This window comes from Desmodus rotundus, chromosome 9, assembly GCF_022682495.2.
Source record: "Desmodus rotundus isolate HL8 chromosome 9, HLdesRot8A.1, whole genome shotgun sequence".
NCBI classification, from domain to species: Eukaryota; Metazoa; Chordata; class Mammalia; order Chiroptera; family Phyllostomidae; genus Desmodus; species Desmodus rotundus.
The window spans coordinates 5,791,524-5,935,702 of record NC_071395.1 but is presented as its reverse complement, the minus strand read 5'-3'; the positions used below and the strand labels follow the sequence as shown (position 1 = coordinate 5,935,702).

At 41.6% G+C, this 144,179-nt stretch overlaps 1 long non-coding RNA gene across 1 annotated transcript; it reads left to right on the top strand.

The window, feature by feature from the left end:
* Window positions 1-41,463: 41,463 nt before the first annotated feature.
* LOC123480623 (uncharacterized) lies at window positions 41,464-136,939 on the top strand. Its single transcript, XR_006656708.2, has 3 exons — window positions 41,464-41,656; window positions 101,331-101,398; window positions 136,640-136,939. It is a non-coding gene; the product is annotated as an uncharacterized lncRNA (long non-coding RNA).
* Window positions 136,940-144,179: the final 7,240 nt, after the last annotated feature.

Below are 144,179 nucleotides of genomic sequence, written 5' to 3'. Positions count from 1 at the left end.
TGCTTGGGACCCATCATCTCTTCCTTCTTTTGATTTCTCCCTTTTTGAATGAGCATATCTGCCCTTTGCCTGTCACACCACTATTTTGGAAGCACCCATCTTGTCTGGTTTCACAGGAATTTTACAGAGGAATTTTGACTTGGGATGAATTATACCTCCAGTCTCACCCATGTCTGATTTAAATGAGACCTTGGACTTTAGAGTTGATGCTGGAATGAGTTAAGCTTTTTGGGGCTGTCAGGGTCAAATTAATGTATTTTACATAGGACAAGGACATGAATTTTGGGGGGCTAGGTATGAAATACTATGGGTTGATTTGTGTCCCTCCCCCAGATTCATACGATGAATCCTGAACCTCCAAAGTGACTATATTTGCAGATAGGACCTGTGAGGAGGTAATACAGATTACATCAGGTTGCATGGGTGGGCCCCTAATCAATAGGACTGGTGCCTTTATCACAAAGTTCTCTGTGCTCTCTGAGGAGAAGCCGTGTGAGAAGGTGGCTATCTGCAAGGCAGGAGGAGAGCCCTCACCAGAAGTTGCATTGGCCTGACCATTGATTTTGGGCTTGCAGCCTCCAGAAATGTGAGAAAATACATTTCTGTTGTGTAAGCCACCCAGTGGGCGGTGTCTGTTATGGCAGCCCAAGCAGACTATTCAAATTCACTTCATATTTCTTGAGCATCTACCGTGTCCTAGGAACTGTCTAGCACAATGGTCAGCAAACTCACGCTCTTGGGCCAGAGTTGTGCCACTGCCCATTTCTGTAACTGAGTTTCACTGGGGTACAGCCCTGCCCATTACTTTAGATTCTCTCCGCAGCTGCTGTCATGCTGCAATGGTGCAGCTGGGTAGTCAGTTAAAACAGGGATGGCTTTTAAAGCTCCACCTATTAGCTATCTGACTCTTTGCAGGAAAAAAGTTGCCTAGCCCTGGTCCAGCATCTTGGAATATAGCAGTCATACTCTACAGTTATTTCAGATTCTACGAGATTTTATTTTTCTGTTGTTGCTTGGGAGAAATAATGTGACAGTGATTTTCTCTTTGAATTAAAAAGTCCGCTTGGTTGAACCACCAGTCGATCTCAGACAAATGTGTGCCTCATAGGGAAAGGTCAACTATCAGCTCATCAGGGTCAGGAAAGACTTCCATAACAAAGACTGAATGTTTTGTTTTCGAGTTTTAAAACTATAATCCCATATGGTTTATCAAGAGGGTGACATAGGAGGCTTGTGGGCTTCCCTTCCCCCACAGATGCAGAGCTACACACAAAGCAATTCCCTCTGGAAAAGATCCAGAAACCAGCTGAGCAACTCCTACACTCTAGACAAATGTGAAAATACCCACGTCAGGATGGGTAGGAAAGGCTGAAAAGTCCCACCACTGACGCAGCGGCATACGATCAAGAGGGAACCCACAATTCCTAGATTCTCCCTGAGGAGCAAAATGTTTGGACTTCACATTCAGTGCCCCCAGTTTTAATACTGTTTCTGGAGGCTGGGCCTCTGGGACACCTCCCTTGAGAACTAGGGGGGCCTGCGCCCGGGAGCCACACAAGACTCTAGAAAACAATTCTTAACTGGCATGTGAGCACTCACTGAGCCTATTCCCCCAGGGCTCGGCACCCCAGGAAAAAACCCCGCTTGATCATGGTGTATGATCCTTTTAATGTATTGTTGAATTCGGATTGCTAATATTTTGTTGAGGGTTTTTGCATCTATGTTCATTGGGGATATTGGCTTATAATTTTCTTGTATTGTTCTTGTCTTGGTCATGGTGCTTAATTCGTCTAATATACTCTTGTGGTTGTTTTGCTACCATCTTGCTGAGAAGTTTCGCATCTGTATTCATCAAGGCTTTAGCAAACACATTGATACTCTCTCAACTATCACCACTAGAAGTGATTTATATGTAAATATGTCATATCTTACAGAATATTCAAATATGCCAGTGTTTAATATATGTGAGCTAAAGGAAACAGAAAACATAACCAACATTAATTCTGAAAATCTAGGAGTTTATAATTTAAATTAATTTCTCTAGATTCCAGGTGTCAAAAAAAAACCCCGAAAAACAAAAAAACAAAACAAAAAAAACAAACCCAGTGCTTGTTCTGGTGCTACATTGAATCTGAAACAATCTTGCGCATGTAATGAGAATTTTGACCCACTCGTGTAAGAACTAGCCCCCCTTCAGAGGGTCAGTGAGACTCTCGAAAGCAGCCTAGTCCCCTGAAAGAGCACTGGACTAGTTCTGTCCCTGCTCCTTGCTCCCTTACGATGTGGCCTGAGGCCATTACCTCAGTTTCCTTATTAACCAAGGAGATGTGTGAATAAAATATTTCTGAGTCTGCATCCTCATCTCAGAAATTTGCTCCTAGTGGTTAACTGTAGTTAGGGTCCAGTCACTTTTGTCACTTTCGTGGTTACTACCTCGGATAGTGGTTCTCAGCCTTAGCTGCACTTTGAAATCATGTGGGGACATTCAAAATTGCCAACGCTCGGCCCTGCCCCCAAGTATTTTTATCGCTTGCTCTGGGTTTGGCCTGAGCATTGGTATTGTTTAGAAGCTCTGTACGTGGAGCCAAGGTTGAAAAGCACCGAGCCTGGATCAAGTCACCATCTCTCAAAACTGTGTCATTAGAGTTGTCCCTACTCTCATAGCTTCCCCCTCCCTAATGTGAGGTCCACTCTCACCGGGGCCAGAATCATACTCTTACATTCACATGGCAGTGCAACGGTTTCCTGTCACAAGGTAACGTGTAACTCCTGGCCGTGGCCTACAGGGTCCCCTGCCCTCAGGAACCGTTTGCCACTTTGTCCTCTCTCACCAGCGTCCTCCAGCACTGCCTCCTCCAGTTTCCCTGGGCACACCAGTCATGCTACAGCTCCAGGGTGGAGCGCTGGCGTGTTCCAGTGGCCACATAACTGTCTCCTCACGACTCTCAGGTCTCTATTTTAATGTCACCTTTCTTCAGAGAGGCCTTTTCTGCACATCCACTATAAATAGCTGGCTCTGATGGGAGACGGCAGGATAAAAATGTTATCTAAATGGACCTTTCAAATTAAGCTGGTTGCCTTTCTTTAATGTGAACCAGAGTCAACATGGAGGGTGATCTTCTGTAGGCCATTCAGTGTCTCTGGGTTTCAGTTTCTTCATCTGTAAAACAAAGGAGACTTAACTTGCTTTGTAAGTATTTGCATGCATTTTGCCTCCTCGTTTTCCAACCTCCTCTCTCAATGAAGTCTGTGAACCAGGACTGTGTTTTTGATGTGGTTTCTACAGTCACGTAGTCTGAGAATCCAGTTCTTGAGTTCAGTAAGAATTCCTGTGTGAGATGACTATTCCCCCTGAACAGTTTACTCTCCTTTTCTTCCTCATATGCTGGCCATATTGTTTTCAGGTGATATACCATTTAGATTACAATCAGGACGATTCAAAGGATGATGGATATTGAACAACTTGAGGATAGAATATAAATGTCTTTGTTATATGGTCAGTTTTGTGCTACTATAAGTAGGAATTTAATACTGCTATTTGGTACTGCCACAGTAGAAATTACTTGAAATTATATTTACTTCTTATTTGGATTCATGAAGATTTTTGTAACACATATTAATGTTTGTGGTTATCAGTGTTTTCTCAGTGTAATTTTAAATATAGCTAACCATAATCAAAGGGGTACTTTGTTCTTATTTTCATCTATTTATCTATTAATTCCATAAATGTTGACCAAACACCTACTATGTGGCCCTGCTAAATGCTGCAGATGCAAATATTGGAAAAGTGCCACAAAGAACTGCAAAGTAGAGGTGTAAGTGCCGAAGGACTGAGGCACTGAGGATGTTGTGATGACCTCATGGAGCGAGGCAGGTTTTGTCCGGAAAACTTCTGAGAGGCTGTGATATTTGACCTGAGTCTTGTACAAAGAACAGGGATTTGCTACATGGGGCGGGGGGAAGGGAAATGAGGAGAGCAGAGGATGAAAAGCTTGTGAAGAATTTGGGAGAAATGATTTTTTTTATCACAGACACGAAGGCCTTTTGAACCAATGTCTTTATCTGCATTTCCAATAGGAAGTTGCTAACCTTGGCCTTGCAATGAAACTCAGTGTGATGCTGATGAAATAACTGGGCCTTACTGAGCTTCATGGATAGTTTCCCATGGAAAATCCTCATAAAGTCTGTTGTTTCTCACAGATTCATGGGTCTGTGAAGCAAAAGGCCTGTAGAGAGAAACGCTTGTGCTCATGAATGTAAAACCTTGTACCCTCTGCTATGTTCCTCGCAGGTTGACTTGAATCTGAACTCAATAAGGGGTGTAAATGCCACCGATGTCGAGCTCTCCTTTTTAGTCAAGGAGTGTCACCTACTAGGTCCTTTTGTGTTTGCTTTAAGTGATGTTGAAGACACAGTCAATCACTTTGGGAGCATGTGCCACACAGATCCCGCAGTTTTGTGCTCAAGTCATGTCTAAAACTTTATGAACTGACTTATGCACTTTCCAAGTTGGATTTGTTACACATATCAGATTCTTGGTTTTTTAAAGAATTTTAAGGGGCTTAAAACAAGATATTCTTTTAGTAATTTTTTGACTTGTGCTGCCAAATTTTTCCAAAAAAAAAAATCAGTTCAATGCTTTGCAAGTGGAAGTGACACATGGCTTTGTTGGCTTTATTTAGTTATACAGAGAGAGAAGAGCTATTATACACTGGGCGTTATATTATAGTTGGAGTTTCTTCTGTCGTAGCAAAGTTGACTACTATTGAAAGAGAAAACACTATATATTACATCCAAATGATTCTTTTCCATACTGGTATAATTAAAGTCTTGGTAAGTCTCACAATGTTGTCTTTGTAATAAATGCAATTTTCCTGATGAAATTAAAATGGATTTCTTTTCAAGGTAAGGACAAACCAATTGAACCTACGAAGACATATTATGTTCTTATGAAGTGAGAAGTTAGCCAAATGCAAAGTTAGAGAATACAATCCACAAGAGTCCCTCACTTCTGACAATAGTTTCAAGTGTGGGGGTTCCTAAGAGCTCCTTCAGGTTCAATAATTTTCTAGGACTGACAGACCCCGCTGAAAGCTGTTATACTCAACAATTTTGGTTTATTACAGAGGAAGGGTATGAATTAAAATCAGCTGAGGGTAGAAGTGCAGGGGACAGAGTCTAGGAATGTTCTGAACATAGGGGTCCCGTTGCCCTCTCCCTGTGGAGTCCTGGGCAGCATTACTTTTCCAGCAATGATGTGTGATTGTACATGCAGAGTATCGCTGGTCAAGGCAGCTCATCTAGTGTCCAGAGTTTTATTGGGGCTCCATGGCTGACTGCCCACATGGCTGACCATCAGTCTCTGTTCCTCCTGGAGGTTGATGGTGTCTACACGGCCTGAAGCCCCCATTGTAATTCACATTGTTAGACTGTCAGGTAGCAAAGGCCCCAAGTAAACAAAGACATTTTTCCTAGAACTCACTTCCCAGTTGAAGAGGGCAAAGGCAGACTTCTCGTTGAGTAAGGTTAATCCTTTAATACACAGAAACCAGTATGAATGACTGTGAAAGGAGTGGAACATTTTGAAGGTAAAGTCTGTCTATTAAAATGTGAACTTTTTTTGCATTGCAAAAGCTGTATGAATAGTCAAAAGTGATCTGCTAAGAAGCAGAAGATCTCAGTCCACATATCCTGGTTTGTGTGCACTAGGCATATAATCCAAATAGCTGTTTTATTCTCCTGAGCTTCAGTTTCATGGATGATAAAACCAGAGTAATCAGTCCAGCCTACGTCACTGGCTTGTATTGAAACCTAAATAATAAGAGGTGTGTAAAAGAGCTCCACAAAATTATATACAAATGTAATTTATAATACTTAACATCTTTGAAAAAGAGCTGGCAGCTATAAATGATCAAACTATTTGAGGTTGTAATTTTTGACTTGAAATTATAAAGAATATTGTTAACAAGGTCCATGATTATTTTAAGTAGACTTTAGAGCTATGATGTAAAGAAAAAATGTTTAAATATTTTATTTAAGATACACAATTCCTAGTTATAGACGGCAGGGCATTTTTATAGACAGATCTGTTTTCGTGTACAGAAGTAAATGAGGGGTAGTTCAAGAAACAGGAGATCGGCGGAGGACAAATTCTGCATGTGGTGTGTCGGCCCACACACCTTCTGTGGCTCATGTTATCATTAAGAGTGAAGGATGTCACTATGGCAGGTGTGTGTTCTGCTGATACATTTCATAATTCAAGAAATAATGGCTAGTCAAATTAGAACTAGTGGGAAGCTGCCTTTGAACAAGGCCCTGAGCTCCTTATGCAAATAGTCATTCTTTTAATTTGTTTAGTAAAATGCAGCTGCCGACAAATACTACTTGTCCCTTCTTGAGACTGTCATCATTTGAGAAGTTGAATAACCATCAGTTACATTCCAGCTACATGCAGAACATTTCATTTAAAGAACACTTGTAGGAAGAAAATATATCCATGTACACCCCTTGACTTTTGTTAACTGTTACAAACTTGATATATTGTCCTTGTTTGTTCCCTTTTTTAGGGGGGGGAAGGAGGAATTATCCATCTGGCTTTTGTCCTGAAGCTGAGCCCGAGAGGGAGGTGATGTAGGGTGAAGTCTTAGTTAGAATCCCTGTACCAAATCCACGTCTCGCTGATGCCATGAAGCTGTGTGTGTGTAGGAAATGCCAAGGTTCTCTGCATGGTCTCTATCACCCACCTCTCACTCTTTCACACTCAAGGTCTTCCAGATGTTCCTAAGGAGAATGTGTCTCTTTATAATAAAAGTTATATTAGCCATCATTTCCCACATATTCCTATGGCACCCATTTACAAGAATTCGTAATGCATTTCCAAACATCTGCAGATAGTATCTACATAATTACTTTTGAAATTACCAGCCACCTGTCAGCACAGGGATTATTACTATGAAGAATGTCAAATGGGAATTAAGAGTTTTTCTTTTCTTATATTAGGTCACCAGCTTTCTACCATAGACATATTGTGGGCAGATAGGAGCATTTCAGCACACAGCTTTATTAGGTACAGTAACTTTGGAAGCTTTGTATTTTCCTGTTACTCATGTGCATATTTACTCTGTGTGCATGTATTCAGCAGTAACTGTGAAGTGCTTGGATGGTAATATGACCTTGGGGTTTGAGTTTCAGACAAAAAGGAGATATTTGGCCTCCTCATTTCTTGTACTAAAATATATTTCCTTAAAAAGCAATGGGAGCCACTTAGAAAACATTACATTGCTTTGCCTCATGGAAACACTGTGACTTTCATTTTGCAAATGAAGAACTGTATTGGAGAGAATCACTCTGAAGATTGAGGGAGGAGAAGAGGACCGAGGAGCTGGGTGTATGTGGGGAAACAGCTATGGAATATCTCATCGCGCCCATGTGAGAAATAATAGTAAGGGATAATGGTTTGCCTTTGGCCTCTGGTTACTCTCCCACAACTCACCGCCAGCAAAGATTTGCAAGTTTGTGATGAGCTTGTCTGGAGCATTTAACATATGGTATCTCATTGAATTTATATAACAACACTTTGAATTAGGAATTATCGTCATCATCATCTTCAGACCAAGGTTTGAGAGACCAAAAGTGAAAGACTGCCCACAGTCCTATAGCTCCTCGGTGGTGAAGCTGTGACTTCTACTGTACCGTCTGTATGGGGGTCCAAAGTCCTGGAGGGCCCCCACGTTCTAAACCGAATGGGCTTTCCTCATCCTCGTCTGATTGGACCCAATAATAGAATTTAAATAACGTATGTGCTCTTGAAGTATGTTATTCTTTTCCTTTTGACTTTAAGCATATCATGTACTTTCTATTTCTTCCTTTGACACTCCTCCAGGCCTAGGTGGTGCTTCCTGATCTCCCCAGGGCTCAGGCCTGCTCTTCTCTTTCCTCGATCTCTCATGAACTGGCTGATTTCATCCAGTTTCAAAGCTTACAGTACCATCTCTAGGCAAATGGCTTCCCACTGTGTCTCAGGTCTGGTTTTCGCCAAACTCAGGGTCTTTTCCAGATTTAGCTTATTTATTTATTTATTTATTTATTTGGTCTCTTCCTCTATTTGGCTTGCTAGAGGGAGAATGGACCTCAGGGAGAGTGGTCCAGTTTGGATTCAGAGCCCTCTTAGGTCTCTAGGGTGCTATACAGCAAATTCTACCTTACTAATACAGTCTTCACTTGACTTTAGGGCTCTATGGCCAGTTACTAATGAAGGTATTTTTTTCTCTTTTTCCTTTGCCAATATTTCCCATGATCTGTTTCCTTAGGAGCCTTATGGCGAGGGACAGCTGTGGTTTGGTATTCAGGTACTTCTGTATTCCCTGGCTGAAAACGTCTAATTAAATCTAAATCCTGTTTCAACTTTTAACTGTTTTACTTCCTCCTTAATCTACTTTTTAAGGGAAATTCTAGACGTATTGAATCTACAGGATACAAGTGCAAAGTGTTTTGAGGTGATGGTTTTTCAGTGGAATTAGAACCACTTCTGTAGGATTAGACATGCTAAGATATGATATGATATGATATGTACACTTTATAAGACTCTAGGCCTTCCTTTAGGGTTCACCTGGACCAACATTGGATTTGTTCCCTGGAAATATCAAGGATGGTTTTTTAAGAGGAATAACATCCAGACTGTCTTTAAACTTTTTAAATAAAGAGCTGGAGTTTGAGAGGGCTCCACAAACATGGGGAAATGGTAGGTTAGTAGTTCTTGTGGTGAAAACAAGAAGGCACATCTGGGGAGTTGCAGGTAGCATGGCACGTGAGCAGAATGCATGTAGGGAGTGGTGGGATGGTGCCAGCAGTGGGCACGATAGGAAATATGCAATGTCCTGGACTTTGCAGGGGCTGTAATTGGCATTCTTATTCTTTCAGTGTGAGTTATAAACAAGCGATAACCTATTGCATCATTGAGTGATACAATGGGGCCACCAGAAGTAAATATCAACTTAATTTTAAAACTCATCTGGGAGAAAGTGAGTTGGATGTGTGGCCTTAGTGATTGTCATGTGACTGAGGCTCAAAATTGGTAGACTTTCCAGTCATTGCACTGAATAGACAGGGGCCACCACACACGGAGCTGCTTTTGTGAAGCTTAAAGGAGGAGCGGAGAAAAACATCTGCTGAGTCAAATTGAGAAAGGAGAGAAAGGGATTGAGCTGTCTCAAAGTTTCCGATCATGAAAAGAATACTATTTCAGTGAGGAGGGCTAGGAGTGGGGTACAAGCCCTGAGTATTTAGAAGATGGGAGGAGTGACGAAGCAACAATACTCACACCCCCTGCCCCAGGATTGAATTCTTTAGGCAATGGGAAATGGTTGAAGGTCTTTAAGCATGAACTCGAGGCATATTTGCTTAGTGGTTGGATATGGGGCTTGGTAGGTAGATGTATGGTATGTGGGACCTTCAATGCTCAGCTATAGGGCTTTTGAAAGAATTCAGTGGGCAGCAGAGAGCCATCCCCACTACTGGGAGGGCCATTGCTAATCTGGCACTGATGGGTGGCACTGAAAGGATCTGAAATGAACTAGAAGAGGGGAGCCCGAATAGGAAGCAATAGCGTCGACTGAAGCTACAGAGGTGTTTCAGAGACAAAAAAGAAGGAACAGATACGAGTGACATTAGTGAGAATGGGTCAGGAGAACCTGATGAGTGGTTAGAGAGAGTGGGAGAAGTCAGACATCCACCTTGGGTTGGTCTGGAGCAAATGAACAGAGATGGAGAAGAAGAAGGAGCTGGTTGGAGGAGAAAATAGTGGATTCACATGGCAGTCGGATGTGAAGATCTGGAATTTGGGATAGGAATTAGAGAGTTTACTTAGTTTTGAAAGGTTTCTAATGAAAATGAAGGTTGAAGGTTGGACATTGCTGCAGGATAATGCATAAAGACTGAGCTCTGATATGTAATACTTAGGGAAAAGCCAAGTAGGGGTAGCAAAAGTCAGAGGTAGGAAGAAACCTGGGGAAATAAAGAAGTTCAGGCCAAATGCATACTAGAGATTCATTAGGTAACTGTCAGACATGGTGGTTGCTGAGTGGTGAAGACTACAGATTATGTGAACCCTTCCTCTGTGACAGTTGTATTGGACGTGGTGTTAAGATGAATGCTAAGTGAGATTTCTGGTGTGTGGTGTTGTAAAGCTAAGGAGAGAGACTGATAAAAGGATGCCAGTGAAAATGGAGAGTGTAGGTGATTTACTCACAATAGGACAGGGACACTCAAGGTCAGTGAAGGAGGAGAGAAGAGAGGGATGGAGGGGGAATCAGGAAAAGGAATGGAGCTTGAAAAAGATAGCCAATACAGGCTTGTGCCAAGGTTGCTTCGTGTTTATGACAGATACTTAGCATGTTAGAGGTTAAGGATTATGTTTTCTAAACTACTCTCAAGTAAAGTAATGAAGCGCTTGGTAATGATCTGGGTAATTCAAGAAAGGTGCATTTTGGGAGGCTACGTATGAGGAAGCCACCCTGCTTTACTCACACAGTGGACGTATCCCCTAGTCTAGGATAGACTGCATACCAGTGTGCAATGGCTCCTAACGTAGATAGGTTATACAAAAATTCCAAGTCACTAGTTCCTTTCTTATTCCCTTGCTTCACTTGCACTAATACATAAAGCCTACAGAACAAAACAATACAGGTGAAATTAATGATTAGACATCATAGTTCTTCCAAGTGACTATAATTGAACCCCAGGCTTGAAACCCTGAAGAAAAACTGATGAATGATATTTCTAACTCTTTCCAGTATCTAAGCATTTACTCTCCAGAAAATGAGTCATTCAAATTATTTCTCTTAGCAAGTTTTAATAGCAATCTTTAATCTGTAATGTGGTTAAACCTTGTGATTCTTCCCGCAGTGCTCTGAGTGAGGCTGCCAAGGGAGACCGACTTCTCCCACATGCATCAGAGCTTTGGTATATGTTAGTTGGCTTAGAGGGTATTACAGAAAACTCTCCACCTGTCATTTGGCCTGGAAGAATTTCTGGCAACGCCTTTTCTTCTGGCCTGCGAACTAGCAAAACAAACAAAAGAAAAACTTAATATCTTATTTGACACCCTTTTGTTCGTAAAATCCTTTCTTCCAATAACAATCATCTAAAAGGGATAAGATATTGTGTAGGTTGGAAGAGAAGCTCCCTCTTCTCTAGTTCAGAGCAGCCATCTTCGTCTTGAACTTACGCCGCCTGTAGGACCTGAGGTTGCTGTGTAGAACAGATGAGCCTTCTCCTCAATGCAGGGAGCCCTTCCATAGAGCCCATGGTAGCTGGTTATCCAACTTCTGCTGGAGTAATTCTTTTGGGAAACTCATTTCTTTGGATTGAATTGAAACTTACATTCCAATTTCATCAAATTTAATAGGTAATACGCATATCTACCTTTGGATACCTTGACCCAAGTTGTTTATAAAAAATATTTACCACTGAAATGAAACTGCTGTCTTGAAGTTCTTGATGCACCTTCTAAATATCAAACACGGTGGACCAATCTCAGCTCTCCTTTTCCTATACTATGGGGTATGGCCCCTGCTTCTTGATTTTTTTTTTCTTTGAGCACAGCCTGGCCTAATTTCCTCCCATTATTTTTACCAACTAAAAAGAAGCATTCGCTGTTCTGACCATTCCTCTTTGTTACATTCCTTGAGTATCTTGTCTGCTACTCATTTTCTAAACATCGCCCCTGTGAAGCTGACTCCCAGGTGTCTATTTGAGGTCTGTCCCTCTGGACTTTGTACCTGTACTTCTAAATGTTTCCTTGATATCTCTACCTGGCCATTCTCCTGGAACTTAAACTCAGCACCATCCCAACTCTCTTTCTTTCTTTCAATGACAGTACTGTTGTCAGCTAACTTTGAAGTCATATTTGACCTTTCTCTGCTTTCTGTTATCTTGGTTGGCATTAGGTGAATTTTATTTAAGCAGCATTCCTTGGTTTTTCCACACAGGTTGAGAGACTGTGCAGAACTGTGGAGGTGTGGCCTCTAGCTGCAGACTACGTGAGTTCAAGTTGGGGCTTTCCCACAAACGAGCTGTGTGACTCTAGACAATTTTCTTAAGCTCTCTGTGCCTCAGTTTCCTCATTTGTAAATTGGAGATGCTAATACAAAGGTGGGCAAAAGTAAGATTACAGTTGTGAGCACATGAAACAGAGTTTATTATTATATTATTATATATTAACTATTGTATTATTTATATTATAACTGTAAATCTATTTTGCCTACCCCTGTGTTTTTAGCACATTTCCTTTAGGATTATTTTGAAGATTAAAAGGTACTATATGCTGTGTCCTCAGCAGAGTGACTGGCCAAGTAGTGCTCAGTAAATCCTATCTATTATTATTATTTCCATTTCAAGTGCTGTGCCACCTCAGTTTAGGCTTTTCTATAAAAATTTTTTTTATTGTTGTTCAGTTACAGTTGTCCCCATTTTTCCCCCATTGCTCTCCACTGCCTCATCCAACCCCCTCTCCCACATTCAATCTTCCCCCACTCACTGCCCTTGTCCATGGGGCCTTTGTACGTGTCCCTTACTTGACCCTTCCCTTCTTTCCCGTTATCCCTCCCCACCCTCCCCTCTTGTCACTGTCAGTTTGTTCTTTATTTCCATGTCTCTGGTTCTATTTTGCTCCCTTGTTTTTTTGTTGATTAGGTTCCACTTATAGGTGAGATCATATGGTATTTTCCAGGTTTTTCTTATTTCTAAGGCCAACTGCTATTGTATTATGTCCCATGATGGATATTCTGGCTTCTGCACAATAGGTCTGCATTATTTTATTTGAGATATAGTTTTAAAGCTTACGTGGAATCCGCTGAATTCTGCTAAGATGTATGCCTCATGTGACTTCTGATTGAGTAAAGGGGAAAACTGCCCAGTGGAAACACTTTATTTCTGCCCTACACTGGGGCACTTGGTGCAAGGCCAGCAGGTTAGGAAGCCTCAAACCATCCAAAGACAGGTGCTCAGTTTGGAATGTAAAAATGAAACAAACCCAGAGTTCTCACTCAATATTGACTCGGCAAAATTAGCTGGGGAGAATTTATGGATCACAAAATCTGAGGTCAGGAGACCAGGAAGCTTTGGTGTTGACTGAGGTACTTAAGTAAGGGCTATCTGGTTAAGCAGCAACAGGTAATTCCTTTCTGCAGAGTCCCGGGCACTCTGGGAGCACTGGGCCACGGGAGGCCTGGTTCCCTCGTCTGGTTTCCTCTCATCTGCAGACAACCATCCACTTTTTACCTCCACTGAGCAGAGTGAAAGCCTCATTTATATCATCCATTTACCTGCAGCTTCTGCTACTTTGCAAGTTGTTTATTTCTCTGAAAGACATTCACATTTCTCCATTGTCACCATGTATTTAGGATACACATTTTAAGTGGTTCTACTTGAATGTCTAAGCAAGTGTGCAGTTTCAAGGGGCAATGAAAGTGCAGAGAGGGCCCCCACAGTTTCAGTCTCCGTGCGCTGCGGTTTCTTGTAAAACCGCACCTGGGAAATATTGACCGAGATTACTGTGTCTATTTCCTTTTCCCTGTGGCTTATTCCTGTCTATTTCTGTAAAGTTAGGAAATATTTATCCATATACCAAAGAACCATGAAGTGTTTTATAGACTCTTCAAAAAGAACGATGAAATAGTATATGAAGAACTTAACTTTGTACGTTTATAATAGGCCGCTGACAATAGAATTAAGTTTGCATTGTTCCTGGTTTTAAGTATTATGAAAGACAGCAGCCCTGACTTACTGACATGTTCATATTTCCTACATGCAGAACTGGTGGGTTGGCTTTTTTATTGTACTATCAATTGAGGTGAGCAACATTTGCCTGTACATTTCTCTAAGATCTAGAATTCAGAAGCCATTAAATTGTGATACTCTAATCTACTATCTATTTATCTATCTATCAATCATCCATCCATCCATCCATCCCTGCAGTTCTCTCTTGTTTCAGGCTGGTAATCAGTGGCTCATTCCTGCTCCATTCCCTCTGACTGACTTTATCCCCTTTCAACATGAGGCAATATAGAATAACGTGGAGTACGATTATGGAGTTAGACTTGAGTTTTAACTGGGGATTGCCTTTTAGTTGCTGTGCGATCATGGGCAAATCAGTTCATCTCTCAGTCTCCTCATCTGGCAAAAGGGGTGGTCGTTAAATGCTCCTGAAGGTTGCTATGGGGATTTGCTAGGGGGACATGTATAAAAACTTGCCCCTCTGTGATGGAAGGAATGACCCCATGAAGATCTCAAAGTGTTTGAGCCTGTCCTTTGACCGCACCTGCCAGATCTCCCTTTGAACCCGACCTGCTCCTCTGAGGTTTTATTTTTGACCTGGGAGTGTATCACTTCTTTCCACTTACTAAGATGTAGGCTTCCATCCTCAGTCTTTGGATTTCTCATGTTACCTGTCCTTTGTTCTTTGCTGGGGCCTTCAGGAAGCTGCACTTAACTGCCCCATCCTGTAAGGAATTTCTGGTTGGAGGGATGTGTCTGTGAGAACAGGAGGAGGAGGAAAGGGGGAAGTGGGGGGAGTTTGCTCCAGAGGAGGCTTGTCTGACAACTGTCTCATCCTTAAGACATAAACAGAGTCGAAACATTGTTCACAGATGACAACTCACTTCTGTCCTAGGGCAGCAGGCCATTAGACTTTACCAACTAGGGACAATCAGGGGCTGTGCATTCGGGCACCGTCTCATCATTGCCTCCCCACAAATCGCGTGTATTTCCTCGCCAGTAGTGATGTCAGCACCATCTCTTATCTTCTTGAACCTGACTGAGGAGTCCCCATCCGAGCTGGCAGCACGTGCACTGGTGTCTTTTCTGGTGGCTGGAGTTTAGACAGGCTGAGAGTCAGAGTGATTGGGGGCGTCTCGGGGGGCAAGCTGCATCCCAGAGGTAGCCTGTTGTCCAAATCAGGAAGGGGTGCTTTTTAAATTTGAATAAGAAGCCACGAATCAGCTGCTGTGAGAATTTGTATTATTTGCAACAGAATCTGCTTTTGATAATAAACATACTGAATATCAGAAATGAGTTTTACCTTTTACATAGTGGTATGCTAACCAGCGTGAGGAATTGTACATACTGGCTCTCCCTCTTACGAGCAGGTAAAATTAAGAGGAATGCATAGATGTGGATTGGCTAAAGATGTTTAAGAGACATTCTCCATACTTAATCTTGGTAGGATGGAATAGCCCAGTAAGACCTGAAGATTTTACAGTCAGGGAATGGCACCTCAGGCTCGATTTCAAATCAGTTACCTGTCCTGCCATTTGACGTGGGAAAACTGCTTGTTGCCTGACACTTGTTGTTGGACCTGTTTGTGTGAGGAGGGCGTGACGGGCTGCTGGTCTGGGAACTCACTGTGGCACAGGACCCCCTGCTTGTAAGGGACTCATGTTTGGTTTAATGCTTTACTGTCGCCATCTTGTAATTTTTAAAAAATTTGAATAAATTTTTATTTAGTATTGGACTGTACACATCACTGGGCCAGTCCTGGTTTGAACTAACCTTTCATGCAAGGGCACCTGAAAGGACAGAGCTGGGCAGAACACGTTGAAGGGACTGATGTGTCTGCTTATTTAATGGATGTCGATGTGGGCAGAATTGGGTTGGAAACTTGCGTCAGTTAAAACCCAGGAAGTTCTGACAATTAGCTAACTGTCTTCTCCTTTCCCTGTGATCTTCTACCAAAAAGGACCTCAAAGTATGCAAGACCAAATTGGCTTAGGGCCGTAACGATGCCTAGGTTTCAATAGCTTGTCGGAGTGCAAAAAAGTAACACCCCGATACAGAACTTTCTGTGGGTTGGGTACAAACTTGTGTCAGAGTGTTCTTATGCTATCAGAAAACTAAAGAAGATAGATGCTGAACATGAATTATTGTTTTACTTCTTTTGTAAAAGGCTATAATTTTTCATCTTATTCCTTGATTCCTTGATACAGAGCACAATAGCTCTGTATACAGTTCAACTGGAAACAGTAGTTACGATTGTTTTTAAATAGAGCACATAACTTTTTGAAGGGATTAGCTCACAGATTAGGCAGGACTCCTAAACCTCAGCCTTTAGAGCGAGATTTGATTTAAAACCTTGTGCACAGTGGCCGCTTATTGCCCAGGAACTTTGAGCGCCAGTCTGCGGGTCTGCCGGGGGTCCTGGGAGACGGGGCATGACTTTAAGTTCTGTCTAAGCCACAGTTTGTTCCTCTCTGCTGTGACTTCACTTTTCCTTTTGATTTGCAGTTAGAACATGGATGTATTTTCCAAAGGAATGAGAGCTCTGTTTGCAATGAAATGGCAAAGGCCCCTGTATGGAGAAGGGCAGCCTGGGGACCCACAGAGGCCTCTTTGAGGCTGGACTTGAAATGAAAAAGATAGTGCTTTCTGCCCTTGAAGGAACATTCTATGGACTCAAAAGCTTTTTATCTGCTGGTGCAAATGTATAATTTCTCTTTCTACAGAATCACTAGGGCTCGCTCTCCCTGTGGGCCGTCCATACTTTCTGAAGCACACGTTCCTTTGGTTGTTGCCTTTAAACTTTTTCTTCTTTTAAGATTATTATTTATTTTTAGACCGAGGAGAAGGGCAGGAGAAAGAGAGGGAGAGAAACATCAATGCGTGGTTGCTTCTCGTGCACCCCCTACTGGGGACCTGGCCTGCCGCCCAGGCATGTGCCCTGGTCCTTTGGCTCTCAGGCTGGTGCTCAATCCACTGAGCCACACCAGTCATGGCGCCTTTAAACATTTTTACCCAAGTGGAACAAATATCACAGTTCTGCTCTCCCACAGAGTTACTTAGGCAACTAAGACAAAAGTAGAGTATTTAAAAACAGTGGTCCCTCCCCTCCAAACTACCCCATGGTCTTTTTGTTTAACAGGCACATCAAATCCGTTGCAGTGGTGATGGTGTGGTGTGCGGTGGGAGGCCTGGGGCAGGTCTGACCTGCATTAGGAAACGCTTCGTGGGTCCCAAGACTCTCCCCGTATTGCTAAGACTCTGCCCAGCATTTGCCGGAGGGCCTGTGGCTGGGTTTGAAGGAGGCCGTCCAGCAGGAGCAATGTGTTTCCTTCCGGCCTTGTGAACACAGGAAGTGTTCGTTTTAGAGGTAGCTTTAGTCACTGCTTGTGGGGTGAGCTCTTTCACACTTGCATGAGTTAGGGAAACAACAGGAAAACAAAACAAAAGACTCAAGGTTCACAATTCAACGCTCTCAATTTCTTCTACTTTTGATTGGCAGTATTGTATTGGGAGTATTGTATTGGGTTATGGGTATTTCCCATTTTTTAGAATAAAACAACACTCTGGATTTTATAGCCAGAGCTGGTTTTTTTTCCTGTCTTTAATTAGCTTCTGTAGATTTTAAATAACAACATCTTAACCTCGTGTGCTTCCATGGATTTGGGAGATAATCGCTACTGGAGTTTTCTTTCTAACATGCTTCCACCACTGACACGTCTGCACAGTTTATTAGACCTCATCCACAAGGGGCCCGCAAAGGGAAAACTGAGTGCTTTGTTTTAGATAAGGGCCCCATATTATCATAAGAAGAGCATGGCACATGTTGTAGTCAGCAATTTTAATAGCAATAATAAATATGGCAGTAAGTCAATGTCAAACACATAATTTAATACTGGTAATTATAGAGCCACAAACCTCATACAAACTAGGCTTATACTTCCAGTTCCAACAAACACATATGTATCACTAAATGACTGTGGGTTTCCAAATGTTTCAGCAAAAAAGTATTTTCAAAAGACTTTCTTCAGGGGTGCATTTTTTTTTAATAAAGGAAATCTTACTAAACAGATTTTATGAGAAAGTCACAAAGCTGACGTATTTACAACTCTGAACTGTGACCGCGTTGAAGGAAAGAACCAGGAATGATCACATGAGTGAGAAACCGTGATTGTACAATATTCATGGTTTTCATAAATGTGTTTTTTCATGTAATATTGAAGTTTTTAGGCCTTTTAAAAATAAAAAAAACAATAGGAAAATGTAAGGAAACAATACTGTAATGAGTTTTCCTAACTGGTCATTTATATCTTTGTGGAATTCAAGTCACACACACAAATTGAGGAGTAGGGAGGTAAACACTGCTGTTATTTTCAACCTCTTATTTTAAAATGCTTTCAGACTCTCGGAAAAGTGGCAAGGATAGTACGAAGAAATCTTGTTCATACTTCATGCTAATTCCTCAGTTCACATTTTAACACATTTGCCTCTTGTATGTTTGCATATGTGTATATTTGTATCTATGCATCCCCCATCATCAGCAGTCTGTGTCATTTATCTTTTCTTTCTATTTGATAGTATGTTGTAGATGCAACGCTGTTATCCCTACATACCTGTGCCAGAGACTGTGTGTGTGTGTGTGTGTGTGCGCACATCAGAAAATTACCACTGATACAAGAATACTATATAACTCCCAAACCCCATTTAAATACCCACAATGTCATTTATAGCAATAGACAAAAAGAAGAAGTAGAGAAGGAGGAAGAGGAGGAGTAGCAGCAGCTGGGGAAGGGGAAGAAGAGGAGGAAAGTTACACTGGGAAAAACAAAACTTCTGTTGGAGAAACCCGTTCAAGGTCAAGAGTTTCATTTAATTACCATAACTTTTTATTTCCTTCAATTATAGCAATCCTTCAGCCTTTCTTTGTTTCTTGAACTAAATATTTTAGAGTTATACAAGCCAATTCTTTTGTAGAATATCTCTCAGTTTATCTAATGTTTCCTCATGATTAGATTCAGAATATACATTGATTTGGCAGGAATGTTACAAAAGGGATGCTGGTTTTTTCACTGTACTTTATATCAGGAAACATTATCAGTTTGTGCTCATACTAATAATATTAATTTAGAGTCTGCCTCGTTTCTCCACTTTACAGCTCATTTATCAGTATTTTTTCCTTATTAAAAACTAATTAGTAAGCATTTTATGGGAGATATTTCAAGTTCATGTAAGTATGCTATTCCTTATTAAAGTTTTACTCACTCGTTTTAGCATCTTTTGCTGATTTTTGTTTGAATCAGTTATTATAAGATGGTTGCCAAATAGTGATTTTCTAATTCTATTATCCCTTCTATAATTAATCAGCTGATTTGATGGAAAGTAAAACTTTCTCTCTCTCCCTCTCTTTCTCTTCCTCTCCCTCTCTCTTGTGCGTATGGACTCTGAATCCCTACTGTAATTAAGGGGCTATGGGTCTCACGATTTACTCTAATGTTGTGGTTATATGACCACCACCACGATCAAGACATAGAACATTCCTGTCACTTCTAAAAGTTGTCTCATGTTCATTTGTAGTTAGCCCCCCTCACCCTACCCCGCACCTTGGAAGCCCCCACGGACCTGTTTTCTATCACTGTGGTTTTGTCTCTTCCAGAACATCAGAAGTGGAATTGTACAGTCTGTCTTCCTTCGCTCCACATATTGCATTTGATGTCTATCCATGTTGTTACACGTATCAGTGGTTCATTCTTTTGATTGACTGGTGTATTATTTCACTATGGAAACATGCCACAGTTTGGTTAGCTGTTTACTAGTCGATGGTCGTTCGAGTTCTTTTCAGTTTGGGCAGTTCTGAACATGGGGCTACAAACACTTGCATGCAGGTTTTCCGACGGACACGTGTTTGTGCTGCTCTGAGCTAGACATCTAGCGGTGGGATTTCTGGTCATATGGTAAGTGCATGGTTAATTTTATAAGAAACTACAAACTATTTCAAAGTGGCTATGTCATTTTGCATTGATACCAGAAAAGTGTAAGTGTTCCAGTTTCTTTTCATCCTCGCCAGCTTCTGATATTGTTCTTTTGCATATTAGCCATTCTCACAGTTGTGTAGTGGTATCATATTGTGTTTTTTTTTTTCAATTCTCGAATGATTAATGATATGGAGCATCTTTTCTGGTGTTTATTTGCCACTTCTCTAGATTCTGTGGTAAAGGAACTGTTAAAATCTTTTGCCCATCTTTTTATTGAGTTGCATTTTTTTTTCTTATTATCAAGTTGTGAGAGGTTTTTGAGAACCTGGGTGCTAGTCCTTCTCAGATACATGAGATACCTTGGAGATATTGCGGGTTTGGTTCCAAACCACTGCAATAAAATAAATATCTCAACAAAGTGAGTCATATGCACTTTCTTGTGCATATAAAAGTTGTGTGTATACTATAATGCAGTGTATTAATTGCATAATACCATTATATCTTTAAAATGTACCTTAATTTAAAAATACTTTATCACTAGCAATGCTACCCACCATTTGAGCCTTCAGCTACAGCTGGAAAGTTCTGCAGGTGGAGGCCCCGCCTCGAGGCTGGCGCTGCTGGCTGAGTGGGGCGGTCTGTGCAGGCTGGGGTGGCGGCGGCCCTTTCTTACAATGAGACGACAGCGAAGTGAGCACGTTGATTGTCTCTTCCTTTCATGAACGATTTCTTTGCAGTATGTGATACGGTTTGACAGCATTTTCCTCACAGCACGACTTCTCTCAAAACTAGAGTCAGTCCTCTCAAACCCTTCTCAACCTTCTCAACTAAGTTCATGCCCTGTTCTCAGTCCTTTGTGGTCACTCACCGGTCTCACAGCATCTTCACCAGGAGTTGGGCCATCTCACAAGGATGCTCTCTCTGCTCGTCAATAAGACGCCCCCCTTGCCCATTTGACTCTGCCCTTGAGACTGCTGTGATGTGACCACGCCTTCGGGTTCCGCTTCTGATTCTCCGTCTCTCGCTGTTCCCTCCACATCTGCAGTTTCTTCCCCCACTGAAGTCATGACCCATCATGGTCATCCTTGAGGGCTGGAACCAACATTCTCCAAATTCCTGTTTATGTTCATATTTTGACCTCTTCCCATGAATCACAAATATTCCCTTTTATCTCACCTGGATGTATTTCTTGGGTGTGTGTATGTGTGTGTATAAATATATGTGTATATATACATATATTTATACACACACATACATATATATACGCACACAACAGTGGGCTTAAAATAGGAAATTATGTTGTGAACAGATGTGCCATCATCCAGGCTTTGTTGTTCCGTTATAGAGCTGCATTAGCCCCAGCGAGAGAGTCAGCCTGTCCTGTGAAGCTGGGAAGCCAGGGTCTGACTTCTCAGTAGCTATGAAGGTCCTAGCTGGTGTCTATTTTCAATAGAAAGCAGTCTCATCTATACTGATGATCTGTTGTTCAATGTAGTCACAGTCATTAATTATCTTAGTTAGATCTTCTGGATAACTTGCTATAGCTTCTAAAATATATCAGCATTTGCTGCTTTACTTTCCTTTTCTGTTATAGAGATGACTTCTTTTCATAAACCATATGAACCAACCTCTCGCAGCTTCAAGCTTTTCTTCAGCAGCTTCTGCACCAATCTCAGCCTTCATAAAACTGAAGAGTTAGAGCCTTGCTCTGCGTTAGGCTTTGGCTCAATGTTGTGGCTGGTTTGATCTTCTCTCCAGACCACTAAAACTTTCTCAATCTCAGCAATCAGGCTCTTTTGCTTCCTTATCATTTGTGTGTTCACTGAAGTAGCACTTTTAATTTCCTCTGCATGAGCAACTTGGCTAACTGGCGTGAAAGACCTAGCTTTCAGCCTGTATTGGCTATCGACATGTCTTTCTCACTAGGCTTAATCCTATCTAGCTTTCGATTTAATGTGAGAGATGTGCCACTCTTACACTTGAACACTTAGAGGCCAGTGGAGGGTGATTAATTGCCTGATTGAAATATTGGTGTGTCTCAAGGTGGCCTGAGGAGAGGGGGAGATAAGAAATGGCCGTTGGGGAAGCAGTCAGGACACTCACAATAGTTGCTGATTAAGTCCACCATGCTGTGTGGCTGTGGTTGGTGTCACCCTAAGATAATTATAATAGTAACATCAGAGAGTACTGATCACAGACCACCATCACAAATATAATAATATTGGGTTGGCCAAAAAGTTTGTTTCTTTTTTTCCATAAGATGGCTCTCATAGCTCTTAGTTGTCTTTAACTTTGTTTGAAAAAATTTTGTTAGATTTTATTGTGACAGCTGTCATATTAGTGTGCATTAAAAAAAACTTATAAAAATTGGTGCATTTTTGTGTAGCCATTTTAATATTGAAAATGGAAGGAAATATGCAACATTTTTGGCATATTAAGATTTGTTATTTCCATAAAGGTAAAAACAAAATTGAAATGCAAAAGATTATTTGTGCAGTCTATGGAGAAGGTGCTGTGACTGATTGAACATATCAAAAGTGGTTTGCAAAGTTTCGTGCTGGAGATTTATTGCTGGATGATGCTTCATGGTTGGGTAGAACAGTTGAAGTTGACGGCAATCAAATTGAGACATTAATTGAGAATAATCAACCTTATACCTTGTGGGAGATAGCTGATATACTCAAAATATCCAAGTCAATAAAGTTATTGGTGAAAATGAAAAACGTGTCTTTATTTTATGGAAAAAAAACCATATGGACTTTTTGGCCAACCCATTAATAAAAAACATTTGAAATATTGTGAGATTCATCAGCATGTGATCCAAAGACATGAAATGAGCAAATGCTAGTGGAGAAATGATGCTGACAGACTTGTCTGATGCAGGGTTGCCCGGACCTTTGTTTGTAAAAACCGGTAGTTACGAAACAATAAGGGAAAACCAATAAAATGAGAAATGCTTGTAGACATTTTGCAAATATTTTCTCATAACTGTGACTTCTCTTTTTATTTTGTTAGCAGTATTTTGAAGAATAGAAGCTTTTCATTTTGATGAAGTTGAATTTATTTAATTTTTTTTTTTGCGTGTATGTTTTAAGAAGTTTTTTCTTCATTTAAGGTGGCAGCAATTTTCTCCCTTGTTTTCTTCGACAGTTTATTTTTAGGTTTTGTACATGGTGCAAGTGATGGGTTGAGATTATTTCCTTTTTATCTTATTTTATATGGATTTTCAGTTGTTCCCGAATCATTTACTTTTAATCTTAAGGGGGAAGTATGATGTTAGCTCTAGGTTGTATAGGTGTTCTTTATCAAGTGGAGGATGCTTTCTTTATTTCTAGTTTTGATAGAGTTTTTATCGTGAATGGGTGATTTGTTTTGTACAAATGCTTGTGCTTCTGTTGAGATCGTAATTTGTTTCTGTTCAGTCTGTTTGTATGATGAGTGTCATTGTTTGATTTCCAATGTTGAGCCAACCTTGCATTACCAGTGTAAATGCCGCTGGTGATGATGTGATCATTTCATATGCTGCTGGATTTGACATGCTAGTATTTTGTTGTGTTTTTTGTATCCATGGTAATAATGGCTAATAGTAAGTAGTTTTATTGTAGTATCTTCGGTTTTGGTCAGAGTGATACCACCTTTTAAAATGAATTGGAAAGCCTTATCTTTTCTTTCTATTTCTGGAAGGATCTGTGCAGAATTGTTATTTCTTTCATTGGTTTCTTTGATAGAATTCCCTTGTGAAGCCATCTCATCCTGGAGCATATGAGGTCGGTTCGTTATGAACCACGTGACGAACAACAACCGCTCACCTTTTCCCACTTGTTACTTAGAGACATTTTGCTTGTTTATCCCTCTGTTTCCATCTCCTGGACTTGGAGACTCCATTTATGTTACTATTTCTCAAATTATCCTACAGATATTCTTATTAATTCTATCAGTTGGGGACAATCAGATTACTGACAATTACATATGTAGTACCAGTTAGTTTCAGAGTTCTCTACCATTTTGTGAGGTTGAATGAATTGCCCATAATGACAAAGTAATTGAAATGGAGGTAGTTTTTAAACATTGGACTTTGTTCGTCCCATTAGACTATGCCATCTTTCTGACCCAAGGGCTACTTACTCTGAGTTAAACATTTGCTTCTCTTTGCTTGTATTGGATGATGTCTAAGTTTTGAGGAGATTTGAGTATGTAATTGTTCAAAGCTGCATTTTCTGAATTAGATTTACACTTGCATTATGAAATCTACTTTTGTCAGTGTTACTTCATGAAACCAGTTTTCCAAAGAAATCAAACATGCAGAAGAGATAATTGGCTAACTGTGTTTTCTCACATGAAGTTGAGGTGTTTAATCTGTGAGTGATTTAAAAGACTCTTTAAAATGAACCCATGGCTTGCTCTGGAGACATGATTCAATGGCAAGAGTGGTAACCGTACAATGTAAAATGCAGCGCTTGGTGGCACTACATGGATAAACATATTTGCTTCCTTTCTCATACTGTTAGAATAAACTGAAAAGATTGCTTATTCAATCTCCATCCAAGGTTTGGCTTTGAACAAATCGCTCATTTAGTGCTGGAACGCATGGCCTTGCTCTTTCTCCCTCACCAGTGTTTTTCTTGCATGTGAGAGGGGCATGATCCAATCTGCATTTTATGGCTTGCTCTGAATATGTTATTATTATCAGTGTGTACTCTTGTAACTAAGAGTGAGGTAGGTGATGCTTGGCAGAATATAGAACAATGACTTAACTATAGCAGGTTGAAAAGACCATGAAGTGGTTCTTGATTAAGAAACTTGACCAAGTTCTTTGATTTGAAAACAGTGAACAAATCCCTTTCATCAGAAGCATTTTCACATAATCCTTGACAACATAGAAAGGTTGGCAATGAATAAGCTGGAGATAAACAGGTACATCAAAGTAGTTGTTTCTGAGGAAACGAGGCATCAGACTGTGAATTTGGCGTCTTTGTCCTTGTCTTATTCAGCTACTGACCGTCGAGGTCCACCACGAGCGTGCTGTGACCAGCTTCCTAACTACTTGTTACAGGAGAGGAACGAGTGTTACTCTCGTTTTAATGAATGTATTTAACAAATTGTTTTAACAAAAGTGAAGTATTCTTAAGACAACCTACTCTTATAAGTATATCTATGACCATGTGAATGAAGGAGGGAAGTAGGAATATGAGTAATTCTAAGTTGTTTTTATTGGAACTAATATGCTTTGTGTCAATTCATCGAGTGAGAAAATTAGAAGGGGTTGTGGATTTCAGTGCTACCCCTGAGCCACGGGGAGGGATGGGGAACCTCTTAGGTCTGTCTCCCATCAGCGTGGATCTCCAGGCTCCGTCCAATGGGAAGACAAGAAGAATGACTGGCTGCATTACTACCTTAGAATTCTAGCCAGATCGATGGGGCCAAGGGGAGGAAATATCTGTGTCTTCCCTCAGGGTTCCTTAGGGCTCCTCAGCCTTTGGTTTTGTAATGCTTTGTATTACATTAGGTATACCAGATTTGCCCTATAAATGTGCTCGATTTAACCATGTCCTGACTAAAAATGAAACAATAGTAAGAGGAATATATTCTAGGATGCAAAATTTAGGAAAAAATTAACTTGGCTGTGATAGCCACACATTTTTAGAGGGCAATGTGATGTTACTGCTGCATATCAAACAATAAAATATACAATCAAATGGAACTGGTGATGGTATTTCCGCCTGTATGACCTTGAGCAAGTTGCTCAAACTTCTGGCCTCAACGTCCTCACGTGCATTCCAAAGCCTTTGACCTCCTGATCCCTGGAGCCCTCTAATCCGAGCACGCGTGTTTCTGTGCTGGAAGAGCCCTGGGAACTTTAGGAGACTGTGGGGAGTTGAGGCGAGAGACATGGGGGCGTGACTTGGTACAAGGAATAAGACTAAACACCAAAAAGGAAATATATTTAGCATGAAAGACCTGGATTGTGGCTGTTTTTGCCGGTCAGTAAGGGAGGAAAGTTTTACAGGGTAGGAATTTTTCTTTATTCGAACCACAATATGGATGTCTCAAAAATGAAATCATCTTTGGAAGATTTATGTTCTGGTGAAGAGAGAAGATCAGATAAGTACATGTGTGTAACTCCAAGTGAAACGTGAAAGGGAAAAATTATTAAAGGTCAAGTCACCTTCCCTATATATAACAAGAAGGGCAGCCTTGGGCGGGGAATCCGACTGTGTTGTGGGAGAAGAAAATGATGAAGGCGCCTTCCTGGCCTCAGTGCATGTGAACACAGTGTGACAGGGCAGGTTTCTGGTGCACTTGACAGAGCCAGTGTCCAGGGGCCCAGCTGAAGTTCATTCTTGATCACAGCTCATTTAGACATGTCTGAGCCTCCCTGGGAACCAGTGGAACTTGCCTGCCAGGTGCTTCTTTGTAAGAAGAATTTAAGGTTCTTTTTGGAAAGAACCCATCCCAAGGGGAGAAGAAGTCAGCCTAATGAGCTGCCCCAGCCACAGCCCAGCCATCAAGAGAGGGGGCTCTCCCATGTTTGTTTTGGTGCCTCTTACAGAGATACATTTCTGGATGCAGAATAAAAATGAAAAGAGCTGTTTTCATTACAGTCTGTTCGTGATAAATATGTTCAACGTAGCACTGAGTGGGCTGCATCAGAGATGTTACACTAAAGAGAGGATACATTCTCCCTAAATTAGCTTTAATAGAGTAACTCCTGCCCATCTGTGGCTTCAGTGGGTGGGGTGGCAGGTGGTGAATATGCTGCAGCAGTGAGGAGGTGACGAGAGAGGCAAGGGTGTCTTGTGGGGGTGGGGAGCCCAGAAGAGGCACTCATGGGAGTGACCGAAAGCAAGACTGCAGTGCTCAGAGGCAGTCGACTGGCTTAAAGGCATTGGATGCAAAAGCACCTCAGTCTTGAGAATCAACAAGATGCCTAGCTGCAAAGAAGTAACAGGAAATATGAACAGAAATAACAAAGTTTTAAAAAGTATGGAGAATTTGTAGATGAATGATACAAACAATCATAATTAGAGCTAAGACTTTATTAGAGAAGAACAAGATTATAAACAATAATGAAAATATGATGTCTTGAGATTTTATTGTGTGTTGATAGAAAAGAAGGGAGGGGGATGGGAAGATTAACAATGAAGACAGAAAGTTAATCATAGCCTCCAAAGACGAAGATTATAGTCTCTGTAAAATATGTTTTAAGAAAGAGAATGGTACTGAAACGGAAGGTTGAAAAGGCAGCAGTTGACAAGAAACTCCTAAGCACCAGGTACTGTTTCAGAAGCTTAAAATATATTGTTACCTGTAGTTTTTCTCATCAAACAATTGGCTGGAAGCAGAGCTACTAAATGTCAAACCTGGATTTGAATCCAAGTTGTTCTGACTCGAAAGCCAATCTTTTTCTTCCCTTGTCTTGGAGAAAGAATGTGACTCATGCTAAAGTTTCAGTCAAAGGCTACAGATAAAAAGCAGGCATCTTAGTTCAAGAAATGAGCAGCACACTCGTGTTGTTGAAGAGGGGAAATGCTTCCGGGGCTAATGTTCTTATTTCCAAGTTCAAAAAGACTTTTGAGGTTTGTTGAAATAATTTTTTGGCTGCTGTTTTCCTGGGAGAAAGGTGAAATAACCAACAAAATGAAGCCAGGAGTTTTAACCAAGTATGTTTTTAAAAAGGAAGAAAGGAGTGGATTAGAAACCAGAGGACAATAGCATCATCAGCGCTGGTCCTGAATTCTCTAGGAACCTGGTTTAGAGACAAGCAGAGGGAGCAGAGCAGAGCACAGGGGCCCTCAGGGAAGGATGGGCCAGGAGGTGCTCTGTGTGCTAAGGAGGTGCACACAGGTGCTCGGAACTGCGTTCAACAGAAAGGGGCTGGAAGGGTGTTTGTCTGTATGTAAGAGAGAACTCTTATTGTGATGTGCCATGAAGAAATCATGTGCCCAATTACCTGCTGAAAAAAATAAAGATTGTACAAATCAATGTGATCAGTTTTATTACAGTTGGGTAAGCAATGGCAATTTGATTCCAAATTTCATGTGGGAGAGTTGAAGAATATCACAGAAAAAGAAGAAAGTGTTTCAGCTCAGTCTACAAAATAAATAATGAACGCACTGTGGAATCGGCGCTCGGATAGACCAATAAACTAATGGAATAGAACAGGGGGACTGGAAGTAGACCCCACTGGAGTCATGACAAAGCTGGCTCTGAAGAAAAGTGGGGGGGCAGTTTTCACTGAGTCATGTTGGGTCCATTGGATACCCATGTGGAAAACGAAAACAAAAACAAAAAAATGCCTCTTGAATCAAACTTGTAAACTGTCAATTCCAGGTTGATGGCTGGTCTAAAAGTGAAATGTAAAACAACAACGCTTCAAGATAAGACGTATTTTCATGACCTTAGATTAGGCAAAAAAAGAAAAAAAAGTCTAAAAACAGGACACAGAAGCACTAACTATAAAGATTAGCAAATTGAACTACAAGGCAAGTGCAGAGTAGGAAAAGATGTTTGTTACACATTTGACAAAGGGTTAGAAATTTGCTGTGCATATAACTGACAAAGAATATATACTTTCAGGAATCAATAAAGGAAATCAGACAATTGAGTAGATAAAATGGGCAGGACATTGAACAGGGACTTCACGAAGAAGATTTTCAATTGATCAAAGAACATATGAAGAGAAGTTCAACTCCTTTAGCAAACAGGGAAATGCAAATGAAAACCCTAGTGAGATATTGCTAACACCTTCCAGGATGGCAAACAGACACAAGACTGACAAAGCCCAGTGTTGGTGAGGACGTAGGGCAACTGGAACTTTCATTGCTGTTGGTGCAACTTTTTGGGAAACTCGAAGTATCTGTTAAACTCGAAGGCACACTCATATGACCTAGCAATTCCTCTGCTAGATATAGATCCAAAGGATATATTCATATATACACCAAAAGACGAGTTAAGACTTCCCATAGCAATATTAATTGTCATAGAAAAGGCTTGGGAACAACCCACTTGTCCAGAATGGATAAATTAATGGCAGTACTGCATATGCATGCAGGGGACTGGCATTCAGCCGTAAAAGTGAGTAACTGCTCCTACAGGTACCAACATAGATAAATCTCAACAACATAATGCAAATGAAAGAAGCCATTCTCATAAGAATGTATAGAAGAATCCACATAAAGTTCAAAAGCAGGCGCTGCTACTTCATGGTGTTACAAGCCAGGACAGACTTCCTTGTGAAGAAGTGCAGGGTGGTACTTGGAAAGAGGTGGGGCTTCCAGGATGCTGGGAAATGCGTTTTCGTGTCCTAGTGGGTAGAGACCTGGGAGAAACAACACTGTGGCAATTCACTGATGTCCATGCTCATGATTTTTACACACTTAGAGTGCTATCTTAGTTATATGGTAGTAGAAGGTTGATTTTGGAAAGGACCCTAACAAACCACTGTAACAGTAACCCTCTGCTTGTGGGGAGGGGAGAGGAACAGTTACAATGGCAGCAGAGCTGATAGGAACTTGTCATTCCGCAAGTGCCCCAGCAGAAAAAGTTTAAGTGAAGGTAAGCATAAACCAGAAAAGGCTGGTTATGGTGCAGGTTGCACGTAGCTGTTCAGATAGTCTCCTCTGATAACAATGGGAGGAAAGGGGTAAATGCTTAAAATTCATGAAGAAGGGCCAGATCAAACCATAGCAACCATCAGCAGAAATGTCAGAAAGGGAAGCATATATAATACTAGAAACACTAAGGAGAGGTTAGGGTAGTAAGAACAGGGAATGGAGGGTAATATTTGGTACATTCTTTGCGGGGAGGGGGAGGTTAAAAAGTTCAACCTCGTGTCCTTTAATCTTTTTTTAAAAAGGACGTTAATTACCTTTACTTTCATAAGTTTGCCTTAGCACTATGCTTTGTTCCTTTACTTTGGTTATGTCAAGCAGAGTAGGGGGTTCTGTGTTTGGGCATCTTCTTGGCTTCTGCTAACAGTGGTTATGATTCATGACTGTTGGCCCATTCTGCCCCTGAACATTCCCACGGCCCTGCGAAGGCTGACCTTTGTAAGCAGTGCGGCCTGTCCTCTCTGATATGTCTCTTCCCAGGAGCATGGCTGCTCCATTTGGGGGCCCGCTGGTCACTGCTGGCTAGTCTGCAACGTTAAAGACCATCACGTTGTAGATAAAACCCATTTCACTACGTCTAGTGCCTTTAGGGAATCTCTCTACAGTAGTAATTTTCAGTTCTACTGGTCTACTTTTAAAACCTGGTGGGGAGAGAATGATCCACTGAAGTGAAAAGAGTTTAAAACACAGGGAAAAGAGCAATCAGTGGAAAAAATGGAACAAGGAAAAGGAAGCCGTGAGGATGGCAGTCTGAAGACCTAATGCTGAAAAGCAAGAGCGTGCGGGCGGAGAAATGTCAAGGAGGCTGAGAACGATGATTAACAGAAGGTGTGAGACATCAAAGGGAAAGTTGAGGAGCCTGGAAAAGTGAAAGAATGGGAGAAAGCAGAGATGAGCCAGGAAGACTGTCCTCAGAGGAGAAGGCACAGGGGCTCAGACATGGTCTCGCTCTATTTCTAAATGTGCCAGAGCGAGTGATGTGGGAGGAAAAGAGGCCCATTTTAACTGCAAAGAATTTATTTCTTTAAAGGTAGAAAAATAAAAATAAAAATAAAGAACTATGATTTCTGGATACCAAAAAGAGGGGGGACAAAGTTAAAACTGATAAAGAGAACACAATAATAAAGAGAAATACTTTATATTTCTGCAACACAGAGAGTCCACATCACATTTTTGCTTTTACTGCTCTTTGGTGTTTTAGGCGCACAGTCCCTCCCCGCACGGAGGTCGGCTGTATAACTGTGTCTGTCTCCGAAGTTACGTGTTGGTGAAGTAATGGAGCATGTTGGTTAGCAGTCTGCACTGCCTGCGATTGAGTAATAATTCCAGTGATGTCCCAGCCCTGTTACTGTTGGAAACATAGCTAACCTCTCTGGGCCTCCGTCTCTTTAACTGTAAAATGTGGGTAATGTTATAACTACCTTCAGGGTTTCATGTGGATTAAGTGTGATTTATTTCGTTAGGAAGAGCTCAGTTGGTGTGAGCTGTTATTATCCAAAGTGACACTGCTCATTAAGGGCACCGCTTGGACTCAGGTCCAGTCTTTCTGCCTCCAAATCCAGTGCCCTTCCCTGGACACCTTTTACCTCTCCTCCCCGATGAGCTGGGATCTGGGCCTCTAGCCAAGCTGAGGTCTTAACAGTCAGGGCCAAACAGTGAGAGGGTAGTCTCGGAGGGACTGGTGAGAAGATGACGTGTCATCCAACTGCCAAGTCACTTGATACAGACTCGCAAGAAACAGACCCAAAACATAAGGCCCCAGGGGCCGACAGAGAGCGAGAACCCCCTCCAAATGTGCGCTCTATAATGGAGATGAGGTAGCATGGTGAGTATTTTGCCATGGGAGACTAGTAGAAATCTCTAAGGCAGTGGTGTAGATATTTTATTATTGTTACTTTTTGGCAGTGGAGATCCATTTGTAAATGTTTATAGAATAATGATCTACTTGGCTTCTACTTCTGGCAGCTGGGACTACTTAACACCTACCTGTAGGTCCAACTTTGTCTCCAAGTTCTGTGCCAATTTTGTCCCTTGCCAAGGAGATTCTTACGAGTCCACTAACTAGGCCTTCTTTCAGGTAGACAAAATCTGATGCTGGGCTTTGCCCTTCAATACATTCATTGCTCGAGGTTCCATCCATTTCCCCAAGAGTGGGCAGAATGGATGCTACACCTGAACTCTGATGCATGCCAGGCCCCACTGCCTGAAGCTGCCCCTCTTTGCGGGGACCTCTGCACCTTCTCGGGGCTGGAGCTCTGCCTATCACCTGCCGTCCAATCCGCTCTAGTGCCAGAACTGCCACCTGTTGCTGTTCATTTGAACCATAGGGTTACATCGGCCTATTCCTTTCAGTCTGTTTGATCTCTTGGGTCTGACTCTCTTGGTGAGACCTGTCCAACTGCTGATTAAACACGTCGTTAGTTATCACACATGATGTATTAAAAGTAGCACTTATCTAACGCTAAGCCTTGCTGTGTCTCAGTCCCTGTGCTACACACCCATTTTCCTGTTTGATCTCCTGATTAAATAAAACTTGGTCATTAGTGACTAAGTCGTGGTGTTCAAATAATGTCTTACGTGTCTCACGTGGCCTTCTTGGATTTATTAAGGGGGGAGATCCTTAAAACAGAAAAGCTAGAACAAACAATATGGTCTCTTTTCTTCAGGACGAAAAATAGTTGTCCTTACTCTTTGGTGTTTTTTTTTGTATTCATAAGGCCCTTTGCAGATTTAATAACATCTACATACTCTCTCCATAGGAAAATCCATAAAATCCATATTCTCATACAATTTATCATACAGTATTATACTCTGCCCCAAAGCCTATTCATGGTCCTTAGGCTAAGGATCTTTGAATTGGGAGAACTCTTTTTGACTTAGGGTTCATTTCAGTGTTAGCATTAAATCCTAGTGAATATCTCTTGCCAAATGTTCTCAAATAGCTGCGGTATTAGTACTTGATTATACACTCACTTGCAAATAGAACGGTGGCTGCTGTTTCAGAATCTGAGGTTTTTCATAACAAGAGGTAAGTATAAGTCTTGCACTCTTATTTATTCTGTTCTGGTTCCCACTCTTCCAGAGATAATTCTTTTCCCAAATTCTTCTGAGAGATCCTTAGGTGGGCAAGAGATCTTTCAAACTCTGTTGTGGTGGCTTTTAAAAAAAATTGGAATATATTGCTTCCTGAAGCCACAAAATTGCTGTAGGTTATGCCGAAGAGACATTTTCATAGTTCAGGCAGCCTTTGGACCCCGATTCTAGTGTAATTACCAAGCCCACTGACAGGATAGGCCGAGAAACATAATACAGACTTAGGTAATCGGCCAGTCACTTCTGTCATTTTTATTTTGAATTAATGTTGTGGGCGTCCCTTCAAAGTCCTTCTGTGGACTATTCCTTGATCATTTATTCTCATAAAATTCTTATGTAACTAAATTCTTTCTATTCATGTTTTTTTTCCATTTTACATAAGAAAATAAAGGCACAGACCTATGGTACCCAAGTATAGGTGGAGCTATTTTACGTCCTTTTTCAAGTGTGGATCCATGGATTGTTTACACTCGTCTTTGGTTTTATCCCTTGCAGCCACATAAGATTGGCAGATAAATAACATTTTATTCACAAAAAACCTGAAAGGGTGGCTTTGAAACATGTCTATATTTTTCTAGGTTAGAAAAAAAAATCCTGTTTTTCACTTTTCTTTTTCCAGAATGACACCAATACAGTATTACCTTCCATTTGTGGATTTATCTTGATACAGTGATAAAGCTGAGATTCACTTGTTAGGTGGGAGAAACATTTGGATCTCTAAAAGATAAACCAGACTTACTTTAAGTAGGTGCTTATGTCAACTGCTACGTGGGCAGGCAGGTAGTGGTGCTTCGCTCAGTACAGGCAAGAGCGGCTCTGAGCAGGTGGAGAGGCCCGGGATGGAGAATGAGTGCTACCAAGTGCAAAGGGATTTGTCTCTGTGTCTGAAAACACTGCTCCTACAAAATACAAAATAAGAAACAAACCCGGCCCAGTAAACTAAAAGTGGAAAATGGAATACATTCACTTTTTGGTAAACAAGAGAATAATAACTTCCAGAGCCACCATCTGGGTAGGTGCTGTGTCACCTTTCCATCCGTCCCTGCCAGTGATGTGGACTCGGACGTCAGTGCCCTGTTCCTCTGCTCCCAGACCTCTCCCGGGTGGATACTGGCAAAGAGCTGCGTCAGGTCACTGGAAAAGGGCAGGTGCATTTGTATACATTGTAGGTAACTTACTAATGACACATTGGGAAGAGAATGCAAAAAAATAATAATAATGCCATGAAGAGGAGGCTGTGTTGGCATTCTGACATTCTGAATCAGATAAACTAGCCCCTGGCTGGGGACATCAGGCATACTTTCCAGTGTGGCCCACCCCAGGATGGATTTCCAAATCTGCAGACATGCAAGGTCGCTGTGGTCACGCACTTGGGCAAACACGGGTCCTCGGCACATGCCGTTCTAATTAGATGGGGTTCAGGGCAGGGCACCAGCCATTTTTACTTAATGGTGATAGTTTTATTGGTTCCTTGACAAATCAGTGGCTCTGTGGAGGATGCTCTGGCTGCTAGATGGAGAAACACTGCACGGAATGAGGGGAAGAGGCCCAGCCTCCGAACAAGGGGTGCAGCCTGTTCTTCCAGCAATTCCTTACCAGTGGGGTTGGGACCGTTCAGAGTGTGTTGACTGTCTCTTCTGCAGCAATTACATGATCGCCACACTGAAGGGTGATTTACTACATGTGGTTCCCAAAGATGGCATGAACCCAGTCTGGTACCCTCTTTCCCCAGCTTAACCTCACCTTCGAGAAAGGACAGACCCTCCCACTGAGAAGCCTCTGCTCTGGTCAGTAGGTGTTTGCAGGGTGTGTCAGAACAGGCCACACTTGTTCACATCTATCACACACATTCTGAGTTAATTTATTGCCTTTCCAAACAATCTGAGCACTGCTGTAGCTGAGAGAACTGGGATTTGAAGCCAGTCCCGTCTGACTCTGACAGACAAAACAAACAAAATCTCCAAGTAAGGCGACTGGAGCGGGAGACCCTGTTCTGTCACCAGCTATTGGTATCAGTCTCGGTCAAGTTCTTTCATACTTTTGAAGCTGTGCTTTTTTTCTTCAGGTTTATTTGTGATCATAACTTGAAAGCTTGCAGCTGAAATAAAATGAGATCAGATACAAAAAACGCTTGATACAGTTCCTGGTATATAATAGGCTTTCAGGAATTAGTAGCTAATACTGCTTCTTACAGAGGATCATGTAAATATACTGAGTGATTCTGAAGGTCTTTATTTTTTGCTTCCCTGTTCTTACCATATAATGAAATATTTAAACTCAAAGACTAATGTTTTCTGTTATGCAAAACCTTAATAGTTTTTAGTGGTCCTGAATGGTAGTACATACACAGCAATGAAAAATAGGTATTATAAAGATAGGAAAAAAGTGGAGAAAGAACAAAGGATAAGGTGTTAAGAAAAGTGTGTCATCTTATTTCCATACTTTAGGTGGGATAAAACTTAAGACTTTGGAAAAAAAATAAATGATGAAAATAAAAGCTGAGAGACATCGAATGTCACACCCGTGGATAAAACTTTTAGGATCTGCTGTGTAGCACATTCCTTTGGAAGGCAAGGCTGTACTGCTGGCTTATATTGTTCACTCCAATTTGTTTTCCGTCTGAAACTTTGCAGGGGACATTGAACACCAGATCCTATGACAAAAACCCTGGTGTTGAGCAATCTGTCTGAACGGACGGGTCCTCGTGCAGTTGAATCAGCTGTACTGTTTTAGGGAGTGGACATTCTTAGATGACTTACAGGTTTTGTTTTGGAGACTTACTGGTCTGTGTTTAGTTACTAATTCTGTCACGTAACGGCAGTGAGACTTTCAATAGGTTACGTAACCTCCCCTAACCTGACTTGCTTCCCCAGCAGTTTGAGTTAACTCAAACTAACAATACTTATTTTGCCCTATTGCTGAGAAGATTAAATAAAATTAAAGTGGCTGTGAGGAGGAGAAAGTAGAGAAGTATCATGAAATATTAAGGAGATAAAGGTTAGTACTTACTCCTCTAGAATGTAATCGCACCGTAGAGTACCACGTTGGTCGCTAGTTAATATAAATGTGAATTCTTATTGATGTACAGAGTTTATGAGATATTGTAAGAAATAACTATTCACATGGAAGAGCTGAGTAAGGATATTAATTTATTGAAAATGGTTAGAGCGACTGTGTACAGGTAAAGGAGTTAGGGAGTCAGGAGCCTATTGCTGTCTTCTGCTTTTCTGAGCTATTTCATTTTTATGCTTAAGTTGGGTTTAACTCAAAAAAAAAACCCAAATCCATTCACCACAGATGACAGGCCGAGGCAAAACTGATGCATTTTTGCTCTCTAGTTGATGCATTATTTTAATTCCCAGTCTTTAATTCCTCTGGAATCCAAAAATGACAAATTGAGGATAAATATATTTTAAATGCTTAGAGGACAATTTTATGCATGTTTTTTTCTTTCGTACGTGCAGTTGGGACTTTACTGTCCTTATTTCCAGCACTTATTTTCAACATTTCTGTGGTTTTGTGCTGCACTCTAGCAGATCTGTGGACCAAGAAGAATTAGAAATAGTGACTATGGTAGAAGAGCCAAAAGGAGAACTTTCAACCTCGGGACTTGGTGAAACCCCCTTTATCTGAACATGTGCCTGGAGCTGGCATAGAACGGGCATTGCCAGCAGGTGGTGTCAATGCATGTATTTTTATCATGCTCCGTTAAGCAGGATGTTATAAAAGAAGTAAAACTAGAAGAAAATTTTCTATTTGTTAAGGGGTAGGGCAGAAGGACTGTGTGCATGCGTCCCAACGGCCTCAGGGCAGGCCGTTCATGCTGGTAGGCAGAGCCGGGTTTCGGGTTTGCCCGTGATGACCGGGCACCTCCTTAAACACTGAAGGGACGGCAGTCGCTCTCCATGAAGCAAATATTATCCTGAAGAAAGAATTACTTTCAAGTTTTAATATCCTTTTGGTCTCCAATATTTTTGTGCAATCTGATAAAAGTTTTGATAGGTTTGATTCAGCACATTATTCCAAGAATCCACATGGATTTTGCAGTGAGTTGAACTGAGGTGAAATCAAGATAAATTTATTGAAGGCTTCTCAGAGAGCTGGTAGTTTTCAAGATCAGGGAGAGAAATGGGAAAACAAACATCTGAAAAACTAAGAGAATTGCTCAAGAATACCAAGCTGGTTAATGACAAAAACGCATATTTTAATGAAGAGAAAATACACTCTGAATATAATTCAATACATTGAAATATTGTGGTGACGAATGAATATCTATACTTACCAGGTCTATGCTACCTTGAAAATCATGTAGGCTTTTTGTTGCTTTCCACCCCCTTTACCTCCTTTATTGCTTCTGTCGTTGCTGTTGAACCAAAAAGGAATGCTCTGGGTAAGGAACGGCCTCCCCTCGGTGATGGCGTGGCGTGTCCTGTCATGGAGGAAAGAGTGGATAAAGAACGACACATGTTCAATAGATTGTCATTGGTGGTTACTGCTGAATGACAGTCTGAGAATATTATCCCCTGCCTTCCTCCCAACTCCCAGACTCCTGCCCCAGGAAGTCAGAAGACCCCACACAGCACCACCGAACTGCTGCCTCCCTTCTCCTCCATTGGCTGACTTCTCATTCCAGAGCCTCCTACACACCTGGGCTAACAGACTTGTGACCCAGCAGGAAACTGTTCCTTTGTTCTATGGCCCAGGTGGCAAACACAAGGACCCTGGGCTGAATCCCGCCCTCCACCTTGTTTTATCTGGCCTGGCACCTTGTTTCCATCTGGTGGCAGTGCTGAGCTCTGGCGTAACTGTTAAGGAGTAATTACATTTTTACAGTCTTAAAATTATATTTGGCCCTTTGAAGGTGACTGCGAGGCCGATGTGGCTCTCGGGGAAAATGAGTTTGACACCCCTGCCTGTGGACCTATCAGGTGACTCCACCTTAGGAACTGTGGTGGCCGGAGAAAAATGATTCCTTTGTTTCCGTTGGCCCTGGTGAGAACTCAGGAGGGGACCTGAGGAATGAATGTGAGATGGCTGCAGCAAAGATGTACCTGGGGACACTCCTGCCCAGAAACTCCAGAAGGAATGCCTTTGAAGTGACCATCTACACATGCTGGACCTTGTATGGCCCAGGTCTCTACTCTATGGTGGCCAAACAACCTGCTCCTCTGTAGTTGTCACCAGACTGATCTTTGTGTTGGAAATGGGCTGACTCTGCGTAGGCAGAAGGGCGCCCAGAAAAACGGTTTTTGCCATTGAACGCTCAATTAGGTCTGGATGCAAGTCCTGCCCCGGCATTGAACAGACACATTCTGCAGCAATGACGTGCTAAAACCGAGGGCCTGGTCCCCATCTGGGAAGAGCTGGCAGGTCCCTGCACATAAAGGCTAGCACTGGCCCTGAAGGATAGGGCTCTTGGGGCCAAAAAGAACATAAACTTGAGCCAAAGCAAATACGTTGGAATTAAATAGTTTGATGTGAACATTTGACCGAACAAATGTATGTGTGTATGTATTCTGGGGTATTGGTAAATTAGGGAGAGGCAAAGCAACGAAGAGCGTAGGCTCTGGTGTCAGACTAGCTGGCTCTAAACCCCACGTCCACCATGTAGGGACTGAAGTGTCAAGGTGGCCTTGAGTCTGTGGGTTTGAATCCCAGCTCAGCAATGTACTAGATGTGTAACTAGGGTAAGTTACTGAGTTTCTCCGAACTTCCATTTTCTCATCGGTATGTGCAAAACACATTATGGAAAGCAGTTGTAATTGTGCCTGTACCTAGTAAGCACTCATAATTCACTTAATGTACTTATTTTGGTATACTATTGGGCCAGGTATTACTCTAAGCATGCTACATATATTATCAATAAGTGTAAACTGTTATTATTATCATCATTGGTATTTGGGGGGTACCCAATGATTATATTTTCAAACTATTTTATTACATTTAGTACTTCTTCCTACTTTTTTCTTTTTATTCCTAATTTATGTGCAGCCTATGGTTTCTGCTATGGATTATGTACAATGGTAAGAGTGGGGTAACGGGACTGCCCAGCTCTGCAGACCAGGGTTGGGGTTCAGTATTGCAGAGGTGGTGTAGTTCAGGTGATAAGAATAATAACAGCCGATAATAGCTGATTATCTCTATGCAGCAAGCACTGAGAGGGGTCTTTATCGTCCCATTTACCGAATGACGTAACTGAAGTCTTTGGAGGGTCGGTCTACAGGGTGTAGCCGGTGACATGGCTGTGACTGCTGATGGCACTAGCGTCTGTATCCCAGAAGACCAAGTCCAGGGAGAGTGTTTGTGTGTGGTCACTTGTGTGTGGTCACAGGACGTACGTAACTGAAAGAAAAAAAGAGCAAGTCACTGCTGATGAAAAGGTTAGTGATGGGTGGAGACAGGGTTGCTGAGTTGTTCACCTGGATGTCCACGGTCCCCCAGGCTGGTGGTGGATCTAGGGGAGAGAGAAAGACCATGATGAGGGCCAAAGCCCTTGATACCTGCGTGGATGGACTAAGAGGCTGGTGAGTGAGAGTAACAAGGAGAAGTGAAGGGAGATATACAACCATTATGAACGTAACAGCAAGCTGCTCTTTAAGGAATCCTTACCCCGTGCCTGGCTCTGTAGGGAACTTTTGAAAAGCATCATCTCAAATGTGCACAAAAATCCTTTCAGCAAGATACTATTATTATTTTCATTTTATGTATAAATTAACTGAATTTTAGAAAAGCTGAAGACATTGCCCAAGTCTATCGTTTCAAATAATGCAGAATGGCTCTGTGAAATGGTTTTTGAGGAAGTCACGCATCCACTCACCCACCCATCCATTTGTTTAACCAACTTGAATATCTGGTAAGCATTAAGTGCTAGGGATGGAAAAGTGCTTTATAGGCCCCAGCCTTTGCGTCTAGTGGGAAAGGAAGATATAAGAGGGTTGTGACTTAATTATTTGTAAAACAAGAGTGCTGTATTGCATAATTTTTAATATTTCTTCTAATTCCACCTCTGTCATTCTAGAAGCAGCAAGAAGTAATCAATAAAAACCCAAACTGTACACAGCCTGGTGGTATAAAACTTGAGCTGACTTAACTGTTGTTTGCATAAGACCATCCCTTTTCTCAACGCTCTGCAGACTAGCAAATTTGGCAGCCGAGGAACTCAGTGTGCAGCAGCTGGGCATGGTTTTGGGTGGGAGACTCAAATTCAATGTTGGTGAAGTGTTTACAGTTTGCATGTGCATTGCAGGTGTGTGACATCACTTCCTAAGACTGATGCAGATGCTGGGAGCAGTGGCAGGAGACTGATAGGCTGCCTCAAGCCCTTTCCAAACGAGCCATCTTGTGCGCAGATGTCGACCACACCTTCTTGCGCATCTCTCTAAATAGCCTGGAGATGAGCCAGTTCTTGCCGATCCAGCCTTGGCATTAGAATGCACAGCCACTGAACCTCTTCAGGAAGTGGGATAGGAAACCACGTGTGCTCCCTTTAATGCCTCAGGTGAAGGAAATGGTGGGAAAGTCAGCATTAATTGTCTTGTTTAGACTGCACTCACAACGCATTATTGAGCTTGTATGATTTTGGAGGGAGTGGGAGTGGATTCTATGTAGGAGGAAGCCCTATTAAAAAACAGTTCCCCAAACGACTAGTGTAAACAAAATTGCAGAGAGAAATATTAGAACTGCGTAAGGGAACAAATGTTTTCATGTTTTTCCTTGCAAAGAGTCCTCTAGTTTATCCAGTGCAGGCGTTCCATTGACAGAAAGGAAGCAAACAGAATAAAAAGCTATGATAATGTAACATCATCTCAATGCAATTATTAAAACAGATTATGCTTTCAGTGTGCGCATATTCTGCCGTGTTGAGTCAGGCGTTGGATATAATGTCTTAAGTGATTTAGAGTGACCCCAGAAAAGTTGCTAGGAATTGTGTATGACTGTTTCATATTGCCCGTATCATATACTTTCCTGTAACCACATGTGTTCATGTACATATAAATGTAAACTAAACATATACATGTTACATGAATAAAAGTAATAATACTGAATTTATTTTAAAGTAGCCTATATTTTAGACTCGCCAGGAATTTGTGTAACTTTCCCTGTAATTAGTTCACATTATAGCAGGTGTACTAGGCTGATACTTTGAAATGCTACACATTCCCAGCGTCTGAGGTGTACTGAGGCTTTTCCTCTTACACAGGACTTCAGGAAGGGTGGGTCGGAGGGTTGTTTCTTGTAGCCGACCACTGGAGAACGCAGAGCCTGGTTCTGGGGACTCAATGTATTATTAATCATTATTTCTGCAACACGATGGCTGCTGTGAGCAACTGGAAGGAAAGGATGTTTGAAAATAGACCCTGCTGAAGAAAACGAATAGCTGGACTCCCGCCTCCTGATTTCCTTCCCACATCAGAATGGGTGTGTAGGTGTCTGATTGGGTCCTATTATCTATGAATTGCCCTTGAAAAAGTCGCTCCCTCTCCTGCAGCTGCAAGGGCTGAGCCTTTTGCTTGAATGTGTAGCTCTGATGTTTTCTGGCATGCGTGAGTTTGGAAAACATTTAGACACAGCCTGCGATTGTTTTTCAAGTCCTAGACAATCCTGACTGAGCAGGTCTGATTAACATCAGTTCAGAAGCTTGAAGCCAGACTTTCACAACCCTGCTTGTGCAGGTGTCGAGATTTGTAGAATGGGTTATTACTTTTAAAGAAACTAAACTTCCTTATGTTTCCAGTTTGAAGATGAAGTGGGATTGTGTCTGTTAATTTGCAGGCTTTTGGAGGCTGTAGAGCCAGGGCAGCAGAAACTAGGACGTAAACTTTTTTAAAAGCAATGTTATTCACGGCATTAAACTGCAATCTGACTGCAATGCTAGCAAATTTAGGTGACAACTCCTTTTTTCCTACTCAACTCATCCATTTCTCCTATTCATAAGCTACAAGCTGTAAGAATTAGTTTTGGAAAAGACAAGAGAAACACTTAAAGGAAATCTGTCTTTCAATATCTTAGGAAGACACCCCCGCCCAGGGCGTTTTTCTGTGCTGGGCCGTGTTGGGACAGCAGAGTCTGGCGGGAACTTCTGTCGTGGCTGTGACCAGGGTGTCTGCATGCACAGCTGAGATCAGAAGGACTGATGAGTCTGCCTCGGAAAACTCAGAAGCCAACTGCTGATCCTGTTGCCGACAGACTCAGGCACATAATCAAAACCAGGTTACCTTTTTTTTTTTTAAATCAAAACATTAAAAATGACAGGTACGGACTCTGCTGAGGGGCCTGGGCCCTCTCTTACTGGTCGTGGCAATTCATGTCGCGCATCAGGGAGGAACAGAGCGAAGGTGACTGTGACTAGTTGTACTGCAGATATTCACTGTGTTTTAGATATGTTGGAAATAGCCTTTTTTAAGGGGATGAAATTAAAAATGCCTTGAATGTATGATTTGTTAATGATTTAAAAAACCTTTATTTTCAGATAATTTTGTATTCACATGTAATTGTAAGGAATAATACAGAGAGACCCATCTACCCCTTCAAGTAGCTTCCCCCAAGGGTAACATCTTGCAACACTCTGATACAATATCATAACCAGGAAATTGACGTGGATCCAATCCATCAGCCTTATTTCTATTCATTAGTTTCATGTGGACTCATTGTGTGTACGTATGTGTTTAGTTCTATTTGATTTTACTACATGAGCAGACTCATGTGATCAAAACACAGTCAGGATACAGACCAGTGCCATCACCAGAATCCCTTATGCTAGCTCTTTTTTTAAAAAAAAAAATTTTATTGTTATTCAGTTACAGTTGTGTGCCTTTTCTCCCCATGCTAGCTCTTAATTTTTAATGGGACGTGTACGCAAAAGATTTATTCACAAATTTGAATAGCTTCTCTGAGGCTAGGTTGGATCTTAAATAGTTTTGAAAGACACTAAATGACTAAGAAGACAGAAGAACTTAACCTTCAAACTAATTCCAGGGAATAGGCTGAAACCTGGGAGCTGGTCTCCCTGTGGAGTTCTCTGGGAACACAGACAGTGAGTTACCGCGCTGCTTAAGCACAGAGAGGTTGCCGAGCAGAGAGTGCAGAGAGACTTTCATGGTACCTGGAACATAAACAAGGCAAGGCTCTAAGGGCACAGGGCAGTAGGTCTTTAGCACATTTAACAAAGGAAGTTAGGAATTATAGCCTCAGATTCTTTTGTGTAAAAAGGAAAAAAGCAATATCAGCAAGAACCTCCCCCCCTACTCGCCCCCCCAAATGTTGTTACTGGTCTGCGCTCTGTTGAAAGGGTTTTCTCCCCCTGGGAAAACAATAAAAAATTATTTGCCCCCGTGTCAAGTTTAGGACCACTTCCCGAGATGGCTAGTTTGGCAGAGGCTGCTGCTTGGCCGAGAGCTTTGCTGTCCAAGCCACTTGTAGTTCAGCATGGCCTTTGCTCACAGACAATAGAGGTTTGTGTTCACACATTTGGAAAGTGAGCTTACACAAACAAGTGCTGTTTATACAGTTTCTGAAAACCATAAAGCATCGACACATTCAAACTAATGGGCTTTGGGCTACATGCAGAATAAATCTCTGTGTTCTTTGCTGTTCCCTTATTAACCAGGTAATGAAGACCATCTCTAAAGTGACTGGTTAATAGGAGAAAATTGTGAAAAGTCAATGATAAAAGCTGTGTACTGGATGTTTTTTCCTTCTTTTGTCCCTTTGGAATTACAGATATTCATTTTGTTCAGAAGAGAATGTTGGTTTAGTTGTAATTCAACTTCTAGTCTTTTCCACTAATAGGTAGAAAAGATGGCCGGACATACTACTAATTAAACACCTTTTAGACTTCCCTTCTCACCGGTCAGCTGCACTGAGGTCTGTCTTGGCAGACCTGGAATTTACTGCTAGATCTTCTAGATAGTAAAGGTCTAGGAAAATGGATGAGCTTGAAATACAAGGAGGATGTTATTTCCTTAGCAAATGCTAGGAAGATCAAAGCACAGGAACCCGAGACTCAAGTCGTGAAGGTTTTACTTGTGCTGTGTTAGCTCTGCCAGGTCTCCAAAGCTGGCTTCACCCCTCCGTCAGGGTGGGAAGTTCGTCCATGGGAATAGTCATTCCTAGCAATCTGGAGAGGATCAAATGCACACACCTTCACAGAGGTAGGATCTGCAGCAGCTCTGGGTGTTGAGCTTCCGAGAATCTCTTCAGGCCTGCAACTGGGTTCCCAGGGTTGACTCCTGGGGCTGAGCTCCTCCTTTGCTGTGATGTTGTCTCCCTTTCCCCCACTGGCCAAGGTGTGGGGACTGGCCTTCTTCCCTGGCCTCTGCTTCTGAGGACATAGTTCAGACCCCCCCATTCGGGAGTTTCAGGAGCCCCATCTCCTTAGTTTGCTCATTTGCTCCTCTCATCTGGAGTCGGGCCTTGCTAGGCGGCCCATCCAGGGACCAGCTTTCTTATTGGCACTTCCCCTTAGCCAAGTGTCTATGATGATGCCACTTTCTAGTTCTCTGTTCTTAAATATTTTGGTGTAAAGAAGGTTTTTTTGAGAAGTTAATGAAAACGCCAAGAAATATATATATATTTCAGGGCACAGGTTTTGAAATGCATGGGTCCATTTACGTGTGGATTTTCCCAATAAGTACCTGCACACAGGTACTTTCTCAGTCCATGGTTGGGGGCCTGTGGATGTAGAGGGCTGACTCCATGCATCGGTCTATGCCATTTTCCAGAGAGGACTTGAGCACCTTTGAATTTAGATTTCCTTGGGGGCTCGGGAACCAATTCCCCACAGATCCCAAGGGACAACTAAATTTTGGGGGGAGTCAAAAGTTGTATTCAAATTTTCAAGTGCATTGTGCAGGGGTAGGGTAGGGTCAGTGCCTGTAAACCCCTATTGTTCAAGGGTTAACTATATCTGTGTGTATACACACATTTACATATGTATGTGTACATATATACATATACATATGTGTGTATATGTATAATTTTTGTGCAATAGCAAAGTACATATATGCATCAATTTTATTAAAATTTCAAAAGCTACATAGTACTCTAAATTTCATATGTGGACCTCAGAGAAGTCTGAAGAACTGAATTCAATAATTCCTCAATTTATTATCTTAAATTCAGATGAAAAATTGGGGCCCTCCAGAGGTCAGGACTGGGTCTTTCTTGATGGGTTGCCTAGGTGCGAGATGCTGAGAGTGCTCCCTCTCCCAGAAGGCAGGATGATGAGTCACCTGTTCCAGGGAGCAAAAGTCTATATGCGTCTTTCTCAGCACCAAGGTATCAATCCTCACTTCACTTACTTGATCCCCCTTTCTCTCTGGTATCTGTGGTTTTAGGTTTTGACTTTTGCCCATACCTATTCTGTTTGCATTGCTGGACTGACGTAGGTGACCTCTTTGCTGTAGTCTCTCCTGTCACTCATCACCAAAATTTCTGCAGACTAAAAGTTGACCCCCCAAGATGGGGCAGTGGATTACCTGATGACAGAAAACCAGATCTGGTTGAAACATGAGCACTGGTGGATGAGATGCAGAGGGTAGTGTATTTCCTCGTGTGCATTGTGCATCAGCATTCGTCTGCTTGGCCGCCATCGCAAAATACCACTTACCAGGCAACTTAGACTACAGAAGGTTATTTTCTCCCAGTTCAAGATCTGGGTGCCAGCACGGTTGAGTTCTAGTGAGGGGTCTGTTCTTGGCTTACAGAAAGCCACCTTCTTGCTATGTCTTCGAGAGGAAGAAGAGGGTGAGAGGAAGAGAGAGGGAGAGAGAGACAGGGCGAGCAAGCTCTCTGGTGCCCCTTCTTATAAGGTGCTGACCCCATCCCACCATGGGGACCCCACCCTTGTGACCTCATCTACATTGAATTGTCTCCCAACAGTCTCATCTCTAAATAACATAGTTAGGGCTTTAACATAACAATTTTAGGAGGCACAATTCAGTCCATAATGACATTTCTGAAAGAGGAATATGGTGAAAGGCATATAGTGACCAACCCTTCAGGGAAGACCGATCCTCCAGCTGAAGCTTCTGTGTTAAAATGTTGGGGAAATGGGGGGCAGGACTTCTATGGGTAGAATTTTATTGGACATTCATGTCAGTTTCAAGAATAATCTATCAGAACCCAAAGTTGACAGGTGAGAGACCCTACCAGGGAAACACTGTTCCTCTAGACATGAAAAGTATATTTTATTTTAGTAAATTGCTCCATTTTAGATTTAGGATGAGACGTAGAAGAACAATTCTAAGCATTTGCCTTGATTACTATTGAACTAATAGAGGAGCAGAAGACAAGTGACAGCAGGAAAGATTTGTTTAATACTTTAAACCTAGATCAGCTGACCAAAATGCAATTTCCTTGTAATTTATCCTATCAGCACAAACTTAGTGCCTTGGAGTTACCTCCTGGGTAACCCTATTTAATGAGTTTACTAGCACTGCCATTGTGTGAGGCTTCGAAACCACTGGATAGCAGGGAGAGTTTGTCTGCTGAAAAGGAGAATTGAGATTGCGTTGGGATGCTATCATTGTGACCCACTTTTTTGATTATTACCTTGAAGGTATTGACAGTAAGTGATCTCAAGACAATGGTAGACCAGAAAGCATGTTGAACTCATCCAAAGTGAGATTGAGCCTCAGAAGAATGGTCTAAATTCTCATAGAATTCCAGTGTTATTCTTTCATGTGTGTGTGTGTGTGTGTGTATACATATATATATATATTCATATTTTAAGATTGTGGAGGCATTAGCCTACGAAGTTCAGTGCAGAGGTGCTGACCCTCTGACAAGCTCTCCCAGTCTCCACCACTGGGGTGGAAGTGGTTTAGGGCAGGACCTTAGTGTCAGACAGTTCAGGAATCAGTCTGGTTCTGCTATTTAGGAGCTATTAAGACCTTGGGCAAATTCTGTGCCCTTAACTAAGTAAGCTTCAGTGTCCTAACGTGGTACTTGTGAAGACTGGATTAAATAATGTAAAGAGAGCTGAGTGTAGGACTTGGCACAGTTTAAAGCTATACATATGAAAGCTGTTATCAGACTGATAATTCATCAATACAGTGACTGGTCCTCCATGCTTGGGAAGAGTTTAAAAATCACTATCAAGCTCAGTTTTGTTTCACAAAATGCATTGTTGTTTTGTGATAGCTAACTCTTCCTTTCCTCCTGCTATTGGTTATCTATTATTTTTTTAAGATTTTTATTTATTTTTAGAGGGGGGAAGGGAGGGAGAAAGAGAGAAAGAGAAATATCAGTGTGTGGTTGCCTTTTGCATGACCCCTACTGGGGACCTGGCCCACAACCCAGGCATATGCCCTGACTGGGAATCAAACCTGCAACCCTTTGGTTCGCAGTCCGGCACTCAATCCACTGAGCCAAACAAGCCAGGGCAAGGTTCTTGACTGTACTTTCTTAGAGCCCAGGGAACAAAAGTAGATGCAAGCAACCTGCCCCCTCTTTTCCTATAATAAAGACTCCTGTAAAGTTGAAAAAGCACTTAAAATGGAATTCAAATGAAAAGCAGGAGTTTATATTCCCCCTTTTGGAGAACAATTAATTGATTATGGTGAAGTATGGTTTAATTAGACCTGAACATACAGACCAGGGCTTCTTTTTGTATACAATCTAAACTGCTTCAAGATGGAGTTGATTCATTGGGCTTTTAAAATTCAGCCTATTTAATTCCAAAATTAAATACGAGTGTGTTATCTAAATAGGGTTGAATTATTTGAGTTATTTTTCAAGTCAGGGATTCCAGACACAAATTGAGAACTATTTCTATATATTGATATATAGAGGAGTTCATGTCTGACGGAATTCCTTAGGGACGGAATGAAAATCCAAGATCTTGAAGAAAACAGTCCCTACCTGGCTTCCTGCAAAAAGCCTGTGCTTCCAGCGAACATTTGAATAACAGTAGGAAAGGAGGATTTCACTGGGCGAGGACAAAGCGGCTAGGGCAGCCGCTTCCAATAGCGGGCTTTACGCCTGAATCTGGCACAGAAGCCAGACCACAAGAGTGGCAAAAGTGCTCCACGACGAAAAAGGAAGGGTAGTTCTGTTTTGCTCTATCCTTTTCCTATTACTTTCTCCCATCCAGATGTGCGGCCTCAGATCAAAATTCTACTTCTGTTAGACCGTGTATGAATCTAATGAGACTCAATAGCTCCATTATGCATTATTTTCTCAACATCTGTTAGCCACAGTTCTTGAACTTAGCGTTAAAGCTTTCTCCTTTGCTATTAAAGTCCTATCCATTTGCAATTTTTTTTCATAACCCAATAAAACAGCCCCTTTGCAGCCTAAGTTTAAGTGAGTTTTGCTTGCCTGAGGCTGACTCCGCAGACTGGCGGAGTGGTCAGCTCGAGTGCACACGGGCTGTTCTCCATTCTGCACCCACAGTAATCGTCTGGAAACACTAGATGGCGCAGGAGAGGCGCGGATGGACCAAGGCGAGCCCAGCCCGCACACTTCGTGGTTTTAAATAATTCTTAGGGTTACAGGGAGCAGCATTTCAGGATATTCTCATATGCTCTTTTCTATTAACTTTACTGTTGTTCTGAGGTTTATCTTTGGGATTGTTCAGAACTGAGTGATGTAAGGTGAAATTCCTTCCAGCTTGAAAGCAAATACAAAAAATCTTGGTTGGGTAGTACCTTTATTTTTTTTTCTTTATTTTAGCACAGAAATCACACGCATGCTTGCTCTATGTATAATGACACAGACATGCACTGTATGTGTTTATATGTATTGGTGCATGCATATGCGTGCTGTCTTTATGATGCAGTAAGCACATGCTGTACCAGGACACTTGGAGAGAACGCACACCGCGGTGTGTGCACACACATGCGATTCTGCTTATTGTTTTCATCGTGTGCCTATAAAGAGCTGGATTCTGAGAAATGCTTTTCTAAGAGAAAACATCTAAACATAGAAATCAGTGTTATGTAGTGTCTATTTTTTTCTCAGCTTGTAGTGATTCTCTGTGTATTCCCGGAAGTTTCATATATAGTATATTTGTTAAACACGAGGTGAAAGTATCATTTCATTTAATGGAAAAATGATAAAGTATGAACAGGAAAGCATATTAAGCAAATACTGACTATTGGGACTCAAAGTTAGTACTGATTACAGTAAGAGTGTCATTAGCTTTAATTATAAAAGTTCTACTCATTCAGAAGGAATTATAAATATAAAACCATGGGCTAATCAATGGTTTGCTATTCAGTAGTGTTTCTGATTCAGTGGAGGAAAACCAGAAAAAGGGACCTCACAGCTGGTCACACTAAAAACACTTGTATGGAGACAGCTGTCACAACTACCAGGAAGTGAATCGATTCTCATTTAAAAAATAGATCTGGAGTATATGAATGTGTTAGAAAGTTCTTTGGATAGTTGCTGATCGTTAAAGCACATAGAAGCTATTTAATTGTTTCCCAAGCTTTTCCATAGACTAATGGAGTTCGCTAAAGAAAATATTTTCTCATCTGTATATGGAAAAAATAACATCTACACTGAGGGATTGTTTTGAGAATTAGAGATAATGCATGTAAATGTATATAAATTTAAGTAACCTCAGGCTTCACAGATTAACAACTTTATTGCTGAATTAGGTAATTGAGAAAGAAATAAAACTCATCAGAGAACACTGAACCATAATATAAAAATAAAAAGGTTGTAGAGAGTCCACATATTTCTGATGGCCCTTGGTAACGAATGTATCTGTAATTACTTTAAACTTCCCTACATTTTAGTTTGGGAAACGTGATTTCACAGTGCATCATACAATCATGTGTAGCATCATTACCGCCATGTCTAAAAAGAATAGCTCTTAAGTATTTTGGGTGGAGGCATCCCACCACACTGGCGAGAGCATGAGTGTGGGGTCTCAGAGGGTGGGCTCAAATTCTGGCCCCACTACTTATCACCTATATAGTCTGGAAGACCCAGTTCTCAAGATCTTATTTTCTTATTCTTAGCATAGAATTAATACCATTTTATCACACAAGCCTGCTATGGTTAAACAGGATTTTTCAGCCTCAAGACTTTAGCACTTGACCTTTGGGACCAAATAATTCTTTGTCGTATTGGGGGGGAGGGGAGGCTGTCCTATGTAATCACTGTAGGATGTTCAGCAACATCCTGGCTTATATATCGTCTAGACACTAAGAGTATGTTGTAACAGCTAACAGTGCCTCCAGACACTGCCAAATGTCCCCTGGAGGGCAATATTGTCCCTGGTTGAGAAACTCTCATATGGAATAATTCACTTTGCATAAAACTGAGTAAACACTAAAAAAATAACTATTATTACTTTTTAATTGACCAATCACTGATAAGCTTTGACGTCAAAGACTTCATCTGAAACCCCAAGAGTTATCCAAGTCCTCTAATGTAGGGACCTTTATTTGAGATTAGAACCCAGTACGAATCTTTTCTTTAAAGTTACTGGTTTATACTTATGGATTAACTCAATAAGTCAATCCATTCAATCATACTTTAAATCCACCAATTACAAAATGTAGGTAGTATTAAATAATCACTAGGGGCAAAATTATAGTAAATGTCACTCTTACAGAGCCAACCCCCTGAAGGACGTGCATTAAATGTAGGAACTAATCAGACCTCGTTGTGGGCAACTTTACTGCGCTCTAATTTCAGTTCAGTCGTTAAGCCCCGTGGGGAACAGGACTTCTCCTTAAGGACGCTAATGGGGAGGATAGACAAATAAATCAACAGTTTAGTGATATCTGTAATACAGACTGCCTTCTTTGGAGGGTCTCTGAACTCACTGGGGAAGTAAGGGGAACCTTCCCAGAGAAGGTGAAACCTGAGCTAGATGGTGGAATTGGAACAGCAGTAAGTTGGGTGGGAGTCTGGAGGCATGGGTGTTCTGTATGTGTAGTAGCATGTGGGTAGGGTGTGGGGAATATGGCATATTTCACTTTCTTCAAGGAAATCAATGTATTTGGTGAGAATGCGGGGATAGCAGGGTCAGTGGTGAGTTCGTGAAATTCCTCATACTCATTCTAAGGAGTTTGGTGTTCATCAGGGAGGCTAAAGTATCTATTAAATCTTCATAAACGGAGGTATGCTTTCATTTAATCTTCATTTTAGATCATTCTGGCATTGTACGCAGGAAGGACTGGAGGGGGAAGGCAAGTGTGGAAACAGGGAAACTACTTAGAGAATAGTGTAGTCATCCAGATAAATGAGGAAAACTTAAAACTCAGGTAGTGATGATCAGAATTGGGGAACGCAGAACGGAAACACATTTAGCAGGCAAACCCGGGAGGAATTGTCAGTTGCACAGGGGGGATGAGGAAAATACATTGCATTAAAGATGACTGCTTGTGCTTCTGATTTGGGCTCTTAGAGAATGGGGATTTCCAGTGGGAAAGGGAAACACTGTGTTTCTAGTGGTGGAGGACTGTGGGGGAAGAGAGAGATCCTGGATGTAGTCTTGGCCATGAGAATGAGCTGCTAACAGGACATCTGCGTTTATCAATAGTTAGATGGCATAGGTTCAATCAGACCTAAGGGAGGAAGCTGGTCTGGAGATGGAGGTACCGTAGGGATTTTCAGGAGATAGATAGTAACGGGTGAGTTCATCAGCAGAGTGCTGATGATCGAGACTTGGACTGAGGACAGATGGGCAATATGAATACCTCGGGTCAGTAGACAAAGCAGAACCCCCTAAGTAGACTGGGAAGGGTGGGGGTAGAAGACAGCAGCCATCCACGAAAAAGCAGTCAGAGAATCCGAGCAGAGGAAGAAGTTGCAACAGAGTCTATGTAAGTGGAAGGGTGCCCACCAAACTGACATGCTGGCCTGGCCAGTTTGAATGAGAGATCATAATAGGGCTAGCAGTGTTGGGGAGTGTGGGGACAAAATATGGGCAGTGTTTTTCAACAATTTTTGAGTGCCTTTGATTGGGGTTATTCCTCTTCCAGCACCCACAGGCTCCATCAATTCCCACTGTCTTACAGAAGGTGGAAAATGGAGTCTAGAGGCTGTAGGTCTCAGTGAGATTAAGTAAGAAGTGTACAGGCATTGGGAGACAGATAAGGGAGAGCAGGCCATGCGTTTTGGTAACATCTAATGCTAATATCTACTACTAGTACTAATACTAATAGTATTATTAGTTTGAATGTTGACTGACACTAGTCTCAGGCATAGTGGTACCGCCTAAATAGAAGTCAGGAATGTGAAGATTGGCATATGGAGGCCACAGCACCTGTAACAGGCTGGAAAACTCTTAAGATGTCAGTTTAGAAGAACTTTCTAGGGAGTTAAAGAATGATACCTTTTATCGTCTGTAACGCAGTGAAACACTCCAGCAGTGTTGTGTGTGTGTGTGTGTGCTCAGTGTTTGTCTGAGAGTGAGGGTGGCGTGTGGGTAGTAAAGATGTAAAACAACCAGATATGGGATACACGTGCCGGGGGCAGGCTGGCTGGCCCTTGAAAGGCTCACATCGAATCCCCACACTTTGGAGGTGTCTAATTCAAGCTTCCAGCTCTCTTCAGCTCAGGTCAACACCAGATGGCATGGTAATTAGCTCATTGGACGTACAGATGTGTTTTCATTGATAAAATTAGTTATGTTCACGAAGGGTATGTGTGATTAGCTAGGTTCATTGGTCTGGGGCTCCTGCACGGACAGGGTTTCAGAAAGAGTGAACTTGATGGTCTGCATCCCTTGAGAATGGTCCCTTTGTTTAGGGTTTCAGACGGTGTGCTGTGCATACACCCATCTGAAGGGATATTTTGCCTGACTCCTACTGGGCTAATGGAATCTGGCGTATGTTTTTTTCTGCCTTGCGTTAACCTTTTATGCGTGATGCTGATGATACCTGAAATTATTGAGAGCTGGTACTTCACTGAACTTATGGAACTGATTGCATTAGATTTTGTGGCTTCCTACAGTTAAATGTGGGTGTGCCAGGACTTGCTCGGAACCATTCGTTTACGGCGTTATTATCCTCAACATCAAAGCAGCAGGTGAGGAGACCTGTTAAAGCCATCAACCCCAAACAATCCGCTAATTGTGAATTATCATTGAGAGCAATTTCCAACCATCCCGATACTCATTCCTCTGAATGGGACAATGTAAAATTGACTATTCCTTCATAGGTACCTGAGAAAATTTTGACAAGTCTGTGACTGAGCTTAGATTTCCTTCATGTAATAAGTCAAAATCATATTCACCCCATGAGTAATAATAGCCAATATTTTCTGAACACTGTTATGAGTATTTACACCCAAACATGTTCACTTAATCTTCATGGTACTTTATGAAATGCTTAGAGCTGTGACCCCCATTTCTTGGACGAGAGCACTGAGGCCCAGGGAGGTTAAGTAAGTAGCTCACATGTTCAAGGTAAGCAACAGGCCCAGGATCGCGTGCTCAGGCAGGCTAGTTCCAGAGACTGGGCTCATAAACACAACCCTCTTCTAACTCTCTAGATTAAATGAGATAATTTAGGGAGAAATATGTATTAAAGTATCTGTCACCACACAGACACACAAATATTGGTCAAAAATGAATTGGTCCCACAATGATCCAAACTTCATGTATATTATGTACTTGGTTGGTTAGAATGGACACTCATTCATGACTTTATTAAGCATTCATATACAATGTATACGTCTGATACTAGGAAATCACTCAGATAACCTCAAGGAGGAGAAGACATGTATGGAGTAATGAGTACTTCCTCATTAGGCTTTACTGTGCAACCTTATCATTCATGCGTTACGTCCACATTTTACTTTGGTTTTACTGTCTTTAATAGACCTATTAAAACTTTATTCTTGAACACACTATTCCACAGTTGAAAAATTCTTCAGGTATTTTAATAAAACTTCCTCACTCAACAATGATTTTTATTCCAAAATTTTTTCCAGATCTATTAAGAAAAAAAAAATCAATTTACCTTTTAGTTAGAAGTTTCTATAAAGCAATCCTGACTTTTCCACTAATTGTCGATCAGACCTTGAAAAGTGTAATTGGAAACAAGGTTATTTTTTTTCTGGGTACTACCTTCACATACTAATTTTTACTGACTGAAGTATTTTCTTGGCTAGGTTTCACTGGAACTAGGCAAGAGATTAAACAGCTTGCTTTTCTTTCCCCTTTTCTTTTATTTTTTTGCATAAAGAGAAAATGCACTTTTTTCCCCCAGTTACATATCAGCTTTAGATAAGCCTTCTGAGATCAAAAACTCTACAAAGGAAGTTAAAATATCACTTCTCCGTGTTGGAGCTCCTACCACGTGACCAATTCACCTAACGACATCTCAATAGAATGGTCAGGGGACCACGGAGGAGAAATGAGATTTTGTTCTGAGCTTTAGAGGCAGGAGGAGAGAATGTTTGTTCCATGTGTTCACTCTTTGGAAAGCAGAGGATGGTCTGTTTGTCATTAGTATTAACATGAATTAGTGTTGCTTACTTCCCATCAGAGCCTTCATGATATAAAGACAGGGTGGGCCAAACTTTGTCCCAAGAAGGATGGGGAAATCCTCCCAGGGAACTGCAGACCTAGCATCTGAGAAATGTAAACAGGGATGGAACAGCAAAGCCTGTGAGAACGAAGGAGAGTTTTTCACCTCTGCCCACGTGCGGTTCAGTTGTGGAACTTCCTATGCTGAGAAATGCAGGGTGGGAAAGCCTTCAATCAGCACCCTGGATGGGTTTTCTGCATACACTGAAGTGACTTGCTGTTTATTTCTTTTTCTTTTTGAATAAGGCACTAAATAAATGTATCGTGATTGTCCCAGTTTTATAAAGTAGGATTTTAAAAACAAGTTCTTACCGCTTATGCAGGAATTTGTTGTGTTAAATTTTATAAACTAACCAGGAGAACAGATCTTCAACAAAGCAGTCATTTAAAGACTCCAAATCTAGGGAGTTTAAAGCTGTGGAAATGGAAATAAGCACTCACTGTAACAGGATATACTTAGTGATAGCTAACATTTATGATTACAGTTTCTATAGATTAGCTATTGTTTGTAACTTTACAGGAGTTATTTTACTAAGGCTATTGAAACAACCTTATTAATGTCTTTGCTCTCCATTGGAGGAAACTGAATTTAGTAGTGGTTAATATTCCCAAGATCTCATGCCTCACTGGTGAAGTTGGGACTTAAACGCATAGCAGCACTTTCCCTTTGACAGGGTTCTTTTTGAACTAGACGTCGGTGACCTTTTTCTGTATCTTCCAGAGGACACAGAGCAGATGCCTTCGCTTCAGCGGTGTTAGTAGCTGTGGGAGCCGGAGTGCTCCGCACTTGTGTTAGAAGCTGGTCACTAACTTTCTGTGGGCTGTATAATGCATCAAGTAGAAACTTCACTTGCCAAATGTATTTAGTAAGGAAGTGCTGGGGAGGATTATTATAAATTCTTTAACCTAGTCATTATAGAATTGAGGCAGATTATATAACTCTGTCTATAGAGCAATAAAACTCTCAATAGGCTCTGCATGGGAAATCTGTGAGTAATGATTAGTGCTTTTGAAAAGTGTTTCCTCCAAAGGTCCAAGAGTTAAAGTGGACTGGTGGATGGAAAAAATGTGTTATGAGTGGCCATTTGATATGCTCTTGGGCTTTTGAACTGTTAAGAGGTAGAGCTCCCTCTGTTCTGAGCTCTTTATTTTGATTTCTTTAAACAGAGTGAAACCCTCTCTTCAGACTGACATCAAGCCCATTAATTTCTGTGCAAATACAAAAAGCAAAGATATCTGTGAGTAGAAGACAATGAGGAACATTGACAATGTTGAATGTTCACGAATTGTCAAAGTTACTATTTACCGAGTGCTTACTCTTTATCAGAAGCTAGTTAGACACTTTGTAGCTATTAACTTTTTAAAATCCTTATATCCACTAAGGATATAGGTACTATGTTTAATCCTTACTTTATAGAAGACAAAACCAAAGCACAGAAACTTCCCCCAGGTCATAAACTTATTCAGAAGGGAATCAGAGGTTCTCATGGTTAACGGCACATGGTTCTAATCTCTCCCCAGGGCCATGCTGACTCCCCTGCCCTTTGTCATAGTATAATCCCAAGAATCTGGACCATCTGCACATTCCACAGAACATCTTACTACGGCCTACCGGTCTGCTACACTGATGACATCATGGTGATTGAACCGAATGAGCAAGAAAAGACAAGTACATGGGAAGGGTTTGTGGGCAGAAGGAAGGAGATGAGCCCAATGAAGATGCAAGTACCCCACAACATCAGCATAGTTTTTCAGAATCAGACAGACTGGGGCATGCTGGGATATCGCCTCCAAAGTCAAGAACAGGCCATTTGCATCTTATCTGCCCCTCAGAAGGAAGCACACTGCTTGGTAAACCCCTGATCACGTGAGGCTGCTTGTGGCAAAGAGGCAGCCGGCAGGGATGGAGACGTCGCATGGGCAGAGGTGATGACTCTGGTCAGCAGGAAGATGCAGGGCTGCTGCTAGACAACGTGAGATAATGTGTTTTGCATCGAGATGATCTTTTTGGACACCTCCTGGTGTTCCCATGCCCCTCAGCCATAGCCCGAAAAGACCATAGTATGAGGGATTCAGACCCACAGTAATGAAGGTCTGGATCATTCTGCCAGTAAACCACCTGTTCTGTGCTCTTAGTATCTCAGTGGAGATGGCCAGGGGAATGTGAGGAGAAAATTATATTCATAGTAAATTTTAGAGGCAGGAGGAGAGGTGTTTGTTCCTTTGGAAAGGAACTCTTTGCCTTCTTTGGAAAGCAGAAGATTGTATGTTTGTCATTAGAATTAGCATGAATTAGAGCTACTAACTAAGGAGGAAAGGAGTCTGGGAAGGATGGGAGAAGGGGGGATGCTGATTAATATTTGTAGCCCTAAAGGCAGCAGCAGCAGAGGCTGTAGTTCATCCCACTAACATGTCTTTTGTGAATTTTCCCAGAAAACAAGAATAATCAACACGGTGGAAACTCTTTCCAGATGAGGGACTTACTATGAGACCCTGAAAAGTGCAAGGGGTGGACTGTAGTGGATTCTGGAGTTCTCTCCCCAGGTCCCAAGCTGATGGCTCACAACTCTTTTCCTCACTGATAATTTCGCTTAGCACCAGGGGACTGCCTGGTCAAGGGCGTCATACAGAAGAGTCAGATTGTTTCTGCTTCACCATGGCTGGGGCCTAAGCTAGGAAGACTCGAAGATCGAGCACGATTCTTTGCTGGGGTTTGGGAGTCATACATTCTCATGTGCCTGGAAGTTAATGCCGGTTGTTGGCTGATAGCTTAGTTGGACTGTCAACTGGAATACCTACCCTCTGGCTTCTTTGCACATCTCTCATACATTTCTAGTTTGACTTCACAGCATGGTATGTGAGTTTCAAGAGCTACCATCTCGAAAGCATGAGGCAGAAATGCTTGGCATGTCATGGTCTAGTTTTAGAAGTCAGATACCATCAATTGTAACCTCGTGGTCAGCACTCACAAAAGTCCACTCTGCTTCAGGGGGGACAGGATATAGATCCCACCACTTGATGCAGGTAGTGTTATGTCATATTGTAAGCCCACGGGGGATGTGAAATAATGTATCTTTGGAAAATGCAGTCTGCCACTTCAGGGAAGGGGACACCACCGCCTTCTCTTGCTTGTGCATTCTACCTTCTCCACAGCATCGCTGATGCAGTGATTTTCCTTGAAACAATACCTTGAACAGAGCAGTTCTTTGACCAAGAACAAAACAAAAACAAAACAAAAACAAAACAGAATGTAAAACCGTCAAAGTCTCCTTACTGCTTATAGAAGAAAGTCCAAATTCCTTAAGGTAGCATTCAAGAGCCTCCAAAATTCACGCAGAATCTCCTCACCCCTTCCAGTTACTTTCACACATAGACTGTAGCTTATGACCAATTAGCATAATTTATCATTTCCATGATGGGTCCTGAGCTTTTCACTGTGCATCTTTGTTCATGCTTTTCTCCTGATGTTAGAATTCCACCAGAGAGGTACCATCAGGGTTTGCCAGAGTAATAGCACCCTTCTCATCTTTAGAGCTCCTCCTTCCTTCATGCCCAAATCGGGAGCACTCGCTTCTTTCTCCTTTCAAGACTATGACTGCACCAGTTGCACGCTGATCACGTGTTATTTATCACACGGTGCTAAACCGTGTTATTTTGGGAAGAGGCAATGCTTTACTGTGATTTGGTTTGTCAGTGAATGCAAAGAGGTAGTCTGCCCTCAGCAAAACTTAGAGGAGTGGCCATACTTTCTCTAGTCTTATTGCTTCTGTGAACTAGTTATTTATTACAGTATAACTCTTATCTAAAAAAAGTACGTACTGTGAGTTGTTTAATTTCTTCCAGATTTCAAAATATTCAGAGGGATGACTCATCTCTTATGGGGTGTCCAGGGCACTGAGAATACTAGCACAGAAACACACAAGCTGGTGACCATGTCAGCAGGCCACAGAAAGACTGTTACGGAGTACAGTTAGTTGGAATTAGTGACGGAGATTAATTTCCAGGGAAGAATTTTCAGATGTATTACATATAGCTGTGCATTCAAATATATTATGCACACATATGTGTGTAAACACTTTTTCAATTTCATAAAATTGGTGGAGCAACATGAATTTAAATGGTTTACTTCTCTAACTTTACTAAGTGGCTTTGTGACCACCGAAGAAGGGTCGGTAGTACGGCAGCACTTTCTGGGTTTGTGCTGTGCGCCCCTGGGAGACTGTGGGCCCAGACACCCCCTGAGCACTGCCCCTTGCCTGTAGACAGGCAGCCCTGCTACAGTGGGGCCCTTCCTTCTGCCAAGACTCTGCTGGGGCTTGTCCCGGGGGAGGACGTGGTGCCCCAGGGCCAGTGATCTCTGTCCCAGGACTTGAAAGTTTAGAACCGAAAGAGAGCCGGGCCAGTCTTGCCTGGATTGTGGGTAAACTATAACACACAGCCTTTCTTCCCACCATGTAGAAGTGGAGGGAAAGTGGTTTTTACCAAGAAAGAGGAGGATGAAGCCGACAGAAGAGAAAGAGAATGAGTTCTATGAGCATTTGAGTCCTTAAGTCTCTCTGCCTCTGAGTCCAGTCACATTCCTGACCTTAGGTTCCATGTGACATCCCATATTTCTTATAAACATTCTCTCCTTTCCTTACTGCAGCTCTTTCCCCACCCATTTACGACCAAAAGTATTCCAATTAAAGTGTCATAGAGCCTTTTCTTCTCAGAGCACAGTATGGGATTAATGTTGCGTGAAACTCATTTTGGATAGTGTGGCTTTCAAATGGTAAAAATCAGCAAAAAGAGGCAGCTTCTCCAAAGTTCAACCTGTGACAGATTGGACAAAAATCTGGCTTCTCTGAATTCCTAATCTGTAACATGTTGCTGGTTTTATTTTTTTAATGTACATATTTTTAAACACAGTCATAAAATTTCAGAGCTGCAGAGGTCCTTGGAAATAATATGATTGGACTTTTAAATTATACATATAAAAAAATGGAGATCCAGAGAGGTTGATGTTTAATCCAAGGACACACAGGTAAACAGCAACTAGCTTAACCGTACATTTTGTGCATGTTGCAATCCTCTCCCTCTGCAAAGATGCCTCAGTGAGTCTTTCCGGATCCTGCTTGCTTGCAGGAAGTGGGGTGTGCAACTTCCTGGCCCTTCTCAAGGGCCCCCTACTTTCTCTGAACGTGCATTTCCTGCTTCCCATGAGCTGGATGGTGGTGGCAACTGCAATAGTCACTTTAGACACAGAAACGGAGACCACAGTTGAGGTAACAGAGCAGCCCCGGCCACAGAGTCCCTGGACAGCCTTGTGGGGCAGAGCCTGGGACCTGTCCTGGAAGTTTGCATGAGAGAGAGATAGACTTTTGCTCTGGTCCATGACACTCTGGCTCTCTTTGTTACAGCTGCTTCTCTTATACTGTAATTCATACACCTCTAAAAATACACTATTTATGATGGAAACAGGTGTACGGAGAAAGCGATGAGTGCACATAGCCGTTATTATTATTATTATTTTTACTGAATAACTGGCTCCTGTTATAATTGATGCTGCAAGCCCTGCCCTTGGTTTCTGAGCTCACCTCTGTGGGTTTTCCACAGTAAACCATTTTACCCATGCCGATCAATGTGGAACAGGGGCACCCACCCTGAGCCCATTCTAGATGTGGGGAACCTGGCTGGGGTCAGAGTCCTCACCATCTAGGAAGCAAATGTACGGATTTGCAGATGTGTTGCTGAATCAACGTTTCATTCTGTCTTTTTCTCATAGAGAAATGAGTTCATTTTGAAGACTCAAGGATTGTGCTATTAATTTCTTGTTCATCTTTTAAGTCGCTGTGGCAGGTATTGCAATACGGAGCCCATGACCCACTGACCACCTAGCCATCCCGGTCAGTCTCAGATGGGGAGGTGAGAGAGTAATATGCCTGCTTAATCCTCCAACAATCACCAAGAAGGATGCCCAAGGAGCTGTGATTTTTAAAAAAACCTGGGATGGTGCCCACAGGGTGATGGTCCACAATGATCCACAAAACCAAGCTCTCAAAGCACCACTAGGGGTTTCCTTTTAACTAACGCCATTTTCAAAACATGCAGATTCTATCCCTTGCCAACAAATCAGATTTCAGAAAAAGAAGGAGTAGTGAGGATGAAAAAGAATGGGGAGGGGACAGTGTGTGTCCTGTGGTAACGTTAGGTCATATTTTATTTTTTAATTTTAAGTGGGGTCTGCAGGGCCTTTGTACTGACATGTGAAATAAGCCGCTCTCATGGTGATTGACTAATGAACATCACACAGTGGTAATGATCAGAAAGACAAAGACATCCCCAGAAACGGGGCCCGTTAACCCCGATACAGAGAACGCTGGCTCTGCTTGAAAACTCAGTGGTTGGAGAACAATTACTGGGGAAATGCCTCCCCGTTGAGCCAATGCAGATCTGGACAGGGATATATAAAGACATTATTAATTTGGATGAAAGTTTTGTTTTTGCCAATATATCTTTTATTTGGCTCCAGATAAGAGGATCGTTCAGAGCTTTTCAAAAGACCTTTAGTATGCTATTTATTAGAGAAACATTCATCTAATCAAATAACACTCACTTTATAGAGGAAGAAATATTCCTCTGCTTTGAGGGCCACAGGTCATACATCGGAGTATGGCTTTGGTCACTGGCAGTGCTGACATGAGGAAGGTTTTTTTCCTCCTACCCTTATGGGGATTCTTCTCTGTAACCTCTGGCTACATCAGAAACTTCACTGCTTAACAGAAACAATTGTTCTTTGTTCTTGCGGCCAAATGAAAGCTCTTGTTTTCCAGTCCAGTTCTGCTGGCAGGTTAGGTGCAATCAGGGGTGTCATCGGCAGGGGATGAGAATGTGCAGAATACAACCACTGTTGTTTTTGGAGGTGGAATGCCCCCTTTTTTGGCAAAGTCAAAGCTAAGCACATGTGGAAGCAGAGAAGGCTGAACTATGGATCTTTCAATATGATGGTTAATGCTTTGCACAAATTCAAAGTGATGTCTGAGAGCATCAGGATTTCTGACCACTTTCCTCAGATAGACGCGCCTGCAGACAGACATTTTCACGTGTCTCAGAAACTCCGCACTCCGATGTGACGCCCTGAGTGCATCCATAACGCTGACACCTGCGAGCTTGTGTATCTGTGCAGGCATCTTCGGCTGTGTCCAACCTTTTGGCGTCTCTGGGCCACACTGGAAGAAGAAGAAGACTTGTCTTCTTCCACATTAAATACATTGCAACACGTAATCACAAAATCTCACAATGTTTCAAGTAAATTTACAATTTTGTGTTGGGCCTCATTCACAGCCCCTCTGGGCTGCATGCGGCCCCTGGGCTGCAGGCTGGACACCCCTGTTTTTGTCTTCAGTAGAAGTCCTATCATGAAGTGATTTGGGGGAGAAAAAGGAGAAGTATGTAGAGAAGCCTCATTTGCTGCAGGGTTTAGGGTTTTAACTGGTTACGCTCCCACAAGGCTAGGCGTTTCCTTCCACACAACTCGTTTTTCATCACGCTGACTGTCCTGCTGCTTACACAGCGCTCGGCTTCTATGGTCACTGTTCATGAACTGTCTCTGTCACGGTGCGGTGAGGCCCACTCTCCTGGGGTAGGTACAGGGCAAGGTGTGGGGAAGACCCCCTCTCTGAGTCTGGAATTGCTGACTGTACTGAACAGCAGAAAAGTTAAAGGAGAAGCTAAAGCCTAACTCAGGAAAGTGCTGTCGTGACCAAGAGATATTGTTATACGCCACAGCACTAGTGTCTTCAGATACGTGGAGGGTGCACACGTGGGGAAGAGAAGACCGGAGGCTCGGTTGGAATTCTAGATGATGAACTGTGAAGGCAGCCTGTAGGGAGAAGGCAGAGTCATTGAGGAGCCCATAGGAGTGGACTCGGGAGGAAAAGGCAATGGCCTTCCCTATGAAAGGAAGCAGAAGGTTGGGGTACTGAGAAAGGACTGTTATGCAGAGAGAGAGAGAGAGAGAGAAAGAGAGAGAGACAGAGACAGAGACAGAGAGAGGAGAGAGAGAGAGAGAATGAGAATGAGTCTCAGGGGAATTGTTAGGCAAAAGAATATTCTCAAGCAGAAAAATTTCAAAAGCATACATTTAGCCATCAGGGATTTAAAAAAGGGACATTTTGTTCTGTATTTTGAAAGGAAAGACAACTTTTAATTAGAAGTCTGCATTTCATCTTAAAAGAAGAACACATCTTTGGCTTAATTATTCTCCACAGTAAAAGTGTCTCTGTGTGCACATGTGTGTGTGTCTTTAGTACATTTAATATACTCTAAACACACATGTTTCAGCAAAGGTCTGCCTGGCATGACAGGCACACACATATATAAATGAGGAAATGGTTTATGAGTGCTTCCATAATCTTTAATCTTAGTTCACGGTTGTAATAAACAATAATTAGTTGGATCGAAGCAGAAATTCTGGTGGTCCCCCAAATGCTTCTCTGAAAGCAGTGATTCATGAATTACAGTGGAGTCAGTATTGCCAAATGTGCCCGTCCTGCTAACAAAAGCATCGTGCTTTGTTAGAAAAACAATAGCCTCAGGAATCAGACACGAGTTCTGATCATGACATATTTATCGGGTGAGTTGGTGCAGTGATACTTGTTTTGAGGGTTGTTGTGAGGATTAATTGAAATGATGCACATTAGAGCACTTTCAGAAGGATTATATTTCTATGCAAATGAGTGGTGCACATAAAAGTCGTGTCTAAGGATGTTATGATATGTCAAAGTCTCTGGGAGAGTGTGTGTATGATATTTATATGAAACTTCAAGTCCAGGACTGGAAAAATGTGTTCTGGCAGATGTTCTCAGATCAAATGATGTTTCGTGAGAATTTATGTAAAACGTTTAGCTGATGGAGGATTAAACATAAAAGGCCAGTATAATGGGTTTGCTTTTGGTTGAAAAGAACCATTTATTCAAGTTCGTCATGTGTTTTGGATCTGTTAATGGAGGTAATGGGAGTTTCAGAAGAGGCCACTAGACTATGTACATGTTGAATTTTTATACTGGATTCCATTAGGATTTAAGACATTTTACAGTAAAAGCACAAATGGCCAAAGGTAAACTACAAATTAGCAATTGTAAAAAATGATACCCTAGAAAAAATTAAATAAAAAGTAGGAACCGAAGGAGAAAGATAGAATGCGTGCAACCAGGGCTTGGAGATTTTAGGGTTATGCCAGAGTTATTATGCAATTTTTTCAACTTGCAAAGTAAATGTAATAAATGATTTTTTAAAATAAAAAGTGTTAAAACACAAAGGTATAAAATGAAAAGTGAAAGTCTCATAATAATTTCTCTCGCCAGAAGTAACTATTAACATTTTGATACATATCATTCCAGCATTTTGCTCTCCACTAATACAAACCTAATTTTTACATACAAATTTGAACTCAGGTATGACATAGAGTCTTGTTTGTAGTGCAATATATCTGAGCATTTTTTATGTTCTTGCAAATTCTTTGAGAAATGATTTTAAGTGGCTGTATAACTGTTGTATGGGCAACTCTAATTTAGTTAATTGTATCCTAGTATCTATCCTGGTATGGGTGCTGTCTCCAAAGATTTTGCTACTGTCAGTGATGTTCCCTTCAACATATTTGTGTGTAAATTTTGGTGTAAATCTTTAGCAGGGCACAGTGGAAGCACAGTCTAAAAGATAAGAAAGTGTACCTGTATAGGGCACTTACCCTGAACGGGGCTTGCGGGACAGAAGGTTGCGGTGAGTGAGCCAGAGAATGAGAAAACCTAGGACATCACTGTACACTACTGTAGACTTTATAAACACTGAACACTAAGGCTATACGAAATTTATAAAAAATATTTTATTTTTAATAATAAATTAACCTTCACTTACTCTAATGCTTTTAAATTTTCAAAAACTTTTCAACTCTTTTATAACACTTAGCTTAAAACACAAACACATTGTACAGCTGTACAAAAAATATTTTCTTTGTTTATACCATTGTAAGTGTTTTTCTATTTAAACATTTGAAATTTTTTCTTTTTGCTTTTAAAGACTTAAAAAAAAACCCCAAAACACAACCACACACACTAGCCCTGGCCTGCAAGGGTCAGGATCGTCACTCTCACTGTCTCCCACCCCCCATCCTGTTCTGCTGGAGGGTCTTCAGGGTCAGTAACGCCCACAGAGCTGCCAGCTCCTGGGATAACAGTGTCTCCTTTGGGGACACCCCCTGAAGGACCTGCCTGAGGCTCTTCTGGAGCAGGTGTCAAGCCCTTTAGAAACATGTGCGTGGTGGTTTGCTTGTTTTTGTTTTTCATCTTTGTTTGCTTATAAGTATATGTTGCACCATGAAGATTCCTCTGTGTTAGTGAAAACCTTTCATGATAGGGCCTATGTTTTCAAACTTTTAAGGAGCTTACTGAGGTCTACAAAAGCTTCTGCTAAACCCTTTAATAGGATACTTCCTTGTCAGTTCCTTTAGTTTTTCTTCTGAAGTTTCCTTTTCTCTGGCCTCTTCTTCAGCTCTGCATTCCCATCCCAGTTATAATGACTCCTCAGTAGTCAGTTCCTCAGGGACCACCTTGCAGGGACCCTCAATGTCACCCTCATCCACACTCAGGTTAATGTTGGCCAGCTCAACTGCAGCCTTGTTGAATTTTGCAACCTCCTCAGCCTTGATAAATTCACTGAAGTCATGGGTAAAGTTCTTGAGTGTCTTCTTCCAGATGCCATTCATACTCTGTCTGATGACATCACCCCAAGCCCAAGCAAGGCCCTTAATGTGGTCAGTCATAGATACTGTATTTCCTCCAGAATCGTGTCAGTGTGTCCTCAGCTGCGGCAACAGTAGGCCTTAAAAGCTGCTATAATTCTTCTGACCACTGGTTGAATCAAAGAGGTGGTGTTTGGTGGGAGAAACACCACTTCCATATTGGGATGAAGATCATCAACAAAAGCAGAATGTTGGGGAGTGTTATCCATGATAAGCAAAACCTTAACGGGCTGTTAGCCTCCAACAGCCCTTCTCCATTTTGCTGCCACAGCAGTTCAGGAGGGCGGGGCTGGGAGAGGAGCTGGGTCATCGTGACTTCCCTCTGCCCCTGCGGTGAGTACACCAGCCCTGTGTGCTCACTGATGTGCGGGGTGGCCCTGGGGCTGTCACTGAACCAGAGCACAGAGGGTCCCAAGGTGTAGCCTGCAGCATTTCCCCCAATCAAGGCGGTCATCCTGTCCTTGAAAGCTTTGAAACCTTGTATTGTCTTGTCCTCCTTATGGATGAAGGACCTTCCAGACATCCATTTCCAGAATAAGGTCATTTCAGCCATGTTGAATATTTGCTCTGGCAAGAAATTTTCTTCCACAATCAGCTTATCTGGACTTTCCAAAAATTCCTCAGCAGCCTCCACACCAGCATTCCCAGACTCACCACTCACTCTCACATTATGGAATGAATAATCATTCTTGAATTGTTTAAATCACCCAGAGCTGGCAGTAAACCCGACATCGCAGTCAGGTCCAGCCTTTTCTTCAAACATCACCAACTACCTTTCTGCTTTGGCCACGATCGCCACAGTGCTGCCAGGGGTATGCTTCAGTGGCTGGTCTTCAATCTATGTCATTAGCAGCTTCTCCAGGTCTGACGAGCCCCATCTTGAGTTTTTTGTCAGTCTCACTGCCTTCAGTGGAGTGGATCTAACAGCTTCTGTCACCTCGTTCTTGTCCTTTAAGATCACGACTGTGGTGGAATGCGCCGTTCCTTCCTGGCAAGCAATAACCGTCACTACATTTTCATCTTCATAGTTCTTAATCACTTTTAATTTTGCTCCCATGTCAGTCGTTCAACGTGGACTCCTACTTGCAACATTAGCAGTGGATTTTGCATGTTTAGGGGTCATGATGAACCAAACCATACAAGATTAAATTTAGCAGAAGAGAAAATGGTATAATCAACAGGTGGGGGAAACTGGAGATGTATGAGGAGGCTACTGTGGGTGTGAGCGGGCAAACTGTTTTACAAGTAGAGAGAGTACGCTCTAAAACAATGATGAAAAGTATTGTAGAGTAAATACATAAACCATCCCCATTGTTTGTTATCATGATTGAGTATTATGTGCTGTACATATTGCTCCTGCCATTCCTTCATAGGCCTGGCAGCGCGGTAGGTTGGTCCACATCAGCATCACCGCAAACCCGTTAGCAATGCATTGTGCCACGACATTATGACAGCTATGATGTCACTAGGCCATAGGGGTTTTTCAGCTCCATTATAATCTTATGGGACCACCATCATGTACGTGGTCTGCTGTTGACTGAAAGGTTATGTGGTATAGGGTTATGCATCATACTGTCAGAATTGTGGAGAATAGGAATCCTGTCTTCTGTGGTATAAGCCAAATAGCTACATTGTACAAGAGTTAAGAAATACCTTTCTACTGAAATTGTGTTTGACTCCTCAGGAGGATGTGTTGACCTGCTCTGACTCTGGCAGTGATATTAAATATCAGGCTTTATATGGACATCAGGAACCAACAATCTTTATTGATCACATACGTGATATACCACACATGACCCAAGGCTGAGGAGAAATCAATAAAACTTTCAAATGCTCTTGTATAATTTTGAACCAACTGTGACTCCAGATGATAATAAGTGTAATATACTTAAAGGAGCAGAAGCTGAGCTTGAATTCTTCTTCTGCTTGCAAATGTTGGTCTCTAAACCCAAATGTACTCTGAAAATGCCAAGGAGTAAGCTGATGTAAAGTTTACATGTGATGCTCAGTAAACTAACAGATTTATAGCTTTGAGACAATGCAGATCGTCACACAGGTGTGTTTTCCTCTCAACGCAGATTGTGTTTACGGTTAGTTCCAATCAGTTCAGGACTTAAGTACTCTCGACTTGACTGAAGTGCAAGCTTCCTGAGAACAGTTACCATGTCTTGTACTTCTTTCGTGTCCTGGGCATTGTTAATAGTCTGTTAGGTGGTTAACAAGCCGATTGACTAATCAAAGACTTTGTTTTGAAATGTTGGCTAGCAGTTTGAGTGGAAGAGTAACTAGGGAGCACTGGATTTAGATTCCACAGTGACATCTCTAACAACGCAGGAAGCAGTGCCTAACGGTAGACCAATTAGCCCATTCTCCTCTACTGATATTGGGCCACATTAGGGGAGAAACTGGGCATTTTACCGTTGATGTTTGGTCTTGTCTGTATTTTAGGCTCTATGCTGGAACAGATGAGAAGAGCAGTTTTTTGGAGTTATTAAATTTTAGCCTTAATCAAATCAGCCTTATAGTCCACTGTCTTGGAATTAACTCACTTCCTTGTATAGACAAACACTTTTTGTCAACATAAAATTCTGAAATCATTAATGTTTTAAGAAAATGTATTTTTTTTCCAATTTGGAAATTGAAAACCACACAGTATGCTTGAAAACAAGAATTTATTACAGATTAAATTTATTTCTCCAGGTTGATTGAAAGAAGGAAATTTTCACAGTGGTATAGCAGGAAGACTAAAAATTTGAATTCAAACTTGAGGTTTTCTGGAAATTATAGTAACAAGCTCAAGGCCTTGAATAAGTGTGTGCATGTGTGTGTGTTGGGTGGGTTTTGGATAATGCTTTTAAGTTTCCTTCCAGTGTTAAAATTTGAATTCTACGACAAACATTTTGTATTTTAATGAATTTATAAAGGCATTATATGGAGGTAAATTTCTAAATTTATTAGTTGTAAGCTCTTTAGCTGGCTCACATTACTTAACTACCTGGAGATGTTTCCTCATTTTAAAACGAGGAGATTTTGTGACCAATCTGTCTCACAGGATTGTTGTAACCAGGGAAGATCACTCATATGACACTTAAAAGATGATAACCATATAACTAACAATGTTTTCATTATCATTAGTGGTTTTGCACTTACATCACACACACAGACGTCCGCATACTTCGGGTCAGATAATATGAAATCCTCCTATTCTGCTTACAGCGACTTACTGTGGTGGATTGTTCCTGGAAGTCACACAAGCTAAAAACTTCAGCGTGTGGTCACTGGTGAGCACTAACTCTGGGCAAACCCATTTCTCACTACCGCATAAATGTTTCTGAACAGATTGTTGAGCTACTCTCAGCTGGAGTTTCTGACAATCCCTGGGAGCTCCCAAGCCCATTAATTATGGGTTCAAAAATACAGCATTTGGCACATTAAGCACTACTAATTATGCCCAGTCGCTAGTCTTAATTTTGCTGTGCATTGTGATTTCTTCATTATGCCCTAACTGTCTGAGTAAGCACCTTATCTACCAATATCTCCACTTGTCTAACAGATGTTCTCTCTAAACAGCTGTTGGCACTTCCTAGGAGTTATAACTTACTTAATCATGTGGGAAGCTTTAGAGGGAAGTATCACTTGCTTCTGTCCAAACCTACCTCCTCTTCACTCAGTATCAATGAAAATCAAAGCAAACAAACAAACAAATTGGGTAGCTCTGACTTTCTTCTTTTAAATTTTTCCTCTTTCTCTCTTTATCCCCCTTCCTTTATTCCTGCCATCTTTCTTTTAAAAATATTTTTCTAGTTTAAACTAAAAGAAAAATTCAATCCATAATTTATGTATAATGTGATTTAAATATTTGTGTTCTCTTCAAGTGTATACAGTCAATTTTAAAGATAAAGTAATAAAAAAAAGTTGAGTATATAGCTCTCTTTACACATCCATTATTTATGTGGGGTGAGAAATTTATAACAGATGCTGAAAACTAAGAAATTTTCTATGAATTTTTAGAAGTTTGCAATCTTTATCTTTTAAAAAAATTTTATTGTTATTCAATTACAGTTGTATGCCTTTTCTCCCCATCTCTCCCCATCTCAAGAGAGATACTAAGATATGGATGCTTGATTTTGTGAAGAAATTTATTGCAGCATTTTCTTCAACAAGTAGGCCAAAAAGTTAGCTATTTTACTTTGAAACCAAAACTCCTAAGTTTGTAATAAAAGGGTATGAATAAGAATCATGATAGCGTTGCCTTGCTCTTTGTATTTTTGAAATATTTGTACTATTTTATTTTATTATCTTTATTGAATTTATTGGGGTGGCACTGGGTAATAAAATTGTACAGGCTTCAGGTGTACAGTTCTATAATACATCATCTGTATATTGTATCATGTGTTCACCTCCCAAAGCCAAGTCTCTTTCCATCACTGTTTAGTCCCCCTTTACCCTCTCCTATCTCCCCCCCACCTCCCTTACCTTTTGGTAACCACCAAACTCTTGTCCATGAGTTTTTTTTCATCCCTTTACCTTTTTCACCCAGCCTCACACTCCCCTTCTTCTCTGACAGCTGTCAGTCTGTTTTCTATACATATGAGTCTGTTTCTATTCAATTTGTTTATTTTGTTCCCTAGACTCTAAATGTAAGTGAAATCATATGGTATTTGTCTTTTTCTGACTACCTTATTTCACTTAGCATAATACTCTCCAGGTCCATCCATGTTGTCACAAAAGGTGAGATTTTGTTCTTTTTATAGGTGAGTAGAATTCCATTGTGTAAATGTACCACAGCTTTTGTATCCCCTCATCAGCCGATGGGCATTTGGGCTGCTTCCAAATCTTGGCTCTTGTACATAATGCTGTGGTGAACATCGGGGTACATATATATTTTTTCAAATAAGAGTTTCAGGTTTTTCTGGATAAATTTCCAGAAGTGGAATCACTGGGTCATGAGGCAATTTTATTTTTAATTTTTTGAGGAAACTCCATACTGATTTCCACAGTGGCTGCACCAGTCTCTTTGGAGAAGTGTCTGTTCAGGTCCTTTGCCCATTTTTAAATTGGATTGTTTTGTTTTCTGGGTGGTGTGTTGGGTACGTTCTTTATATGGTTTGAAAATCAAACCCCTGCTCAGATGTGTCATTGGCAAACATGTTCTCTCATTCAGTGGGCTGTCTTTCCATTTTGTTGATGGTTTCCTTTGCTGTGCAAAAACTTTTTAGTTTGATGTAGTCCCATTTGTTTATTTTTTCTTTTGTTCTCCTTGTCCGAGAAGATATATCAGAAAAAATATTGCTACAAGAAATGTCTGAGGTTTTCCTGACTGTTTTCTTCTAGGAAACTTCACAGGCTTTTAAAGTGAGGTTTATTGAGGTATAAATCACATTTTATAAAACTTTAGCTCTTTTAAGTATACATTTTAATGAACTGTACTTTAATAAAAATTTTTAAAAATACTTTTGTAGAATATACGCTATCATGTCATCACTGTGACAGGTAGGATGCAGTCTGTCCCCATCCCACTCTGTGACCATTTGCAGAAATATCTGTCTCGCTCTCGGTTCCCAGGGGGATTATCATTAATGTTGGGCTCACGTTACATTTGACCTTCACCGCTTCCTTGATGGTGTGGCTTGCTTGACGCATAGAGCCTTTCTGAGCAAAAGTCATGTAGAACTAGTGGACAATTTGCCCCTTCCTCTTGCCCCACCACTGTGAAACACTTGTGGGAAGAATGGTGTCTGTTCATGATACATGTACCTGCTGGGGTGATTGGCATGGAGAGCCCAAGAAGCATGAGGAAAAGTAGCGGCCGCCATTACGGTGACATGCAGTGCCACGAAAAAAGGTTTGAACTTTATTTTTAAAATGATGGAGGAACTCCTGAAGGTTTATGAACGGGGGAACCGAAGCTGAGCTACTGAATGGCAAATCTGGGTTAGGAAGGATTAGATTGGAAGGGAGGAGGGGTTCATGATGGAAAGTACACTTAGGAGGCTCTTCCAATGGTCTGCTGAGATGGGTGGGGCCATCTGTGTTTGTAACTGAGCACATGGGAAGGAAAAAACAAAAACAAGACAAGGATGGATAGAAGAAACGGGAACTGGTTCTGACTGAAAGTAGTCAACAGAGAAGAGGGAGAAGCTTTCAGCAAAGACCTTCCATGGGGTGTCATTTGGGGCTCTTCTTCTGGGGGCACCGTTTGGGAAACAGCCATGTTTCTAATCAATATAGGGAGAGCTACCATGGGGAAGTCACCTCCTCAGAATTTTCGTTCTTGCCTGGATGTGACTCTGGGTTCAAACTTTCTCCAGGGTGTGGCATTGGGGAAGGCAGGGGAGGGCCAGAGAGCTATTCTCTTAAAATTCCAAGGCCAGTAAGAAATAACTTTGTTTGTCTGATGAAAACAGCGGAGGTGTTTCCTGCAGTCTGTTCTTTCTCTCGGCTCTGGAAATACTTCGTGAGCAGTCATGAGATCGCTGTTCTTGGCATGTTTCCAACTTTACACCCAGGACCTCTTTCTTATGAGACCGAATTCCATTATTCTTACTTTTCTGAACAGAGCTAGAGGGTACGTTAGTCAAAGTCTTCATTGGCTTGCAAACACAAGAGACAGAGCGTGGACCTAACTGTGTGTATTCTCACTGGGGAATGAAACTCAGGTAGTTTTTCAACCTTGTTGTCTCATGTGAGAGACAAACATTTTCAACAGGTCAAGGGTCTGTCCTCCTCTCTTCTGTCCGGGCTCTGTAGGCCTTCACCTGGACCGCCTGTGAGGATTACTGCCTGTGAGGATTACCGCGATCACGGCCAGTTTTCTGAGAATCGAGTTCACCATCTTCTAATGCAGTGGTCCCCAACATTTTTGGCACCGGGGACCAGTTTCATGGGAGACAGTTTTTCCACAGACCAAGCATGGGGGTAGGGGGAATGGTTTTGGGATAATTCAAGCTCGCCTCCTGCTGTGCAGCCCAGTTCCTAACAGGCCCGGACCAGGATAGGCCCGCGGCCCAGAGGTTGGGGACCCCTGTTCTAATGCATAGACTTTCCTCCCTGGATTTTGCAATTAAAGAACTCTAGTAATGCTCCAGAGCACGCCTGCTGGAATTCATCCAGTTTCCCTCCTCGGTGCCTGTGCTTAGAGATGCACTCATGCACAGTGAAGGTGTTTTCACATGTCTTGCATTATCTTCCTGTTGGCCTGGAAAGCACGTCCATGTGAGAAAAGCAGCCACACAGTAGGCTCTGTACTTGCCAGCTCTGTGCGTGTCACGTGCACTGGGGACGGGTCTCATGGTCACTGGGATGCTACTGCGGAGATTTGGCTCGGGGAAGCCATGTCTGCATTTTACATTTTTAAAATGCAGTTCTAGAGTATGTAATGGGCAGTAAAAAATGTGGTTTTTCAATAATGTAAACATACCTACTGGATAAATGTAATGGTCACCAGAGTCTAGGGCAATCATAGGGCTACATCTAGTTGCTTCTCTTCGCTGATGAGGAAGGTGCAAAAGATGACTTGGGAGGCACCCTAGCTGGGAACCAGTCATTTGAAATGACCAGTAGAATGTTTCTCACCAGAACAAAAGTAAGCCCTCTCTCTTGCATTTGCCTGTAGAATTTAGTGAAACTAATAATGAAAAAATATGTAGTGAAAATAGTATCTTCAGCTGAGTATTAAAATCTGCTGTTCATCTAGTGTGGTTTAGATTTTGGGAAGACTGGAGCTGCCTGCTGGGTCTGCCAAGGGGTGTCCAGACACCAAGGTGGACTCAACCAATTTGCAGAAAAACTCACCTGTAGACCAGGTTTTTTTCATGAACTCCTATTTCTCCCCTTACTCCTGCTCTCTGTCTGGTCTTGCAGTGTGCCTCAGGAAGTCCTTTTCCATTGAGACTCTCTTTTAAATTGTACCTCCTTTTTTCCTGATGAAATGGTAGTAGTCTACCTCCTATCATATAAAACTCAAGAAATAAACTGTAGGTGTTATTTCTAATACTGTACTTGATATGTTTATTATCCATTTTGGCATTCATTCCAAAGTGACTTTTATGTCTTTGGGTGAATTTAGGACATTGTGGTACCATTTAAGGTGTTTTTCCTGAAACTCTTCAGCAGCAAATTTTCTCCTGTTTAGCAGTGGTCATAGCAGTACTAAAAGCCTTTATTAATAAATAACTTAAAGCTAAAAGTGAACTATTTCATGGATTAAGGACTCAGGAAAGTGGAATGGAAGCTGACATATGAATTTGGTATCAATACATAAGTCTAATATATGTATGCATTGCTTTAGTGGAGACTGACAAAAATAAGGTTGTTTCGTAGAAGTTCCTGCAGCCAGTGAACTGTAGTTGAGAATACTACTGGACTCTGTAACGCACAAGCGTTAGTAAGTGGAAGCACTTGTAGAACCAGAGGCATGCTACCACGTTTCACCTGTGTGCACGGATAAACTAGGCACTTCAAAGGAAGCTTTCATGTGAAAAATCAATGTACGTGAATAGAAAAGTGAAGGACTAGAGGAGACTAGGTTAAAAAGAACAAGAGTATACCACTATTTCATCTCTCCTGAGAGATCATTAAGAGATGTTTTAAAAAATCAAAATTTGAAGTTTCTGGACATCTGAATATTGAATACACATTTTTTTGATATAGATTCTTATAGATGTGGTCTTCATGCTTGTGAAGATGTAAAAACTTATGAAGCTTGATATTTTCCTAGTAGATCTGATAGATAATGGGAAGATTTCTATAGTACAGAACTTACAAGATAGCTTAAATTATATAAAGGAGTAACTTAGGTCCTGGGAGAATCTGGTTCCTATTTCCTCCTCTTATCCTTGCATTGTGCACTAATGAAGAGGGTATAGTTCACCCTTCAATTAGATACAGTCCCTCCGCAGTGAGTTTAGTACCAAAAGTAAATAGGTTTCTAATCAGAGTGACGTTGTTCATTCACAAAAGGAAAGTAATTTCAAGTGGGGAGCATGTGTCTGTGCTAACTCATACTGCGGATACACACGAACAAAGAGGCTTAGTTCACACATGTTTTTTATTGCCACACGGGGATACAAATGAGAAAATTAGGCTATGAGACTTGATTGAAGTTTCAATATATGGGCATTTCAAAAAAACGTGCCCGTGAAATGGCATTCTGACAGTTTTCCCTGGCTTTGCTCTGCTGTGGGGCAGAGCTGTAGCTGACAAGCTCAGTGCTGTCAGTGCCACAGCCCCTTCCACGTGGTGTAGATTGGTCTCATTTCTCTGAAATGTGTCCTCTTGCATTCCAAAGTCCTTCCTGTATTTCCTCTGAAGAAATCATTTCTAATTTGGAAACCTCTGTGGGCAAAACCAATATATCAGTTTACTATTGGGTGGGGAAGAAGCTTTCTTTTTTGGAGGCTAGATAATAATAGATTTTGTGGGCATGACAGCAGTATGGCCAGATTCTCTGTGGAAGAATTGCTTTCATGCTGTTATTTGAAAGAAGAATAACAGCCTTTGTTATTGAAGGAATTGCCTCTTTTCACTAGGAACCCTGATGTACCCAATTCCCTCTCTGTCAAGGCTGAGACCCTGCCTCCAGCACGGATGCAGAAACTGCGGATGGCTGCTACACAGACCAGAAGCACCATTGTTTCTAGTGATTTTTAACTTTCTAGCATCAAAACTGAAGATAGGATCAAGATAACCCAAACTTTTCTTAGTGTTATAGCTTAAAGATGGAGAGGCCTTTCTGGCTAAGATGGTATTCTACATTTTGAGCATCTCTCTGGGGGATGAGAAGCAGATTGTCATTGGTTATTCATACTGTGTTCTTACAGAAGAGTTTAATAAGCACAGTGTTCTAGAAAACACAGCTTGGAAGGGTCACATGGCCTGGCCATGTGTTAGATATTAAGGAGAATTAATGCGATCGGAGATAATTTCTGCTATGGTGTTACTGCTGCTTGTTAGTACGAGCGCTGGAGGGTATGTGAACTGAAGGGTCTTATTTCACGGGGTGGTGCATGATGCGTTTTCTTGGTTCTCTCTGCAAAGTCATAAATTGATTGAATGAGCTGGGAAAAAAATCCAGAGGAATTTTGATAGGGTAATTACTCACTGGGGGCCACTTGTGACCAAATGGCTAGCTGGCTATGTTACGTGAAGAATGTCACATAGTCTCTAGTGGCTTCAGTTACTTCATAGGTCAAGTGCAATTCAGTCTGTGTCTATGTGGCACCATTGCAACTATGTAACACCAAAGCACTGTATCTTAAAATCAGTTCAATGGCTTTTTTTTTTTCCTTGAGTTGACGGGTTTGTTTTGGGTGTTGTATAGACAAAACCTCATTTATCAGCAGTAAAACTTCATCCATTTAAACTCTACTGATTCATAGTTTATGTTATTTTGACTTGGGTAGATCCAAAGTTTATTTTAGTACAATCTGTTAAAGACAATTAATAAAATTAGTATGCTAATAGTATAAACTACATGAGACTGGAGAGGTGATTGGATCAAGATGGGCAAAGGAACACGTGACCCCCAAATCCCCAAATTAATTAGAAAATATTTAGATATTTTAATATAGTCGGTCCATAACAACATTATAAAATAAAATGACTATGACAAACACATGGTATCAGTTGCTGGCGAAACGGTGCCCCGGCAGTGCACAATAGAATAGAGCGAGTACTCGAGGGCCCCGTAAGGCAGACCTCAGCCTTTGAGGACTTTGGACCCAGCGGGCAGAGGAAGGGCTGAGGCAAAGTCCAAGAAGGCAGTTGGGTGTCATACTGGGTCAAGCAGTTGAGTTGATCTACAGCCAATTCCAAAATTCCAAGTCACTGACTTTTTTTGCTTCTGGAATAGTGAGTGTGAGGATTTGGGTCCCAGAGGAGGACCGGCCCCTGACGCCTCATGATGCTCAGGTAAGGAAAGCCTTCTCTCCTGTAGAATGACTCCCTGCTGTTTCCTTGCTGGCTACATTGTCCTTTACCTTCCCCTGTGTCCACCTTCCCCATGGTGGATACAGACCAAGTCAAGAGAAACAATATTTCTAAACAAGTGAACAGGATTATCAGATACAGTCATAAGCACACAACTGAGAAACCTCATCCGCTAGTGGCAATGAACTATATAAAAGTAGCACTGGGACAAAAGACCCCCTTAAGCATGCAGAGAAAGGCTTTGGAATAACTGTAAATAACATTCCCAGTGGATGAGAAACTATATCTCATTCATGAAATGAGAAATCTTGAAGATGAAAAACAATGTGATTGATAAAGAACTGAATAGACCCATCTAATACAGGTCTACATTACTCAAGCAAGAATCAATGAGCTGGACAGGAGAAGCAACCAGAGGTGTGGCTTGTTAAACAGTAAAACAAGATGGAAGGAACAAGTTTAAATGTATTAAAATATGTGGTGGTCATCATATTAAAGTTCTAACCATATTAAAAGATTAAATTCTTGCACTTAAAGGAGGATTCAGATTCAGTTAAATAAGGAGAGATTGGGTTTTCTGATACATCTGAGTCAAACTTTCCACTTCCTCGGAGTCTCTACACAAAATCACGGCCCTGCCTCTGTGGAGTCCAGAGAGAGGCAGGACCTACAGAGAACTTCAGGGTGGCTTTCGCCAGATGGAGGCGTCTGCAATTCGATGCATAAAACACATAGACAAAGAAAGTGTTTGAGAGAGCTACAGAGCATCCTCAGCGTGGATTAAAAGGGACAGTGACAGTGCAAGACTTAAAAAAGTCCTTTTGAGATTCCAACTTTCTTCAGCCAGGAAACAAGTGGAGAAAGCTGCCCCTCAACCAGTGATGGCACATCCCCCAAGCTCCCCTCCAATATGTCCAAGGAAGAGGAAGGGCATCCCAGAGAACAGAGCCAATAGCCAAGGGAAACCATGACCTGGGACGTAAATCCTCAGAAGCAAGACTTGGGCGTCATCAAAAGCCATCTTCTGTCAGTGGGCAGAGGGATCTGTCCAGGGTCATTCAGAATGGCTGTAGACTGGGACTGTCCTTTGCTCTCCTAGCTCCCCTTCTGAAATGGTTGCGCTCGCTGCCACTGTCCCTTCCCATTCCCCTTGTTTGTGTCGTGCGTGTGGAGAGGTGGAGCGGGGCAACAGGTGGCTGTGTCTGTAGTTTTGCTGTTGTTGGTTTGACTAAATCTTCTCAAATCTTCTCATTTCATTCTTTTCCTTTAGGGATTGTACACGTCACACGCAGCCTTCCAATGTTCCTCATTACATTGGTGACACGGATGTTTCATGTTCTGTCACTGAGTATTTCTAAAACAGCACCTAGGAAAGAGCACTGCTAAGTGGCCACAACTTTAACAGTATTTAAGTGATTTAGTATTTATTATAATTATTTCCTATGCCCCATATTTTCCCCTTGTATTTGTGGTTTTCTTTTACTTTTCAACATTTTAACACTTCTTTTAAGATGTTTCTGTGCTTAACCATTCTAAGCCCTTGAAAATCTGAAAAGCAAATAAATGTCAACTCCCTACCCCCATCGCTTGTAAGCTAGTTTAGGACTACATGGAATTAGGGATTTAAACTGTGTCTCCCATAAACTCTGAAGGCACTCCTTCATTGCCTTCTGCTTTCCAATGTTGCCAACGAGAAGTCCAATGTTAACCTGATTTCCCTTTCTCTTAAGAAACATATATTTTTACTTTCTGAATCTTTAGTTTTAAAATTTTACCACAATAGATCCATTTGCGTGTCTTTTTTTTTAAATTCACCTTGCTTCACACAGAGCAATATATAGATGATGTAGTATAGAATTTTACACTTGAAACCTATATAATTTTATTAACCAACGTCACAGCAATAAATTCAATAAAAAAGAAAAATAAAACAATAAGAAATGTAGGAAGATCTTTGAATCCGACCCACAAAGACAGTATCTTAACCAAGAACAGAGAACAGCAGCCTTTGGACGCGGGACAGCTGTCTGTCTGTTCTCTGTATCTCTGGATCTGTTTCTGTTTTGTTTGTTATTCAGTTTGTTCGTTAGAGTCTACATATGAGTGAGATCATATGGTACTTGTTTTTCTCTGACTGGCTCATTTCACTTAGCATAATGCTCTTCAGGTCCATCCATACTGTTGCAAAGGGTAAGAGTTCCTTCTTTTTTACAGTCAAGTAGTACTCCACTGTGTAAATGTACCACAGCTTTTTTATCCACTCATCCACCCATAGACATTCTCACTGTTTCAAATCTTGGCTATTGTAAATAACGCTGCAATGAGCATAGGGGTACATATAGGTTTTCAAATTGTGTTTTGGGTAGAACCAGTACTTACCTGAGGCACTTTCTTCTCATGCCAGATGTAAGAAATGCAAAAAGCCATTAAAACAAACAAGTAAATTTAGATCCTCTCCTTGTACTACCCTACTAACGAAGCATGGTTCGTGAGTAAGAGTCAATGCCTACTCCACAGCGGGGCCTGCGAGGTAGCCGGGTACAGAGAGGAGTGAAGACTGACAATGGTCATCCAATCCGCGGCAGCCCGCCCACTGGCTCCCAGACATTCACTGCCTTGAACAGAAAAGCTCGTCCCTCCCAGATGTCCCGAATGGGCCTGAGGACTGCATCGGACAAAGCCCCAGGCCTCGTGATCCATGCCGGATTCACATATAAATACTCTCCACGTGTGACTGGGAAGTGGCTTTCCCCTCTTATGTTGTCTGAACTCTTTGGATCTGTTTTCTTAACAATAAAATGGGGCGAATAATATCAATGCTACTTACTATCTGTGGGGATTAAAAAGGCATCGACTAAAGTGTTAGTGTGTTGGGGCGCTTGGTAAATGATCAGTGCTGCTGCTGTTGCTGTCCAGGAACTTTGCAGAGTAACACTAGCTTTTTCCGTGTATGCTGTGATGTATAGTGTGTGCTCGTTCTTCGAACAGGTGACAGTAACGTGGCCTAAATAATGACGGCCAGACCCTTGGCTGTTTGACTTGTCAATGCATTTATTCTTGTGGGAAAATAAAGTTTAAAATGCTTCTCAGTAAGAATAACTTTTATGGAAGCCATCATTTGGAAACCACATTGTCATCGTTGATGAGAACTAGAGGAATCTGAATCTGTATTTTTAAAAGTCTGTAGAACAGACACTTCAGGTGTATTTGGACCAGTCATGAAATTGTGTTACCATTATTACCCCACACAATTCCACGGTGCGTACTCAGACTGAGGCGGGTGCCTCAGAAGGCAGCATGTCCTGTTTTCACAGGTGGCGTGTGTAAAATTCTGACAGATCCCTTAATAACTTTGTTTTTTTCCTCTTTTCAATCATTTGAGCTCTAGGCTAGACACACTATGGAGCTCAAAATCCAGAATGTTTTTGTCCAAGAGGAATCCCTGAAAGCCCAGCGTGTTGAAATTGTCTTGTCCTTTGAACTCAGGGGGAGATTCATACGGACGATGAGATGTGAAAGGAAACATCTCTTTTTTAGGAAAGCAGAAGTTTTGCCCAAGATTTATGAGGCTGTGCTCTTTGAGATGAGACCTGGTAAGGGCTGGGTCACCTCTGGAAAGGCTCTTTGTGACACCGGCCCTTCACAGATGGCTCAGCGCTGTGCTGGGAGCTGTGGGGGGTGTGGGTGCATGAGACATCCGGAGCTCCTGTGTCAAATAGCTTCTAGTAGAGATAAGTTAAGATAATAAATATTTATGCAAACCTATGATGTAATGCTGTGTCAAACCAAACAAATGTGCTATAAAAATTCAGAGAAGAGTGCAATGAAGGCTAGGAAGAGAAGTGAAGTGTCACTTTTGTTGAATGACCCTTAATGTTCCCAGTTATGAGAAGATCATGGGCAGTGGATAGGGAGGTGGAGAGCCTGCTTTGTGAAAAAGTGAGCAGATCAGAGGGCTGGGAACCCAGGGGAATTCCTCTGGATTGTATGTCTTGGGAGTCACTTCAGGGTTCAGAATTGATTTGGAGAAACTTAAGAGGGAGAGAGGATGGAATGAAAAGTGCAATGGTGTTGAAGGCAGGAAGCCTAGGATCACATTTTTATTCTGTCTCCAAGTAGCTTAATGAATGAGAGGAATACAAGACTTTTCTTCTTATGGATCTCCAGACTAGCCACAAACACATATATTAAAACAATACATTCTCTGATAAATACATATTTAAAATTATGATGAAGGCTGAGAGGCAAAAGGAAGGTATGTTTCGGCACAGTGAGCAGAGAAAGGCAGCGTGTGACCGAGGAGGTAGACCTTGGGGCAAAATCACATCACATATAGTGCATTTCCTACTGAGAGTCATGAAAAGGCATTTTCTTAAGCTAACAAGCAGTGATCTGTTTAGGTTTGCATTTGGTGGTTGTTAACAGTTAAACGTTTTAGAGAAGTTGTAGTTTCACAGCAAAATCGATTAGAAACTGCAGAGATTTCCCACATACCCCCTGCCTTCACGTGTACACAGCCTCCCTCGTTATCAACATCCCCCCACAGTGGCACATTTGTGACAACTGATGCACCTACACCGACACCCCAGAATCACCCCAAGTCCGTAGTGTACACTAGGGTTCACTCTTGGTGTTGCGCATTCTGTGGGTTTGGACAAGCGAATAATGGCATGTATCCATCGTTCTGGCATCACACACACAGACTCTGTGCACCCCTGTGCACCCCTGTGCCCTCCCTCCCCCCCCCCCCAACCCCTGGCACCGAGGATATCTTCGCTCTCTCACAGTTCTGCCTTTTCCAGAAGGTCGTATAACTGGAATCATATAGTATGTCCCCTTTCCAGATTGGCTTCTTTCGCTTAGTGATAGGCACACAGAGTTCTCCGTGTCATTTCACAGCTCGGTAGCTCGTTTCTTTGTAGGGTTGAGTGATATTCCGTTGTCGGATGTAGCACAGTTTATCCATTCGCCTCCTGCAGAACATTTTGGCTGCTTTCAAGTTCTGACAATTGTGGAGAAGCTGCTGTGGGCATTCACGGGCAAGTTTTTGTGTGGATGTATGTTTCCAATTCCTTGGGGTAGATACCGAGGAACCGGATTGTATGGTGAGAGTGTGTTCAGTTTTATGAGAAACTTGCCAAACTCATTCCCAAAGTGGCTGCACCATTTGGACACCCCCCCCAGTCAGGGAACGAGGGCCCCTGTTGCTCCAGATCCTCCCCAAACACTCACTGGTGCCAGTGTCTTCGATTCTGGACATTCTAATAGGGGTGCAGGGGTAACTCATTGCTGTTTTAATTTGTGATTCCTTGATGATATATTGTGTGGAGCATCTTTTCATATGCTCATTTGCCATTTTTATATCTTCTTCAGTGAGGTGTCCGGTCAGATCTTTGGCCCATTATAGACTCTGGTTGTTTTCCTGTTGTTGAATTTTAAAAGTTCTTTGTATATTTTGGGTAATAGTCTTCTGTGAGATGCCCTTTGCAAAATATTTCTCCCAGTCTCTGTCTGGTCTTCTCATTCTTTTGACAGTGTCCCTTGCAGGGCAGAAGTTTTTAATTTTAATAAAGTGCAGCTTATCAATTATATCTTTCATAATGTTGACTGAGAAAAAGTATCCATTAGGTGTTTTATCACCGAAAAAGGACTTATTTGGGAAAAAGAAAGGGTTGCCACCCAGTGCACGCAGACACACCAGCCATGTGCCCACTCTGGCCTGTGTGCCAGGGCAGGGAGTGTTTATAGAGCAGAAGTAAGGTCAAAGGAAGGGGAAATTAGAGCCAGAGAGCTTCCTTATAAACACCGAGTTCTTCCTGCCGGGTGCTCGCCTGAAGGGTTCTTGCGATTAAGTAGAGTGTGAGAACTTCCGTAAGCCGTAGCTCTTCCCATAGACCCTGGACTGCTTATGCCTGCCTCAAGTTCCCGTCAGTCTTTATCCACCATCACGCCTTTGGTATTTATAAGGTTTGTACTCCTGAAAGAGCCCTATGGTTGCAATGTGAAGAAAACTCTGGAAGGAGATTGCCCTGGGTGCAGGAAGCATGCCTGAGATGCCCCTGTAGGTACGCAGAGGGGTTACGGAGAAAGGCTGGGCATAGCACCTGCCCGCTCCTACCTTTCTGTGACCGAGGAGAATGTGAACTAACACTAGGGAAGTGTCAGTGCGCCCGTGGAGTACTTCAGTACAAAAGGCACCCCGGCAGTCTTCAGAAAAAACCACACTTTTACTCTAATCAGGAGATCCCACGCCTACATGAGCCACTTCCTGTCCCTGTTCTCTTCTCCAGGCACTTCAGCAAGTGTTCTTTTCTTTCTTTTTTCTTTCTTTATTTCCTTGGAATAATGTCATGTTTCTACAGTATCCCCCAAACTAAAATAAACATGCTGGTACAAACAAAGAAGCAGACTTCCAAGGTAGGATTAGGCGTCACAGTAAATAGAACATTCAAAAATGCAGATTCATTATCTTCAAACGTTCTTGGCTTTGCTCACATGTGGCGTGAGGCGATGGCAGGCCGGGTTGCCATGCCACCTGTGTTCCAGCCGTGGCAGACACACACCAGACACACATGGTCTGAGTCACGGAGTGGTCTGTGAGGCCCGCGAGGTCACTGGGAGCGTGCTGTGGCCAGGGCTGCATCATGCCTCCACCAGAGAACTTCGGGCTCACGCTGAACAGCTCTCCCCTTCTCCACCTTAATTGAGGTCTGCAGAATCTTTTTTTTTTTTCATTCTTCATTCTTTTGAGTTTTCTTTTTCCTATTCCCTATGTAGAATTTACTCTTACCCTTTGAAATTTTGGCATGTCTGAAGTTTAGGCAAAAACAATCTACTGATATTTTCAGTGAAACCCACATTGACGTGAGGATGTCAAAACCTATAGAATAATTATACAAGAATTTTTTTAAGCCACAATTTTGAGGACATGCCTGGAAGCAAGATCTCAACGGGTTCAGAAAATGCTCTGGAGAACAGCTCATTTTATATATTTGTTTTTATTTTTTTTATTCTTTATTTTTTAATTGATGTTTGCATATAGTTGTCTCCATTTTTCCACCACTACTTTCCCCCGCCTCACCCACCCCTGCCTCCCACCCTCAATCCTATCCCCCTTTGGCTTTGTCCATGGGTCCTTCATACATTTGTATCAAAGGAGATGTAAGAAAGGGTGCATTGGTGGTAGATTGATAGGGAGGGAGAAAGCAAAGCAGGGAAATCTGTGGGATCAGATAAAAAACAAGATGGAGGAAACCATACCCCTTTTCCACATTGGTGGGTACAGGATAGTTGTGTGGGCAACAAGATTACACCGAGGGGCTCTGTGATCTCACGCTCAGTGCCAGAGTCTGTGTCTCCTGAGGGCCTGGAGAAGAAAACTGCTTGGACATTCTAAAGGTCTATTATCCTAGGCTCATAGAAAAAATAGGCGGGGCTCACTTCAGGTAAAGACTGACTTTTGCTAAGGAAGCTGTGGCTCCATGATGTGACTTATCGCTGTGACCTGCCCAGTTCTGAATTTGTGATCAGATCATTCTGTGTGGTGGCCCGATCACTGAGCTTCTCAGGGCTGCCACGTGGCCCCCTGAGCTCATCAGATTTATTATACCGTCCATTTTTTGTTCTCACATGCCAGGGAAGTTGGCCTTTGAAATGTTCCATTGGTTAAGTGGTCATAGAATGTGTTCCATGGGATCTGTGTACTCCACTAGGTTGTCCTACAGGGCTAGTCAGAAGCCTTGCATATCCCTGCTGTCCACATGCATGCCCAGAACATGGCTACTCAGTCCCACTCCTCCCTCTGCACATGCATCCCCTGGGACTACTCTTTGGAGAGCTGTTCTATCATGGGTAACTACAAGAAAGCTATTTATAGAGTGACATCCACTTCTCTATTTTTATGTAAGTGTAAAACACCTCACACTTCAAAAATCTATGGCTTCATCCTGTCCAACTTGATGTGCTTGGGCAATTCTTATATCAGTTTCAAAAGAGATGTGTGTCTTGGAATAAAAATGCACCAGCACATGTGCACTAAAAAGAACATCGGTGTGATGTTTATTGGTTTGTAAATTTGCCAGAATGTAAAGAGATGCTGCTTTCATATCGACCATCATTTCCATCCTTAACAGAAAAGAAGATGCCAGTTGTACTCACCAGCCTGTAACTACAGGCGGTTCTGCACTTAATTTTGATTAATTATGTAAGACTACATATTAATATATTTGTCTTTCACATGTCAGAATCATCACCTTATGAAAAGAATATAGACATCTTATTCTTACGTAGACCTGAAACTTCTCGTTTGGTCAACCACTGACTCTGAAAATATTCTCTGCAGTGGAATGTTTTGAGGTCAAATGTTTTCAAAAGACATAGAAACCAAAACCTTAACCTTAGACCATTAGTGGTTTGTTTTCTCTTTTTAAACTGGGAAGTCTTTGTTGAGCTTGAACTTAGATATTTGATTCTGTGACATTTTGAGATGTTAGCCTGTGAGTTTTCTTCCTCTGCTTGGTCCCCTTTATCCCACTACTTGTTTCTTCCAGGGGACAGTGGCTGTGGAATGCCTAGCCTCAGGAGGCCGTTGGCAGGACACAGAGATGTGGCATGGAAGTCGTAAGGGCTGAATGGATGGCTATTACCGGCTATAAAATAATTATCTTAAAAATCATAAGATTGAAAGAATTTTCCTGTGATGTACCTTTAATATTTCTTTAGAGAAGGAGAGGGGGAGTTATATGCCCTGTAATATTGTTTTTTTTCTTTTTTGGTAATAAAAAGTATACATTTGGTCCTCCTCCAATTCTGGCACAGAGTTCCTAAAACCCTTGGGATTTCCTAAGTGCTGAGAATGGCAAGGTTCTCTTTTGTCATACTAATGGGGTTTCTTTTGGATCACTCTTAAGAATGGGGGTTGGTTGTCAATGAAGACAGCCACATGCTTAGAGGACTGTAACTTTTACCCTGACCTTTAGGGAGGGGAGAGGACTGGAGGTCCAATCTATTGCCTATGCCCCATGATTTAATCAATCATACCTATGTAAAGAAGCCTCCATAAAAACCCAAATAAAGGTTCGGAGAGCTCCCAGTTAGTGAACCCATAACTAGGAGACGGGAGAGTGATACACCTGGACAGGCTGAGGAAGCTCTCCCCACTTCCCACATCCCTGGCCCTGTGCATTTCTTTTATCTGGTGTTTCTAAGTTATATCCTATACAGTAAGTTGGTAATCTATGAGGAAAAGGATTTTCTTGAGTTCTGTGAGTGAATTAATTGAACCCAGGGAGTGGGCCCCTGGGACCTCCCATCTGTATAGCCCTCTGGGGCAGAAGCACAGGTGGGTTTGCTGCTGGCATCTGAGGCATGTATGTCTGTGGGGGGGGATGGGAGGGGTCATCCTGTAGGACTGAACCCTTAACCACTGGAATCTGATGCTATCTCCTGGTAAATGCTATCAGAATTGAATTGAATTCTTGGGCACCCTGCTGGTATCTGAGAATGGCTGGTAAGGCGGACCCCACCAGTGTTGGAATTGGGTCAGTAAACCCAATTTAGGCCCCAAGAATAGAGTGGGCCTGCCCTGGTTTTTGGTAGCATGTTGGCTATATCTTAGGGAACACAGGTTTCATGGGCATGCAGGTCAGGACAGCAGGCGACCTTACAAAAGCTTTCCAAGCGTGGCAGAAACCCTCCAAGGTCTGCTGGACATGGAGTGGCCATGCTGAGAGGGTCCCTGGACACCTTGGTGCTGAGCTGCATGCACAGACCCACTAGCCTGTTTAATAGACGCTGTCAGTGACCACGGCTCCTCATACTGAAGCAGGGTGCAGCCAAGAGGAGGGCCCTAAGAAGGGATTTGTAATGGGGTCCAGGACTCGGGGTGTCCAGGAAACATTAGAAAAATGTATGTAGGATGTCTTCACCCCCACAGGCCTGAGCCAGGGGGGATGGGACACATGGAACAGGGCCATTCAGAGCTGTTTTGGGTAGCAACAGCTTTGTAGCTAACACCTGGCAGCCATTTAACATATCTATAACCTTTAACTGGTTTCATGGATATGTTAAATAGCTGTGGCCCTGCTTTGAGCCTTGGAGATGGGAGTGGCTTCCACCCAAGATGGGACTGGGAAGCAACTCCCCCTGGTTACAGGGCCTGCGTGAGAGCTTGGAGATGATTGGCTCCAAGCCATGGGGCCACACCTGCCCAGACTTACTATGGCAGCCCAGTAAAGCTGGAAGAATACAGGGATGCTGGCAGGTGTAGCTGACTGTAGGAGGAGTCGGAAATGGGCTGCAAAGGAAGATGGGAACTGGGATTTAAACCTAGGCCCGGCAGCCATAGGTAGGAAGAGAGACCATGTGGCTCTGAAGGGAAAGAGAGACCATGTGGCTCTGAAGGGAAGGAGAGACCATGCGGCTCTGAAGGGAAGGAGGGACCATGCGGCTCTGAAGTAAAAGAGAGACCATGCGGGTCTGAAGTAGAAGAGAGACCACGCGGCTTCAAAGAGTAGGGAGGACCACAAGGTTTTAGGAGAGAGGAGAGACCACGCGGCTTCAAAGAGTAGGGAGGACCACAAGGTTATGGGGGAGAAAGAAGAGACCATGCAGCTCTGAAGGAAGGAGTGAACCACGAGGCTCTGAAGCAAGTAGATAGATAGAGGTCCATGTGGTTCTGAAGTGGGGAAAAGGACCACGCGGTTCTGAAGGAGAGTAAAGAGGACCACGAGGTTTTGGAGTGCTTCTTCTTGCCATGCGGCTTAGGCAGCAGGAGAGACTTTGCAGCCATAGAGAAAGGGGAGAAAGGACTCTTGCTGCTGGGCCATGAGAAGGTGCCACATGGCTTTGGATTAACTGGAGATCGCAGCAGCCACACAGCTGATGGTGCTGGGAGCCTGAATCACGGACTTCTACTTCTTTTCCTGAGACACGGTACCCCGGACTGGTCACAGGGAGAGGGAAGGACTGTGCATCTGTGGGTATTCTAGAGGACTTTAGTATCTTACTGAAGACATTAGGTCATTATTCTAAGTTTGTGTAACTTTTGAATAAACAGTTCCTTTCCTTTTCACCAGTCTCTGGCATTGAGAGACGTCTTTCCTCTGGCGGCGGGCATTGCGAACCTAGCAGGTGGGCGTGGGGGAAGGAACCTCCAGAGACAGAAAGGGGGAATCCTTTCTGTAATAATTTATCGTGAACCACCCCCACCCTCTTGCTCTGTAACAATACCCTTGGTGCGGCCAATAGCACCACTGAGCATTGGCGTGGACCTTGGAACTCCTTTAATGCCTGACCATGAACTTCCCACTGGCACCCATGGATAACAGCTTGAAATATGAATTAAGTTGCTTTATATAAGTGTCGCTCATTTCTCGCATGCTTGAGTTTTCTACATATATGAATGGTGTTGCCTTAAGTCACTGCTCTCATAGAAGATTAGATCAAATCTTGTAAATACAGGTACTACAGTTTTAAAAGCATCCCTCTCTGGGTCCTATTATAAGAGTATTCTTCTTACACAATAGGCACTTTGGTATTCAGCTTTCTTTAGGAGAAAATAGGAAGGAAAGCAGTCTTTCCTTCTTCCCCTCAATAGCTTCCCCACAATCCAGCTGTAGGAACCCAACACTGGGAGCAGCCCCCATCCCATGAGCCCTCACCTTGGTGCATCTTGGGTCTTTAAAAGAAAGGTGGAAGAAAGCAGGCATTATTTCTAGGCCATTCTGCCTTCTGGTTTTCCAGATATGCCCTTAGGGTAACTGAGAAATAGAATTTGTTTCAGGAAATCATTTCCACCCATACATTCATTAAGAGAATCCGTGATTCACACTGATTATTTTGGATGAACTGGCACTTTGATCTACACTTCCTGATTTTTTCCCTTCGAGTTGAAAGTGTGCGTGTGTTTGAGTGTGTGCGGCACAGCACCGTCCTCGTGCTCTCTGTTCTTTTAGCTGCAATGCAAAGGGGAAAGCGCAGTGAAGAGTGAAGATGGCAGAGAGACAGGAGTCACTGGCTTCTCTTTTCTCCTACAGTTAGAGTGTTGACAAAATGAATGCAGTTCTAGACAGGTCAAAATGTTACACCAGAGTATTTAGTTTGCGATTTTTTTTTTATGCCAAGGCAAAATCTGGGCAATTTCAGTTTATTAGTTGGCATCGCGTGTTTGGCCCTGGCTCCCAATTCAGACCGCACAGTAAACCTTACCAAAGACGGCCTTCTCCCTAGCCTTGTCTTCTCAAGGGCTATGGTGGCGTGACCTAGAGAACAAAGGACAATTTTAGAAGAATTCCTGTTGGAGGACATGACAAATTATCAGAAAATCATTGATGGAAGCTTGGCAGTGGCCCTGTCTTCTAGGCCCGTGTCATTGTGGTTACTGACCTCCCATTTTTCTGACTACACATGTGTGCTCATATGTACTCATGCATGTACATTTGCATGTGGCATAGGCAAGTCCCCCCAAAAGTATGAAACAAGAAGAAACACAGGGCTGAACTGTTAGTCAAGAGTAAGAAAAACCAGAGAAGAATATGAAGTAGAAGCTTTCAAGAGGAAGTTGGGCAACAAGTTAGGATTGCTAGATCTACCAAATGAAAATACAGGTTTCCCAGTTAAATCTGAATTACAGATAAAAAACAGATATTAGAAAATATAAATATGTCCCAAATATTGCATGGAATGTACTGATACTAAAAACATATTCATTGTTTATCTGACTTCAGAATTAATGGAAACCTGTGTTGTATTTGGGAGCCTTAGTACAATAGGCATGGTGTGTGGGTCATCTTCCCCTTGGTGAGCAGAAGGTAAGCAGCTTCCTCTGAGAAGTCAGATGCAGGGACTAGAAATAGTGTGACACTCCCAGGATATATTCAAGCAAATTTCATCTTCAGCCTAGGCTGAGGACCCTAATGTTTCTGGTGCGAAGGAATCCCTCTGGATTCTCTTAAGAGGTAAGCAAGCCACTGGGTTGGACAGCAAATAGTAGGAGCTGATTTTTAGAAGTGACCATTTTAGAAGGGAAAAGAACAGTAACAACAACCAGGAGACAGGAGTTTTGAGAGCGATAACCTGATGTGAAAGAATGAAGCAGAAATAGCAAAAGTTGCTGGGTTGGTTATTGCTGAATTCCCTTCTCGGCTGACGATTGCATATACTTTCCTGGGCAAACAAGGGATATTTAGATGGGACTGGATTTCCCAAAACTTTGTAAGTAAGAGGGCATGGGAGAATCTGGCGTTACTTTCCTTTTGATTTAATTATTTTCTGTGCATTCATGTATGTTTATACTTGATGCGTGTGTGTACTCACATTGTGAAAAGTAGTATGAATTTGGCTCTGAGTTGGCAATTTACTAAACTAATAACTGTAAGCTTAGTGAAAAATGCAGTATGCATTTGGAATGGAGTGTAGGCCAATATTTTTGTCATTGTTATTTCTCAGTTGCATTTCCTTGTTCTCTTACTATGGATTCTGCAAACATAAAGTCCATAGAAACTAATTTAAAATTTCTTTTGATGTTGATCATCAGTTCTTAGTTTAAATACCAAACACTTCACATACCACAGATTCTTGTTTTAATCCATGAATGCAATCAACATTTCATATTCCCCTTCACGTGTTTGCTATTAGTAAGCCTCCAAATTCTGTTCCCAATTACCACAGATATGCTAAGTGTATGTATAGCAGAAACTTGCTAATTCGTAACTTAAAAGCCTGGAAAACAATGGTCTTAAATTAATTGAATATCTGGTATTTTTTAAATTATAAAACATTAACTAGGTTGAGAAAGAACAATTATTGTACTTTATATCATGCACTAGTTTATGTGAACAGATAATGGCTTCCATGAGACTTCTGAGTTACTCACAACTATGTACATTTGTACAGCTATGTATTTAGGCACTGGGTGTAGGTCAATATGCCAATAGTCAATTTGCTAAAAGCCGATTTACTGAATGACCGAGTCAATGAATTACAAGAGGATTTCTCAGAGTTGTAGTTTTGCTGTGTTGCTGCCCTTGCCCTTGTCCCTACACTGTATGCCAGTGGGTGTTTGCCCTTAAGTGCAGTTTGCTGAATTGCCTGTTCATGTGGACTTACATTCACTCTGGGCTCCGATGGCAGATGGTTCAGGCAAACATTTGTGTTAACGTATTAGTTTAAAGCATTGATTTGGGCCTTGGGACTGAGGAATGTTAAACAGGGACTGGAAAAAAACATGGGACTGACGAGGAGGCCTGGAATCTGACTTCACCATCAGAGAGCTGTGTGACCTTGAACAAGCAGTTCATCTTCTAAAGGCTTAGGTTTCCTGATCTCAACAGGTTATGAAGTGTCTCAACTGAGAAATGAACGTTGGGAAGGAAAGAAGTAGACTCGCATTGTGCCTACAATCGAACAGAGCTTGTGGTCTCGTTACCTACACAGAAGAGTGTTACTCCTGTAAATAGTACCTGTTGTGTGTCCTAATAGACAGAGGGCTCAGAACTTGGTTCTCAGATCCCTTCCAGCCCTGGTAGTCTATGACTTCCCGGTCTTGTGGGCTCGCCAGAACTGCTGTTTTTGGTGTGAGGTCTCTGTGTCTACGATTTAAGGGAGCATCACTCAGTAGTCCTCCACAGTGGTGTGCGTCTGTGAGGATGCACATGAGGACATAGTGCAGATGGGGATGACAAGCTTCAGCTAAATGGAACATATCACACAAGCTGCTTAAAACAATTTACTAATAAAATAAGCATGTCAATGGCACTCCAGAGCCCTTTATGAGATTCCTTCACCATAGTCCCCCATGCTGCCGTCCAGTGGACCTGCCACCCTGGCCACAGTTGACTCAACTTTTCCCCACATGGCACATCTACATTGCTGGGCAGTGTCCTGTGTAGGGGTGGTAGGAAAGAACTGCTTGGTGGAGATAAGATCTTCTCTTGCAAATGGTGTATTTGAACTCAGTGTATAGAAAAGGTCAGGCAGCTGATCATGAGGACAGAAGACAGAAGATGTGGTGGTATCATAATGACGGGACATGAGACAAGCACGTGACATATTCTTCCTTCTGCGCCCTTTGCCTTCAAGGTGACTGAGATGGACTGTTGGGGCACATCCATTACAGCTACATCTCCTGGGAGAATGCTGTGAGGTAGTGTGCAAGGCTGTACAGTGGGAGTGGGGTGCTGGGGAAGGGGACCAGACACTAGAACAACGGGACACAAAAGTTTCTCCTGGCTTTTCTTTTTTTTAAAAAATTAATTAATTTATTTTTATTCAGTTACAATTGTCTGCATTTTCTCCCCTTCCCTCCACCCCACCCCAGCCAGTCCTACCTCCTCCCCCACCTCTACCCTCCCCCTTGATTTTGTCCTTGTGTCCTTTATAGTAGCTCCTATAGACCCCTCTCCCCACTATCCCCTCCCCACTCCCCTGTGGCTATTGTTACAATGTTCTTAATTTCAATGTCTCTGGTTATATTTTGTTTGCTTTTTTCTTTTGTTGATTATGTTCCAGTGGATCAAAAAATTATGGTACATTTACACAATGGAATTCTACGCAGCAGAGAGAAAGAAGGAGCTTATACCCTTTGCAATGGCATGGATGGAACTGGAGAGCATTATGCTAAGTGAAATAAGCCAGGCAGTGAGAGACAAATACCATATGATCTCACCTTTAACTGGAACATAATCTCCTGGCTTTTCATTTCCCTTGTTGCTCTCTCCCTGACCACAAAGGTAGGATGCTGGCCTTTGTTTTCTGTCTTGTCTAGACTCTTTGATGGAGAAAGACGTTGAACAGGTTTCTGAAGCGAGGGTGACTTACACAATTTTTAAGCACCCACTGTTGTCTTCTCAGTGTCCTTTGTCTCCTTCATCACTTTTAGGTCACCTTAGTGGCTCTTTTACTCTCCAAGGGTGGAGTTGTTTGCCATTAGAAGGGGCTCATAGGGTGAGATTTACCTAGGGCGCCCTGAGAGCTGCTGCTCACACCTACTGCTCCCAGGCTTCCTGTCTCCTTTAGCTTTTGCTAAGGAATCTGTCAATCAAATGAGTAGCTGCTGACAGCAACTATTTTCTCTTAACCAGGACATGTGAAACACCTTGCAAACAGATAAGCAAACATTTTCTCACAGGCTCTTACACGTGTTTCCTCGCTGCCCATTTCAGTATAATGCAATTCATATTGTGCAAAGAGAATTTTGGTAAAATGTGTCAAATTTCATTCTTTCTTCCTTTGTCCATATGTGTATGGTTTCCCATGAATCCATGACATATAGGGTTAGTATGATAGTAAGTCTCTCTTTTAGAGATTGAAGGCCTTTGTTTTATGACCCCCAGCTCAACTTAAAGTTTCTGTGTGGCAAAGGTGATGTTTCTATGTGCATCCGTTCCTTTGTTTTGCTCACCTTCCTCATTAGCGTGGATGTGGCACTTTGAAACCAGCAGAGCCATCGGGAGTAGCTTCCGAGGGGAGGGCCCTCACTGTGATGCAGTTCCCACGAGGCCGTGTGGAAGTGGCTTTATAGTGATGAGTCACAGTTGCAGAAAGCCCTGTGACACTGATGAATATGAAAGAGCTACTGTCGCCCCTGTGGAAACCATTTTATTTAGCTGCTTCTGAAACCTATTCTCTGTGCTTCTCTTCCCTTTTATTGCTGAGCTGATTTACATGACAACAGGGCCTCTGGTTCTTGGGAGTACATTTGCCCCTATTCTTCGTTTTGAGTCCTAACCCTCTCTCTGGAGAGACCATGTGGGACAATGAAGTGAGGACTGAGCAACCACTGGAGCAAATGAACTCAGAGAAACAAAGGCCCCCTTTTCATGCAAATGTCCACAGTCATTTAACAGGAAGGAAGAAAAGAAACCAGGGTACAGACATCCCGAGGTCGGGATGCTATTCGAGGGTGTTCCATGGAGCCTTGACATCTCTTTCAGTGCGTCAACTGTCAAAGCCTCTGTCTCTCTTTCAGGGAAAGTGAATCCCATCTCCATGTGGATGGGAAACCAGGAGGAACACAAAGTCTAGCCTCAATTGTAGGGCCTGGCTGTACATTCACACCTCCAGTCCCCTCGATGTCACTTGCGGCTTGGTCACTCATCCCTGAGCAATTAGGACATACCCGTGTGTGCCCACCTATTGCCCAAGCTGTCCTCTCTGCCTGGGAGGCTGGCTCTGCTTTTCTCGCTTAAGCTTTCTCTGACCCTCAAGGTGTTAGTCAAGCTGCTTCCCAACTGACCCTTCTTATTTTAGAATTCCCGTTACATTTGAGTTAGTGTCAATCACTCAGTTACCAGTTCTGTCTTATGAGCTGGGCTTTTTCCTCCCCAGAATTTCTTGGAGGAAAGGGATCATGTATGTGTTATACTGCATTGTCCTTTGTCCATAGCTTTTAATATAATAGCAGATATGTTATATGTGATTATTAGATGGAATAGCTATGATTTAAGAATCATGAAACTAAAGGATAAATGTATTGGATACATACATCTATCCATGATTGTTTTCATTCTAACTTTAAAACTCACGATACCTTGCTTAAACATAAAGTGTGAATGGATTAGTTGACTATTCAGTAATGTCGTGATTCATAGAATGTCAACCAATGCATTTCAGTTAAAGGAATTTTTAACTCTGAGGTTCAATATCTACTCTTTTTTTGCTAGGATATATTATTGATAATAATGATATTTATGATAGCGAATACTTAAAGTTTACCTCATGTCTAGTACCAGTCTAAGCGTGTTAAGTGTGTATACTTTCATTTAATCCTCACAATAGCACCGCAAAGTAAATAGTAGTATTGTAAATACCATTTTGTAGAAGAGAAAACTGGGTGTGAAGTAACTTGCCTGCAGCTATGGCACTGGGACCTCAGTAGGCTGGCTCCTGCATCTGTGCTGTTAATTGCTATTCTCCTCTGCCTCACCTTCCTGCACTCCCCGCCTTTCTGGTGCTCGGCGCCCCTCACTGTCCAAACTCTGCACCAGAGAGGCTGAGCATGTTCCTGAGCAGCCAGCCTTTCATCTGAGATCTTAATATTCGCCCACAAAATGCAGAGACAGGCTCGAGTTGCATGGGGAGGTTCACTCTAAGGGCAGTGGGTCAGGTAGTTTGATGAGAATTCCTTTTAATCATCATTTCTTTCTATCAGTTATTTGTTACTGTTAACTTAATGCATTGATGAATGAAGTTGGAATAAAATTGCTGGGAAAATGTATAACATAAAGTAAACAATCCCAGAACTTATTCCTCTTCATGCTATAAAGAGCAATTTCCTAATTGGGAAGCAAAAGACTCTTCTTCACTCTGTTACTTATTTAAGGAACCAACTTGTGTTCTAGGACAGAACTGCTATTGAAGGAGGTTGCTCTTTAATGGACTCAAAGGACAAAAGGTTTTTGTTTTCATTGTGTGTGTGTCCCTTTTAGTGTAGAGATGTTATTTTCTGAAGTAGTATATGGTGAAATTAAAGCTACAGTTCCCTCCTGTGGTCCAGAGGGATGGTAAGAATTAGAGTTGAGAGCAAATTTGACTCCATGTCCCCAGCGCCAAAGTGTGATTCCAAGGACCCTCCTCCGGGGGGGGGGGGGTGGCTTCTGCCAGCTGGGCTCTGCGAACCAGCTGGGTCACTCGTACGTCAGCCCTGCTGGAGCAGTAGGTGAGGTGCTGCCTGTCAGCAAGTGCCACCGTCCTCAGCAAGTGGAAAACCTGGTTTTCTGCATCAAAATGAGAGGAGCTAAGAACAACTAATGTAAGCCTAGAAATTATTTATTCATCTGTCATACATCTGGGTAACTTCTGCTTTTCGGGTACTGTGGTACCAAGTACCAGTCACAGGAAAAGAATACATGCCACTCTCTGCCCTTTAAGATCTCACCATGTGGGGCTGGGAGGGAAGGAGGGCCAGGGTGAGGGGGCGTTTGCAAACCACTGTTACTAATGACGTAAACATAAAAGTGACACATCTGGGTTGCTGGAGCATTGAGTCATGGGAGCGGAGAAAGGTTTTATGGAGCAGGTAGCCCGCTGAGCTGGGCACACAGAAGATTTGGCCTGTCTGTGTAGACACATGGAGGGGAACTGCTCCCAAGAGGGAATGGGTTGCAGAAAGGCGCCAAGGTGTGACACAAAGGGTTTCCCTGGGACACACAAATGCAGAAATGCTGTTCCATTTTGTTAGGGCCGGTAGTTCTTATTAATTTAGAAGGCTTGATGTGCATTGCTTACCTCATCTTCAAAACTGCCATCTGAGAGTGTGTGTTGGGGGTTCAACATCAGGTTTGAGGTACTTCACATGAGAGGTCGTCCCGGTGACAGGCTGGCCTGGGCATTTCCAGGGGCACATGCGGAATGCAGGGGCTCCTGTGCGGTGGACTCCGGGTGCCAAAGGGCCAGGCCCCTGGCCGCTGGATGAGAGCCCTGGCCTTTGGAGGCACTGAGGTGTCCTTCTCTACACGTCTGTGGCTCTTTAGCATTTCTCTGCATGTTTTTCCTGTTCCCTCTGCTTCAAATGTCCTTCCCTACTTTTCCTGCATGAGAAAGTCTTGTTCTTATTCTGAAATCACATGAAAATTAAATGCTATGCCGTGGAAAACTTTCTCACCTGACCTGTGTGTAGTGCGCGCGTGCACGTGGCTTGGGTGTGTTGGAGAAACATGTATAAAAGCTTTTCTTTTTTTGTTTATAGGGTGAAGTGTTTGAATTTATTTAGTCGTCTGAGTAATCATGAGTCAAGAGAACATCTGACTTTCAGAAACCACAGTCGTCATGGTTTGGTAGTGATTGCATCAGCGTGAGTGTGTGTGTGAGTGAGTGTGTGTGTGTGTACGCAGGGCACAAGAGAGGGGCCTTTCCATTCACGAGTACAACATAAAGAAGACAAAAACATTCTGAAATGTTAATCTGCAGTTTTTCCCCTTCCGTGTTACTCTGCATGTCCCTCGGACCTTCCACCTCTGCAGGACGGGTGCCGTGCTGTGAGCTCGCGCACGAGGTCCCGGGTGTGCAGAGGCAAGTGATATGGCCATCGCCACTGGCTTGATGTGTCAGTTGGCACCTGGATATAGGCGGTTTTTAGAAGTAGTCATTAGCAGGACCCTCTGGGAATCTCCTTCCAAAATGCATACTGTCCTTTACGAGTCTTATTATTTTGCTTGCACAGCAAAGTTATTTTCTTGTTCAACTAAATAGTGACAGGCTATCTGGCTTCTCCAGGACTCCTGCTTTGCCCTGGCAGACAGACAGTGATGGGGTGGCCTGCCGTTGGCACCATAATCGCAGATACGACGTATCACTGCAAATACAACTTGGCTCCTGGGGTTTATTTTAAACTTCCAAAAGAATAGCGATTCAGATTTCTCTTTAGATTGCGATGAACTCGCACCTGAGGAGATAGATTCCAGAGACATTTTGCTGGCAAAAGAGTAAACACTGACTTGCGAATACGGTTGGCAGTGACTTCCAACGTTGGTCCTGTAGTCAAATACATATTGAACTGATCTGTTTATTCCACAAAGTCTGTCACAAGATGAGGCATCAGCCATAAGACTTGCTCCCCGTTCCCCCTCCACTCAAGTAGACAGCCAAGATATTCTGCTGGGATTGTTCTGCTCTCTCTTCAAAGAGCAAGGAACAAGGGGCCTAGAACTATGTGGAAATAACAAAACTGTGCCTTAACATTTCTTATTAAGAGGAACTAGTACATACATAATTAAACGGGCTACTCATAAAAATTCCATGCATTTCCTCTTGAATATAAATGTCTTGAGCTTCCTCACCTTTTTAAATCGTAGTGGTTTTCCACCATCATATATGGCTTATCCTTTTCAATTTCCTGCTCCTAAAGAGAAGTGCTTTTGAAAGTGAAAGGGGTCACGGATGTAGCAAACTTGAAGCATTCTTTGCTCCGTTGATGGTGAGAGTCACATCCCAATGAGACAGGCCGTCCTTGGGCCACTTGGGGTTTTCCTGCTCACCTAACGGACACACCTCAGTGTACCAAACTGGAGCACTGACTGGATGATGGGGTTCATTCACTGGGGGAGGCACCTTAATGGATGCCCTTGTTGGGCCTTTGTGTTCTTATAAAACTACTCATCCCTGCCTTTTCCACCTAGGGGGAATTATAGTAGAAAATTTGTCACCCATGGTCCCCTGTTCTCTGGGGCTGGAAGTAATCATGACAAAGCTCAGCAGAGTGCAGTGGATTCTTCACTGATCTCTTACCTGACCTGCCAACTTATCGGCGTTTTCTGTGAAACATACCGATGACGGACCAGCGCACGTGCATGATTCCCGCACGCCAGCTCCTTTGTGGTATTAGTGCGCGCCTTCGCTCCTATAAAGTTTGAAGTTATTTGTTTATGGTAGTCAGTTGTTTCATTCACAGTTAAGTTCCTGGGAAGCAGATTCTGAGCTGGAGATTAGCCTACTGGGAGCTTATTAGGAAGTGCTCTGGAATCAACACCTGCAGAAGGTGAGGGAAGGAAGCAGGTTTCATCAAAGGGAGAAACTGGGCTGCAACACTGTCGCAAAGGAGGCTTGTCCCCCTCCACCAAAAGCGCAGGGACTGGACCTTAGTTCCCTCATGTGGACCCGTCATTGGCGGTGGGATTACAGATTCCACTAAACCTGTTTATGGAGATTGTAGTTATTGCCAGTACATTTGTTTAGTTAAACATTATTTAAGTCTATGTAAGATACATTCAGAAAGAGAGGACTTTTTCTATTGAGAATACATTGATTGTGTTTTAGAGACTCAAAAATTAAGGTGTTAAAAATCAAATTATATGCAAAGTATGTTTTGTAGGTCATAGATGAACCTTGTGAAATGACAATATTTATAGGTCACAAGTGGTTAAAATTGAATATTTCATACAGAAAACACTAATGTAAGTGGTTAGAAATGTAGAAAGAGTCTGCAACAGAAAATTAGATGGAAGATTATAGACCCAATGATATGGGAATGGTTTCTTTAAAAAATGTGACAAATCAATCAGGGACACATACTCAGGGAAGTCCTTTAACTCTACAACCAGCAACTCATCAAAGGACGCACCCTGGACATCTCATGTTCATGGATCACTACCACCTTTTATTTTTTCTTATCAACCACCAACCACTACTCATAGTCCCATTGATAAGAAGAGGGCTTATACTACACTAGCAGTCTCATCTCTGGCCATTGGCGAGTGGTGGGGGCGGTGGAAATAACCTTCCTACCCTAAAAAGGAAACATCTCTTGCCTAGGGTGATGTTGGCACCTTTACACAACAGAATTCTGCATTCTTTTTCCAAGTTAAGGCCCTCTCTGAGAATCAGGAGGGCTTCCTAGTGCCTGAGCCACCCTGAAGCTCTCTGGATTCTCAGCATCAGCCGTGGGCTAAGCCTGGTACCTCTGGCCTCCTTTGCCGACTCCTTCTTCTGTTCCTTCCAAGTTGCTGATGGATGCTCAGTTTCAAAATAGGGATAGTTCCAGGATCTGTGGAGCCTAATGCTTATACAATTTAGGGAATACTCTCTATGGAAAAAAAAAATACCAAATTACAAATACAGATTTCAGTGTAAAGTGATTATTTAAAATAAAAAGAATTGTAAAAATTACTAACTGAAGAAAACTTACAAACAGTATAATCATCACAAAATTCATAAATATAACATTTTATCAACTGCCTGTCATTCCTCTTTAATACTGTTTTCTTACATTTTTTGCTTACATTCACTTCAATCAAATGAAAACAATTTTATTTTCATTTTTTAGAGGAAAATAGAAGGGTTATCTAGTCTTTCCTCTAGCATGGTTGATTATATATACAACAACTTAGAAGAAAACTCTTATCTTTATAACATTATTGGTAATCTTTTATCAATTTTTCCGATCACTGTCAATAGGAAGTCCTCTATCAAATTTCATATATAAGCTTTCTCCCGGTATAAAAACCTTTTTTGGTACAGTGTCAGATCTTTAATTCCCTTTGATTTCATTCTCCTCAGTGACCAGTTTGTCCCTGATGACATCATTGCAGAGCTTACACTGTCTGAATGTCAAATTTTTATAACATCAGCAACAAAGTATTTTTCCTGTATTTTGTTTGATTCATATCTCTTTATTAATTGAAATTATCACTTTGCATTGAAGCAGAGTTTACCTCTCATACTTTGCTCTGTCCCTAGTTTCTTCCTTTTTTCCTACTTTTTTTCTTAATCTGGGATTTTGACCTACCCCCTATGTGAGGACACAGGTAATTATTTTTTAAAAATGTTTGAAAAAGAACACTCAAGTAGATTCTAGAAGAAAAGTTTGTGATCCAACTATATCAGTATTAAACTGAAAAGAAGTCATAAGTGGAACACCTAATGTATTAGGGAATTATTGAAAACGAAGAGATAGATCCCTCTATTCCCTAAGGCAGACGGTGCTACTCGCATTACTGCTGTGCTTATTAATGAGAAGGTTAATGAGATGAAAAGGCTTCTTCCGCTGAAACTGAGGTGATCATCGCACATCTGGCTTGAGATTATTTAGTGTGGGTGAACAAAGGAAATGTCTCAGAACACTCAGCAACTGTTCCATAAGAACTCCAGACACTGTAACATGATAAATGGATATTTTGTTTATTTTAATTATTGGACAGCATGTTGGATGCCCCCCTCTTTATGTTACGTGAACGTTTCCCTTTTGCGTTCCTTTGGGTTTGGGTCTCCTCCACTTGTCTACTCTCTCAATACGGCAGACCTCCAGTTCCTGATTTTACTTGCTACCCTTAAGTGCTGTCAGACCACTGAATTATTTGATGCCAATGGTAGAAACCACATTCCTGCAAGATTAATGACATGTTGTCATTTCAACCAGCCAGAGATGGGCCAGTACAGGGTAAGGTGCCACATATATGCTCCACCCATTGTCCCTGGGGTTCCCAGCTCCTCCAAGCTCCCGAAGCTCCTCCGAGTTGCGCTCTCTAGCTGATGCTCATGGACATGTTCAGAAACCAGAGGCCATTGTCTGAAATCCCTCTGCGGGAACAGGGAGAGTATGGGCCCTGGACAGGTGGGGAAGAACAGTAACATCAGTATGAAGAAAACACTGCTTCACAGAAAACTGTAATGCAACTGCAATGTGATAACCTTCTTTCTTCTAATAAAACCATGAGAAAATATTTGTTTTTAAAAATATTGCTCTTTACAGACTGGGTTCTTAATTTTGAAAGTGGGTTTTAAATTTCTGTTGTCTGTCCTTTGAACAATTACATCTGGGTCCCCCAAGGGCCTTCTTTAAAGATTCATGTCTGCTCTTAAAAAGCTTAGTAGCCTATGATTTTAAATATTCAGAATCATAGATTAGTCTTTTTATTTGGAAGATAGGATTTTTTTGTCCTTTCTCCACATCTTAAAAGCAGTAACACCAAAACCCAAGTATATACATTTGTTTATGGTATGCAGGTCTTTCTGGGGGGCCCATAAAAACTCTGGCCCCACATTTCCTTGTGAATTCATCAATTTATTACCATAGTTGCATAGTTCTTTTCATTGGCATACAATGTTTTTTCCAAGGTGTACTTGATCATGATTAATGAGCCTCACAAAATCCTAGAGCCTCCAACATCCTGAGTATGTGGCTTATCCTTAACAAGTGTTAATTACTTAAAAAACTTGATGAACCTTACTTTGAAAACTTTTATGCACTTACAGTCTAGAAAGCATTTCTATTAAATGCAAATAAAATTGAAGATAAATTTCTTTTATGTCGCTATCTTTAAATGATTATAGAATAATGCATATACAGAAATAACTTGTGAATGAAAGGTAGAGAAAATTACTTATATGAAAACATCCCTTAAATTAAATAATACTTAAGGATACATTTTCAAAGTAACTTTAGCCAGTTATGCAGAATAGTGTCTTCCAAATGGTAAAGGTTTCAGTATATTATTTCACTTTAATTTTTTGGTCACCAATGACAGTGATACTCAGTGGGACTGTTCTGCTTTATTTTATCCTAAACTGTTCTGATAGGTGTAATCTTCAGGAGGAGATTGAAAAATTTCAAGCAAATATAAATACTTATAACAAAGTTTCCTTTACTTTCTGTATCTCTGTATTTCTTTGATTATGCTAGTGTGGATATATTTTCACGTGAATATTCTGTCTTGGACGTGAGGAGGATGAAGGCTGCACATTGACACATGTCCCTGTGATGCTAACGTGTAAAACTCTCGGCCGTCTTTCACCAACCCGGCAGACACATTACATCATCATGCATCACGACTGCTTACTTTCCATCGTACCTGTATGATGGGGCTCGGATCAATACCTGACCATCACGACTGCATTATCCTACGTTCTAATGCTGTGTTGTTTGAGGGGCCTGTGGTAGTATGCATTTTGTCCAACACAGAACTATGCATATAAATTTTTGAAGCTCTATTTTGTTCAGTTTGGGTTGTTATCCATCTGGAAAGAAAACATTTTTTTAGGGTTTCCAGGCTTGGTTTGCTGATTCTACTATCTAATGATAGAGAACAAATTATGTGCTATACTTGGAAGAAAAACATTAAACTATTTAAACTAGAAAAAGAATGGCAACAGATTTGAAAGGGTCATGAGAACATGAAGAAAGTATTTTATAAAAATCCTTAGTGGGGCTATTTAAATTCCAAAGTATTATTTTTATTTTTCAATTGCAGGTGACATGCAATATTATATGGGCATCCTGTGTACAGCATGGCGATTACCTTCTGAAGCGATCCTCCTGGTAAGTCTAGTACCCAGCTGGCACCGTACATAGTTATTACAATGTTACTGACTATATTCCTTATGCTGTACATTATATCCCCATGCCTGTCCTATATCTGGCAGTTTATCAGAATTAAGTATTAATAAAACTATCTGAGAGGTTGAAATTCAAATGAACATTAATTAGTACATCGTGTTTGTGTTCCTACTTTGAGTCCATCGAAGTTTTGTGGAAAAAACAAGAATGATATATAGTATTATATTCACCTTCCAGGAATTTAACACTCATTTAGTGAGACAAAGTAATCCATAAAAAACAGCATAACCCACCTCTAATGGGCTATATGATGGGAATACATTGCATTGGCCAGTTTTTCTCACAGAAACCTCATCTTTCAAAACATCGGATCCTATCAGTGTGAAAACAAATGATTACCTGCCGAGATATGAGATGACGTGATAGAAAGTATCTTGAATTTGGGATCAAAAGATGTGTAGGCTTCCTCTTATGCCCAAAGTTAGATTCTTTCTGCCTGCATTTTCAACTCCAGCCGTTGCTATAGCAACCAGCTGGGGTAGGTAGGACCTGACAGAACCTTACCTGGGCTGCATGGAGTACCTGTCACCAGGCAGCTTCTCAGCCGCCTCCACATGGGAGAGGTGGGACTCCATCGACTATGCGGGAAGAAGTGCAGCTCAGAAAGTGTCAGAAGTGGTGACGAGGTGGGGAGCCTTTGATCGATGGGGAACGTGAGCTGCTGGATGCGTATTTCCTTCTGCTGTTCCTTGAGCAGCCAGCTCTGAGATGTGTTCTCCACACTCCTCAGGGGAGGCAGCACCCACCGGGATGCAGCGCCAGCTGTCGTCACTGAGCCCAGCTAGACAGGGCCTCCCTGGGCTGGCGTTCCCTTCTTCCCCCCTCCACGTCCCAAGTGCCCCAGTCCTGCTTCTTAGGGTCTACACCCAAACCTTTTTTCTCAGGATCCACTTTTTAGGTTAGGATTAAGACACAGATTAAGACCCTGCCTTTGATAGTTTTTTAGGTGTGTGGACATGGCAAAAAAAAAAAAGCATCTAAACAAACAAAAGAACCCTCACTTCAGGAGACAGCCTAGATTGCCTGGGCTCTTGTTTGTCAATGGCTAGCTGTAGACCTTAGGTGAATTACTTCGACTTTTTGTGCCCTGGTTTCCACATTTGTAAAATGGGGATAAAGCTCATACTTAGATTTTATGGATTGTTGTGATGATTCAGTATAAATCCCTAAGCAGCACCTGACTCACGGTGAGTGAGGCTGAAATGATTTCATTCATGCATAGCACTAATAATAGTGCCAGGCACATTTATGGCTTAAAATAGGGCACATTTATTATTTTACAGCCTGGAGGTCAAGGTGTTCACAGGCTGTACTCCTTCCAGAAGTTCTAGGGGAGAATCCCTTTCTTTGCTCTTCCAGCTTCCACAGGCTGCCAAGTTCCTCACCTTGGGGACCTTCCTTCCAGCTCTTTCAGCTCTTCTTCTGTTGTCACATCCCCTTCCCTGAATCTGACTTCCCTGCTGCCCTCTTACTGAGCTGACCGGGATAACCTCCACATCTCAACATCTTTAATCACATCGGCATGGAAGGTGCTGTGTTCACCAGTCCCAGGAATCAGGATGTGGGTATCTTCGGGGAGCAATTACTCTGTCTGCCCTAGTACTCAACAAAGGTGGCTGGACAAATGCCTCTGAGTCCCCGTTTCATCACTTGTCACAATAAGAAAGATTAGAATCAGAATGGCATGCCATGGTAAGATTAAACAAAAACAGTCCACATTTATTATATAGATTTGTGTCATTACAAAATCTTGCTATAAATCGGGCTTTCAACAGTGTCTCTTAACCTGTGTGCTGCTGCGTAGATGGCTATAGTCCACTGTGCATTAGGCCTGAGCCCTGGGCATACTGAGGGATTTGCAGCTTCCCAAACCCCCGTGGTGCTCAAAACCGGTCCTCACTATGTTGCATTTTTATTCCCTTGTTCTTTTCCTCCCTTGGAAGACTCTAAGCTTCTTGAGGGTCTGTACCTATGTGTAGAGCGAAGTATTGCTCACTGATTTCTGTTGTATGGCGACATAGCTGGCTGCATGTGTGCACCCACGAGTAAAGGCCAAGCACAAAGAATTCCTAAAGGCCAGTTATGAAATCTGATATTGTTTAATCTGGAACTGTTGAAAGACTTGATCATAAATCTCTTGCCTTTAAGCCACCAAACAGTAATCCATAATGTAACTGTTTTAAATATTTTGGGGGTCACGTTTTATATTAATATGCTAGAGAAAGTATTTTAAGAAAAGTGTGCTACAAATCAGCCTTAACTGCTGTGGGCCGAGCATCTAAGTACAGCCCAAGGTTCAGTTCTCTCCTCAGAGAGCAAGTGCAGGGCCGAGGATCTCAGACATTCGTTGTGTGAAGGCTGGAGAAACAAGCCCTTTGAAGCCACTTACCAGGTAACATGCAAATGCGAGCAACCATCGCTGCCACACTCCTTAGCACTGCAGCTCAAATATGCAACGATGTGGGCAGATTAGGGGTGCTGTTGGCAGTCTGGAAGTTTGCCCGGAGTGCCTGGGGTGACATGAGGCTTTGACTGTGCCCTGAAACCGTGTGCCAGAGTACTGGCCAGGAGTTTCCAATTTTAATTTCGTAATGAAATTAGGTGTGAATGTGATGACTGATGTAATGTATGCAGTCCTATCAGATTTATATTTGACATTAATATGTTGCTTCTGGGTACAGTAGTGACTTTCCCGATTTCCCCCCGTCCCTCGGTCTGTTGGAAGGAAGCCACCACAACACCATGATGTCAGGCCAAAGCCCTCTTTCCAGTCGCTGAAATGGCATTTTGTGTAAGTCCCCGCAGTATTTTGTGTGGTCCACAGCGTCAAGTTCAAGCTTTAAATGCCTGTTCTTTTTACTAGTCGTAGTATTCCTCAGTGGAATTGTGTTTGGTATGTGGGAAGTGTCTTTGTATAATTAGTCAAGATTTGATATGCTCAGATTTATAGAATCATTAAAGCTTTAAGATACACTACTTAGGGCTTAGGATGGCAAAACCAGTTTCCGTAACATTGGTCTTCTGTGATGTTCCAAGTTTCCAAGACTTCAAATTCACACGTGAGCAGTTGTAATGGGTGAGTGGGCGCGTCCACTCACTAGGCTACAGTATCCAGATGTTTGGTCAGACACCGGTCTAGGTGTTGCTGTGAGGGTATTTTTTTCCATGTAATTTAATTTTGTCTTAACACGTCTAAAATGTGTGGCTAAAGCTGTCCGTTCCCACATACGTTGTGAAAGTCACGACTGTGCTACATGAACAAAAATGAGAAATCGCATAAATCCGTCTTCATTAGCCCTTAATTCTGAGTTTTATAAACTGCTGAGATTTTATAATTTGAAATTTGAGATCCTAAGCCATGTTATTGTTTTAAGAGCTTCTGCAATGCGAAGCCTACACAGCTGCCCCAAGGAAGACCGAGCAAAAATAAAGGGAGTGACTACAGTTTTCACAGTGCATTAGACCTCAAAAAACACTGAAAGTAAATCAGTTCAGAGATAAAAACATAATCCGAGTGTTAATAAATCTGTTCTCTGGGTACTCAGGACACCGTTCTGAGCCTCCATTCCTTCTCTCCTACTATTCGTAATAAACCAGGGATGATACAGCTCTGCCATAAAGCCTTTCCTTGTCACAGAGCAGAACCCACGCTGCCTTTGAACACATATCCCACTTGGTTTGTTTTTATGGGAATTGCTGCATGCAAATGCAAATGAATAATGCATATTCTGTTTTTATTTCTTGCGAGGGACCGGAATACTTCCATATGAATGACATCACAAAAAGTACAATTCAAGTATATTCTCTGCCCAGCAATGACCACTTAGTGGTCAGACTCTTTCACTCCATCCTTCTTCTTGACCATCGCTTGAATGGACCTAGTGTTCATACCAGAACAACTTTCTCTGGCTGGGTCATCTATGCCTGTATAGTTCCTCACACAAGGCTTCCTGCCATCTGTTTCACATTTTATTTCCATGTATGCTTTCTTGTTTCATCATCTGTATTAGTTTGGAACTAATTCTTGAGTAAGAAGTCATGTTCTTTCCTGAGTCTGTTCTGAGTTGCTAGGGGTTTGGGTATTTGAAAAAGCTCTTTGCTAAAACAGTGAGCATTATGGGTATTAGTGAAAATTATCTTCCTTTGAACATTTTATGCTGAATTATCTTTCAGATTTAGGCTTAACTAATCTTAGACAGTGTTTACTAACCTGATTTAATTTGGAAGTCCATGCCTCTTTAAGAAAATACAGAAGAATTCTATGACATTGCATTATTTGATGGCCACGACTTATTCATGGAGAGAAATTTGGAACTTGTACAAAAGGTTTCATAAAGAACCATTGATAAGCTGGTAACCCAGGCTTTTCTTCTTTTTGTTGGAGAAGTGCAGTGCCCTGGGGCTATTGTCTTCTAAACAGAGAGGTGGAAGTAGGAAGCCTGTCACTTCTTCCCTTTAGCCTGTGACATTCGCATCCAGTAATAAGAGTGACCATAGTGAGGGCCCTGAACATGCAGGGGAACTGGCATTTGCAAGTCTGCACTGCTCACTGAGTTACAGATTGACCAAGGTTTGTATTGTTATGGAAGTTTCCAGGTAATTTTTACAGTCTGTTTAGCCTCAGGAGACTGTTGGAGAAGTTTTAAAGGATGTCAGTGAGCTTCAGACTTGAAGCCTTGGCACTGCCCTGGCCTGCCCGAGGAAACTTGGAAGTACCGGAGGCTGAGGCCCGTGAGTCCTTTGCACTCACCGGAGGCCCTGACAGCTGCGTGTCCCCAGGTGTTCAGGACCAGAGAGGAGAGAGAAGAGCATGAATGCATCCTTTGCTGTCTCTCTCTGAAAGGAGGCCTTGGGCTTTGGAAAGGCAGACAATTCTCCCTAGGAATAATTTATTGAAGTTTTATATCCTCTTTTCAAAATGGTCCTTAATGATAACTAACTCCCCAGGAGATGTTCATTTTTGCTTATGTTGCATTGTAATAAAAAAAGTTATTATTAGACTTGATCATGTTTTCTGGAACCTAAGCACAATCAAAATGTTCCACAATGTTTAAGATGCCTGGATAAGAGAGAAACTGCAGTAGTTAGTTGGGCCACTTACCCGAGCAGCTGATTGCGTTGGTGGAAGGGTGACTTCGGGCAACCATCTGATTGCCCCATGTGGTCCTGGCTCCTGAAGTAGAAAATCACCGCGTTTTAGAGGTGGAAGCGATTTATAAGTAAAAGGAACTGGCTACCTCGGGTCCGTGAACCATGATGTCCTAAGTGCCACTTGCCCCCCCTACCCAAGTATGTGGCTTTTTAAGAAAACATGAGGATCATAAAGAATACCGAGTGGTATGGTCTTGTTAATGTAATTAACTCACTATTGGAAACCAATTAAAATTGCTTTTTCTCTTGTACTATACAAATGTATGTCTCAGTAGTAAAATCATCAACTCCAAGGAACACTTAACCATTTCTCCATTAAACCGAGTGAAGTTTGCCACTTCACGGCCTATTTCTATGCGCGTGACTGCTCCACCATTGAAAAACAGTTTTCAAAGGTTTTTTTTTTTCCCCCCTGGTGCGTAGTCTATTAAACTGTTAAATTAAACAATTCCCTTTGTCATATCTCTGCCGTCAGGTGATGCTAAAATAATAAAACTGTTTTTGCGTAATTCAGCAAAAAATGTAATCCATTTATGTTTGACTGAAGGGTCTCAACTTTAGAATAAATCAACAAGACGTGCTACATGTATAATTATTTCAGGAAACAAAGGAGCCTTTAATGCTGTCCTTTCCATTTATCCTCTTTTCTGGACAATCTCAATTGTTTCCAAGTTGCACGAACTGGCAGAAGTGAACAGTGAAGTGCGGCACCACGGGCTCGTTGGAGTCTCATGGCTGATGGGCCTGGAAGGGTCCTAACTGCTTATCTGCTGCTCCTGGTCGTGACCCAGAGAAGTGTTAGATCAAGATTGTACATATGTGTGTGGACATGCACACTGGATCTGTAATTACAGATGCCTTTGCTTCGGCTCTGCTGAAGATGTTAGTGACACGTGCTGTGACGAAGGGAGAGTGTGCTGTGCGCTCCTCTCTCCAATGGCTGAGATAAGTGACTGTTACTCAGCCCTCACATGCAAACCATCCCGATCTGAAAGCGCTCTGCAGAAGAGGAATGTGCACCTCATTTGGGGGGCAAAGAATTGTACAGAATGTGTCCAAGACACCTGCAGAAAATTAAAGACTTTGCTTCTCTGTATGTGAAATTCTCATGATGTAATTACCCTCCGTGTCAGACATAATACCGCTCCCATTAGACAGAACACATTGAGGGAACATTGAATAGCCTTTTTGTCGGGAGTGTTCCTAAGGATTAATAGGGCTGTCTCTGCAGTAATTGGAAGGTTTCCCCCCACTTTGCATGCAGCCATCCTCACTTGTGTCTTTCAGGTTCATTATTAGGCCATTGCCATTCTATTTGCCATGGGGGCATAAGCATCTTCGTTGTTAACATCTCCTGCCAGCACCTTTGTCTCTCTGGAACGGGCTGCTGCCTTTAACCACTTCCCCTTTTGTGCGGGCCTTGCCTTGCCTCTCTCTTTATGTCTCTCCCTGGTCACAGTGCCAAGCGCTGGCAGGAAAGGGACTCCTTTTCCATGCACCGCAAAGATGAAAGTGACCAAATAGGGCTTGATCGTCGGCTAAAACATCTCACTTTGTTCCAAGGCCCTTTCATCCTTCAGGGAACTTCCTCAGCGGGGATGGAGCCCAGAGCTAATCTTTCTGACTGTGTTTTGGCCTCTGCAGCGTCAATATCCAGTTTATACATCTACACGGCAAACGGTCTCTTTATTTGGATTTCTAGTATGCCTCTAATTACTGCGTGATAAGATTTCTGAGCTGAAAGGAGATGCAGAAATCTGTATCATATTATTTCCCCTGCTTCTCTAGCCTATGGGGCCGTGTTACAGGATTCATAGTAAATTGCCATGAGTTATATTCTATTTGCCAGTGACAATGTTCTGGTTTAGGTTAAAATAAAACTGGACTTAAAAGTACTAAATGTACAATCAGGTCATTGTATGTCAGAATGACTGATTCAGGTGGTGTGTGTGTTGCTAGGGGGAACGTGGGTGGTTGGGATGGAAAAGGAGGAAAAAGTATTCATGTGGGCTAAGGATTCTGAGATTCTCCCTCTTAGATATTCTCCGTAAAGCTAGAGGTGTAGTTTATCAACTTGGCCTTTGAGTGCACATTTGGAGACTTGTGTATTGAATGAAAAATACCAGAATGAAAAGTTTTCTATCAATGACAAGGGCCAGTATAGTTAAATGAGTTTCAGTAAGTCCATGAGAATGAAGAGACACCACCTGCCCCCCATCTCTCTTTGTTTCCAGCGTTAATTCAGGGACTAAGTAAGGCTGTTGCAAGCTGCTCAGCTGACTGAGTTGACTCTTTAAAGACAATTAGACGCTTTAGAAGATTACTGTTGCTGAAATGTTAATGTTAATATATTTTATGCTAATTTAAGATATAATTCCTTTTCTATTTAGAATAACTCAAAGAAATCAAATAGTTGACCCTGGACAATTCTCATTACCTTCTACTTGTGTGTTTCCTATACTTCTTACTGGAGTGTGAGTCTTTAAAGAGAGATATTGCTGGATACCATTTTGTATAGCTCCTGTTTTCCTGCCACAACAGACTTTCAACCAATATCTGTTAAATAGAACTGACTTGGGCACTCACGATGGTTTTCATAAACTGGCATTTCAGCTGGTATGCAGATAATACTTTTCAGTTAGAGAGGGCTTTGCCTCCTTTCAATTTTAAACCAAGTGTTTTTTTCCTGATACTAAGGGTAAAGAAGAAAGACAAATAATAGCCAAGAAAAAATTTAGTTTTAAATATTGATCTTGCAAGAATTTCTTTTAAAGTTTACTAAAATGGTCAATCTTTAATCTGTAATACTGTCCTTGTAGCTTATTTCATATACATACTTATATATAAAATACATAAAATACATTAAAAAATGTAAAAGTTAATATATAGACATATAAATAATAATGTTACATTCTCATTAAAGAGAGCAAAGCATGGCCATTTCAACTTATAAAACTGATAAGAAATCTTTATTGTAATCAAGGATTCAACACAGATAGCTTTTGCTATGCATTTAAATGTAACTTAGTATTTTATATTTAAACACAGAAGTAGAAAGTACATTATACACCATGCCTCACATTTAGTAAGTACTCACTAAAAATGGCAGTTGCTATCGCTATTCTTGTTCCTACTTTTAGGCGTCTGTGGTTTAGGTTATTTAACATTGGACTTGAGCTTATGTTTAGCATATGTCCTGACTCAATATGTCCTGTACTACCTGTGAGAGTTTGGACATTGTTTTTACTTCTAAAATTAAAATTTGCCACTTCTTATGATATGTGAAATCATTTGAAAAATTGTAAAATTCTATTTAATGGGAGAGTATGATCATTTTGAGGATGTTATTTTCTGGTTTCTTTCTACGGCAACATCTACAGTATAACCCAGCTCCTTAGGAAGCACCTTTACCTGCTTATCTCCCTATGCTGAGAGTCTTCTATCTGTGGTTGATAGATTTTTACTAGAATGTATCAATGTATGGTGTGAGACATCAGTTATAAAGTTTATGGGACTGACGTGTTCAAAACGGCTGATTCAGATAAAGGCTTATTCATCCAAGTGCCTACATTTTTGAAATTTGGCCCTGCCTGCTGAGTTCTGGTAGAGAAGCCAGGCTGACAGGTCTACAAGGTAGAAACCCCTCTTTATTGCACTGGGCACACGGCTTTTGCCAGCAGGCCTTGGCCAGGAATCTCTGCCAGCCAGGCTAGGCCCACTGCTGGCCATGAATGGGCTGCTCAGTCTGCAGACCTCCTTGCTTTCTGTCAACTGGCCCCCCAATCAGGGCAGGTTTCAGCAGAGGCCTAATTAGTGGTGGTGACACCTGCCTACCAAAGAGTGATGGAAGACCATCAGCTCGCGTCTCAGAGATCAGTGACTGTCTGGTAGGTTGTGAAAATATTTGGTCATGACTCACCCCCCACTTGGACCAGGTTCAGAGCGGGGAGCTCATTTGTAGTAACTGCCTCCTCTGAATAAAATCCATGATACGATCTAAATATAATGCTCACACCCTCTGCAGTTGTGGTTCTTTCATGGGTTAGTTATTGTATACAACAACATCAATAATTACTCTTTTATTGTGGCATATCTCTTTGTATATGTTTGTTACATGACAATTTGTAAGGAGATGACTGTATTTTTAGGTACATTGATGTTGACATATTCTTTTCCTGCAGCCTATATTTTTCATGCTAATAAAACATGACTTATAAAAACAGAGTGTAAACTTTTTTCTTCATTAATACTTCCAAAGTGAAGCTAGTAATTTTCCTCAGCTTTTTCTAGAAAAATAGTCATTTTATCTTTATTTTTGGTTTTGAATTCATCATATTTTTGGAGGTGACAAAGTTTAATGCAGAAAGCAGTATGCTAATGTTCTTTGACACTTTAATATTTTCTAAGCTTTCTCTATCCTTCCTCTACTTTAACCCATTTAGTGTCATTTTTTCAGTAAAATTTTTCCTTACAACCATTTTTGTTAGATTTTTTGCCTTCTAGCTCAATTCTATTTATCATCCCCTATCTTGTATTGAGGTTACAAAAACTCAAGATGTTCAAAGGAGCAGATAATGTCTATTGCTTAAAATTATTTTTTCATCTAAAATTTCATAGCTTTAAAGGCATATAACATTTTCTTTTAAAACATTTAAAAACACATTGTATGAAAGAGTATATAAATTCACACGTACTGTAAAATTACAAGAAATAAAAGCGACTTCCATGCAGCCACGGTCCAGGTGAAGAAATGGAGCCGTGCGCTGGTGCATCCCTGTGGGTCACAGTCCTTTCTCTTCCTGTCTTTTGTGTCCAGCCACATGCAAACACTCTAGCAGCGCATTTGGCTCACTGGTTTCGAGCTTTATGAAAATGCATTTGTTTGTGACTTGTATGCATTCCATGCCTCTCACTTGTTTTGCTGAACACTATTCAAGGCTCACTTTTATTGATGTACCATGCAATTTCCACGGCACCCCACAGAGCACCCAGAACCCACGAGAACCGTAGCCACGCGCACTCGTTAAGCTTTTGCTTGGATGGCCATTGGTGACTGCTGTCGTTGGGAGCGCCGCTGCCACGCGTGTTCCTATCCAGCCGCCCCGTTCCTAGGTGCGGGAGAGGTACAGGCTGCAGCAGAGCATATGTTCAACTTCACGTGCCAGGCAGTTTCCAAAGTGTTTGTGTCAATTCGCACAGGCACCGGCAGTGCGTAAAGGACATGTCCTTTTGTCTCACGTTCTAGGTAAAATTGACATTGACTCACTTTTAAATTTTTACATGAAATTCTAACCTCATTGTAGCTTTAAAGTATATTTTCTAATTACTAACGAGGATAAATGTGTTCTCATGTGTTTATGGTCCATTTGTTCTCTGTTTTGTAAAATTCCTGTTGATGGCTAGGGCAGTCTTTACTTTGGGTCGTTCAGCTTTTCCTTTTTGATTAATATAAACTTTCACACACCCTGCATACCAACCCTTATTGGCAGGTGCCTCTAGGTTGCTTGTTTCTCTATTCCCTTCATTGTGTATTTTAAGGAACAGAAGTTGTTAGTTCTAATATAGCTGCATTTATCATTTTCTGTATGATTTTATCTCTTATATCTTGTTCTGGACCTTTTCCTGTCCCAAGCTCATTAAGATACTATCCTAATTGTCAAGTTAAATGTTCATAGATGTTTATTTTATAAAGAGAGAGTATGTAGTATATTTGGAATTTAAGATTCACCTAGAGTGTGAGAAAAGGACCCTATTCTTTTCTTTTCAAATTAATGATGACCTTGCCAGTGTATTTACTGAATAGTCAGTTCTTTTGCCACCACTCTGCAGTGTCAGTCAGTTCAAAGTCATTTCTTTGTGCGTGGATTTATAAGCTGTTCTCTGTCTCTCTAGTCACTCATAGTCTTCATCTCTACACCTTACCTCTGTCATATTTGTGACACCCTGTAATGTCTTGATATTTGACAAGGCTAGTCATCTCACCTTTTAATTTTTCAGGTATGTTTCATTGTTTCCATGATGCCATTGTATGGGTTTTATTTTATTTTTTAAAATTTAATCTTTATTGTATTTTTTTCTATTACCATTTAGTACCATAAGGGGACTATGGTACTAAATGGTACCATAGCAATCACCCCACTCAGCAATCACCACACTCGAATTGAGCAAAAAGGAGAAAGCACTCATGGACATGTGGATTTTAGAATTAGCTTGTTATATTCCATTTTAAAGTCCTATTTGGATGTTGACTGGAATTATTGGGTTGGCCAAAAAGCCCCTTTAGTTTTTTTTCTGTAAAATAAAAGACGTGTTTTTCATTTTCACTAATAACTTTATTGATTTGGATATCTTGAGTACGTTGGTGGTCTCCTGCTATTGGCTTCTAGTGGGTATAGGCCAGGAGTGCTGCTAAACGTCTTCCGATGCATAAGACAGCTGCATAGTAAAGGGTTATTTGGCCAGAATGTCAATAGTACCAAGAAACTTCACAAACCAATTTTGACATATTCGATCAGTCACAGTACCTTCTTCATACACCACACAAATCTTTTTTTGCACGTCAGTTGCGTTTTTACCTTTCTTGAAGTAATAAAGCATGATATGCTAAAAATGTTGTGTATTTTCTTCCATCTTCAGTATTAAAATGGCTGCACAAAAATTTACCAATTTGGATAAATTTTTTTTAAAGCATGCTGATATCACAGCTGTCACAATGCAATCTAACAAAATTGTTTCGAATGAGTTAAAGACAACTAAGCACCACTAGAGCCATCGTACAGAAAAAACTAAAACTTTCTTGTCCAAGCCAATGCATTTACTGTACAAATCAATTTGAGAGAATTTGCATCCCAATGATTCTTGGTACCCCTACCAAAAAACATGATAAGCCTTTCCAAAGAGAGGGGATTTTTAAAAAGTTATCTTTCAATGAGGATGTATAATTATCTTCACACACATTTTGCAGACTTCCTGTTAGATTGATTGTTTTATGTTTCTTCTGTGGTTTAAAAATATCTTTATTAACATTTTAAATTGCCAAATATTATAAACAAACAAAAAGTGCACAAAACATGAAGTTCAACTTAATTATTTGGAATACGGACAACCACGTGCTCATCTGCCAGGTAAGATATAGAGTATGTGTAGCTCTCTGGAAACTTCCTGATGTGTCTCCCGGGCGTCGCTGCTGCCTACTGATTTCCTCGCCCCTCTCCTGTCTCTCTGTTCTTCAGAGCTGAGCATACGAAAAACATTATCTGAATTTGCTGCTCCATTTCATTTCTTCACTGCTATTCAGCCTTCTGCAGTATGGCTCATGTGGCTTTCCCAGCCGCAGTCACCATAATTGGCAGTGACAGTAAATCTAAGGAACATATTTTAAGTCTTATCATATGTTTTTTCTCAGAAATGTATGATACAATCGATCATTCTTTATGAAATGCTCTTTGTTGACCCCTATGATTCAAAACTGAATATATATTTTTTCCTACTTACTTGGCCACATTTTCTTAACCATTTTCTGCAGAATTCTCATGCTCTACCTGGTAGATTCTGTTCTGGGTGCTTCCTTTTTCACTGTAAATATGGGTAATCCTATCCATTCTAATTCTCTCCATTATGATTGACAGACTGATGACTCGCTCTCACTTTCAGTCTCCCGAGACTCAGGTGTACCTGCCACAGTGCATGTTCTGCAGGTCACTGGATATTCCTTGGGTGCTGGACACTCGATATCCCAAAGCAAACCCCATCTTTCCTGTAAAGGGCCAGATGGTAAATATTTTTAGATCTGTGGGTCCTAGGGTCTCTTTGGAACTATTCAACTCCTTGTCACAGACACCATGTAAATAAGTGTCACTGTGTTCTGATCAAGGCGTGTTTACAAAACTGGTTGAGGGATATAGTAACCCGTGGGCCATCATTTTGCAACCCCAGCAGTAGAGGAAATATTGAGGGGAGGTGGAAAATCTGTGAGACTCAGCCTGGATTAGAGTTCAGCTCTGTGTGTACCTTGGCCTCCCATGGAAAGGGCCAGGCATGAGGCATCAGATCCTGCACAGTGGGAAGCAGAGGAAGGAGACCCCCATCCTTGCTCAGCTTGGGTGACTTCACCAACCATGTGCCTTTGCCTGTCCAACCTCTACAATGATGCCTTTGACTTTCAGTCTGAAAAACAACTGGTTTAGAAAAGTAGTTTCTCTGGAATAATGGTTTCAATGTTTAGTTTACAAGAGCAAGATATGTTTGAGATCAATTTGGGCCCCTTCCAAGGTTGGTCTGCGGCCTGCAGTGGCATATCAGTGTTTATAAGGCGGACCTTCCAAATTATTTTAAACCAGAAATAGCTTGGTAACTGGGCGTTTCTTCACTGGAAGGACAATGGACAGCCTCGAGAAAAAACAAGCACACTAAGATCAGTCTGACCACTCCCACAGAATTTTAGTCAGTTCCAGGGCACGCAGCTGGTGAGGCCATTGCAAGGAAAGCAGCCGTTTGCGCCCTGTGCCTCTTCCTCCCCTGCACTCCACCTGTGCATCTCAGTCCTGTGTCCTCGGCACTGTGGTCTAGTTTGGGAGAGAAATGCCAATAAGAAATCTTGTACTAAATTTGTATTTTGTGTATAGCATATTTTTGAACACCTCCTCCCATGGTTTCTCTTGATGCAACAAGAATTATGCATGGCAGTATGGTGGGACATGTTTACCACGTTGTTTGACCCTCCCCATTCCGGTTACTCACTTGGGTCACACAGTGCTTTGGGAGTTGTCTTCAGGGGACATCATCGGAAACTGAGAGTTGTATGGACTTAAAACTTTAAAACAGTGAGCAAAAATTAGAAGAAGGGCTTTTAAAAATGAAGACTATTGTTACTTTTAAAATTTTAGGGTCACCAGGTGAGCTCATACAGGTGCTTTGGATTTGCTTTGAGAAATTAGTATTGTGTACATCTGAAGAGGTGCCTGAGAATCTTCCTCTTTTATTTGCCACTGCACACAGCTCCTGGGGAGTTGGTCCACAGACTTCACTTGGAGAGACACTGTTCCTACAGCCTACTTCTTTTGTGTCTCCTGGGCCTGCAGCAAATAGCTTATTGGGACAGAAATTGTATTTTACCTCTGGGTTGCCTCCAAAGTGCTCTCTGGGGTAGGAGAAATTTTATGATTTGAATTGTGCACTTCATTCAGCGTGTTGCCACTGGCTCACACGTTCAGTAAAAATACCATGGAAGCTACAGTCAAGAGGCAGATGCCTGGATCCTGCTGCTCGTGTGATAGAAATGATCATGTTCAGCAGCAAAACCCAGAGAGACTGGATGAAACCTAATCAGACAAGTCAGTTTCCAGAAATATAATCCATTCCTAAGAATGAAGAACAATAGTGTGCAAGTCATTAAAATCATTACATCAGTCTAGCATTGGAAGGAGAGGGTTTTATGTTTTGGTCTTGTTTTATATGCAGCCAGACCACTTAATCCTGTGATTCTCTCCACTGGCTGCCAAGACGACACCCTTAAGAATGAATTGAAATGACACATCATGAGTTTCACACTTGAAATGATTAGGCATATTTGGTGATAAAAGCTGAATTATTAATAAACAAATAGTCTGGAGACATATGCTATTGTTTTGTGGTTGAAGAGCTATAGTTATTTCCCCTAAAACTTCCCTTTCATTCTTTGAGTAATTGTTTAGGAAATATTTAGAAGAAATACGTGTAGTTCATCAAGTTGCAGTTTCCAATCTGTCCATCCCTTCTTCCCTCCCTCCCTCCCTTCCTGCCTTCCCCCCCTCGTCCTCTTCTCTCTCTCCCTCTCTCCTTCTTCTCACCTTTTCTTCTCTAAAATGTGCACAGTGAAGGAGCATCTTTGCTAGCTATTATAATGGCATGTGCTCGTGAAGTTCTTTCTCTGATTTGATCCTATTATTAACATAATTTTGAGCAGGTATTTTAATTTCTTCATGACCAATTTCTTCATTTTTATCAAGAGTGAGGTGACACTGGCCGTGCAGTTCAAGGCACACAGGCCAATGAAAAATCACAGAAACCTCAGCTGCATCTGAAGTACTGACAGGTGGGCACGAACGTGCCTGTCTTCGGTTGTGTTAATTCAGACTAATTGGTTTGAAATTGAGTATTATAGGTTTGTGTGAATCACCACTATGTTCCCAAGGAGGAGTGTGGCATGTGCCGGAGAAGAAGCCCCTTTTGGAGTTTTACGTCGACTTTAATGGTCCCTGACCAGGTTCCTGTTTGCTGCCCTAAAACTATATTAGTCACTTATGATTTCTAGCTCCTTAACAATGTTTAGAAAATATTTAACTGTACACCACACTAAAGAGGACACGGTGATTTCATTTTGGCAGCGCAGGCACAGTTGGTGCTAATTTCGATGCAAGCACATCTAAGCACAGATCTAAGCACATCTGTCTGTGCCTCTTTGTTTCTTTCTGATGCTCTCGGGAGACCAGCATCCTCAGGACCTGCCTTGTGGCCCCTCAGCCCTCCCATAGGTCTTGATGTACACCTGGCTGTGACTGGACGTTAGGTCCTGCTGATTTATTCTCGGAGACCTGTCAGGAGGAAGGTCATGGCTAGAAGAAGAAAACCTAGCCTGCAGAGAAATGACCGAATATCATCCAAGTCACCTTGATGGAATTATTTTGACTGGAAATTAACATTAACCTGTAGGAGGCAGAGCAAAGGGTCCCGGCCGAGGAACAGAGACCTGGCAGTGTCACCAAATGACCAGGGCAAGTCACTGAACCTCTCTGAACTTTGCTTTTTTCTGTCTGTGACTTGAGACAATAAAATGGACTTTTGCGTGATCAAATGAGATACTCTGCCCTGAAGTGTATGGCGAGCTGCGAAGTGCCCCCTAATGTCTGGAGTGCTATTCTTGGTGCTGAGTTCATGTTCGTTAGGTTAAGAACATTATGAATTGGAAACTTGGGTCTAAAATTGATTGGTTTCCAATGAGTGAAAGGTTAACTAGTATATTTTCAGCAAACAGCTTTTTTCCTCCAGTTTTCCTCTAGAGAATAATTTCTGCACATTTTTTTTCCTACCATACAATACCAAGCAGTCTGGTAGTGTTAATACTTTATGATCAGATGCGTTGTATGGTGAGTATTCTTTTATGGACCAAGTGTCAGCAGTTGAAAAAGCCAAGTCAATTTTATTTTATTGCTATGATATTATTTCTCTGCCTGTCACCCCACATCCCAGAGGTGATTGCTTATCTGGTTGGTGGGAATAATAGCCATGGCCACAGGGAAGCTTGTTAAGTAGCAAGGATAAAGTGCGCTCAGTAGCCCTACAAACAGTTGTTAAAACATTAATTGGCCTCTCATAGAACCTTGAGAAGAAATGATAAAACTACAAACCTCCTTCTTCTTTTCTAGCCTATCCCACATGGAGAACATGTAGCTCACAGGCTGGGAGGGTGGGGGCGAAGAAAGGTGCGAGAACTTGAAAGAGCTCCCCAGGCATTATGGTGATCCTTTTGTTAAGCCATTTTCCCTGCTCCTCCTTTTTATTGCTCCTTTCTTCTGTAGCTATGTTTCTACTTTAAAAAGTTTGTAAGACATAAGTTTGTATCATAAATCATGACATTCTTTCTAGTGAGAAAAAAAGAGAAGTATGATAAGCATTGAAGAAAATGAAAACTGTTAAAACCTTGGTTTAATACAAAGAAGCATAGTAGGTAAATATGCCCCTTCTATTAAAGTATTTTTGTAGTTTGTATTTTGCTGGGTTGAGGTCAGGAATGATAAATGCTAATGGATGGACTATTAAGAAAGATTATTAAGGAAGAGATGCAAGAAATAAGGATTCTGGCAGGATATGGTATGCGATATCTTCAGTTGCCTTGAAATCCCAGTGTGCCTTTTAAAAGATTTTCTTCCACCGCTCAAACACTTGCCATCAAAAAGCAAGTGGTGTATAAGCAGAGAATTCAGTGGGCACCACCAGGGCTGTGTGGACTGAGTTTTGTGATTGTGAGTTTTAGAAAAGAGCTTTTGGGACTAGAAGAATAAAAATGAAAGAAGAAAAAATGGTAGCACTATGGGGAAGGAACCAGAGGTTGCACCTTCCTGTTCATCCCATGAAAAATGGCATATCATTTACCTATGCTGATTTCAGTGACCAGGCTTGGGTCATGAAGTGCAGATGCTGACAAGGGTGGGGTTCAGTGCCCTGATGTTGAAGGCGGGGTTCATTGCCGAGATCCCGTGTTGGGTGCTGCAGGGGCAGGGACACTCCCTGAATCTCCATGAAGCATGGAGGGAAAATGGGTGTTTTATAAAATGGGATTTTTCGGAGAATTCTGGGTCATGGATACTGTGGGGATTTCACGCATGCTGTTTCTGTACTCGTTCTGTGGATCTGATGTTTGTTTTGTTGCTTTCTACTCTTTGAACTTTGCAGACTCTCATTTGAAACAAGAGGACATTGCTAGGTGCCTTGTGGTTTCTGAGCGTCTTGTAAAAGGCCCCTGGAACTGAATCGAGATGAACTAAGGGTGGTCAGGGCCCTCCTGTCATATGGTGCACTTCCACAGGAAGGCTCCAAGGAACTAACTGTATTTTTTATTGTTTCAGATAATTTAAAGTGACTTAAAGGTTATGTAAATTAGAGAAAATTAGAATATGATAAAATATTTGCAAAAGAAGCACTAGGGAAATGAAGTAAAATGGAGAAGGAGTAGGGATGAGATGGAAATGCTTATGTCAAAAGTCTCTCAGTTGCTTTGGTCAAGTGCTAAACGTGGCTTTAAAATTTCTAGTAGCCAATAAGGGAAGTTCAGTGACTCAATTGCAAGTGTCATTAAATAAAACAGAAAACTTCCTCAGGAGAATTACAATGTTAGGCATAATAGAGAAGCAATGAAGGGACTATTCTCCTTCCTTATTTTTTAAAAAATAAAATACAATGTTCTAGATTTCTAGTCTCCAAAATAATCCATTTGTTTATAACTTGGAAATCTCTAAATTCACTATGTGAGGTTCTGATCCCAAGACTATAGACTGACAAATTCTCATTCAGAATTGTAGAATCTTGTCCCCAGGTTGCTTTCTAATGGCAACCAGTGTTGTATTGCTCTAAAGTGAAAAAAAATTAACATTCAAATTTCAAGAAATCGTATATTATGGAATCTCTTCTAACCTGGGGTGATGAGCAATTTCTTTTTTTAACAGATTCAGCATTCCTCACCTGGACATTTACTCTCTGCCTGATGCTCTGTGCATTCATGTAAGACTCTTTGCAAGCAAGGGCTGCGTGACATATGTTTTGAATCAGATTTTCCCTAATTTTTATGTATGCCCTCTTGTTCCTTCATCTGCATTAAAATTCACAAGCAGACATGATCTATTCCACACCGGATTTCGTCTTCTATAAAATCCGTCTTTACTACCTTGTTTCACAGGTCTCTTCTGTAAGCATTTGTCTTCTTGGCATTTCTTTCTTTCACCTTTGACCTGAAATCAGGCATAGCTTTGGGTCTTTCTTTTGGCATGTCAATGGCTACAGCATCTTTCCGGCAAGGAGAAGAGCTAATCAAGTTGGCAGTCCAAGAGAGGTCTGTGCATTCTCACTCCTCAGGTTTGCAGCGCCTTCTCACCGTTGTCTTGGTGCCTTTTCTGATTTCTGTGGAGTTTTAAAAATCATCTCCCTGCACCATAAAGACATCTGGACGCTCAGAAGATGTGTCTGGTTGTATGATGTGTGTGTGTGTGTTTTCCTTTAAAAAAGGCAAATTCCAGCCCTCTGCTCATGTTCATTCTTATAAGATTGGTAAAATTCTTACTTTGAATGGAATCATTTTTTCCCAGAAAGGTAAACCTTTTGGAAATTTTGTTGGAAACATCTGTGTGACTTGTCTCCTATCCTGGAAAGTAGCCTGCTCATGCAATGCTGAGGGATTCATTTAATTTAGAGGGATGGGAGCTGGCTTTGCATTGCCAAGGGGTGCAGCCCCGAATTCTCCAGTCTTCTAAGAACTTCGGCCTTTGCAGCCCATCACTGAGGGGCAGACGATAGAGTTTTCCACTGTAGGGACATGTCCTGCTACTCAGGAGAGACAATGACTTAATGAGCAACTCTGTGATTTCTAGACTTCATTAGGGCTGGTAGATTAGTCAATGTAATTGAATAATAATTTGCTTAGCACCTACTATTTTGACTAGCATGCCTTTATTGTCCATGTCTTGTACTCACAGAAATGATGAGTAATAATTCATTCTTCATGTCTCTGAGTTCACAACCTAATAAGAAACTTTATAGACCAATTGGGAAAGGATGTATTGATTGTTTTAGTGTTGATCTTTAGAAAGACCTTTAGTGCAATGGAAGAAAACCATACAGCTCTCTTCACACAACAGTTCTTTACTTCTTTTAACTTTGTTTTCAAGTTCCGTGGTTTGAAACATGCTTTGTGGAGGAGGCTTACCAAATGTTTTGTAATATCTTTGTTCTCTCCATTTGTTCAAACATATAAAAATTCTTTTGCATTTGTAGAGAGAGTGGTTTATAATTCTTGGTTTAATCCCACTGCAAGTGGGTGGACACATTAAAAATACTTTGTTTTCCACCTTGTCTCCAGCTACTGTAGTTGCCTGATGACAATTTTCCGTTGTTCTTGAGTGGTCATCAGTGTAACTGGTAACTGGCGTACCAGTCCAGGACCAATTATTATTTGAAATGCCCTCTTGAGTGACTGGAGCTTTAAGCTGAGTCCTTTGGTGTTAGGAGTTGTTTTCTTTTTTATGCTAGTTAGGAATCCTGTTATTAATTATTAATTTAGTCATCTTCCTTTCTTGGCCCACTCTTCTATGTTTTTCTAAACATTATTAAAAGGAAGAGTAGTATTAGAATTTACACCTAATTTTTAATATGTAATTGTTTTTTTAGTATGCTTTCTAAACCTCTTCATGTAGTTGTGGCCATCTTGCTGAGTGACAGGCATTATCAGGAATGTAAGAAACCATGTAAGTGATAATTGGTGGAATAACGAGACCATAAGCATTGAACAGGAGTGGGGAAGCTACTGCCAGTGAGTCAAATCTGGTCCACCACTAATTTTTGGAAGTAGAGTTTTGTTGTAACGCAGTCACACCCGTGTGTTTACCCGTTGTCTATGACTAATTTTGGACCACGATGGCAGAGTCAGGGTGTTGCAGTAAACAACGTATGACATGCAAAGCCTGAAATAATTACCATCCGATCTTTGCAGAAGAAGTTTTGCGATCGTTGGTGTTGAGGATGGCTCCATTTCACTATGGGATGCCCAGTGCAAAGGGGAAGGCAGAGTTCATTTTGTTTTTCTTGCAATATCTGAATACTTAATTGTCTTGGGCAAAGTAGGACATGTGAAAACCTCCTGATGTCATTTACAAAGTCACTGATTTTATGTAAATGAATATATAGGGTGGGGCAAAAGTGGGTTTACAGTTGTATGCAAAACATAGAGTTTATTCCTGTATTAGCATTTATTAATGATGTATTATTTTCCATAGGAACAACTTTAAACCTTCTTTTGCCCCACCCTGTATCTCAAGCTTATTATAGCTTGCTGTAACAAGTTGGTCAGCTCTTGATGGAGCACCTTATTAACCCATTAGCTAAGAAGATACTGAGCATGTCTCATATCATCTGTAAAGGGGAAAGTAAGACACCAAAATCACACCCACTTGAAGAAACCAGCACCGTTATGGAGAAAGGCTGCCTGGACCCGAAAGCACCTCAGTGGTGACCACATGCATTGTGTCCCTGTCACACACGGAAGAGGTTCGTTTTCCCCCTAAATTCTGGATCTAGGCCTCTCTTTTCCAAAGGCTAATATTTGGATGTGACAAAATCAGTGGAGAATAGCCTGAAATCAAGGAACGATAGTGAGCTGGCCAGACAGTCAACAAGCTTTTGAGCTTATAATAATAAATAAGCCGCAGTATAAGCCTGGATGCACCACCAGAATGACCCCCAGTCCTGCCCTGTTCTTTCACTGCTGGTTCCTTCAGGCTCTTGCCCTGGCAGACTCCCGCGGGTCGTTCCTGACATTCCGCTCCACACTAGCTCCGCCTGGGGAGCCGTTGGCAGCTACAGAGGAGCTCCCGATGTGTATATGTTTGTGATATTTTAGTTCTTTTGTGACAAGTCATTGAATCTGTTTGACAACCTGAAAGTAACTAGGCTTTTCTAAGAGTTGCCGATTTTCAGGGATGACGTATCTGTGGATTGTCACCCTTGTCATCAATTTTTTCCTCCCAGTACTACGGCTTGAACGTGTCTGACTGAGTCAGACCCTGAAGCAGCTCTAAACTGGTCATAACTATTTGGAACAACATTCAGTGTGCACGTCTGTACGGCGTGTGTTTCAAAATGGTGGCTAAGACATGGAGGCGATCAAACCCTTCGAAAGAGGACTGGATACAGAAGATGCTGTGGGACACTACACAGCCATCGGAAAAGAGGAAATACTGCCACTTGCGACAGCACGGGTGGACCTTGAGGATACCATGCTAAATGAAATTAGTTCGAAAAAAACCAAGAACCACATGCTTTCACGTATATGTGGGATATACAACTGAAACTCATAGACACAGACAGTGTGTGGTTACCGGAGGGAAGGGGGTGGTGACATAGTAAAAGGTATGGTGACAGAAGGTGATGTGACTTTGGGTGGTGGGCACACAATGCAATATACAGATCATGTATCACAGAATTGTGTACTTGAGACCTATATAATCTTATTAACCAATTCACCCCAATATATTTAATTGAAAAAGGAAACAAAGGATATATCTATTGAATTCTAATCCTGAACTATTTTAATTATGTTTTTCTTTTTTGTATGTATAGATATCAAATAATTATGGCTGCAGGGAATATATTTATTAATTTCTTACATGGTAATAGGAAACACGTTCAGGGAAAGGAAATCAGGGAGTAGACCCTTTGTTTACTGCTTCACAGAGGTCTAACAAAGTCTAACCTACTTATGGGTTCCGCCGCCAAGTGCAGTCTGGTGGTTATCACAGGACAGAAGTAAGGGAATTGATTGTTTTGGCTCAAGTCTTTAGGGAGTGTTAAGTATAAGATTACATCAAGGGGGTATAAACTTTAGAGGATGTGGATAAAAAGAGTTGAGAAAGTACATATATTCCACATATTCTACATGTAAAATTGTAACCATATCATAACGGAAAACATATGTGGTGCCATTGGCTTGAATTGCATTACTGAGCGTGCACGTGGGTGCTTTTCTCCAGCATCTTAAATAAGGGCCTGCGAGTCTGAAGGCTGTTTCCAGAGTGTGTGTGTCAAACCAACCTGATGATTAAAATAGTATCGGAAAATAAGAAACGATTAGAAATCTGGGAGAAAACACTGTCATACAAAACTTGGACCTTAACTAAATTTGGAGGTAAATTTCAATAATAATTCAGCTGGCATTTAAGTACTTTTGTCAAAATGTGCACATCATGCTAATCTTGTTGTCTGGATATGATTATTATGACAGACTGTAAGGTCATTAAGAAAATTAACATATTTCAGGTGCATTATTCTCCTGGCACAGTGCCATGGGGGAAATGTGTTTATTCATCTGATACCAAGAACAATTTAATTTAATTCAGATGCACAGGATAACACCAGGTTCAAAGCACTGGTGGCAGTTTCCTCTGTTGGCACCAGAAAACAAAGCCTGAGCTTTTAGCAATGTTTTAGCAAATCACAAATCTATTTTGCAGAAGTATTTTCAACTTTAGATTCCACCAACATAGTGAATAAGCAGTGTAGCATATTTTTGGGGTGGTGGTTTGAATATTTTTTTTGCAGGAGAATATCATGTATGATTTATGAAATTTAGGTTAATTAATTTATATATGTACTTATACACATTTTTCTGATTTATTTATTAACAATGAAAAATTTTGTTTGTCTGTTATATATCAATATCTGATTTTAGATACACATTGATGAGATAAATATCTCCCAAATTAAAATACCTTTTATTTTCAGTCTGCTCTAAAAAATAACTTTTGTCAATGAAAAAATATTTAAAAAATGTTTTACCTTCCCAATTATTTGATTGTCTTGTTTAATTCAGAAATTACTTATTTGGAGTATTTTGGAAGAGACCCAAATATTTAAGTTTGAAATGTAGCAAATTTTTTAAAAAAAATAGGAAATATGAGAAATGCTGGTGTTCTTCCTAAATGAAACAGTGTAAAATTAAGACTGTATCTTGATTTAAGATGAACTCATTCATGAGATTTTCAAAGTAGTTTTAGCTTTTTAAGTCTTTTTAATTTTACAACTGAATTAATGTTTCTCATTCGAAATGCTTTTAAGATTCTCTTTTTAGTTATTTTTCCAATCTTTCACAAGACAGAGAACTTGGCATTTACAACATGGCACCGTGTTCCTGGCTATAAGGAATAAGCCATACGTTCCTATAGCACACATTTTTCCCTAATGAAGCATGTGTAGGAGTGCCAGAATGAGTATACCTAAATTATTATACATTTTTTCTAAAGCAAGTCTATTTTTAATTATTTTAAGTCATTTTTATCTGCTTAGTCTCATATTATAGTGAATGGCAGTTGGAAAGAAAAGAGAAAACTATTCAGCTGTAACTTGACTTTCTCTAGTTTTCACTGCTGAGTGTGTGTGTGTGGGGGGGGGGGGGAGATTGCCTTTAAAAAAAACACAGGTGCTTTTTAAGTTAGTAATTTTGCATCACAAGGTGTTCATGCATCATACTGAAGCCTGAAAAATGTGATTCAGAACTATAATCTTCTTTCCCTCCCTTGTCTTAAAGCTCTTGATGAAATCCATCCAATCCTCTTCCTATTTCTGCTTGCGCTGCCAGGATGCAACTACTATTCAGTGGAATACGGGCCAAGTCTAAGTGTTCGTAATACTCCCCCACCCCCTCCGGCCAATTTCTTCATAAAACGTCGTGAATATCAGCGAGTTAGTCCTTAAATAGCAATTCTATTACAAAATGGTTTGGGAAATTGCTGACATTTCTGCTCTCTAAACAAATTTACATAATTTTAACATCAGGGCTTATTTACCCAAATCGTATCTTTATATTCTTAATTAATAGTCTGTCAGAAAAATGCATGTGTGTGTGTGTGTGTACATATATATATGTAGTTTACTGTGAATCTTCAGCATTTTGAAACAGAATGAGAAATTTTGTGTTTTTTTAAAAGCCGAAGCGGCATGAACACTGAGGACACGCTATTATAGGCTTGAAATAAGGGGGTCTTCATTCATTCAGGCTGCTCCTGGCGATCCGTGTGCTCAAGCAGAATCCAAGGAAGTTGTTGCAGGTTTTGAGGGCCGTTGCAGGAGACACAGCAGCCGACTGGAAGCCGCTGAATCCTTGGCCCGTAGGCTTCATTAAGCACAGCACCGCTGGCAATGAAAACGAGTAAGGGGCCACATCACCTTGTCATCTCTACGGCGTGGATCTCCATAGCTGCGGCATTGGCTAGTCCTCCAGAATATCTAAAAACAGGAATTAGATGGCTTTTTTTTTCCATTCAAAAAACAGAAAAAGAAAGGGAAACCCAAGGGAGCTAATGTCTACCACACACTCACCACATGGCTTTGCTGTGCATATCTTTCTTTGGGCAGAAAGAGCGCCTGCCCAGAGGGGCCAGGCCTTAGGAAGGCTGGTCACAAATGACCAGGCACATTGAAAAATGTGCCTGATTCTTGAGGCTCACGAAACAAAAATCCTTGATTGATGGAATCAACAGTGGATAGTTGAGATTTTGTCAAGTTTAAAAGAGAGGCGTTGGCTACCATTCTTTGAATTTTTCTAAAAGAGTTAATAAGCACATGTAAACAAAAAGTAATAAAAAATGATTGAACTATGTAGAGGGGAAAACAAACTATTATCTCTCATTTGGTAAAGAAGTTCCTGTTGAGGAAGTTTCCTGAAAGGTTCTGTAATATACTTTTGCATCTGGTAGGATCTGATTTTATTCATTACTTTTTAAAATGACTTGTAATTCCAAATATTTAGTTGTTCAATAGGTTTATCTTTTTCTTACATTGGTTTTACGTATATTTTTCTCCCTCTGGCATCTCAATATTCAGTGATTTTTTTTGAACAGTATAAATAGCAGTTTTTGATCAATGCATTCTCATGATTATACCTGATTTACATATATTAATTCTCAAGAAGAGATTTCATTCTCAAAATTTTTCAGTGTCCTAAACTCAAAGATATTTAAAAAATCACGAACTATTTGTTACATGATAAAAGATACATCTTTTTTGGGCTTGCTCTCCCAAATGGGGAAATGCCATGTCCTATTTCTTTAAAAAATGCTAGTTCAACTAAATTGACACTTCTATTTTCCTCCTTCTCCCCTTCTTTTACTTCCCCTTCTTCTCCTTTTCCTTCTCCCTCTCCCTCCTCTTCCCCTTCTTCTTCTTCTCCTCCTCCTCTTCCTCCTCCTCCTCTTCCTCCTCCTCCTCTTCCTCCTCCTTCTCCTTGTTCTTCTTTGGAAACCTCCTTCTCAGAATTTTATGCAGATATACAAATGTGAAATGGGAAATGATGTTCTAACATTAAGGCAGCATAGGTTTTGGTTATATTCCATCCAAAACAGATTAGTTAGATATTGTTATTTGGACAAACTCAATTTCTGGGCAGGTCAGTAGGTTGGTAGGACTCACCGAGGCCCCCGTGTCTCCTTGAATGTTTAATATGTTTGCTTTTTAGAAGCAAATACTCTAGTCTTAGTTTTTGTTTTTCAAACTATATTGTCAAATAAAATAGAAAAGTATTTTAATTTTAATTGTGGTTAAAAGCAAGAGACCCCATTTGGCTCTATTAGGACATATTTAGTGTTTGAGACTCAGATCATCCTCCCTGACACTTGAAAATTTAAATTTCTACACATTTGCATATAATTAGCACAATTAATTACTTCCAGTGACCTGTTTGAATATGTATCAAAGCGAAATGTTCTTACATACCCCTGCATATACCTACCCCTACATATACATAGCCCTGCACATATATATACCCCTACATCTTACTTATAGCATTATTGGTAATATTTGAGTTATTTTATTCCCATTTCTGCATGTTTTGATTCAATGTATTGAGGATAGATAAAATTTTAATGTTTTGATTGAAAAATTGAACTTGTGAAGATAGATAACTTATTGATAGGAGTAATAAATTAACAAACAGGGAGCTGTTTCCCCTGCTCAGTGAAATGATTTTAGGAACACCATGCATTGAATTATCACTTCTAAGTAGGTTTTCTTTTTTTTTAGGTCTCCCAAAGAAAAATCTTTACTGTTCCACAACTTTATTTAATTCCAGTTGCAAGTCCAATACTATTGGGGCTGGGGGCAGACATTAACCTTATTGCACTCGCTTCTTCAGTGGGAAGGCCCCGGGTATACTTTGGGGTGGTCTGTCTACCCGATCACCCAGAAAACCATCCAAATCTCCGCTGGTCCTCTGTCACCGGCCCATATGAGCCATGGCTTAGCCTCTTCTTGTTTCTGTTACAGCTCCCAAAGTGTCTAAAATGTTATAAGATAAAAGAGAATGTAGAATGCTCTTGGATGGTGAGAAAATTAACATGTAAAGCAGTCCATGCCCTTTAAAAAGGAGTCTTTGGGGCAGCCGCCCAGGGCATGCTGTGGTGGGCAACCGTGATTTCAAGGATCTTAACCACTAGAGGTCTTGGTTTCCCCATCAGAATGTGTTCTGTGCTGTTTTGAAAACATAAAAATAAAGAAAATAGGAAGATAGTGCTAGGGTGTCATGCATACGGAAATGTGAACATGGCCCTTGGTTAAGACACTGTCTTATGTCTTTTATGCTTTAAATTTAGTAGTGCAAATAACAAATAAATTAAATTTAATTCATTGTTCAGAAATAATGACTATTTAAAAAGTTAATAGATCAAGGAGCTGAGGTCCAGGGAGGCTGCGTGATTTATTTGACCTAAATCATAAGTTTCTTTGTCGAAGGGCCAGAACCAGATAGAGGCTTTGGTAATCATACCAGTGTGTTGTCACATCAGTGAGACGTTACTGTTTTAATGTTTACCAATGGTTGAGTCCCCTAAATCTGCACCAACGGATCCTTTGAACATGTGAGGTTATGTGGCAAAGGGGAATTAAATATGCGGGTGGGGTTAAGGCTGTGCATCAGTGGAACTGGTGATAGAGAGTGGCCTGGGCTCTCCAGGTGTGCCGCATGTAACTACAAGGCCCTTAAATGCAGAAGAGGGGGGTAGGAGAGGCAGAGTGACGCCACGTGAGGACTGAACTGGCTACTGATGGCTTTGCGTGAACATGGACCGAGGGTGCCAGGAGTCAAGAGGTGTAGGCAGCCTCTAGAAAGGAGGAAAGTGCAGGAAACGGATGCTCTCCAAAGCCTCAGACAGATGGCCTGCAGACACCTTGATTTCGCTCAGTGAGGCTCAGTGACCTCAGAAGTGTAAGTAAAACACTAAATCTGTGTTGTTTTAGACCACAAAGTATATGGCACTTTGTTACAGCAGTAATCAGAAACTAATACAAGTTAGAAACGACTGTAACATTTTAATTGTGACGGGAACGGAATGATTTCTACAGCTGAGGAATGCAGGCTCTTGTTAAAGGAATCTTAAGAACACAAATGAATGTGTATGGCCTCTTCCCCTCTTTTAGGGTCCACAAATGGGGTGTGTGCCTCTCCCAGTTCTTTCAGACCAATGTGCATCGTGCAGCCAGCAGATATTTATCCACAACTGGAAATTAGCACACTTTTGTGCTGGTATCTCCTGCTAAGTTCTGTTAGAAGTAGTGTGGGTTGTTAAATGAGCATAAGTTTCTACTCTTTCTATCAGTTCGTTTCGTGCCTTAGGAACTTTATTTCTTAATTTCTTCCTATCTGTGAAATAGGAGTAATGCTACTCATACCCTAGAAAGGTTGCGATTTCTCTTTGAAAACTTGATGTGGAAGAGAAATGCATCTGCCTGTTTATTTTTTACAATAGACAGAGCTACTCTATAAGAAAGTCTCCAGGCTTTGATCTTGTTCATTGACAAACTGGTTTTCAAGAACTACATTGTTTTCTTCTCCTTTGTTTGTGCTCACACACTTAAATTTGCTGTATTTGGGATTATTTGGGTTTGCTGCCATTTTCCTGACAGCTAAAGGCCTGTAGTAGTGACCTCCCGAAAGCATTGTGGCGATAATAGCTTTCATCCTTTGTTTCCTGGGTCCCTCTCAGCAGTCACGCTGAAAGCAGTTTTATTAAGACCAGGCAGATTTGATTTCTTGGAAAGATTCCTGGGAACATTGTCACATGAACTTTACCAACGTCTGTATCTGATAAACAAGGATCTTATTCAGCTTCAAGCCAGAGGGCCCGTCCGCTAGCGCAGCTGGAGAACAGGCCGGCACCACACAATGGGGCGTCCTCTCGTCCTTAGCTCATCACGGAGGCTCATTAGTTCTCTTGCAGGAGTCACACCAAATGGTGTCACCAGATTAAGGACTGACCCTGTGGTGCTTTGCAATTGTGACTTTTTGTTTTTCAGGTAGCCCGGCGTGCAGCTTTTTCAGTTGAACCTCAACTGTAGTTTAACTAGACACCTGCCTTCTTTTTAGGTCTGACATGGGGACTAGAAACCTTAAAACGATAGAGGCTCATTGCTCTCATGTTAATGGATAAAGTTACAAATGACAAATTGCCAGTAAGAGTCAGTGCATGGACATATGATGTTACTTATTAAAAGAAATGTATAAATTTGTTAATGGCCAGGAGATTCTACTATGTAACTACTACTTTATTTGGATGCCTTTCAAAGATATGCTGACAACTTAATGGAAAGACATTGTTGTATAATAAAGCATTTGGCTGAACTTTGTTCCTGGTTCCTGGAATTTCCCAAGCAATGGGAATGTCTTTGTCACTAATGGTGGACACCTGGAGCCACACTTGCGTTTATTATGCTAACAAGGTGACTCATAGTAGAACTGAGGTGGTTTCAGCATGGGGTCTGGTTTTGGTGGAAAGACCAAACCATGTGACTAGAGGGTTTGGGCTTTGAACTCCTTAATACAGTCCTGACCTCTGGGCACTAGGGAGCAGAGGGGAGCTGGAGATTCAAGGTGAGGTTTAAGTGCGGACAGGTCAGAGGCTGAGGAGAATACTGCTCCTGTTCCCCTTCTGGCCGCCGTTGAGACTGTGCCTCCCAGACCTCCAGGGCCAGGGTGTGTCCTTGGCAGAGAGCACCACGTGCCCTGCTCTGACGTCCATCCAGACCTTTTCACAGAGCCCTGCTTCCCACAACAGTGCTTGGGCCTGTTCCTGGCAGACACAGTGTTCTTCTGACGAGTGCTATGGCTTCGACTCCCTGTCGGGACGTCTTTGAACTGAAAGCCGGTCTGGATGCCCCCATCCAGCCTTCCTTCTGTGTCTCCTTCCCCCAGAGTGAGGCTTGGGCGTCTCCCGGCCTCCCCTGCTTCGCTCCCCATTTTCTCACACAGGCATGCTCCTGAATAAAATCCTTATATGTTTAATCCCATCTTGGATTTACTTCTAGAGGGTCTAGACTAATACTTCCTGTATTTCAATAAAATTCATCAGATTGGAATTCTCATAAAGGTCTAACACAAATAGGATTTTGAGCATTTTTAAATTTCTTTGACCTTTAAAGTAATGATTCCAGGTGGTAGCTTTAAGCCTTTGTCCATTCTCTAAAGGACTCCGATTACACCCCTGAGATGGCAAGTGTCACTCCTGATCATGTTTCGGCTCAGCCTAGTAGAGTTTATCTCTCTGTCTTTTTTTTTTTTGGTTGACTAACAACTAAAGCCATTATCATCACCCATTGCACATATTGTAGCTCACATAGTTTTAAGTGACATCGCGGTCATTAGCATGTTTTTTACGTTGGTTGCTCTGAAATGGAAGGTCAGGTGATAATGTGTCAACATCTTCCTTGAAGCAATGCAGGTTAGCCCAGTGTCTGACGGGACACAAGCAGCCTCCCGTGTGGGTTTCATCATAAACAAAGCCTGAATGAGGTAGATTTATTTACCAATAAAAACAGTTTCTCTTTAACTGGGAAGTTTAAACAATTTTCATTTTGCTAATCTGCCTAGAGTTTGCAGGAGAATTTTGGACAGATTTAAGAAACCAAATTCCCTCTTCTAATAGTTTTTTTTTTCTCATGACTGTTATATTTTCCTTAGTGTTAGTAGAATATCCTCATTTTCCTTTCTTCTGGATTAATATGTGGATCAGAAATGTTGCGATGAATCTCAGTGAGAGGGTAAATGAGTATTTGAGAACATGTAACATTAGAAAAGTCCTTAGAGATTCATTGGGTTCAAGAAAGAGAATGACCATTTATGAGAAAGAATTCATGAAGCCACTTTTAGTTCAGTAGTTAGCTAAAGTCAGTGCCTTAGTCGATTGCCAGGAAATGGATACAGCAAAGTCAGAAGTCTACCTTATGGTGTAAAAGAGAAAGTGGTTGTACTTCCTAACACTTAGCTGCTAACCACTGAAATTCTCTAAGTATTGAGAGCTGGTTAAAAGCTGTGAGAGTGAATAACAATAAAAATTAAAAAAAAAAAAGCAGCGAGAGTTTGCTTCCAGTCCACAGGTCAACAGTTTGGTTCTGTGTTGCTGGAGCAACTCTGATTTTTTTGAGTATTCTTCATATTAATAGCATATTGGCCATTAAGAGCAGATCCTTACTGGTCCTATAAAATTGTTCACTAAAGAATATAAGTTTTAAATATAAAAAATTGTCTTGTTCTATTACTTCAGTGGGTAGTATCCATTTCCTTATGCTTTTCATGCTTTTTAGTGTCCAGGTTTGCATTACTGGTGGCATGCTAGTGCAGGGTCAACACCTGAGCAGGCACGACTCCTTAAATCTTGCACCCTGGGTGCCTTGCTTGCCTCAGCCTAGTCCCAGTGCTTCCTGTCTGTGATGTCACTATTTTGCAGGATCAACTGTCTGAAGGACGGTTTACCCTGCACCAATGCATCTCGGTTCCGTGACTTGACACGCACCTCTTCCTTTCCTTCACTTGTTTTTGTGGTCACATCATAAACCTTGTTACTACTAAAGCCATTTCTAAAACAGATGTCAAGGATCCCATTTTTCATTAGCTCTACTAACTTGAAAGCTCACTGCCTTTGGTATCCTTACTGGATAAATTCTAAGTCTAAATGAGAAATGTACTGTTACTTTCTCCATGATGCACTCTCTCGTATTTATTTTTCCCCTCACCATGCTTAGAGTCTATTACTAAAATCATTCCCTTGCATGCATCCATATTTCTCCATCATCTAGATTTACCAAACTCCTGGTGAAACTCAAGTCTTCTGGCCTATACCTATAACCACCAGATGAACATATTGAAAAAATTGACCAACAATCAACCAACATAAAAGCCAGTGGACTGGTATTTTTCAAGCTTTCCCTCAGCTCGAATTGTTCTACTATGTATCCTTAGTCAATTTTTCTCCTGTGCTTGGACATGTATTTTACTGTGTCTCCTTCTTCTCAAACCTTCAACACCCATTTCTTATTCTTCACTGTCAGCTAATAAAGCAATCAGAACACAAACCTCATCTTAATTTATTTCCCTCTAATTTATTAATTCTCCTACATTTGTGCTCATATTCTCAGTCTTCCATTATGATGGATGAACTACCTCAGAATCCAGTTTAGACCAACCCTTTGTTGGACCCCCATCTGCTTACTCCCAAATTTTACCCCCAAATTATCTCCTCTCTGTCATGCATCATTAATTTCTTCTTTTTACTGAATCAGTCCCAGTAGCATACCAATATGTCATAATAATTCTGATCTTAAAAGTTACTGAAACCTGTCTTTGACATCTACACCCAGCTGTTTCATATTTTTCTCCTTCCCTTTATAACAAAACCCCTTGAAAAGTGTTATACATGTACCGATTTTATGCTTGTACTCAGAAAAAACAGAATGAGTATTATAGAATAAGGAATTAATTAGGAGAATTAAAGGGGGTGAAGCTGGGAAATAAAGTGACAAAAAAGAGGAGTTGAGGGAGCACAGAAAAGTCACAAATCATTCTCCTGAAACCTCGCTGTGAGTGCGCAAGTCAGAGGCTTCCGGAAAGCCAGGCAGTTCTGGCTGCCGGAGTGGGGCCATGGAGCAGAGCTGAGAGAGGAGGCGTAGACACTGTTGCCGTGATGTTGGTCAGCAGAGCCGGCGCAGGGAAGAGCAACAGGTACAATCAGAGCAGAGTGGGGAGAAGCGGGGTGAGTACCGGTTCAGGAATTCTGTGCCTGTCTCTCACCACATCGGACTCTGATAACCTTCAGAGAGTCACGGCTACTGCTTCATTCTGCAGGCAGATTTCTCTCTGACCCAGAACCACACAGATGGAATACAGTTCCAGCAGCACACCGGAATCACCACTGAACAAAAGGGCCGCAGCACTCATTGTATTCACTTTTCCTGCTTTCTATGATTGCCTTAATTCATTCTTATCAAGATTTTACCCCCCTATGTCATTAAATCAGTTCTTATAAAATTTACCTGTGAATTCATATCATAAAATTCAATAATTTTTCACATATTGTGTCATTAACCCTGTAGCTACATATGGTGCAGTTCTTGGAATATTTCTTTCTCTTGTATCAGGGACACACAGTCAGTCTCCTGTGTTTCTTCCTTCCTTATGGGCTGAACCTTTCCATTTCCCTTTGCAGGCTCTCCCTCCTCCTGACCCCTCTACGTGGGAGTGCCCTAAGCTTAGTCCTCACCTTCTTATCTACCCACTACCAGTCTACTGATGATCTCACCAACTCCCATTGTTTAAATGTCATGTACATCCTGATGACACCCATATTTATATTATTACCCCTAACCTCTCCCATAAATCTAGACTTGTATAGATACTTTCCTACCTGATACCTCTAACTCAGTGTCTAATAACATCTCCAATGTAACACATCCAACCAAGCACTCCTTATCACCCTCCTCAAATCTGATATTTAGTCAGTTGCTAAGACTAAACAGTTCCAGGTCATCCTTAGTCTTCTCCTCCCCTTACTCTCTATAGCCAATCCTTACTTTAAAGATATTCCCTGTAATTTGGTGATTTCTGACTCCCCTCCCTTCTACTGACCTACTGTAAACCAGTACCACCCTTCAGCTAGGCCTATTAATAGCCTCCTAAAATGTTCTCCTGTTTTCACTTTTGCCTTTTACAGTCTCTTCTCCACAGAGTCAGAATGCATTTATGGAAATGTAGGTGGGTTCCCACTCATAATGGGTTCCCGTCACACTCTACTTGCAGGATTACATAATCCTACCTCATCTATCCTTTTCCTGCCTTTAAGGGATAAATTTTCTACTGAGCTCTCTTTGGTGTTCTTGGCTCTTACCATCCTGACACTACATGATACTCCTAAAAAATATCAAGGTCATGATTATATTTTGTTTTTCCTCTCTCTTGAAATTCGCTACTCTTGCTCAATCCATCCTTGAAATTTCTTCTTTGTTTGGGTCCTGGAATGCCATCTCTTCTACTTTCCACTTATCTCTTTGGGCACTCTTCTAAAATTTCTTCTGATCTCTTAAGTATGCCTATGGTAGAGCAAGTGCAGAAGATGCTGAAGCTGGGTCTGTCTGGAACAAGGTAGATCCTTTCTTAGTACATGAAGCATTACTTTGAGAGGATAAGGTTGGGTTGGGTGAGGAAAGGCACAAAGATAGATGAGATTTTTCAGGAACTATTTAATATTGTAAATGCTCTCTCATTTATATTGGGTTGGCTGCAATTACTGTGGGAAGTACAATACCAAGTGAGCTCCAGAAATCATGAGAAATCTTGGGTGACCTACTGAATTTCTATCCCAGAAATGTTTATGATGCATAGAATAGGGTCCAAGAAATACACCTTAGGGTTTTAATGATATTCTTACGCAAATAAGTGCTTCAGGTGCCAGGCAAGTAACCTTGTTCTCTGTTCTTAATAACAGTTATCATTAATACTGCAAGCTTTTAAGGGCTGTACAATTGGGTTAAATAGTTCAACCTAAGATACCACAGGCTGGGTGATGGTTAAACACATTAACATTAACCTAGCCAGGTAATAGTCTTACATTTTATCACATACTTTTTGGGCTTAGTTAACATCAAGGAAGCTTAGCAGCAAGGGGTGAATGATGTGAAGATTTCATTTACTGTGGCAAGACTGATAGTAGAGGTAAATAATAATTGTGAATCTAAGGCAGATCATATTTATTTATTTATTTATTTATTTATTTTTGGTGGGTTCCCAGAGCTAAGAGGGTTATGGCAGTTGTCTAGTCTATGGAAATGAACTTGACTTTAGAATCAAAAAAGGGGAACCTCTACTGTAGCAGCCACCGTCTGGGCCATTACATACTCCGGTGCAAATAAAATTAATTCTGTTTTCATATAACACTGGTAAATGCCATTTCTCATAAAGATAATGTTTTAAGAGATGAAATTTCATGCTTTGAAAAGATGACTGTGAGTCTTGGAAGTTATTCAGTAGACTCTCTCTCATAATGTGAGCTGTCAACGGTTTTATGGCAAACACAGTGGAGTTCTTATCTCTGCAGATGCACGTCCTGCAGCGTTTTTCTGGCCACTGTGACGGCAGAGGCGGCAAAGCCTCGGCACATGAGCAGCATTTTCCTGCTGTGGTCTTGCGGTCTAATACCAACGCATTTTCCCACTGGAAAGCCAGTAGATTTTCGATCATGTTCCTAAGTTTGTATTCTAAGGGATGTCTAACCTATGGTTGTTTTAATTAAATGACCACATTTTCCATGGGATTAAGTGCCTGAATAATGAAGACTTACAGGACTGAATTTTAATGAACCATACATTAATAGGAGCAACGGTGGTGGGGGGGGGACATGCGTGATTTTACATTAAGTAAAATCTTTTAGTGGTACATGTTTTACCTCTTCCCCTTTTTCCCAGAGCAAATAATGGGAGTTCAGCACAGCAGAGGACCAACCAGTGGAGCCTCCAGCTGCAGGCCTCAATGCATGGGAAAGAGCATCTTCAAGATTTTTTTGTTTGTTTTGGACTTTGGAGTATGAAAGGCGATTCTGGGGATGGAGTAATGTTTCTGGAATAATGATACTGGCTGGCTGACTCCTATTCTGGCTGGATGAGGACCACTTGCCATTTTTTTCTCCCCACATGTCAGGTATGCTTTACAAGAGCTATGTGGGCCTATCAACCCATCAATATTGATAGTCATGGGGTATCTAATGGGAAAATTGTGTACAACCACTTTAAATTTCAACACAGAAGAGCTTGTGCAATCTCTTTTCCTTTTCTAGTATCATCATGATAGCCTCAATGTCAAAAATAATTAGGCAAAAAGGGGAAAGAATATATCTTGATTTGTACTCCAGAAACATTCCCGAAGCTATGGTTGTTGAACTAAAAATAAACTCTCTGAAACTGCAGTACGTGTCGTGCATACCGCTGTCAGAAGTCACTACATTTAGTCCCAGCTGAGATCACTTAGGTGTTTTATTTTCTCTTTCACTATTAAATGATAAGTCAGATCTAAAGTTAAATGTTTTGTTACCACAACCTGAATTAAGTAGTATAGGAGGACTGTAAATATACTGACAAAGTGTTGTTTTTCTTAGGCTATACTTTGAACAATTCTAACACAACGTTTTTGTTGTTGTTATTTGTTTTACTTTAGACTTTTCTGAGAAGAAAACAGAGAATAGGAAACTGAGATGGTAGAATAGGAACATAGTACAGGGTTTGGGGTTCAAATTCTGGTATTTGCTAGGGGTATCAGTCAGGCTTCAGTGTTTTTCATCTGCACGAGGTGGTTATCAGTCTTTACCTCAGAAGATAATCCTGAGGAAGTGAAATGCTACTTTTAAAGGATCCAATACGAGTCATGTTGGAAATGTTCAGTAAATGTGAGGTCCCCTTTCTTTCTTCTCTCCCTCCGGAAAATTCTACCCTATGTGAGCGAAAGAAAAATAAAATAAAATTCTTTTTCTTTTGTTTTCTTTCTCCCCTGTTGAAGCCAAAAAAGTATTTAAGGAAAATACCGAAGTAGATTCTGCGATGGAGAAAACACATGCATTTGGTTTATTAACTTTCTAGTTAAGAGATTTATTCCCTAGCTCGTTGAAATATTTTGAGAAACATACTGTTACATTTAAACATGAAATCTGTCTCCTCTACCCTTCATGAAGCGTTTCCAGTTTCCTGTCTTCAAATTAGGAAATGACGAGGTTGAAAGCATCCTGGCCTCAAAACACCGACATTTCTGAGCTGACCACGAAAGTTCATTCAACTTCTCATAAATGCCTCAAGACCTTCAAATGCAAAACATTTGGACAATGGACTTAGTCAAGGGACGTGATGCCCGTCTCCTCGGTTGGGCCATTTATCAGACTCTGATTTGTGGAGGACAGAGTCTCGAAGTGGGGCTTTTCTCCGTAGACGCTGCATACCATTTGGAGTATCTCATTCCCTGGTGTTTGTATTCCTTTTTGCCCACGTTTCACTTCTTATTCTACCCAGCTTCATACTGTCACAGTTATTTTGCCTGTGGTTTTTCTCCCCCTTTAAGACATTTTTTTTACTTCAGGATTTAGAGTTGTGGGAAGGAAATATAAGGTCCGACTCACTTAGGAGAACTTCAATTTATATTTTTGACAAATATTTGCCCCAAATAATATCAGTAGAGTACCATTATCTTAGTGTGAGTCTGGTCAGTAATAGCCTCCGTCTTGACCTCTTAGTATAAATAAATAGGATCTCAGAGTTTGTAACCATGGAGAAAGCAAGAGTTTACAAACATTTATACACAGTTATAAAGCTCCCCTGGAGGAAAATGGGATGCAACTGAAGGGAAGATAAATGATCTTTAAAGATGTTTCTCAGATTGGATTGTTCTTAATAAATAACTTGGTTCTACACATTTTCTTTCTTGGAGCCAAATTCTGCCTTTGGTGTGCTGGCCTGTTCTGTCTGCACGCAGAGGGAGGTCCACATGGGGAAGTGTGCGTTTGGGTCAACTCTGAAGCATTTAGAAAAAGTAAAAACGTGCATTGCTGTGAAAGTTTATTCATTTCAGTCAGTGAGTATTTACTGACATCTGTGATCATCACTAGGTAGGAGCTCATTAGGGAGACAGGCACAAGGAAAGTTTAGGCAGTGACGCAGGAGAGCAGATATCAAAGTACGGAATGACGGCACACTGCTGTGGAACAGGGGTTCTCAGTCGGGGTCATTTTGCCTCCCAGAGGCAGCTGGCAGTGTCTGCAGATGGCTTTGTGTGTCCCAGCTCGGGGGGTGGTGCTCTTGGCATCTAGTCGGGGCAGGTTTGTTGGAGGCTTAGTAGCACCCTGGAAGCACAGCACAGCCCCTGCGGCAGAGAGTTTGGCTGGACAAAGAACGCTGAGGTTGAGAACACCCTGCTGTAGAAGTGTCGATGGAAAGAGCCCATCGGGGGCAGAGGCCTATGTTTTGCAAAATTCTGTCAGACTATCATCATATAAATAACCTTAAAAATGCTCTTTGCTTAGAAGAAGTTGGAAGGTATCTATTGATCATATGGGGTGGGGAAAAGTAGGATTACAGTTATGAGTATGCACAATGGTTTATTCTTGTATTGCTACTTCTTAATTATTGTGTTATTTTCCATATGAACAGCTATAAAGCTACTTTTGCCCCACTCTGATAATGGTCACCAGCAAGCAGTGTCCATGGCATTGTGGCTGAGATGAGACAAATTCATACAGACTACTGAGTCCTGTGGAGGAAAAGGGACGGTGCGGCCACTATCTCGAAGGGGCAGTGCCCTGACCCTTGCCTTGACAGGCTTTTATTGGCTTAATTTGTATAGGAATACAGGGCATATATGGAAAGCTCATCAATCATTGTCAGGCAGTAATAATCAATAGATAACATTCAAAGAACTCTGAGGGCTTATTTAGAGTCTGGGTCAGTTAGCTAAAGGACCATAAAACTTTGGGGAAACAAATTCATTTCATGCTTGGACTCTTATCATTTGAATTTAGGGTATTAGCAACTCAGGTTTCACAGGATTTTATGCATTCTTTCTCAGGTCTGATCATCTGGGGAACCCACCCTTTCCAACACAGGGTTGCACCCACCTCCAGCACTGTTTCAGGCTTAGGTCAAGGGGAAGTAAGGCAGCCAAGAGATTAGGAGACTTCTTGCAGACAGAATGAGGACTCAGGCCATGTCAAAGCCGAGGGTCAAGGGTCCATCATCCCCTTTCTCCATAGCCCCCCAAGTCCTTCCCTGAGGGCCCCCTTGTGACCATGCCTGTCTTAGGTTGTACCTTCCTTGAGGAATCTTACCCATCATGGGCTAACCGGACTTGTACTGGGGGCCAGGCAGGGTGAAGTAAAGTGGGCAGAGGTGGTGCCCCTGCCAGGGAGATAAGCTTTGTCTCCTTAGTGGCTTAGGGTCTCAAGGTCTCTCACTCAGCCTTAGCCATGGAGGGTTACAGTGTCTGAAACCAGGAAGGGCGGTTCCCAACATCACTCTGTATTCTTGCTGTTGAGGAGCTGAAGTGTCTTCTGCTTGTTTGCTGGGCACCAGCACGGTGCTTTGTGTGTGCTTCTGAGTGTCCGAGTTTTGGCTTAACCTTCCCTTCCCTTGGACTCAAGAAGTCCCTGAGATGAGGTGAGGTGACCAATAACCGTGACACAAAAAATTATCTTTTCCCAAGCTTTCCTCTATTCATTCCAAAACTAACACATAAATTATCTCCACATATGTTCCCATCCATCTATCCTACCTGCCAAGCCAGGCTCAAATCCCGCTGCAGGACAGAGTTGAGGCCAAGGAGAGTCTTCCCTGCCACTCACTCTGGTGCTCTGCATTCAGAAAGAACACATATGGGATGAAAGAGAAGGAGTGGGGCATGGAGGAGGGGGAGAGAGCAGAGAGAACGCAGGGAAAGAGATGGCCCTTTTGACATCAGTTTATAACTGTTCCCATGCCCAGATATTTTGGAAGGTCTTTGGTTTGGCCATGTTGTCTCTCAACATTCTTACACTTCCTCTTCAGAGAAGGCTTCCCTAAACTTCTTGGAGGTTTCGAGGCCTTGTGTTCTCCTGCACAGTCTCTGGATCTCTCAAACTGAGCATTTATATTATATCACAATGTTCATCTTGCCTGAGAGCCTGAGGGAATCCCAAGAGCAAGAAGTCCGTGGGCCCCTATTGCTAGGACACGGGGCAGGGCCCATTGGCACCGAAACCTGTGCACAGTGGATAAGCCGGCACCCACAGCTCTTAGCTGAACCCCACGCAGGGGGAGTGCTGATGAAGAACCCCATTTTCTGGGTTGTTGGGGCTGCGGTTCTGCCGGACACCTTTTCTCAGTGGTGGAAATCACACACAGTCACAGTGCAGGGTTCGTTTTCTGTCATCTCCATCTCAAGCTCTCTCATTCTAAGTCTCTTTTCATAATTACCACCTATTTATGCTGATTGTATGTTTTACCTCTTCATTGAATTGCTGGCTCCTGGATGACAGAGACTGTGTCCAGCTTTGTTTTTATACCCACTGTGTACGTCATTTCCAGGAAGGGACCTGAAAATCCCTGGCATTGCTGCATGCAAAACCTCTGCTACCTCCATCGGCTCATGTGCTGAATGGTGGGAGCTGCTAAGAAGGATGTTCCTTCTTGTTAATACAGGCATTTTTTTCTTGCTATTGAGTCCTGGCTTCTCGTGGCTAAGAGATGAGGGGGTGACAGTTACATTTGAGTTATTCCTTAAGGATCTATCTCTTGAAATAATTTACCGATGGAGGTAAATAATAACTCTCTGGCATAACTCCGAGGAAATGTGCTAAGAAAGACAACACCAATAGCTAGGTTTCAATCTTTGCTTCTAGTGCAGAGGGCCAGGAACTAGTGGTCTTCTTCATTATTTTGAGTAGGGTAGCAGAGAAAAATATAAATGAGAAGGGTTGACAATAAAACAGAAGTGTTAGTGGGAGGGAAGAAAACAAGATCTTATTTATTTATTTTTTTAGAGAGAGGGGAAGGGAGGGAGAAAGAGAGGGAGGGAAACATCGGTGTGTGGTTGCCTCTCTCATGCCCCCTCCTGGGGACCTGGCCCGCAACCTAGGCATGTGCCCTGACTAGGAATTGAACTGGTGACGCTTTGGGTCACAGGCTGCACTCAAGCCACTGAGCTACACCAGCCAGGGCAAGGACAAGATTTTAATGGGAAGTGAGAGAACAGTGGGTTCCAGCTCAGACGTCGGTCAGGTGTACTGGTCACAAGGGAGATGCGGAAAGTGAGGAACTGGGGACAAGGCCACCAGGGTGCATCAGCCCTCCATGTGACATCGAGTAGGGAATCTTGTTTTTAAGTTTTATAACAGGAAGATGAGCTGTAGACTCAAATAGATATATTAAAAGGCAACTCTTTCAAGTCTTCAGTCTGATTGTTACTTTGAGGGAGCAGTGATTTCATATAGAGAAAGAAATGCCAATTTTCATACTCCACTTGTTACTGCTCAGTTATATTTGCTTAGGCAAGATCTGATTTTTCTCTAATACAGTGGAGAATTCTAAGTGTGAGGTTTGCAAATCTGTTGCTCATGTTCTCATTTTGTGATAGGCTTCGTTATCATTACGTAAACTTAAAGATGACCGATCTTATCTCTTCTTTCTCTTTCTTTAAATATTTATGCCAGTTTGCATATTTATGTGTAAAATTGGTCAATTATTAGATCTTTGCTATTAGAGTGAGCATCCATTATGTGATTTCAAATAAAATGTTGAAAGTATGCAAACTGTGTTGCTGTGGCTCACGGCTGCTCTCGCATTACACATTAGTAGGCACCCTCTGTTCTGCATTGCGCAATTGTAGATTGTAAAGTGTGTGCAACCTACTTGCACAGCTCATGGTGGGAAGCTGACAAGAAGGTGAAATCGGCAGGCAGGATGCTGTGCTAGAGTGCGCTGGGGCTGAGGCTGTAGAAATGCCAGAGCGCACGCTGGGCACGTTCCCTCCTCTCGTGCCTGGCCAAGAGGTGCTGGTGCAGGGAAGAGTGCTGAAAGCAATATGCCAGCTTTGTGAAGCAGGAAACAGATAGGATATCCAATTTTTTTTTTTTTTTGGTTAAACTACCGTCTGCGATAAAGCAGAACAAATGTGGCTGCTGCTTTGCCTGCATTGAAGTTATGAACAAGAGAGGAATTTGGCATAAATTCAGCAGTTGATAGCAAAAGAAAAAAAAAAACTCTAGAAAACTCAAGGTCCTAGTTATTTAGATGATAAGGACCTCATTTGATACGTATGGGAGTTAAAAAGTAGTCAGTAGTCAGTATACGTTTGGTCTTCTGCATCGGCTGGTAAACAGCGAAGGGAGAGAAATAGTGGTCCTGACATCTTGCTAGGGCCTTTAGGATTGGAGCAGTGAGCCTTTGCATCGTCTCACACTGTTCTGCATGAAGCTCTTCCTCCAAGGCTAAATTGCGATTGTGCAATAGTGTTTGGTGTTAGCGTGAAAGAAGACTGGATAGGCCAGAGTATCATCATTAAATACGGCGCACGTAGCATACTGGCTCACGTTAATTAGTCTGTCAGTAGAAAGCTCGGAGCTCCAACTGACTGTGGGAAAGTGACTTGGTGATTTGCTATTGCTGGTCAGTCTCACAAAAGGAGAATTGTCTATTGTGACAATGTAGAGAATGGGAAATCAAAGAACCTGTTAGGATTTGGAGAGGGGGGTAGTGAGAGAGATGAGCCAGAGGAAATCTTGTTGGAGCAAAACCTGTTGGATTGGTTTCCTGAAAATATAATTTGAATTTATCTTTGGAAAAGGAGTCTCCTGGTTAGAAGATTGGTATTTTGTCACGTAAGTTGTTCTTTTGTATGTATTCACCTTATTCAGGCAAGCAAATTTAAAAATTGTTGAAAAAGGAAAGAACCCACATTTTAGACACAGGGATTGACTTTCAGTACAGCACAGAAGAGCAGATCAGAGCAGAATCACAAGAGCTTGTGAACATACTATGCAAATCCTTTACTGGCGCCAGATTTCTAGGTGCTGCTGCCGCAGACACATTGCTTCCTCGGTGTGGACCTGGGTAGAAGACATAATTACAGGACAGATTTGAGTTGTCCTAGCAAATGAAACCATACCACACAGTGCATTCCGAGTTTCAGTAAAAAGCCTGGATGATAGACTGGAATGTCCACATCCAGGATCTGTCACAGACAACGTTTAAGTTAATTACACACGATTTCATTTTGAGTACAGGTAATGTGCACTCTCCGCTCCATCGCTAGTGACTGAGATGTAAAGGAAGAAGTAGAGCGCACTTTATATGAGCAATTGTGAATATTTTACTATGGCATGAAGGGCAAAGTACTTTAGTCTGTCAGTTACTTCTATTCTACAGTATGCTTTATGCTCCAAACAACTTGAAAATAAATGAGTTGCTGAATTCTTAATTAGGTCAAATTACTTATTTC